This window comes from Coregonus lavaretus (assembly GCF_964263955.1).
Source record: "Coregonus lavaretus genome assembly, chromosome: 33".
NCBI lineage: Eukaryota > Metazoa > Chordata > Actinopteri > Salmoniformes > Salmonidae > Coregonus > Coregonus lavaretus.
Window position 1 is genome coordinate 5,490,156 of NC_140020.1, and position 144,179 is coordinate 5,634,334.

The following is a 144,179-nucleotide window of genomic DNA, read 5'->3' on the forward strand; positions in this document are numbered from 1 at the left end:
GAAACCCTACCTCTTTAAGGAATACCTGGAATAGTATTAAGCCATCCTTCTTCCCCCACCCCCCATAAAAAAAAAGGTGGTTGTCCCACTGGCTGTCATAAGTTGAATGCACCAATTTGTAAGTCGCTCTGGATAAGAGTGTCTGCTAAATGATGTAAATGTAAATCTGTTCTTCGGCTTGCAAGCATCCCCCATTGTTCTCCAAACATAACGATTGTCATTATGGCCAAACAGTTCTATTTTTGTTTCATCAGACCAGAGGACATTTCTCCAAAAAGTACGATTTTTGTCCCCATGTGCAGTTGCAAACCGTAGTCTGGCTTTTTTATGGCGGTTTTGGAGCAGTGGCTTCTTCTTTGCTGAGCGGCCTTTCAGGTTATGTCGATATAGGACTCGTTTTACTGTGGATATAGATATGATTGTACCTGTTTCCTCCAGCATCTTCATGAGGTCCATTGCTGTTGTTCTGGGATTTATTTGCACTTTTCTCACCAAAGTACATTCATCTCTAGGAGACAGAACCGTCTCCTTCCTGAGCGGTATGACGGCTGTGTGGTCCCATGGTGTTTATACTTGCGTACTATTGTTTGTACAGATGAACGTGGTACCTTCAGGTGTTTGGAAATTGCTCCTAATTTCCACAATTATTTTTCTGTGGCTGATTTCTTTTGATTTTCCCATGATGTCAAGCAAAGAGGCACTGAGTTTGAAGGTAGGCCTTGAAATACATCCAAAGGTACACCTCTAATTGACTCAAATTATGTAAATTAGCCTATCAGAAGCTTCTAAGACCATGACATCATTTTTTTGAATTTTCCAAGCTGTTTAAAGGCACAGTCAACTTAGTGTATGTAAACTTCTGACCCACTGGAGTTGTGATACAGTGAATTATAAGTGTAATAATATGTCTGTAAACAATTGTTGGAAAAATTACTTGTGTCATGCACAAAGTAGATGTCCTAACCGACTTGCCAAAACTATAGTTTTTAAAAAGACATTTGTGGAGTGGTTGAAAAATGAGTTTTAATGACTCCAACCTAAGTGTATGTAAACTTCCGACTTCAACTGTAAGTATATATTCTTAAATTCCATTCCTTACTAAATTTGTGTGTATTGGGTATATGTTGTGAAATTGTTAGATATTACTTGTTAGATATTACTGCACTGTCGGAGTTAGAAGCACAAGCATTTCGCTACACCCGCAATAACATCTGTTAAACACGTGTATGTGACAAATAACATTTGATTTGATTTGTGAGTGGTTCTTTGTCTAAGGAAAGGATTATAGATTCAAATCTGGAGGTAAAATAGAAATAGTACATTCTTAAATGTTCTTCTCGTCTTCTTATGACCTTGGCGATATTTTACACGACTCAAATTGCTAATAAAGTACAAGGACATGTTGATCCCCACAAAGTGGGCATTACACATACTTTTCATTTAAACCATAACTCGCTCACAAGGCCACATCACTCTGTGATTGAACATTTTATGTTGGTGTTTTTCTATTTATACATTTCTGTGTTCTATGTTTGTGCTTTTCTAATAACCATTTTCTGTGTTCATTAAAGTGACTGACTGAGCGAATCCTCACTATCAGTATCTGCAATTTGTCAGTACTTCCAGACCCTTGTTTTGAGAATGAAATATGTCTCAGTTTCAAGGTCTCAGCTTAGAGAAGAAGCCTAGTGAGGTATTGGTCTGTCACATGCATGACCCAGTATTGGTCGGTCACATGAATGAAGCAAATGTTAATTAACTTACGGGACTGCCCTGTTAGAGCTCCTGACAGACATTCACTATGGTGCATCAAGTTTATTGGAACCTTTCCAGCGCGCTGATAATAAAATGATTTAAGATTGACTTAGAGTGTATGAATGTACGAATTTCCACGACAATTTGCCGTCACGAACGATGATTGATTGTGCTTACGGAGCTTTCCAGTGGGGGTCTGCGATGAAAACCGGTGGCGCATTTTATGAAGCATGAGGGAAATTCCCATCTGATCAAAAGACGACGAGACCCGCCCAGACCAGACCCTTACTGTGAGCTTCCCAGGAGGAGACAGATCATCCGCAAACAATTGAGGGACGGCAACTGATTTCAGTAAGTCAATTTAAATGAATCCGTATAAAAATATTTAAAAATGATAAAAAAATATAAAAGGCAGATAACGCATAAAAAGGTACCCATAGTCTTATAGAGAGAAGGCTATTCACTAGTTTTATGAAGACTAGAGTGAGGGCGTAGCGGTACCATGGAAAGCCCCACTGATGGCTGTTTGAAGGCATTCACAAGAAATGTCTACGTGGTCTGCAGCCACTACAAATAACACGAGGTGTTTTTGAATACAGGGGGTTATTTGTATGTATAGCAAGATACATATGGTACATAGCAAGTAATGACAAGAATTGTTGAAGATGCACATGGGGTAATAAGGGAGATTACCGAGTGTTTTTGGGAATAGTACTAAGCAAATGTGGATGTGAAAGTTGTGTGATTGAAATTTGGATAACAACATTGAAATATGGATAAAAAGCTGATGGAAAATTGGATAGTAAGATTGAAATGTAGCTATACATTTCTGAGTGAATGAGAGCTGTCAGGGGACAAGCTCTGGTGTGAAAGAGAATTACTGAGTGCGTGAAAGTATGGATACCCCAACCAGTTCTGTGAGCTGAGGTTTTAGATCTTTAACGTTAACTAGGGGTTCTGTCCACCACTGCCCATCGATCTACAGGTACTGAGCACTGACAGGAGAAGCCATTGAAAAGTTTGAGAGGGTAACAGTTGAGATGAGTAAGAGCTGAGCAATGAAGTTCATTGATGACCCCGGACACTGAGATTTCCTCGAGAACATGATATGTGTACCTCTCGGGCAGCTGCGTTGTGATTGTTGCTGCGATGTGGAGGTGAAAACCTAAAGATTTATAATGTTATAAAGGGATTCTGTACGGAGATATGAAAGAAGAGAGTATTATTCCCAAATATGCTGTTAAATAGAACAACTAGAGTAAATATCTAAACCCCTGTATGAATAGAACACTAGCCTAAAGGAAAAGTATCCTGGGTTACTAGAGATGATAAAGTAACAATGGAGAAGAAAAAATATATATATACAACTTGCACACCCACAGGTAGACGTAGGTAAGTTGTGTAAAAAGTATTCTGCGAAATGTTCAGATTGGTCCCTTTATGGATCATTTGATGAAGATAAGGTTCAATCAATCAATCAATTTTATTTTATATAGCCCTTCTTACATCAGCTAATATCTCGAAGTGCTGTACAGAAACCCAGCCTAAAACCCCAAACAGCTAGTAATGCAGGTGTAGAAGCACGGTGGCTAGGAAAAACTCCCTAGAAAGGCCAAAACCTAGGAAGAAACCTAGAGAGGAACCAGGCTATGAGGGGTGGCCAGTCCTCTTCTGGCTGTGCCGGGTGGAGATTATAACAGAACCATGCCAAGATGTTCAAAAATGTTCATAAGTGACAAGCATGGTCAAATAATAATCAGGAATAAATCTCAGTTGGCTTTTCATAGCCGATCATTAAGAGTTGAAAACAGCAGGTCTGGGACAGGTAGGGGTTCCATAACCGCAGGCAGAACAGTTGAAACTGGCATAGCAGCAAGGCCAGGCGGACTGGGGACAGCAAGGAGTCACCACGGCCGGTAGTCCCGACGTATGGTCCTAGGGCTCAGGTCTCTCAGTTGGCTTTTCATAGCCGATCATTAAGAGTTGAAAACAGCAGGTCTGGGACAGGTAGGGGTTTCGTAACCGCAGGCAGAACAGTTGAAACTGGAATAGCAGCAAGGCCAGGCGGACTGGGGACAGCAAGGTGTCATCATGCCCGGTAGTCCTGACGTATGGTCCTAGGGCTCAGGTTCTCAGAGAGAAAGAGAGAACGAGAGAATTAGAGAGAGCATACTTAAATTCACACAGGACACTGGATAAGACAGGAGAAGTACTCCAGGTATAACCAACTAACCCCAGCCCCCCGACACATAAACTACTGCAGCATAAATACTGGAGGCTGAGACAGGAGCGGTCCGGAGACACTGTGGCCCCATCCGAAGAAACCCCCGGACAGGGCCAAACAGGAAGGATATAACCCCACCCACTCTGCCAAAGCACAGCCCCCGCACCACTAGAGGGATATCCTCAACCACCAACTTACAATCCTGAGACAAGGCCGAGTATAGCCCACAGAGGTCTCCACCACAGCACAAACCAAGGGGGGGCGCCAACCCAGACAGGAAGATCACGTCAGTAACTCAACCCACTCAGTGACGCACCCCTCCTAGGGACGGCATGAAAGAGCACCAGCAAGCCAGTGACTCAGCCCCTGTAACAGGGTTAGAGGCAGAGAACCCCAGTGGAGAGAGGGGAACCGGCCTGGCAGAGACAGCAAGGGCTGTTCGTTGCTCCAGAGCCTTTCCGTTCACCTTCACACTCCTGGGCCAGACTACACTCAATCATATGACCTACTGAAGAGATAAGTCTTCAGTAAAGACTTAAAGGTTGAGACCGAGTCTGCGTCTCTCACATGGGTAGGCAGACTGTTCCATAAAAATGGAGATCTATAGGAGAAAGCCCTGCCTCCCGCTGTTTGCTTAGAAATTCTAGGGACAATTAGGAGGCCTGCGTCTTGTGACCGTAGCGTACGTATTGGTATGTACGGCAGGACCAACTCGGAAAGATAGGTAGGAGCAAGCCCATGTAACGCTTTATAGGTTAACAGTAAAACCTTGAAATCAGCCCTTGCCTTAACAGGAAGCCAGTGTAGGGAAGCTAGCACTGGAGTAATATGATCAAATTTCTTGGTTCTAGTCAGGATTCTAGCAGCCGTATTTAGCACTAACTGAAGTTTATTTAGTGCTTTATCCGGGTAGCCAGAAAGTAGAGCATTGCAGTAGTCTAACCTAGAAGTAACAAATGCATGGATTAATTTTTCTGCATCATTTTTGGACAGAACATTTCTGATTTTTGCAATGTTACGTAGATGGAAAAAAGCTGTCCTTGAAACAGTCTTGATATGTTCGTCAAAAGAGAGATCAGGGTCAAGAGTAACGCCGAGGTCCTTCACAGTTTTATTTGAGACGACTTTACAACCATCAAGATGAATTGTCAGATTTAACAGAAGATCTCTTTGTTTCTTGGGACCTAGAACAAGCATCTCTGTTTTGTCCGAGTTTAAAAGTAGAACGTTTTCAGCCATCCACTTCCTTATGTCTGAAACACAGGCTTCTAGCGAGGGCAATTTTGGGGCTTCACCATGTTTCATTGAAATGTACAGCTGTGTGTCATCCGCATAGCAGTGAAAGTTAACATTATGTTTTCGAATAACATCCCCAAGAAAAGCATTGGTTAAAGCATTGTACAGCACTTGACTTACCCCTAACCAATAAAACTATAAACGCTGATGAGACTTCCTCCACCCTGGTAATACACTTAGAAATAAACCCCATAACCTGTTAAATAGAACCAATGATTTTCTGTTAAATAAACTTAAGGCTACAATGCATTTTCGTTGACATCCCAAATGATGACGTTCTAAACCAATTAGTGAGTAGGCAAAATGGAGACTGCATCTGTTTCCCTGTCTATGCTGTCTCAGGTGCCAGACTTATTATGAACGGAGCGCACCATCTACTGGGGACTGAGACAGTGCCAACCCAGTTAACAAATATTGATCCCTCCAAAGCTTTACACATTAATCTTAAAATAATAGACATTTAGTAAATATTGAAGCAGAAAGTGAATATCCAACAGAGATTGGTAATAAAAATATAGAGTAACTTTGTGAAGGTATACTAAAATGAAAACATTGCCTTCCAATATGGATAATTGTGTTTGTATTTTTTTGTTTTTAACCTTGCAATAGGGGGAAAAGCAGAACATTGTTTGAGAGTGTATTAGTAATAGTAGATTGAGAAGGTCTTCCCATTGGGAAGAAGGGAGTCTTAATTGATGGAAACAGATATGGAGACTAGTGAAATTAACAAAGTGAATGGTAATTGGCTTTCAGATAGCATTCTAATAATGCAATGTCTTAGTAATTTGAAGAAGTAAATGTTTCAATATGACGTCACATAACGAACAGAGAGATTGAGCATTGGGACTGACATTAAATTAGAGGCCGCTTACTCTTCAAGGCCTGGTCCACTGCGCTCGTGTTTAAGTCATCTGTTGTTTGGGTTAGAGATAATCTTCCTGTGGAACAATAGATAGCCGCCAGTACACACTGAACTCAAACAGGCTGGAAGAGACACAGTGGGGAGATTTGGGACAGAGGTATGAATAATAGAATAAGACACGTTTTTGATAATTTATTACTCAATTCTATAGTTTGGGTAGGGATTTAAGTAAGAAGGTAATGTCATCTAAAACAATCATATGTTTCCATTACATGGAACTGTGTCCAGTTATTTAAGTAAGTAAAGTCATCTAAAACAATAATATTTTTCCATTACGTGGAACTGTGTCCAGAATTGATGTAGATCCAATAAAATGTTTTTAGTACCGAATGTTGAGCTGATAAGCCAGCACCAACATTTTGAAGGTCCTAGCAGATTTGTTACACAACATGTTTTATATTTTGACTAAGTTTATGTCCCTGGGACAGTTTGTACAGAATTGTATGTCAATGCAACAGGTCAAAATGACAATGATTACAAAAGAGGGGCTTTGAGATTGTTTACTTTAGAAGGTGCCTATTCAGCTTGACGGGACACTGTATCATCTGATGTGTCTGAAGTATAATTATGTATACGACTGATGGAATGTCCGCTACAAAGTTTTAAAAACCATGTTTATCAATGATTCTGTATCTCTCCCTTTGAAAGGCTTCCTAAGGCAAGTGCCGTGGGAGAGCAAAAGGTACCCAGATCCAGCTGTTAAAGGAACTCCCAAATTAAGTAAGACCTGGCCATTTTGTTTGAGTTACCCCACTATTTTTACTACACACACGCCAGCACCCACACACAACCCACCTGTTAATGAATATTTGTTAGTGGTTAATACTCTGTTTGATTTATTGTGTGGAGTCTTTTTATTTTTGTTTTAGTGGGCTTTTCACGGGTTAGAAAGGATGCAAATTAAAGAGTACTGTGACGAGTATTGAGTATACGAAGAGGCAGGACGCAGACGCAGGAATTAGCAAGGTAAAGGTTTACTTAACAATGAGAAAGAGAATAACAAAGAGCGAGTAAACGACACAACGCTAACAATTACACACAACAATGAACGAACAGTCCAGGGCTATATAGTGGTGGTGATGAGATGATAAGGTGCAGGTGCGCTGGAGGTGATTAGGGTGCGTTGGGTTTCCATTCCTGTGTTTGCCGAGGTGGTGTGCTCAGACCGGTGGCTCAGTAGACCGGCTAATCAGAGCGCCGGAGGGGAGCAACGGGAGGAGACGTGACAGGTACAAAAATCAAAATTTCTGAAGTATCTATTGTCAGAGTTTTGGTTGCCCACATGTAAATTCTCTTGATAAGAAATGTATTGAAAAACCCAATGTAAACCTGGTACAACATTTTTGGAATGTTTGAAATGTCTTTAAATAATGAGTCGAGGTACAGGGAAAGAAAAGGGAAAGAAACACTCACTTAATGGGGTTGAATGACCTCTGACCTCTGTTCTGACTTTCTGGTGAGGCCTGATCACCCTCACTAGAAAGACTAGAGACATTGGGTGAGATTTAAATGGGCTATGTAAACACTAACAATTAGGAAGAAGTTTATAATTTATCAATAGTCCTATGTGTGATTCGGAACACGAGAAGGACAGAGAGAGAGCGCTGACCCTGAATGAGGGAAACCTGTCTAGTCTATTTTACTATTCCTTGAATTACCTTATGGGATACAATTAAGTTAAGATGGAGTTATCAAGGGTTGTAATTCTAATTTTATTTGTTATTTTGATTTAACCGGCAGTGTTGTTGTTGTTTTTTTGGGACGCATGAATTACGATGTGAGTCATGTGTCCAAAGGGGGGATTACCAGTCCCCTGGGGCCCTTTGGTAAATATGCAAATTTATTTTGTTCACGTCTGCCTGTAAAAGGAAAAAATATATGTTGGTAATGGTTGACAGTTACTCCAAATGGATTTAAGTTTTCCCCACCTCGAGTGATATATGAAGAAGTGTTTTGAGTGATATATGAAGTGTATTGCTGTTGTTGTTTTGTTTGTTTGTTTTTGTCTTGTGTATTGTTTTATTTTTGTCTTGCTTCAATACAAATCTCACCAGATTGGGTCTGCTGGATGGTCCGGATTTCTCCCTAAGGATTAGCCCTCTAACTCGATGACCCTGTAACTCTGCTGTGAGGTCGCTGAGATGATTTGCACAAATGGTTTCAACAGTGTGTTGTTATTCTCTTTGGCATTTGTTTTAGACATTTGTATTAAGAGTATTGCTAGTAGTAATAATTTGACATACAGTGAATAATTTGTCTGGATTTCCAGAATCAGAAATGCCCTAAACTAAACTGTTGTTCTGGTCTGTCCTCTTTCGACGTAATGGCGAAGGTGACCACAGATGGTATCTAGATGCATGGATAATTTGACCGAGAACAGTGTGAGCCTCACCCCCTCTAATCGGCTGAAGTAATGGCGTTCACTATGGTCCTTCACCACTTCTACTGTGAGACCTGAGTCCGAGCCAGCAACCTGTACACAGCATCCAGTCGAAGCTATCAACTGCCTTTTCTCTCATTACTTTTCTCTGAGGAGTGCGACATGAGTCCACGTGGAGTGAGCATGGAGAGAGATCCCGTCCAAACTTGCTGGTGTACTGGTAGGAATGGACAAGACATAATGGACTGTAAAGGTGAGAGACATTATCAAGTGCCATCCACTTTGAACATGTGCCATTGGGAGGACGAACTGAAACACTATCTGAAGAAGAACATGAAGAAACGCAAGAAGGATGAGTACCTGTAAATGATTTAGGTTTATCCAAAATTGTTTATTTGGGTTATCAGGTTGATTGTGGAGGTCTGCACACTGTGAAATTGATAGTATTTAGACAAAGAATGCATTGAGATACCAATCTGTCATTACCACAAATGGGGACCGTGATGACCGGCGGGGATGTAGCTCAGTTGATAGAGCATGGCGTTTGCAATGCCAGGGCTGTGGGTTCGTTTTCCACGGGGGGCCAGTATAAAAAAATATGTATTCACTAACTGTAAGTCGCTCTGGATAAGAGCGTCTGCTAAATGACTAAAATGTAAAATGTAAAAATGAGAAAAGTTAATGCTAGAAATATAAGATGAATATACTGTATGTCAATGTAAATGTACACTCTGCCAGTATCGGTGTGTGCTAAGTTGAGGGTCTTAAATTAAAGTGATAGAACCAACGTGAAGCACTAAGGACTGTCATTCTAAATTTGAATTTGATAATTTATCAATAGCTAACATTATGCTTTGGAAGGCGAGACTTCTAGAGGAGAGACACTAGATTGTAGCTTGGGATAACCTTGCCCCAATCTCATTCTTATCAAGGTTGGTGTGAAACTGTTATAACATGTGTTCTCTCTCTCTTCCCTGTGAAAGTCAATATGCATGTGCCCTAGACCAAATTCGGGAGATTTCTAGAAACGTAGAGAAAATTGGAAATGCTAAAATAATTGCATAAATTGACTCTGCAAACAGAGAGGCTCTTGACTATCTTTTGGCAGATCAAGGGGGCACCTGTGCAATCATTGGTGAAGGATGTTGTACTTTTGCACCAGATCACTCTTCTAATATGACTGATCTTGCCGAATACATTATCACTGTTGCTAAGAATAATTCCCCACAACCAGAGTTGATGCCTGCAACTTGGTTGGAATCCCTGTTTGGATGTTGGGGATCTCAAATTGCCAAATGGGCTGCAGTGTGTTTTTTTTTCTTAGTTTGTCTAAATGTTGTTATTTAACATGATGTGTATGTGTGTGTATTTTTGATAAATCACTCCCGTTACTAGAAGTATAACCTTTATTATGATAATAGTATTACCATACTAATTAGATTGTATAACCCAGAATGAAGGGTTTGTTTTATTCTGTTGGAACCTCTCCAGCACACTGACAATAAACAATGATTCATTTAAGATTGACTTCGAGTGTCCCTGTGTAAGAATTTCCACGACAACTCTGTTATGAAATACTGCACACTCAAAGACAGCTACTACTAACAACATTGATATATATATATATTTTTTTACATTTTAGTCATTTAGCAGACGCTCTTATCCAGAGCGACTTACAGTTAGTGGGTGCATACATTTTCATACATTTTCATACTGGCCTTGAGTTAGAGACAGGAAAGAGCACTTTGAATTACTGCTACTGTTGTAGTAATGGGGATGGTGATGAGAAGAGACTGTATCCTTCTATTTGATGTCAACTGCCTTTGAGCACTACAGAAGACGATGGCCCTAGTTCTATGGCCTACAGGGCCTCAGTCGAAAGAACATAGGCAAGTCCTTTGTAAGTCATTGGTATTCCCTGTCTTTTGTACGAGGAGTGCACAGCATGTAAACTAGCTTACAACCCATACAGGAGTAGTTAGCTCTCCAAGCAAGTCCACAGAATGAGAAAACTCTTTGATAGTAATGTATCTGAGTTGGAACGAATGGGGGGAGGGCTAATTCGTTCATCTTTTTTCACTCCATAAAAGCCAACAGTGTTCACTCACTACATGAGAAGGGCCAGAGGTATTTATGATTTGGACAAATATGCTCGTTGAGAATAGCATCCTTTGATAACGCCTAAAATGCATTAGGAGATGCAGCATTCTGTTGGGAATGTTCAGACAAAAGTGAATAAATGATTGGATGGATGGATGGATGGGTAGATGGATGGATGTGTAGAAGGATGGATTAATTTATTTGTGAATGTTTATTCTCCTACCAGAGCAAATTATTTCCAAAGTTCCCCACATTTACTACATGAAACATCCCTCATCACTGCACATGTAGCGCATGGGGAAGTGTGAAACTCACTCCTCAGCCTGAAGTGTCCGCACTTGCACCACCGAATTGCTAGCTTTACGGTGGTGCCGACATGTGTGCTAGCAAAAGCAGAGGTCCTGGGTTGGAGCCTCGGTAAGAGACGAATCAGGAGGAAGCAGTATTCGGTAAGCAGGCAGCGTGACGTCCGTTACAGACACATAAGCTACACTGTAATTTTTTTTTGAATTGTTTTCAGTAATAATAATTTAACAACTGGTTCCTTTTTTAAGTTTACTAAACTTTTCAGCCCAAACATAGATCCAACTTGAGAAAAAATTCAGTCAACTTAAAATGATTTGTTTGCTCAAATTGTCTCAGCTAGAAATTATTATTTGAGCATTTTTTATTTATTTTTTATTTCACCTTTATTTAACCAGGTAAACCAGTTGAGAACAAGTTCTCATTTACAACTGCGACCTGACTAAGATAAAGCAAAGCAGTGCGATAAAAACAACAACACAGAGTTACATATGGGGTAAAACAAAACAAAGTCAAAAATACAACAGAAATACATATAATATACAGTGTGCAAATTTAGCAAGTTATGGAGGTAAGGCAATAAAATAGGCTATAGTGCAAAATAATTACAATTAGTATTAACACTGGAATGATAGATGTGCAAGAGATGATGTGCAAATAGAGATACTGGGGTACAAATAAATAACAATATAGGGATGAGGTAGTTGGGCGGGCTAATTTCAGATGGGCTGTGTACAGGTGCAGTGATCGGTAAGGTGCTCTGACAACTGATGCTTAAAGTTAGTGAGGGAGATAAGTGTCTCCAGCTTCAGAGATTTTTGCAATTTGTTCCAGTCATTGGCAGCAGAGAACTGGAAGGAATTGCGGCCAAAGGAGGTGTTGGCTTTGGGGATCTTCATTTTAAAAATGCTGCGCACTAGTTACACACACAGTGCTTTTGACATACAGGGCCCGGGCATTATTTGGCATGTTCTAGCAACGGCCCTAGCAACGGACGCAAATAGCTTCTCAAATTCCATTGTGGCGCGGGGGGACACTTTTCGGCAGGGGGACACTATTTGGCATGAAAGGCAAACACTTGGGGACATAAGCAACCATTTCAATTTAAACAGGTTCTCTGGCACAAAATGTGTATCAGCCAATTAAAATAATTGATTTACTACTAAATTGTAGCTGGTGCCATCAGATAACACGGCACACGTTAGCCCACTGCTAACCTCAACAGGTGGCACTGATTATCTCCTGGCACAACTTCTTCATCAGCCTATCAAAGATCTTAGACTTTATATCCACCAACCAATGGCATTTCTTAAAATAGGTAGGTCAACCCTGGCCATTAGAGGGATATTTTAAACCTACAAATTCAAGGTTTACTTTTGTTCCATTGGTCTGTAACAAAATGTTGTGTGCCAATATTGCATTGATGCATCCTTGACTAGGCTAATAGCTACTACTAACGTTAGACAACATATTCAAGTTTTCACATATATGACAAAGTTTTTTGTTTATCTGTTTCACACACATCCATGTGTTTTTATGGAAAAAAAAAGATACATGGTAAGTTTATCGTACATCAAAAAATACAATAAAATGAGGAGCCTTATGGATTTATCAAATTGCAGTCATGTAGGCTGTCGTTGTCATCATCCTAGCTTCTAGGTGCACAATGCTAAAGCGGTTGAATTGAAATCGATGAATCGAAAAATGCCATGATATGCCATGAACCAAGCGATTGTGAGTTCAAATCACAGGTGAGGACATGTTGAATAATAATTACTGTATAAATGAACATGCACATGTCAATATATGTCAATTATGTAAGTTGAAAACATTTGGTGAAAATGCCAAAATTATAATTTCTAGTTGAGCAAACACATCATTTTAAGTTGACAGAATTTTCTTAAGTTGGAGCAAAGTTTGAGCCAACTAAAACATTTAAGTTCAGGTAACACTTTGACCAAAAAGTTTAGTAACTAAAAAAGGCTGAGGAACCAGTTACTTAATAATAATTAGTTGAAACAACTACAACTTTTTGGAACAGAATGTAATTTAAGATAAACAGGACATTGAAATATTGTTCATTCATGTAAATAAATGAGTCCATAGATCAATGGAGCAGGAATTGAATAGTAAGATTTTATCAAATGTCTCTTTTTATGTTTTCATGTGCCATAGCCCACCTCGACCGGTCCGCATCAATGACCAGTGATGCACTTCTGATAGGCCAATGGATCTTGCCTTTAGAAGCAAGTCTGGATTTAATTGGATGGAGTAGACCAATTGTTCCTTCATGAGGTAGGCTAGATGGGAAAGATAAAAAAAAGAGGCTGCTTGATTCATTGCTGGTGATTTAGACTATAATATAATTGGGGAGGCAGATGAAATGATATATAACGAAAAAGAGAAATATTAGACCTAACCAAGGAAAATATAAATTGCAAGGCTGTAGGCTATCAGTGGTTTCACATCTCATATTTATACTAATTTATACTAAGGGGCAATCTGCAGTTCAAACAATAACAATGTGGTCCCCCGCCACTGTTTCTGGTAAACAGCTGAGCAAGGTTATTTATTATACACTGCTCAAAAAAATAAAGGGAACACTTAAACAACACAATGTAACTCCAAGTCAATCACACTTCTGTGAAATCAAACTGTCCACTTAGGAAGCAACACTGATTGACAATAAATGTCACATGCTGTTGTGCAAATGGAATAGACAACAGGTCGAAATTATAGGCAATTAGCAAGACACCCCCAATAAAGAAGTGGTTCTGCAGGTGGTGACCACAGACCACTTCTCAGTTCCTATGCTTCCTGGCTGATGTTTTGGTCACTTTTGAATGCTGGCGGTGCTTTCACTCTAGTGGTAGCATGAGACGGAGTCTACAACCCACACAAGTGGCTCAGGTAGTGCAGCTCATCCAGGATGGCACATCAATGCCAGCTGTGGCAAGAAGGTTTGCTGTGTCTGTCAGCGTAGTGTCCAGAGCATGGAGGCACTACCAGGAGACAGGCCAGTACATCAGGAGACGTGGAGGAGGCCGTAGGAGGGCAACAACCCAGCATCAGGACCGCTACCTCCGCCTTTGTGCAAGGAGGAGCAGGAGGAGCACTGCCGGAGCCCTGTAAAATGACCTCCAGCAGGCCACAAATGTGCATATGTCTGCTCAAATGGTCAGAAACAGACTCCATGAGGGTGGTATGAGGGCCCGACGTCCACAGGTGGGGTTTGTGCTTACAGCCCAACACCGTGCAGGACGTTTGGCATTTGCCAGAGAACACCAAGATTGGCAAATTCGCCACTGGCGCCCTGTGCTCTTCACAGATGAAAGCAGGTTCACACTGAGCACATGTGACAGACGTGACAGAGTCTGGAGATGCCGTGGAGAACGTTCTGCTGCCTGCAACATCCTCCAGCATGACCGGTTTGGCGGTGGGTCAGTCATGGTGTGGCATTTCTTTGGGGGGCATTTCTTTGGGGGGCCGCACAGCCCTCCATGTGCTCGCCAGAGGTAGCCTGACTGCCATTAGGTACCGAGATGAGATCCTCAGACCCCTTGTGAGACCATATGCTGGTGTGGTTGGCGCTGGGTTCCTCCTAATGCAAGACAATGCTAGACCTCATGTGGCTGGAGTGTGTCAGCAGTTCCTGCAAGAGGAAGGCATTGATGCTATGGACTGGCCCGCCCGTTCCCCAGACCTGAATCCAATTGAGCACATCTGGGACATCATGTCTCGCTCCATCCACCAACGCCACGTTGCACCACAGACTGTCCAGGAGTTGGCGGATGCTTTAGTCCAGGTCTGGGAGGAGATCCCTCAGGAGACCATCCGCCACCTCATCAGGAGCATGCCCAGGCGTTGTAGGGAGGTCATACAGGCACGCGGAGGCCACACACACTACTGAGCCTCATTTTGACTTGTTTTAAGGACATTACATCAAAGTTGGATCAGCCTGTAGTGTGGTTTTCCACTTTAATTTTGAGGGTGACTCCAAATCCAGACCTCCATGGGTTGATCAATTTGATTTCCATTGATAATTTTTGTGTGATTTTGTTGTCAGCACATTCAACTATGTAAAGAAAAAAGTATTTAATAAGATGATTTCATTCATTCAGATCTAGGATGTGTTGTTTAAGTGTTCCCTTTATTTTTTGAGCAGTGTATATAGTCAACTAAAACTGAAACTAAAATAAAAACTAAAATTTGAACAAAATAATTAAGAAAAATATATATACAGTACCAGTCAAAAGTTTGGACACACCTACTCATTCAAGGGTTTTTCTTAATTTTTGTAACTATTTTCTACATTGTAGTATAATAGTGAAGACATCAAAACTATGAAATAACACATATGGAATCATGTAGTAACCACAAAAGTGTTAAACAAATCAAAATATATTTTAGATTTGAGATTCTTCAAAGTAGCCACCCCTTGCCTTGATGACAGCTTTGTACACTCTTGGCATTTTCTCAACCAGCCTCACGAGGTAGTCACCTGGAATGCATTTCAATTAACAGGTGTGCCTTGTTAAATGTTAATTTGTGGAATTTCTTTCCTTCGTAATGCATTTGAGCCAATCAGTTGTGTTGTGACAAGGTATGGGTGGTATATAGAACATAGCTATATTTGGTAAAAGACCAAGTCCACATTATGGCAAGAACAGCTCAAATAAGCAAAGAGAAACAACAGTTTCTTCAAGTGCAGTCGCAAAAACCATCAAGCGCTATGATGAAACTGTTTCTCATGAGGACCGCCACAGGAAAGGAAGACTCAGAGGTACCTCTGCTGCAGAGGATACGTTCATTAGGGTAACAGCCTCAGAAATTGCAGCCCAAATAAATGCTTCACAGAGTTCAAGTAACAGACACATCTCAACATCAACTGTTCAGAGGGGACTATGTGAATCAGGCCTTAATGGTCGATTTGCTGCAAAGAAACCACTACTAAAGGACACCAATAAGAAGAAAAGACTTGCTTGGGCCAAGAAACACAAGCAATGGACATTAGACCAGTGGAAATCTGTCCTTTGATCTGATGAGTCCAAATTTAAGATTTTTGGTTCCAACCTCCGTGTCTTTGTGAGACGCAGAGTAAGTGAACGGATGATCTCTGCATGGGTGGTTCCCACCTTGAAGCATGGAGGAGGAGGTGTGATGGTGTGGGGGCTGCTTTGCTGGTGACACTGTCAGTGATTTATTTCGAATTCAAGGCACACTTAACCAGCATGGCTACCAAGTATTCTGCAGCGATACGCCATCCCATCTGGTTTACGCTTAGTGGAACTATCATTTGTTTTTCAACAACACCTCCAGGCTGTGTAAGGGCTATTTGACCAAGAAGGAGAGTGATGGAGTGCTGCATCAGATGACCTGGCCTCCACAATCACCCGACCTCCACCCAATTGAGATGGTTTGGGATGAGTTGGACAGCACAGTGAAGAAAAAGCAGCCAACAAGTGCTCAGCATATGTGAGAACTCCTTCAAGACTGTTGGGAAAGCATTCCAGGTGAAGCTGGTTGAGAGAATGCCAAGAGTGTGCAAAGCTGTCATCAAGCAAAGGGTGGCTATTTTGATTTGTTTAACACTGTTTTGGTTACTACATGATTCCATGTGTTATTTCATAGTTTTGATGTCTTCACTATTATTCTACAATGTAGAAAATAGTACAAATAAAGAAAAACCCTTGAATGAGTATGTGTGTCCAAACTTAACTGTACTACATATATATATATATATATATATATATACGGGGGTCGGGAGAGGCTAAGGTCGAGTCATGCGTCCTCCAAAACATGACCCGCCAAACCATGCTCCTTAACAATCGCCCGCTTAACCCGGAAGCCAGCTGCATCAATGTGTAAGAGGAAACTAACACATTTCAGTTAATTGCTATAGATACTGCTTTGGGCCATTCAGTGTAATTTTGGAAATGCCGGATCTCTATTGCAAGACGCATCATTCACCCAAGTTTCATAAAAATCGTCCCAGTGATGACCAAAGTACGAACGAAAGGACTGATGTTGTGATCCACAGTCCTCTCCCCGATTTCATCGTGGGGGACAACTAGTAAATCAAGTTTGAAGACTAACTGAAAGTAAACTGAATTTCAAATAAAACATTTAAAACGAATAGAAATAAAAACTAATAGAAAATCACAAAACTATAATCACCTTGCAGCTGAGTGATGGGTCTGGAGAAATGTAACCACTCTCAAATTCATAGACTGGGCTATGGATATCAACATCATAGTTTGAACCATGTTTTGAGGCTATACAGTGTTTGTTTACAACCACATTGTTCACAAACAAAGGAGTAAAAAGCTTATATTTTGGGTTCTGATGGGGTTAGACAGTTGAACTAAAATCATGAGTTATGTATAGGTTATATTGTTCAAGAATCAATGGCTATGTATCATTCATTTTTATTTCAGTCAAAATATGTATGTAGCAATCGCAGATTGCCCTTTAATAGGCCTAACATATATATATTTTTAAAAATAGGCCTACATCACTGCCTTTCCCCATTCACTATATTTTTGACAGGAACGTCTCCACCCGCTCATCCAATCCAATTCGATACCCAAAGCCGATCCATAACAATATATTATCCTAGGTTACGTCACACGGCATCCCGCCCGCGCTGCTGCCTAGCCAACTGCAGTGAACCCTCGCGCGGAGGCTACTTGATACTGCGCTTTGCAGCAGCGGTGTGATGCATAGCCTAGGTGTGATGGCCAGCTGATGAACGGGCATGAAAATAACGCAGCTGAGTTTGTGTCTATGTGTGATGGTTTTTCAACTTTTTCTCTTATCTTGAATTCACTTTTGACGCTTTGTGTCTCGGAATTTCTTCGCGACTGAATTACGGTTTCCAAGAGTGGATACTGGATAAATGTTTTGGAGCATTTGAACGATTTCTAAATTCGGAAGGGAATGCAGGTAGGCTATTGTCAAAAAAGTGAACATTTAACTTCATTTGTAAACTTTTCCACTGTTCTTATATTTCTGCAAAATGTTTAAGGTTCGGTTTTCATACGGATAACCCTGGTCTAAGTCTGTTGTTCAGCATGCCAATACTTTTGCTGGTATTTTTTGTATTCTCTTAGGTCTGGTAAGCCCAATGACACATTCCATTTGAGATGTCCGAAATCCATAATTATAATCAAAGTCGACCCAGCAGCGCACGTGGCAGTGATTATGTGTGGCAGTATGAATATTATGATGATGACGAGCCGGTGTCTTTCGAGGGTCTCAAGGCTCATCGATGTGAGTGACATCTTATTTTACTAAAAGCCTGGCGTCTTAACGAAACGCTAGATAACAGTCAATTGATTGAGTGTGTGTGCGTGCGTGTGTACATTACATTTTGTCTGCCTGCATTTGTTGCTGTGCGTTTGTGTGTGTGTGTGTCTGCGCGTGTGCGCGTGCATGTTTGTTTACACTCCCACCCCTTGGTTAATCTATTCTCTATGTTAATTACTTTCTATAATTGCATCAGGCAGCTGCTACCCTAATTGTATTGCTCCTTTTTTCCAAATCAGTGGGTCACCACTAGGCACAAACTGGTTAAATCAACCTTGTTTCAACATCATTTGTCAACATATTTTGATGTGGAATCTATGTGGAAAATACATTGGATTTGCAAAAAGTCATCAACTGTTGTTTTGAGGGTGAAAATTCAACCACAGGATTATGTCATTATGGTAACCAATTTTCAACAAACCTTGTATAAAATATGTTGAATTTGCACCTTTGAAACAACATCAGATCTTCAATGTAATATCTGCTAGGCAACACCTCCTACTGGAGATTTGAGCAGTCTACAGCTAACGCTTTGGTCTCCCATCCAGGGTTTTAACCAAGCCCAGTTTAGCTTTGATATTTGTCACTGACTATTACCAATGTGCTATCGTGAGAATTTTAATGGAGCAAATTAAATGTTACCATACTTCAATCATATATCATCAATTATGTTATTTAGGCCTAAAGCATTTGGGAAGTCATCAACAGCTATTGTTTAAATTCAGGCCAGGATTTAAAAAAAAGGCAATACGTATAGTCCTAGGGTTTCAAGCTTTGGTTTATTTCAAATGGAATCTACAAGTTAATAATAAATATGTTGGATTCACTTCTCCATCTCAACCAAAAATCTAAGTTAAAGAATAGGACATAAAAAATCTAACTGTATTTAAAGAGAGGGAGAGAGAGAGAGAAAAAAATAGAAACCTGAAAGAGAGAGGGAGAGATGGAAAAAGAGAGATGATGTAACATCTTCCAACGCAGTGTACTTGTTTTATTACTTAATGACTATTTACTGACCGTAACTGGACCATAATCCCTTGTTGATCTGATGTTGCAGACTCCATCGTCATCGGCTTCTGGGCGGGACTAGCCGTGTTTGTCATCTTCATGTTCTTCGTCCTCACCCTGCTGACCAAGACAGGAGCCCCGCACCAAGAGTGAGTTGAAAACATACCCTCTTTCCCCCCCTAAACCATACAATCCGTCTACCCCATCTACAGTTGAAGTCGGAAGTTTACATACACCTTAGCCAAATACATTTAAACACAATTCCTGACATTTAATCCTAGTATGAATTCCCTGTTTTAGGTCAGTTAGGATCACCACTTTATTTTAAGAATGTGAAATGTCAGAAAAATAGTAGAGAGAATGATTTATTTCAGCTTTTAATTCTTTCATCACATTCCCAGTGGGTCAGAAGTTTACATACACTCAATTAGTATTTGGTAGCATTGCCTTTAAATTGTTTAACTTGGGTCAAACGTGTCGGGTAGCCTTCCACAAGCTTCCCACAATAAATTGGGTGAATTTTGGCCCATTCCTCCTGACAGAGCTGGTGTAACTGAGTCAGGTTTGTAGGCCTCCTTGCTCGCACACGCTTTTTCAGTTCTGCCTACACATTTTCTATAGGATTGAGGTCAGGGCTTTGTGATGGCCACTCCAATACCGTTACTTTGTTGTCCTTAAGCCATTTTGCCACAACATTTTACATTTTAGTCATTTAGCAGACGCTCTTATCCAGAGCGACTTACAGGAGCAAGTAGGGTTAAGTGCCTTGCTCAAGGGCACATCGACATATTTTTCACCTAGTAGGCTCGGGGATTAGAACCAGCGACCTTTCGGTTACTGGCACAACGCTCTTACCCACTAAGCTACCTGTCGCCCCAACTTTGGAAGTATGCTTGGGGTCATTGTCCATTTGGAAGACCCATTTGCGACCAAGCTTTAACTTCCTGACTGATGTCTTGATGTCTTGCTTCAATATATCCACATAATTTTCCTTCCTCATGATGCCATCTATTTTGTGAAGTGCACCAGTCCCTCCTTCAGCAAAGCACCCCCACAGCATGATGCTGCCACCCCCGTGCTTCACGGTTGGGATGGTGTTCTTCGGCTTGCAAGCATTCCCCTTTTTCCTCCAAACATAACGATGGTCATTATGGCCAAACAGTTCTATTTTTGTTTCATCAGACCAGAGGACATTTCTCCAAAAAGTACGATCTTTGTCCCCATGTGCAGTTGCAAACCGTAGTCTGGCTTTTTTATGGCGGTTTTGGAGCAGTGGCTTCTTCCTTGCTGAGCGGCCTTTCAGGTTATGTCAATATAGGACTTGTTTTACTGTGGATATAGATACTTTTGTACCTGTTTCCTCCAGCATCTTCACAAGGTCCTTTGCTGTTGTTCTGGGATTGATTTGCACTTTTCACACCAAAGTACGTTCATCTCTAGGAGACAGAACGCGTCTCCTTCCTGAGCGGTATGACGGCTGCGTGGTCCCATGGTGTTTATACTTGCGTACTATTGTTTGTACAGATGAACGTGGTATCTTCCGGCGTTTGGAAATTGCTCCCAAGGATGAACCAGACTTGTGGAGGTCTACAATCTTTTTTCTGAGGTCTTGGCTGATTTCTTTAAATTTTCCCATGATGTCAAGCAAAGAGGCACTGAGTGTGAAGGTAGGCCTTGAAATACATCCACAGGTACACCTCCAATTAACTCAAATTATGTAAATTATCCTATCAGAAGCTTCTAAAGCCATGACATAATTTTCTGGAATTTTCCAAGTTGTTTAATGGCACCGTCAACTTAGTGAATGTAAACCTCTGACCCACTGGAATTGTGATACAGTGAATTATAAGTGAAATAATCTGTCTGTAAACAATTGTTGGAAAAATTACTTGTGTCATGCACAAAGTAGTTGTCCTAACCGACTTGCCAACACGATAGTTTGTTAACAAGAAATTTGTGGAGTGGTTGAAAAACGAGTTTTAATGACTCCAACCCAAGTGTATGTAAACTTCCAACTTCAACTTTACGTTCCCCCTTTTCCCCTGAAACCCTGGAACTCCTCTACCCCTTACCTCTCCCCCCTTTGCTGGGAGCCTTTCCAGCACCATGGACAGCCCCAGAAACTAGCATTGTGGTTTCAAGGCCTTTTTCTCAATTGTCTCAGTCTGTCCCCTCCTCGCCTCCTCTCCGTCATCTGTGTTGCATCCTAAGATGCTGGGTTCTTTTACTGAAGACTCCAAAGCGTACATAATAACCAGAGCAGATTTATTTCATGTTCTCCTTAACACAGTCCAGTGGACCACTCTCTACATTGTCTTCAGGCCAACTCCACAATATGTCATTGAGCTTTTCCCGCCCTTGCATCACGTAATCCAATCACTTCAGAGCAAGAACGGAAACCCCATTGTCATTTTGTTAATTCAAATAACTCAACCCCTGCATACAAATCCCATTGGCAATTTGCGACCATTTAAAATCTAAACTCATTAACACATAATACATTTCTCAATACACCACAATCTGCACTAATATAAAATAATTGAGCAGGTGAAAGCCAGGCTAATGATGAGCTTCCACCATATTGTTTTCACCTGCCAAGTATTTTCTAATCAGTGCAAATGAAGAAGACCAGAGGAAAGAACAGATTTTTAGACAATTGAGAAAGAGCCAAAGACCAATCCCTCCTTGATCAAATCCAACCGTCTTACCTACTGCACTGCAGAACAACTGTGGCTAACAATTTGCTTTATGGTTAATATGCCGTCAGCAGGATTTCAGTTAGTAAATAATAGATAAGAAAGAGCGGTATATGTCAAGGAGAAATAAGGAGCTTTATTTTCATCTCATGTTTATATGAATTTGTCTCTGCATCAATCCATTGTCTCACCTCTCCAGGCTGTTTCATGGCACTTTAGAGGCAGATCGCTTGGCTCTGGAATGGAAAAACACTAACACTAGAGCTTACATTAACATAAAACACTGGTGTGGAGGTAAGTCTAATGGAAAAAGCACAATTTGTGCTGTCTTGCTCACTCCCAGCACAAACAGATCTGGGACCAGGTTAGGAAAGGATCCCTTTTAAATAAAAACATCTAGTAATCACCCAGTCAATATAATGTGTTCTCTCCATAATATGATAAATCATCAGCCTATTAAGATTATTTCTGAATCACACAATGTAAGAAATGATTCAATCAAATGTTGGATTATAAGACACAATAGCTATATTGCTGTCCTTGAAAGTAATATAAATTAATTGACGTGTATTCCTCCTTCTGATTTGTCCCTTCGCACTGGGCAACTGTTGAATCAACGTTGTTTCCACGTCATTGAAACCCCAACAAATCTATGTGATGACGTTGAATTAACGTGTAAAAAATTATTGGATTTGCAAAAAGTCAACAATGTAAGGGCATTTTGTCTTTTTTTTCACCCAACTTTTAACCGAAATTCAATGACATGGTGACATGTTTTTGTTGATTTCACGTTGAATTCACGTTAGTTGACAACTCAACCAAATGTAAATCTAGACTTTGAACTGACGTCGGTGCCCAGTGTGTTCTCTTCATCTTGCTCACATCCTCGCCACTTAACTTCTCTGCCCTTTCATAGACTACTCTCTGCCCTCTCCTTTCCATCCATCCATCCATCCATCCATCCATCCATCCATCCATCCATCCATCCATCCATCCATCCATCCATCCATCCTCATAATCTTTCCTAAAGTCCTATTAAATTGAATTTCTCGCCACTCCCAACCTTCCCCTCTTCTACTAACCCTTCCACTCTTCTACTAACCCTTCCCCTCTTCTACTAACCCTTCCCCTCTTCTACTAACCCTTCCCCTCTTCTACTAACCCTTACCCTCTTCTACTAACCCTTCCCCTCTTCTACTAACCCTTCCCCTCTTCTACTAACCCTTCCCCTCTTCTACTAACCCTTCCCCTCTTCTACTAACCCTTCCCCTCTTCTACTAACCCTTCCACTCTTCAACTAACCCGTCCACTCTTCAACTAACCCTTCCCCTCTTCTACTAACCCTTCCCCTCTTCTACTAACCCTTCCACTCTTCAACTAACCTCTCCTCTTCTCTCTAATCCTCTCCTCTCTTTCTAACCCCATCTTCTCTTCTCTCATAATCTCTCTCCTCTCCTCTCTAACCCCATCTGTGAGAGAGATGGCCATTACTCTAACACTTGAAAGGCTTAAAATCTGACAGAATAAAAACGGTTCAAAATTACTTAATTTATTTAAAGCTGCAGTAGCAGAGCAAGTTAAACATAAAAAACTGGCAAATAAAACTGATATAGCTCACCATAGTTAAAAGTAGTTCTGAATACACAGGAAATTGTGTTTTTAAATCCTTTGAGCCAATAGTTGATTGTGAGCACTAACCTAAAACTTGCTTGATGTTGTTGAGACGGGGAAGGGGATAGGGCATATATTTCATTGGCGTTTTCAAGTGGGCACCTTCCATCTTAAATGTTTCGTTGATGAGCCCACGGCATTTCCAGAAGGTTCAACAGTGAATTCTGGTGTCCCAGAACCAGCCCCCTCTATACCTGCTCAATCTCCTCCCCGCTCACTTTGGGGCCCAGCTGGGTTATTTTCTCTTCAGCCAGAGCCACTGGCTACCCCTTTCAGCAGCCTCTGAAGTTGCATTGATGGTTTGACATAAGGCTTGGCAGTGGATCCCAAGGTCCTTCAGCAACCTGGTAGTAGATGTTGCCACAAATACACAACACCCAACCTCCACTGGGCAAACTCTTGCTTTCCAGCCTCCCTGCTCTGTATCCGCTGCAAGCTCAGCCTCTTCCTCTTCTGTTGTCTCGTCCACCTTATCCTCCCAAGGCACTGTTAACTCCACGAAGTAGAGAGTGCGCAGAGAGTTGGACCACAGTAGACCACAGTACCAGGTCTGGTCTTAGGTTGATAGCAGCTGTTGTATCTCAGATGGAACTGTGAGGCATTGGCCCACATCCGCCAGCATTTTCCAGTCTAGGGCCGCATTCAGCTGTCCAGCATCTGTCCTTGGAAAGAGATTTCTCTGTGTTTGCTCTCCTCTGTGGACAAATGCTTTTTGTTGCGTAGGGTCAGATGCTCTGGGAGGCAAGGCATTGATGGTTGTTCACTTGCTTTTAAATGCTTCAGCTTGGCAGGATGCATGGACCTGTCAATGCTCTTGAGGCCTCTGATGGTCTCCTGCCTTAGCACCTGGGCTTGGTCTGTGTCTTTGAGGTTTGCATCATACCATCTTCAACTGGGCTTGGTCTGTGTCCTTGAGGCTTGCATCATACCATCTATACCTGGGCTTGGTCTGTGTCCTTGCGGCTTGCATCATATCATCTTCACCTGGGCTTGGTCTGTGTCCTTGCGGCTTGCATCATACCATCTATACCTGGGCTTGGTCTGTGTCCTTGAGGCTTGCATCATACCATCTTCTCCTGGGCTTGGTCTGTGTCCTTGAGGCTTGCATCATACCATCTTCTCCTGGGCTTGGTCTGTGTCCTTGCGGCTTGCATCATACCATCTACACCTGGGCTTGGTCTGTGTCCTTGAGGCTTGCATCATACCATCTTCTCCTGGGCTTGGTCTGTGTCCTTGCGGCTTGCATCATACCATACTTCCAAGGGTTTTGATGGGCTGCTCTGTTGGTATTGGCTCATCATCGATGAAGAAACCTTTTGTCAGACAGTTTACCTTTGGTGATGGACATGCTTCTTGACTTGCATGGTTCTATCTTCATTCTGGCCCACTTGATGTTATCTTGAAGTTTTCCCAGCATTCCCAGCAGGCGCCTGGTGCATGCTGCAGTTGTGGTCGTGGTTGTCATGTCATCTATGTATGCCCAGATGTGTGGTAGACGCACTCCGTACTTCAAATCGCTCACTCTACCCACTTCGATGTTTTGATTATCACCTCCATAGCTGTGGTGAAAGCCAGTGGAGAGAGGGTGCAACCTGCCACTCTGCCAATTTCCAGGCACTGACATGTGGTGGTGAATGCTGAAGAGTCTCAGGTCTTGGAAGTATGCCTTGACAAGGGTTGTGATGGACTCTGGAACCTTGACGAAATCAAACGCTGCCCAGAGGAGATTGTGTGGAACTGAGCCAAATGCATTGGCGAGGTCAAGGGATATGGCGTGAATATCTCTCTTCTCTCACATGGCAGACTGATCTCTCTTCTCTCTCATGGCAGACTGATCTCTCTTCTCTCTCATGGCAGACTGATCTCTCTTCTCTCTCATGGCAGACTGAATTTGGTGCCAGATCATGCTTGTGTGCTACAGACATTCAGAGAAGCCTGGAATTCCCGCTTTTTGCACCGATGTATCAACCAGCTTGTTAGAAATAATGCAGGTGTTGTCATTTGATAGACTTCAATTCTATCTGCTAATTTCATAGCTGATCTGTCCCATATCTGATCTATTGTTTCTTTCCATATAGCTTAACATCCTTTTGAGCTATGACGCTAAATAAGTTTTACCCTCTACATTTAGGAGGCAGATAGGGCGGAATTGGCCATCTGAGGACTCGTTTTCTTTCGGGATCAGAACTCCTGCTCAGACGTCATTTGATGTTTTCCTGGAGTACATTGATTCCCTCATTCTCGCTTTGTGAAGCCTTCCTCCACTGCTTCTTAAGCTGCCTCCTCTCCCAGATCAGGCATTCTATTTCCAGCTGCCTCCTGGACTCGCTCTGCGTTATCGGTGCCCTTTTCCCTTCTCTCAAGCACTCCAAATCTTTCTGCTCCATAGTTGCAGATGATGTCCAGCTTTTTGTCAACTGTTCCCCCAAGCCTTTCCAAAGCACTTGTTAAGTCTGTGTTGATGGACACCAACTTTTCCTTCTCTCAAGCTCTAGGCCAGGGGTATATACTTGTTCTTTCTTGCTGGATGGGCTCAATACACTCCCCACTTGATGTTTCTGTGCTTGAGTTAGCCTGCTCAGAGGCAGGGGTACTGATATCCTGCAAACTTTGGTTTGGCTCGAGTCACTGAACATTCGACTGACTTGATAGACTTCTCAAGAAGTACTGATCATTGCGAGGCCCCTGTTCTCCCTCCTTCAAGCACATTCTACAAACACAAACATTCTGGCACCTACTTTAAGATGGCAGGTGACGCAATTACTGAGCTGAAACACCTGTGTCAATTGCCCACTTCCATTAACTGGACCAATAGAAACAGTTGACAATGAACACATGACTGCAATTGGTTGAAAATTATGGGAAAGATTTTGTAACTGGAACATTTGGTAAATGACTGAATGAAGTAAGGACATACACAAACACAACTTGCTCTATAAATACTTAGAATAAATACTTAGAATAAATACACTTTAAAATGAAGGTCTCTATTGAATGCCCCTCCTTCACACCCAACCTCTCTCCTTTCCTTCTAACCTCTCCCTCCCCAACAGAAACCCGGAGCCGTGCAAGAAGCGCCACCAGCTGAGGAACTGTGTCGTGGACATCCGCTGCCCCCAGGGGGACTCCCTGGCCGACGAAGACAAGGCCTTCTCGCGTCCCCTTCTGGACGAATCACGCTCCTTCTTCCACTTCTACATCAGCAAGGAGGAGCAGGGGAGAGGGGGCCATGGAGCGGACGGAGGGGGTGGAGGTGGGCTACAGAGGGTCCACGGGAGGCTGGGAGGACGCAGCTCCTTCGGATTGGAGGAGATGGGCGAGGCGGGGGAGGCGGGGAAAGCCGGCGAGCAGGGAGACGGCGGTATCGACCTCCAGGGACTTCCGGAGGAGGGAAAGTCAGAGAGGGAACACCACTTCCTGTCGCACCACTTCGATATTCCTAACTTTGTGAACTCAGAGCACAGCTCAATGATGGGAGAGGACAGCCAATCATGTGGTCAGGACGGCCATCACGTCATCAGCTGAGGCCCCGCCCCCTCCACATACAGTGGGGGAAAAAAGTATTTAGTCAGCCACCAATTGTGCAAGTTCTCCCACTTAAAAAGATGAGAGAGGCCTGTAATTTTCATCATAGGTACACGTCAACTATGACAGACACAATGAGGAAAAAAAATCCAGAAAATCACATTGTAGGATTTTTAATGAATTTATTTGCAAATTATGGTGGAAAATAAGTATTTGGTCAATAACAAAAGTTTCTCAATACTTTGTTATATACCCTTTGTTGGCAATGACACAGGTCAAACGTTTTCTGTAAGTCTTCACAAGGTTTTCACACACTGTTGCTGGTATTTTGGCCCATTCCTCCATGCAGATCTCCTCTAGAGCAGTGACGTTTTGGGGCTGTCGCTGGGCAACACGGACTTTAAACTCCCTCCAAAGATTTTCTATGGGGTTGAGATCTGGAGACTGGCTAGGCCACTCCAGGACCTTGAAATGCTTCTTACGAAGCCACTCCTTCGTTGCCCGGGCGGTGTGTTTGGGATCATTGTCATGCTGAAAGACCCAGCCACGTTTCATCTTCAATGCCCTTGCTGATGGAAGGAGGTTTTCACTCAAAATCTCACGATACATGGCCCCATTCATTCTTTCCTTTACACGGATCAGTCGTCCTGGTCCCTTTGCAGAAAAACAGCCCCAAAGCATGATGTTTCCACCCCCATGCTTCACAGTAGGTATGGTGTTCTTTGGATGCAACTCAGCATTCTTTGTCCTCCAAACACGACGAGTTTAGTTTTTACCAAAAAGTTCTATTTTGGTTTCATCTGACCATATGACATTCTCCCAATCCTCTTCTGGATCATCCAAATGCACTCTAGCAAACTTCAGACGGGCCTGGACATGTACTGGCTTAAGCAGGGGGACACGTCTGGCACTGCAGGATTTGAGTCCCTGGCGGCGTAGTGTGCCAGCTCTCTGCAGGTCACTAGGTCCCCCCGTGTGGTTCTGGGATTTTTGCTCACCGTTCTTGTGATCATTTTGACACCACGGGGTGAGATCTGCGTGGAGCCCCAGATCGAGGGAGATTATCAGTGGTCTTGTATGTCTTCCATTTCCTAATAATTGCTCCCACAGTTGATTTCTTCAAACCAAGCTGCTTACCTATTGCAGATTCAGTCTTCCCAGCCTGGTGCAGGTCTACCATTTTGTTTCTGGTGTCCTTTGACAGCTCTTTGGTCTTGGCCATAGTGGAGTTTGGAGTGTGACTGTTTGAGGTTGTGGACAGGTGTCTTTTATACTGATAACAAGTTCAAACAGGTGCCATTAATACAGGTAATGAGTGGAGGACAGAGGAGCCTCTTAAAGAAGAAGTTACAGGTCTGTGAGAGCCAGAAATTTTGCTTGTTTGTAGGTGACCAAATACTTATTTTCCACCATAATTTGCAAATAAATTCATTAAAAATCCTACAATGTGATTTTCTGGATTTTTTTTGCTCAATTTGTCTGTCATAGTTGACGTGTACCTATGATGAAAATTACAGGCCTCTCTCATCTTTTTAAGTGGGAGAACTTGCACAATTGGTGGCTGACTAAATACCTTTTTCCCCCACTGTAAGTCTTTGTTGAGAGCTTATTGTACTGAGATGGATAAGGATTGGGAGGAGGGGTTGCCTTGGTTACTGTTAGCCGCTAGGGAGGTTTCACAGGAGAGCACAGGTTTTAGCCCAAATGACCTTGTGTTTGGACATAGGGTGCGTGGGCTTTTATCAGTTCTCCAGGATGACTGGAAGTCTCCCGAGCCTCCTCAGTCCCTGTTATCATATGTGTGTGATTTTCCGCGACGCTTGTATGCCGCTGGTGAAATCGCTAAAGAGAAGCTATCATCTTCACAGGACAGGATGAAGAGCATATATGATCGCCGAGCTGAGCCTTGTCACTTTAGTCCAGGTGATCAGGTTCTGGCTCTGCTGCCAATTGTTGGTTCTCCTTTTCAAGCCAAGTTTCAAGGTCCATATACAGTGGTGCGCCAGTACACTGAGCAAAATTATCTAGTTGCCACTCCAGAACGGAGGAAAGCACACCAACTGTGCCATGTTCCTCTGAGACTGAACAGGGGGAGTCTACAGAGGACGGTAAGGCTGTTCTTTTGGCTGATACTGTTTATTCCCTGGGTTCTGGTCATGCTAGGTCTGTGCAGGAGCAGGAAGATGTTTCTGGTCCCGACAATTGCATACTGCAGGGTAGATTGAAAAATTCAGAGACACTGGAGATTTTAGATAGCCTTCTTACTCATCTACCTGTTGATGGGCGGAAAGAGATGATTGGTTTGATTCAGAGATTTCCAGGTTTGTTTTCTGATACACCTACACGTACAAACTTAATAGAACATGATATTGATATTGGAGATGCTGACCCCATTCGTCAACGGTTCTATAGTTTCTTCAGAGAAACTGCGTTGTCTTCTTTCTCCAGTTGGGCTTCTCCCTGTATCTTGGTCAGTAAATCGGATGGAACAAACAGATTTTGTACGGACTACCGTAAGGTAAACAATGTTACTAATCCGGATTAATTTCCTCTTCCTCGGATGGAGGACTGCATTGATCAAGTCGGCGCAGCTAAGTTTGTGAGCATATTTGACCTGTTAAAGGGCTATTGGCAGGTGCCACTGACGAGTAGGGCACGTGAAATCTCTGCCTTTATTACACCTTTTGGTCTGTACTCGTATTCGGTTATGAGTTTCAGCCTGCGTAATGCACCTGCCACTTTTCAGCGACTTATGAACAGGGTTGTCTCTGGTCTGGCCGGGTGCGCTGTTTGTCTGGATGATGTAGTGATATATGCCGATACTTGGGAGGAACATCTGTCCCGTATTCAAGCCTTGTTCGAACGTCTGGCTGCGGGTCGCCTCACGATAAATTTGGCTAAATGTGAGTTTGCTCAGGCGACTGTGACATACCTTGGAAAGGTGGTTGGGCAGGGTGAAGTGCGTCCTGTTCGGGCTAAAGTGGTAGATATTGATGCTTTTCCACTACCAACTACTAAAAAGGAACTGATGCGTTTCTTGGGAATGATTGGGTATTATCGTGGTTTTTGTAGGAACTTCTCTACTGTGGTCGCTCCCTTGACAGATTTGCTGAAAGCTAAGGCTGTTTACGTATGGTCTTCTCGTTGTCAACAGGCTTTCGAAGATGCAAAGAGGTTGCTTACCTCAACTCCGGTACTGGCTGCTCCTCGTGTGGATTTGTTATTTACCTTGCAGGTGGATGCTAGTCATGTGGGGGCAGGTGCAGTTTTGCTGCAAGCAGATGTGACTGGGGTTGAGAGGCCTGTTAGTTTATTTTCCAAAAAGTTTAACCATTATCAGTTGAACTATTCGGTCATTGAAAAAGAAGCGTTAGCACTTATATGGGCGCTGCAACACATTGAAGTGTATGTCGGGTCGGGAGTAGTACCTATTGTGGTCTACACCGACCATAAACCTCTCACCTTTTTGAGGTCCATGATGTGTCCTAATCAGAGGATAATGAGATGGTGTTTATTTTTACAATCCTTCCATCTAGATGTGCGGCACATCCGGGGGACGGAAAACGTGATTGCTGATGCGCTCTCTCGGGCGCCCTGTTCCTGAATATTGATGTGACTGACCATTGTTTGGGTTTGTCATGTTCTATCTTTCCTGTCTGTTCCCTCCTAGACTTCTCTTATTTTTTCCTCTTAAACGTTGATTCCTGTGTAAAGGTTGCTGAGGTCTGGGGAGGAGGATGATGGCTGGGCAAGTGGAGGTGTGAACATGTACAATTTGTCAGTTTGGGACGCAGAGGCTAGTACGTTGTTCCGGGGTCCTTGTTGGTCCCCGGTTTTATGGGGGGGGGGGGGGGTGACGACGACGACCCTCCCACTCTGTCTGCCGTATTCTCTCTCTTTGCTCTTGTTTCCTTATTAGGATGCCGGTGGGCGGAGTTGGGAGGGTCGTCAGCTACATGGGAAACACCTGGGCCCGGTTGTGTCCCAGGATAAATGGACCTCTTCCACATTCATTGAGGAGACTCTCTCCATGCAGACGCCTTATTGATTGTTGTTGTGGTATTTTTGTGGCTTGATGGTTGTTTGCTTTGGCACCTTTCAACACTTTGCATTATAACATTTTATGCTTGCAAAACACTCACTTACACTACTGATTACTGATTACACACACCATTGTTAATTGTACTTACTTTACTTTAGTTAAATAAACATATATGTTGATATTCCTTGTCTCCACGTTGTCTCCCTTTTGTTACGAACTTTGAGCCGGTTTGTAACAACTGCCAATGTTTGTCTACGGGATTGCATGGCTGTGTGCTCGATTTTATACACCTGTCAGCAACAGGTGTGGCTGAAATAGCCGAATCCACTAATTTGAAGGGTGTCCACATACTTTTGTATATATAGTGTCATGGAAACAAAAATGGTTCCACCTGGAACCAAAAACGGTTTTATCTGGAAGCAAAAAGGGTTCTCTTTTGGGGACAGCAGAATAACCATTTTGGAACTTTTTTTTCTAAGAGTGGAGCGTTGTCCCTTGACGAATTTAATGTTCTCAAAAAAAGGATACATCTCTCTAACAGTCTCACACTGTCTCTGGCACTCTCAATAACACTCTCAATAACTCTCTCTCTCTCTTTCTCTAAGTCCTGTTAGCATACGGTTAGGTGTTGTAGAGTAACTAACATTGTTGAGACACTTAGCAAATTGCATATGCCACTGTAGCCCCATGACATATTAGGTACTGAACAATTAATTGTAAATTATGCTTTTATATTGCTTTCAGTGCCTTCGGAAAGTATTGAGACCCCTTGACTTTTTCCACATTTTGTTACGTTACAGCCTCGTTCTAAAATGGATTAAATAAATACAAATCCTCAGCAACCTACACAGAATACCCCATAATGACAAAGTGAAAACAGGTTGTTGCACTTTTATTAGAAATTGTTGCACTTTTATTAAAAATAAATAACAGAAATGCATTCAGACCCTTTGCTATGAGACTCGAAATTGAGCCCAGGTGCATCCTGTTTCCATTGACCATCCTTGAGATGTTTCTACAACTTGATTGGAGTCCACCTGTGGTAAATTCAATTGATTGGACATGATTTGGAAAGGCACACACCTGTCTATATACAGTGGGGGAAAAAAGTATTTAGTCAGCCACCAATTGTGCAAGTTCTCCCACTTAAAAAGATGAGAGAGGCCTGTAATCTCACCCCGTGGGGTCAAAATGATCACAAGAACGGTGAGCAAAAATCCCAGAACCACACGGGGGGACCTAGTGACCTGCAGAGAGCTGGGACCAAAGAGCCTACCATCAGTAACACACTACGCCGCCAGGGACTCAAATCCTGCAGTGCCAGACGTGTCCCCCTGCTTAAGCCAGTACATGTCCAGGCCCGTCTGAAGTTTGCTAGAGTGCATTTGGATGATCCAGAAGAGGATTGGGAGAATGTCATATGGTCAGATGAAACCAAAATAGAACTTTTTGGTAGAAACTAAACTTGTCGTGTTTGGAGGACAAAGAATGCTGAGTTGCATCCAAAGAACACCATACCTACTGTGAAGCATGGGGGTGGAAACATCATGCTTTGGGGCTGTTTTTCTGCAAAGGGACCAGGACGACTGATCCGTGTAAAGGAAAGAATGAATGGGGCCATGTATCGTGAGATTTTGAGTGAAAACCTCCTTCCATCAGCAAGGGCATTGAAGATGAAACGTGGCTGGGTCTTTCAGCATGACAATGATCCCAAACACACCGCGGGCAACGAAGGAGTGGCTTCGTAAGAAGCATTTCAAGGTCCTGGAGTGGCCTAGCCAGTCTCCAGATCTCAACCCCATAGAAAATCTTTGGAGGGAGTTGAAAGTCCATGTTGCCGAGCGACAGCCCCAAAACATCACTGCTCTAGAGGAGATCTGCATGGAGGAATGGGCCAAAATACCAGCAACAGTGTGTGAAAACCTTGTGAAGACTTACAGAAAACGTTTGACCTGTGTCATTGCCAACAAAGGGTATATAACAAAGTATTGAGAAACTTTTGTTATTGACCAAATACTTATTTTCCACCATCATTTGCAAATAAATTCATTAAAAATCCTACAATGTGATTTTCTGGATTTGTTTTCCTCATTTTGTCTGTCATAGTTGACATGTACCTATGATGAAAATTACAGGCCTCTCTCATCTTTTTAAGTGGGAGAACTTGCACAATTGGTGGCTGACTAAATACTTTTTTTCCCCACTGTAAGGTCCCACAGAAAAACCAAGCCATGAGGTCCAAGGAATTGTCCGTAGAGCTCCAAGACAGGATTGTATCGAGGCACAGATCTGGGGAAGGGTACCAATACATTTCTGCAGCATTGAAGGTCCCCAAGAACACAGTGGCCTCCATTATTCTTAAATGGAAGAAGTTTGGAACCACCAAGACTCTTCCTAGAGCTGGCCGCCCGGCCAAACTGAACAATCGGGGGAGAAGAGCCTTGGTCAGGGAGGTGACCAAGAACCTGATGGTCACTCTGACAGAGCTCTAGAGTTCCTCTGTGGAGATGGGAGAACCTTCCAGAAGGACAACCATCTCTGCAGCACTCCACCAATCAGGCCTTTATGGTAGAGTGGCCAGATGGAAGCCACTCCTTAGTAAAAGGCACATGACAGCCCGCTTGGAGTTTGCCAAAAGGCACCTATAGACTCTCAGACCATGAGAAACAAGATTCTCTGGCCTGATGAAACCAAGATTGAACTCTTTGGCCTGAATGCCAAGAGTCACGTCTGGAGGAAACCTGTCACCATCACTACGGTGAAGCATGGTGGTGGCAGCATCATGCTGTGGGAATGTTTTTCAGCGGCAGGGACTGGGAGACTAGTCAGGATCAAGGCAAAGATGAATGGAGCAAAGTACAGAGAGAACCTTGATGAAAACCTGCTCCAGAGTGCTCAGGACCTCAGACTGGGGCGAAGGTTCACCTTCCAACAGGACAACGACCCTAAGCACACAGCCAAGACAACGCAGGAGAGGCTTCGGGACAAGTCTCTGAATGTCCTTGAGTGGTCCAGCCAGAGCCCGGACTTGAACCCGATCGAACATCTCTGGAGAGACCTGAAAATAGCTGTGCAGCAACGTTCCCCATCCAACCTGACAGAGCTTGAGAGGATCTGCAGAGAATAATGGGAGAAACTCCTCAAATACAGGTGTGCCAAGCTTGTAGCATCATACCCAAGAAGACTCAATGCTGTAATCGCTGCCAAAGGTGCTTCAACAAAGTACTGGGTAAAGGGTCTGAATACTTATGTAAATGTTATATTTCCATTTTTTGGGGGGGGGGATAAATTAGCAAGAATTTCTAAAAAACTGTTTTTGCTTTGTCATCATAGGGTATTGTGTGTAGATTGATGAGGAAAAAAAGCAATGAATACATTTTAGAATAAGGCTGTAACGTAACAAAATATGGAAAAAGTCAAGGGGTCTGAATACTTTCCGAAGGCACTGTACATGTATAGTAATAAAATAAAATACATGCAATTTAGCAGACGCTTTTATCCAAAGCAACTTACAGTCATGTGTGCATACATTTTACGTATGGGTGGCCTTGGGAATCGAACCCACAATCCTGGTGTTGCAAGCGCCAGGGTCTACCAGGGTCCGTATTCAGAAAGCTTCTCAGATCTAGGATCAGTTCACACCTGTTCATATAATCTTATTCATTGTGATCTAAAAGGCAAAACTGATCCTATAAGCTCTCCTAGTCTGAGATGCTTTATGAATACAGGCTCTGGATTCTACAATTTTGTTACCCACTCTTTGAGCTTTTTAAATTCAAATGCGATAACGTAAACAAGCTAAGAGACGGTTTACATATGCAACTTGATTTGAAAAGTTTCATAGCAGGGACACAGTTGGTGTTGCATGATTTGTGGAAACTGAATACAGAGTATACTCTCTGTTGAATAAATGCAGAAGTTCAGAACTAATCACTGTGTTTATTGTTCGAGAAGTAATGTTTCTATGGCAACCCGGGACTGAGTGGGAGGGGTGGAGTCAGGCGTTCTTACATCTCCTCTGAACAAAGTTTTCCATCAGCCTTCGTGGCACCCTATTCTTCCATAGTCACAATGGGTCTGGTCAAAAGTAGTGCACTATAAAGGGAATAGGGTGCCATTTGGGACTCAGACTTCATCCTCTCCCAAAGTAATGAGTTCTGTTTAGGTCAGCAAAGCAGAATCCAGTCTGGAAACACAATCAATGAATGGATGGAAGAGGGTGGGTGGTTACCGGTGACTGGTCTACTGACTGGTCTACTGACTGGTCTACTACATCACATTTTGTGCACACACACACACACACACACACACACACACACACACACACACACACACACACATTTTAAGACTTTGAGTGTATCTTTGTCCTTTGAGTGAATCATTGTCCTTGTGGCTAAAATACAGTATTCATAATCGGCCTTAAAAATAATTTCAGTACTCTGACAATGAGTTCCACATTAGAAATGTGAATGCCTGCTTTTTGTTATTATGACCATTTATTTTCCACCCCACATGTTGACCATGAGATTCCCTGAGCTTCCATGAGTGAAGTTTCCCCTAGGTACAGCTCTAGGATCAGCTTCTCCATCCCCCAATCCTAACCTTAACCAAGAGTGGTGAACATGATAAACTGACTCAAGATCAGTGTCTAGAGGTAACTTCACCCTACGAACTCCTGCTTCGATTGAGAAGTGTGGTCCTATTTTTTTGTGGGTAGATCAGCTTTAATATATCAGATAGATTGTCACTTCCATCAATGAAATTGTCTGCATCACTTCCAATCCCCCATATGTTTTTTTTCTCGCAAATATATAAATACAGTGGGGGAAAAAAAGTATTTAGTCAGCCGCCAATTGTGCAAGTTCTCCCACTTAAAAAGATGAGAGAGGCCTGTAATTTTCATCATAGGTACATGTCAACTATGACAGACAAAATGAGGGAAAAAAATCCAGAAAATCACATTGTAGGATTTTTAATGAATTTATTTGCAAATTATGGTGGAAAATAAGTATTTGGTCAATAACAAAAGTTTCTCAATACTTTGTTATATACCCTTTGTTGGCAATGACACAGGTCAAATGTTTTCTGTAAGTCTTCACAAGGTTTTCACACACTGTTGCTGGTATTTTGGCCCATTCCTCCATGCAGATCTCCTCTAGAGCAGTGATGTTTTGGGGCTGTCGCTCGGCAACACGGACTTTAAACTCCCTCCAAAGATGTTCTATGGGGTTGAGATCTGGAGACTGGCTAGGCCACTCCAGGACCTTGAAATGCTTCTTACGAAGCCACTCCTTCGTTGCCCGGGCGGTGTGTTTGGGATCATTGTCATGCTGAAAGACCCAGCCACGTTTCATCTTCAATGCCCTTGCTGATGGAAGGAGGTTTTCACTCAAAATCTCACAATACATGGCCCCATTCATTCTTTCCTTTACACGGATCAGTCGTCCTGGTCCCTTTGCAGAAAAACAGCCCCAAAGCATGATGTTTCCACCCCCATGCTTCACAGTAGGTATGGTGTTCTTTGGATGCAACTCAGCATTCTTTGTCCTCCAAACACGACGAGTTGAGTTTTTACCAAAAAGTTATATTTTGGTTTCATCTGACCATATGACATTCTCCCAATCCTCTTCTGGATCATCCAAATGCACTCTAGCAAACTTCAGACGGGCCTGGACATGTACTGGCTTAAGCAGGGGGACACGTCTGGCACTGCAGGATTTGAGTCCCTGGCGGCGTAGTGTGTTACTGATGGTAGGCTTTGTTACTTTGGTCCCAGCTCTCTGCAGGTCATTCACTAGGTCCCCCCGTGTGGTTCTGGGATTTTTGCTCACCGTTCTTGTGATCATTTTGACCCCACTGGGTGAGATCTTGCGTGGAGCCCCAGACCGAGGGAGATTATCAGTGGTCTTGTATGTCTTCCATTTCCTAATAATTGCTCCCATAGTTGATTTATTCAAACCAAGCTGCTTACCTATTGCAGATTCAGTCTTCCCAGCCTGGTGCAGGTCTACAATTTTGTTTCTGGTGTCCTTTGACAGCTCTTTGGTCTTGGCCATAGTGGAGTTTGGAGTGTGACTGTTTGAGGTTGTGGACAGGTGTCTTTTATACTGATAACAAGTTCAAACAGGTGCCATTAATACAGGTAACGAGTGGAGGACAGAGGAGCCTCTTAAAGAAGAAGTTACAGGTCTGTGAGAGCCAGAAATGTTGCTTGTTTGTAGGTGACCAAATACTTATTTTCCACCATAATTTGTAAATAAATTCATAAAAAATCCTACAATGTGATTTTCTGGATTTTTTTTCCTCAATTTGTCTGACATAGTTAACGTGTACCTATGATGAAAATTACAGGCCTCTCTCATCTTTTTAAGTGGGAGAACTTGCACAATTGGTGGCTGACTAAATACTTTTTTTCCCCACTGTATATATAAACTCCTGTATGGTCATTGAAGGTGTAATGACTGTTGTTGACCAGTGGGTGGGGCAGTGGTGTGGCACTGATGATGGTTCACAAAGTAAGTAAGTAGCAGGCGACGAGTGGCTAATCTGCCTTTGCCATCGATACTATTGGCCAATTTACAATCGCTTGATAATAAAGTGGACGAACTACAAGCACGAATATCCTACCAACGGGACATTAAAAACTGTAATATCTTATGTTTCACAGACTCGTGGCTGAACGAAGACATGAATAACATACAGCTGGCGGGTTATACACTGTATCGGCAGGATAGAACAGCAGCCTCTGGTAAGACAAGGGGTGGCGGTCTATGTATATTTGTAAACAACAGCTGGTGCACGATATCTAAGGAAGTCTCAAGGTTTTGCTCGCCTGAGTTAGAGTATCTCATTATAAGCTGTAAACCACACTATCTACCAAGAGAGTTTTCATCTATATTCTTCGTAGCTGTCTATTTACCACCACAAACCGATGCTGGCACTAAGACCGCACTCAATGAACTGTATAAGGCCATAAGCAAACAGGAAAACGCTCATCCAGAGGCGGCGCTCCTAGTGGCCGGGGACTTTAATGCAGGGAAACTTAAATCTGTTTTACCTCATTTCTACCAGCATGTTAAATGTGCAACCAGAGGGGAAAAAAATTTTACTCCACACACAGAGATGCGTACAAAGCTCTCCCTCGCCCTTCATTTGGCAAATCTGACCATAATTCTATCCTCCTGATTCCTGCTTACAAGCAAAAACTAAAGCAGGAAGCACCAGTGACCATGTCAATAAAGAAGTGGTCAGATGAAGCAGATGCTAAGCTACAGGACTGTTTTGCTAACACAGACTGGAATATGTTCCGGAATTCTTCCGATGACATTGAGGAGTACAGCACATCAGTCACTGGCTTCATCAATAAGTGCATCGAAGATGTTGTCCCCACAGTGACTGTACGTACATACCCCAACCAAGAACCATGGATTACAGGCAACATCCGCACTGAGCTGAAGGGTAGAGCTGCTGCTTTCAAGGAGCGGGACTCTAACCCGGACGCTTATAAGAAATCCCGCTATGCCCTGTGACGAACCATCAAACATGCAAAATGTCAATACAGGACTAAGATCGAATCATACTACACCAGCTCTGACGCTTGTCGGATGTGGCAGGGCTTGCAAACTATTACAGACTACAAAGGGAAGCACAGCCGCGAGCTTCCCAGTGACACAAGCCTACCAGATGAGCATAATTACTTCTATGCTCACTTCGAGGCAAGTAACACTGAAACATGCATGAGAGCATCAGCTGTTCTGGACGACTGTGTGATCACGCTCTCCGTAGCCGATGTGAGTAAAACCTTTAAACATGTCAACATTCACAAGGATTCACCGACAGATTACCAGGACGTGTACTCCGAGCATGCGCTGACCAACTGGCAAGTGTCTTCACTGATATTTTCAACCTCTCCCTGTCTGAGTCTGTAATACCAACATGTTTCAAGCAGACCACCATAGTCCCTGTGCCCAAGAACACTAAGGTAACCTGCCTAAATGATTACTGACCCGTAGCACTGACGTCTATAGCCATGAAGTGCTTTGAAAGGCAGGTCATGGATCACATCAAATCAATTTTCCCAGAAACCCTAGACCCACTCCAATTTGCATACCGCCCCAACAGATCCACAAATGATGCAATCTCTATTGCACACTGCCCTTTCACACCTGGACAAAAGGAACACCTATGTGAGAATGCTATTCATTGACTACAGCTCAGCATTCAACACCATAGTGCCCTCAAAGCTCATCACTAAGCTAAGCACCCTGGGACTAAACACCTCCCTCTGCAACTGGATCCTGGACTTCCTGACGGGCCGCCCCCAGGTGGTAAGGGTAGGTAACAACACATCCGTCATGCTGATCCTCAACACGGGGGCCCCTCAGGGGTGCGTGCTTAGTCCCCTCCTGTACTCCCTGTTCACTCATGACTGCATGGCCAGGCACGACTCCAACACCATCATTCAGTTTCCTGATGACACAACAGTGGTAGGCCTGATCACTGACAACAATGAGACAGCCTATAGGGAGGAGGTCAGAGACCTGGCCGTGTGGTGCCAGGACAACAACCTCTCCCTCAACGTGATCAAGACAAAGGAGATGATTGTGGACTACAGGAAATAGAAGAGGACCGAGCACGCCCCCATTCTCATTAATGGGGCTGTAGTGGAGCAGGTTGAGAGCTTCAAGTTCCTTGGTGTCCACGTCACCAACAAACTAACATGGTCCAATCACACCAAGACAGTCGTGAAGAGGGCACAACAAATCCTATTCCCCCTAAGGAGACTGAAAAGATTTGGCATGGGTCCTCAGATCCTCAAAAGGTTCTACAGCTGCGCCATCGAGAGCATCCTGACTGGTTGCATCACTGCCTGGTATGGCAACTGCTCGGACTCTGACCGCAAGGCACTACAGAGGGTAGTGCGTATGGTTCAGTACATCACTGGGGCCAAGCTTCCTGCCAGGCGGTGTCAGAGGAAGGCCCTAAAAATTGTCAAAGACTCCAGCCACGCTAGTCATAGACTGTTCTCTCTGCTACCACACGGCAAGCGGTACCGGAGCGCCAAGTCTAGGTCCAAGAGGCTTTTAAACAGCTTCGACCCCCAAGCCATTAGACTACTGAACATCTAATCAAATGGCTACCCAGACTATTTGCATTGCCCCCCCCCCCCCCACACACACACACACACACACTTGTACGCTGCTGCTACTCTCTGTTTATTATCTATGCATAGTCATTTTAATAACTCTACCTACATGTACATATTACCTCAATTACCTCAACTAACCGGTGCCCCCGCACATTGACTCGGTACTGGTACCCCCTGTATATAGCCTCGCTATTGTTATTTTTACTGCTGCTCTTTAATTATTTGTTACTTTTATTTTGTATAATTGTATATTTTATTTAGATTTTTTTTGGTATTCTTTCTTAAAACTGCATTGTTGGTTAAGGGCTTGTAAGTAAGCATTTCACTGTAAGGTCTACACCTGTTGTATTCGGCGCATGTGACAAATAACATTTTATTTTATTTGAATACATCATTGGGAATAACCAATCGCGATGAGGCATCGCCAGCTGTGCTCGCTTCAGACAACCACGGTGAATGTGACTGTACATCAAATCTTTCAAGGCATTTTTCATACTTCTGTCCTAAGTGGGATAACATGTTTATTAATGTTTATAGTAACATAACTTGCCCATGCTTCCTCCAATCACAGTGTATGATATACCATTTTGGAGCTCTGAATCTGAACTTTTGTAATCCGATTTTGCAACATAAGCCACAGTTGGGACTGGCCATCACAAATAGTTTTGTTGGATTGACTTAAAAAGTTGAGATGAGACAGATTAATTGTTTAGTTGAGCAAGAGTAATGGAAGCCAGGGAAAGGGTTGGAATTTTGTTGTTGTTGACATAGTGGTTTCTGTGAAAATTACAGGAGGGGGGGGGGGGGTTACCCCAAGTCACCCTTTGAGGCCTAGGCCTTATGTGAAATCATTGTCAAAAGTGCAAGAGACACTGTTATTTATGGGTTGATCATATAGAAATATCAAACCATTATTTCAACAACTCGAAAGCATTTGCCTGTCTATGGTGCAGGAACCACTGACTGACTACCCACTTCTATCATCAAGACAGCTGCTGGTAACTCCTAACTGGTTAGGACAGCTCATGAGATCTCCTAAATATCTGTCGACTAGGTGGGACTCATGACTAAAGAGGCTTTATGCATAGAGTTTATTGTTACCCATCAGAGTAGGAGTAAAATGTCTGTATTCTCAGCACTTACAACCAATTTTCTACTCTGAGAGGCTTTGAATGGCGCCGGAGAAGATGGCTGCCGTTTTACAGCCCTCTAACCAATTGTACTATTATGTGTGTTTTTTCGCGTTATTTGTAATTTATTTTGTACATAATGTTTCTGCCATCGTCTCTTATAACCAAAAAGAGCTTCTGGATATCAGGACAGCGATTACTCACCTCGTATTGGACGAATAATTTTTCTTCAACGAGGCGGCCGCGAAGGATATCCTACAGACACCCGACAAGGCCCAAATCCCCGTCATTCGCATGAGGAAGAGACGGAGATATCGTGGACGTAGGTTGGGGTGCCTTGTAAGGATCCGACGGCGAGCGAGTAAACTGCCGCTCCCATCAATCCTATTAGCCAATCTTCAATCATTGGAAAATAAATTGGATGACCTAAGATTACGGTTATCCTACCAACGGGACATTAAAAACTGTAATATCTTATGTTTCACCAAGTCATGGCTGAACGACGACATAGATAACATACAGCTAGCGGGCTATACGCTACATCGGCAGGATAGAATGGCTGACTCCGGTAAGAAAAGGGGTGGCGGTCTGTGTATATTTGTAAACAACAGCTGGTGCACAAAATCAAATACTAAGGAAGTCTCGAGGTTTTGCTCGCCTGAGGTAGAGTATCTTATGATAAGATGTAGACCACACTATTTACCAAGAGAGTTTTCATCTATATTTTTCATAGCTGTCTATTTACCACCACAAACCAATGCTGGCATTAAGATTGCACTGAATGAGCTGTTTAAGGCCATAAGTCAACAGGAAAACGCTCATCCAAAGGCAGCGCTCCTAGTGGCAGGGGACTTTAATGCAGGGAAACTTAAATCCGTTCTACCTAATTTCTACCAGCATGTTAAATGTGCAACCAGAGGAAAAAAAACTCTAGACCACCTTTACTCCACACACAGAGACGCATACAAAGCTCTCCCTCACCCTCCATTTGGAAAATCTGACCATAACTCTATCCTCCTGATTCCTGCTTATAAGCAAAAACTAAAGCAGGAAGCACCAGTGACTCGGTTAATAAAAAAGTGGTCAGATGACGCAGATGCTAAGCTACAGGACTGTTTTGCTAGCACAGACTGGAACATGTTCCGGGATTCTTCAGATAGCATTGAGGAGTACAGCACATCAGTCACTGGCTTCATCAATAAGTGCATCGATGATGTCGTCCCCACAGTGACCGTACGTACATACCCCAACCAGAAGCCATGGATTACAGGAAACATCCGCACTGAGCTAAAGGGTAGAGCTGCCGCTTTCAAGGAGCGGGACTCTAACCTGGACGCTTATAAGAAATCCCGCTATGCCCTCCGACGAACCATCAAACAGGCAAAGAGTCAATACAGGACTAAGATTGAATCGTACTACACCGGCTCTGACGCTCGTCGGATGTGGCAGGGCTTGAAAACTATTACAGACTACAAAGGGAAGCACAGCCGCGAGCTTCCCAGTGACACAAGGCTACCAGATGAGCTAAACCACTTCTATGCTTGCTTCGAGGCAAGCAACACTGAAGCATGCATGAGAGCACCAGCTGTTGACTATGTGATCACACTCTCCGTAGCCGATGTGAGTAAGACTTTTAAGCAGGTCAACATTCACAAGGCTGCAGGGCCAGATGGATTACCAGGACGTGTACTCCGGGCATGTGCTGACCAACTGGCAAGTGTCTTCACTGACATTTTCAACATGTCTCTGACTGAGTCTGTAATACCAACATGTTTCAAGCAGACCACCATAGTCCCTGTGCCCAAGGACACTAAGATAACCTGCCTAAATGACTACCGACCCGTAGCACTGACGTCTGTAGCCATGAAGTGCTTTGAAAGGCTGGTCATGGCTCACATCAACACCATTATCCCAGAAACCCTAGACCCACTCCAATTTGCATACCGCCCCAACAGATCCACAGATGATGCAATCTCTATTGCACTCCACACTGCCCTTTCCCACCTGGACAAGAGGAACACCTACGTGAGAATGCTATTCATTGACTACAGCTCAGCATTCAACACCATAGTGCCCTCAAAGCTCATCACTAAGCTAAGGATCCTGGGACTAAACACCTCCCTCTGCAACTGGATCCTGGACTTCCTGACGGGCCGCCCCCAGGTGGTAAGGGTAGGTAACAACACATCTGCCACACTGATACTCAACACGGGGGCCCCTCAGGGGTGCGTGCTCAGTCCCCTCCTGTACTCCCTGTTCACCCATGACTGCATGGCCAGGCACGACTCCAACACCATCATTAAGTTTGCCGACGACACAACAGTGGTAGGCCTGATCACTGACAACGATGAGACAGCCTATAGGGAGGAGGTCAGAGACCTGGCCGTGTGGTGCCAGGATAACAACCTCTCCCTCAACGTGACCAAGACAAAGGAGATGATTGTGGACTACAGGGAAAAAAAGAGGACTGAGCACGCCCCCATTCTCATCGACGGGGCTGTAGTGGAACAGGTTGAGAGCTTCAAGTTCCTTGGTGTCCACATCACCAACGAACTATCATGGTCCAAACACACCAAGACAGTCGTGAAGAGGGCACGACAAAGCCTATTTCCCCTCAGGAGACTGAAAATATTTGGCATGGGTCCTCAGATCCTCAACAAATTCTACAGCTGCACCATCGAGAGCATCCTGACTGGTTGCATCACCGCCTGGTATGGCAACTGCTTGGCCTCCGACCGCAAAGGCACTACAGAGGGTAGTGCGTACGGCCCAGTACATCACTGGGGCCAAGCTTCCTGCCATCCAGGACCTCTATACCAGGCGGTGTCAGAGGAAGGCCCTCAAAATTGTTAAAGACTCCAGCCACCCTAGTCATAGACTGTTCTCTCTGCTACCGCACGGCAAGCGGTACCGGAGTGCCAAGTCTAGGTCCAAAAGACTTCTCAACAGCTTCTACCCCCAAGCCATAAGACTCCTGAATAGCTAATCATGGCTACCCAGACTATTTGCACTGCCCCCCCACCCCATCTTTTTACGCTGCTGCTACTCTGTTAATTATTTATGCATAGTCACTTTAACTCTACCCACATGTACATATTACTTCAACTACCTCAACTAGCCGGTGCCCCCGCACATTGACTCTGCACCGGTACCCCCCTGTATATATATTGCCTCCCTACTGTTATTTTATTTTACTTATGCTCTTTTTTTCTCAACACTTTTTTGTTGTTGTTTTATTTTACTTTTTTATTAAAAATAAATGCACTGTTGGTTAAGGGCTGTAAGTAAGCATTTCACTGTAATGTCTGCACCTGTTGTATTCGGCGCATGTGGCCAATAAAATTCGATTTGATTTGATTTGATTTGTGGATACGGCCCCTGAGGCCCATTTTGTGTCCTCCACCCTAACTCGAATTCAGGGATGGTAGCCTGATCCTAGATCTGTGCATACTTCTACACAGAGTTCTTGTTTGTCAATATGTTGATTGAGTTAGCACCTTGGTATGTCTACAGCAGCGGCTCAGTGAGAGAGAATGAGACAAAGGGTGTGACGATATAAAACGTGGGCTGAGGGTTTAGGGCCGAGGGCTGTCTACTTTGGGTGCGTTCGTAAATTCACTCTGGCTATCTACTCCGATTTCAGAGCACTCTCGTCTGCGTGTGCCAGTGCGCAGAATTACTGATGAATTTACGAACGCACAACACCCATTGAATATGACCGGTGTCAGTAAACATCAGCAAAAAAAAACATAAGCAGCACAGTTACAGTCACTTACGCTCTAGATAACATGAAAAGAGCCTAACCAGCTCTGCTAGGGCGAGTAAAATGGTCAGAATGAGGTGTCCTCTCATTTGTGTCTGGATGTAGCTAGCAAGCTAGCCAACTTTAGCCAGTTTAGCTTGGGTGCTTGACTGCTGTTGTGAGGTCAGAAAGCTCAGATCAACCCTACTCCTCGGTCAGAGTGTCCAGGTCAGAGTGTCCAGTGTACGCTCTGGATACGCAGAGAACGAAACGCTCTGAATTTAAGAACAGGCAATCTGACAGTGCTCTGAATTTACGAATAACCCAGAGCACACTCTGACACACTGGAGGCAATTTACGAACGCACCCAAAGAGACAAGATTATGGCTATGAGATCACAAGGAATGCCAGTGGTGGTTTGGTCATTGTATTGTCAATCAAACTACAGGAACAGTGTGACTTCTAGTGTATAGAAAACGTGTTCAACAGCATACGCCAATGCTAGGTATGTTATAAGGAAATGAGAGACACCTGTAACATTAATTAAAGATGAACTAAGATGTGTCTGAAAAACATTGAGGAAGACGGCCTATTTAACCACATAGCTGACATTGTTGACATAGCTTTATAATTTGTCAACATTTTGGGCATGCAATGTCATTGCCCATCTGTGTCTTGTGTCTGTTGCTATCCTCACAAAAGGTGACGTTACTTGAACAGGGACATCTGGTATGTGACACACCCGCACAGTGACTTGAATTGTCCAGCCAATGCTGCCTTGAAGTGTACAGTTGAAGTCGGAAGTTTACACACACTTAGGTTTGAGTCATTAAAACTCGTTTTTCAACCACTCCACAAATTTCTTGTTAACAAACTATAGTTTTGGCAAGTCGGTTAGGACATCTACTTTGTGCATGACACAACTAATTTTTCCAACAATTGTTTACAGACAGATTATTTCACTTATAATTCACCGTATCACAATTCCAGTGGGTCAGAAGTTTACATACACTAAGTTGACTGTGCCTTTAAACAGCTTGGAAAATTCCAGAAAATTATGTCATGGCTTTAGAAGCTTCTGATAGGCTAATTGACATCATTTGAGTCAATTGGAGGTGTACCTGTGGATGTATTTCAAGGCCTACCTTCAAACTAAGTGCCTCTTTGCTTGACATCATGGGAAAATCAAAATAAATCATCCAAGACCTCAGAAAAAAAATTGTAGACCTCCACAAGTCTGGTTCATCCTTGGGAGCAATTTCCAAACGCCTGAAGGTACCACGTTCATCTGTACAAACAATAGTACGCAAGTATAAACACCATGGGACCACGCAGCCGTCATACCGCTCAGGAAGGAGACGCGTTCTGTCTCCTAGAGATGAACGTACTTTGGTGTGAAAAGTGCAAATCAATCCCAGAACAACAGCAAAGGACCTTGTGAAGATGCTGGAGGAAACAGGTACAAAAGTATCTATATCCACAGTAAAAGGAGTCCTATATCGACATAACCTGAAAGGCCGCTCAGCAAGGAAGAAGCCACTGCTCCAAAACCGCCATAAAAAAGCCAGACTACGGTTTGCAACTGCACATGGGGACAAAGATCGTACTTTTTGGAGATATGTCCTCTGGTCTGATGAAACAAAAATAGAACTGTTTGGCCATAATGACCATCGTTATGTTTGGAGGAAAAAGGGGAACGCTTGCAAGCCGAAGAACACCATCCCAACCGTGATGCATGGGGGTTGCAGCATCATGCTGTGGGGGTGCTTTGCTGCAGGAGGGACTGGTGCACTTCACAAAATAGATGGCATCATGAGGAAGGAAAATTATGTGGATGTTTTGAAGCATCATCTCAAGACATCAGTCAATAAGTTAAAGCTTGGTCGCAAATGGGTCTTCCAAATGGAGAATGACCCCAAGCATACTTCCAAAGTTGTGGCAGCATGGCTTAAGGACAAGAAAGTCAAGGTATTGGAGTGGTCATCACAAAGCCCTGACCTCAATCCTATAGAAAATGTTTGGGCAGAACTGAAAAAGCGTGTGCGAGCAAGGAGGCCTACAAACCTGACTCAGTTACACCAGCTCTGTCAGGAGGAATGGGCCAAAATTCACCCAACTTATTGTGGGAAGCTTGTGGAATTCTACCCGAAACATTTGACCCAAGTTAAACAATTTAAAGGCAATGCTACCAAATACTAAATGAGTTTATGTAAACTTCTGTCCCACTGGGAATGTGATGAAAGAAATAAAAGCTGTAAGAAATAATTCTCTCTACTATTATTCTGACATTTCACATTCTTAAAATAAAGTGGTGATCCTTACTGACCTAAGACAGGGAATTTTTACTAGGATTAAATGTCAGGATATGTGAAAAACTGAGTTTAAATGTATTTGGCTAAGGTGTATGTAAACTTCCGACTTCAACTGTATATAAGGCCTGTGTCTGGTTCAACGTGTGTGGATCTAGTTCCTGTTCAAAGCTTTAGATAGGAAATGCGCTTCTTATAAAGAATACTTGTGTACATCTGTTCAGGTGTATCTGCCATACAAATAACTTATAAACCTAGTAGTTTGTCCACTCAACAGCCTAAGATGTACAGTAATCTGCATTTTCCTCGAGGCAAGAGCTCTTATGGGGAGTCCTGGCGAGATTAAGGCGAAGGAAAAAACGGCCACTTCTTCCCTACATTCTATTGGCCAATCACTTGATAATAAGATGGATAACCTCCGATCGGGATTTGCTACCAACGGGACTCTTGTGACTGCAATATTCTCTGCTTTTCTGAAACATGGCTTTCGGACAAGATACCCCATTGCTATCCAACTCGGTGGATTCTGCATTCACCGAGGCGACAGGACAGTGGAGTCAGGGAAAGTGAGAGGGTGAAGGGTGTGCCTTTTCATTAACAACAAATGGTGTGCTGACTCGAGTGCAGTGGAAGTCTTGAACCATTGTTCACCCGTCTTGGGATACCTGATGCTTAAATGCCGACCCTTCTACCTCCCAAGGGAGTTTTCAGCTGTTATCGTGACTGTTGTATACATTCCACCTCAGGACAAGAAAAATAACAAGCTGGCACTTAACAAACTGTACGAGGCTATAAACGAGCAGGAAAACTTGCACCCGGAGGCTTCTTTCCTTGTTGCCGGTGCTTTTAATTCCGCGTCATTAAGACACGTGATGCCCAACTTCCATCAACACGTCTCCTTTGCCAGTAGGAGTGATAAAGACCACTGTTACTCTACCCACAAGCAAGCATACAAGGCCCTCCCTCGTCCCCCATTCAGCAAATCTGATTATTACTCCGTACTCCTGCTTCCTGTTTTCAAGCAGAACCTCAAACAGGAAGTACCCGTGACTTGTTCCGTTGAGAAATGGTCATCAGAAGCAGAGATTATGCTACAGGACTGATTTGCTAGCGCTGATTGGAATATGTTCAGAGACTTCGCCGTTAATATCGATGAGCTAACCACCTTGGTCACCGGCTTCATTAGGAAATGCATCGGTGACGTTGTCCCCACAGTGAAGGGTCGCTGCTTCCCCAATCAAAAGCCCTGGATTAACTATGAGGTTGGCGCTAAACTAAAGGACAGGGCTACCGCACACATTCTATCGCAGACAACCCTGAGGCTACAGCTGAGGACAGGAACAGGAAGTCCCACTATGACCTCTGCAGAGTCATCAAACGAGCAAAAGGACAATATAGGAATAAGGTGGAATCATATTACACAGCCTCTGACGCACGCCACATGTGGCAGGAGTTACAGTCCAGTACGGATTACAAAGGAAGACCCAGCCATGATCTGCCCAATGATGCCTCTCTACCAGACGAACTCAATGCGTTTTATGCACTTTTTGACAACAACAACACTGTGCTGTGCACGAGGGCCCCGATCAACCCAGAGGACTGGGTGATCTCGCTCTCCAAGGCCGACGTGAGTAAGGTCTTTAATCAGGTCAACACTCGCAAGGCCGCGGGGCCGCATGGTTTCCAGGGCATATTCTCAGAGCATGCGCAGAACAGCTGACAAGCATGTTCACGGTCATTTTCAACCTCTTCTTGTCCCAGTCTGTAATCCCCACATGTCTTATTAAGCTGACCACCATCATTCCTGTTTCTGTAATCATGAAGTGCTTTGAAAGACTGGTTTTGTACACATCAACTCCATCATCCCAGGCACAGCCCCATCCACATCGACGGGACTGCAGTGGAGCGGGTCGAGAGCTTCAAGTTCCTCAGTGTCCAAATCACTAAGGACTTAAAATGGTCCACACAGGCGCGCACAGTCGTAAAGAAGTCGCGTCAGCGCCTCTTCTCCCTCAGGAGGTTGAAAAGGTTTGGCATGGGCCCTCAGATCCTCAAAAAGGTATACAGCTGCACTATTGAGAGCATCTTGACTGGCTGCATCATTGGTTAGTATGGCAACTGCATCGCCCGCGATCGCATGGCGCTACAGAAGGTGGCACGGACAGCCCAGCACATCACTGGGGCCGAGCTCCATGCCATCCAGGACCTATATATAAGGCGGTGTGAAAGGAAGGCCCGGAAAATCGTTAAAGACTCCAGCCACCCAAACCATAGACTGTTCTCTCTGCTTCCGCACGGCTAGTGGTACCGGTGCATGAAGTCTGACACCAACAGGCTCCTGAACACCTTCTATCCCCAAGCCATAAGACTACTAAATAGCAAACAAAATGGCTACGTGAATCTGAGTTGACTCTTGTATTTTATTTTTTGACTGTCTCTATGCACACTCACAGAACTCTACACACACACACACACACACACACACACACACATACACACATACACACATAACATGCACACACATTTATACTGACTCTACACACACACACAATCATCATATACACTGCTACTACACTGTTTATCATATATCACCTTACCTCTATACCAGTGGAGGCTGCTGAGGGGAGGACGGCTCATAGTAATAGCTGGAATGGAGTCAATGGAATGGTATCAACCACATGGAAAACACATGTTTGATACCATTCCATTGACTCCATTCCAGCCATTATTATGAGCCGTCCTGCCCTATACATATCTACCTCTATCACTCCAGTATCCCTGCACAATGTAAATATGGTATTGGAACTGACCCTGTACACTGAATGTACAAAATGTTAAGGACACCTTCCTAATATATATATATATATATATATATATATATACAGTGGGGAGAACAAGTATTTGATACACTGCCGATTTTGCAGGTTTTCCTACTTACAAAGCATGTAGAGGTCTGTAATTTTTTATCACAGGTACACTCCAACTGTGAGAGACAGAATCTAAAACAAAAATCCAGAAAATCACATTGTATGATTTTTAAGTAATTAATTTGCATTTTATTGCATGACATAAGTATTTGATCACCTACCAACCAGTAAGAATTCCGGCTCTCACAGACCTGTAGGTTTTTCTTTAAGAAGCCCACCTGTTCTCCACTCATTACCTGTATTAACTGCACCTGTTTGAACTCGTTACCTGTATAAAAGACACCTGTCCACACACTCAATCAAACAGACTCCAACCTCTCCACAATGGCCAAGACCAGAGAGCTGTGTAAGGACATCAGGGATAAGATTGTAGACCTGCACAAGGCTGGGATGGGCTACAGGACAATAGGCAAGCAGCTTGGTGAGAAGGCAACAACTTTTGGCGCAATTATTAGAAAATGGAAGAAGTTCAAGATGACGGTCAATCACCTTCGGTCTGGGGCTCCATTCCATGCAAGATCTCACCTCGTGGGGCATCAATGATCATGAGGAAGGTGAGGGATCAGCCCAGAACTACACGGCAGGACCTGGTCAATGACCTGAAGAGAGCTGGGAACACAGTCTCAAAGAAAACCATTAGTAACACACTACGCCGTCATGGATTAAAATCCTGCAGCGCACGCAAGGTCCCCCTGCTCAAGCCAGCGCATGTCCAGGCCCGTCTGAAGTTTGCCAATGACCATCTGAATGATCCAGAGGAGGAATGGGAGAAGGTCATTTGGTCTGATGAGACAAAAATAGAGCTTTTTGGTCTAAACTCCACTCGCCGTGTTTGGAGGAAGAAGAAGGATGAGTACAACCCCAAGAACACCATCCCAACCGTGAAGCATGGAGGTGGAAACATCATTCTTTGGGGATGCTTTTCTGCAAAGGGGACAGGACGACTGCACCGTATTGAGGGGAGGATGGATTGGGCCATGTATCGCGAGATCTTGGCCAACAACCTCCTTCCCTCAGTAAGAGCATTGAAGATGGGTCGTGGCTGGGTCTTCCAGCATGACAACGACCCGAAACACACAGCCAGGGCAACTAAGGAGTGGCTCCGTAAGAAGCATCTCAAGGTCCTGGAGTGGCCTAGCCAGTCTCCAGACCTGAACCCAATAGAAAATCTTTGGAGGGAGCTGAAAGTCCGTATTGCCCAGCGACAGCCCCGAAACCTGAAGGATCTGGAGAAGGTCTGTATGGAGGAGTGGGCCAAAATCCCTACTGTAGTGTGTGCAAACCTCGTCAAGACCTACAGGAAACGTATGATCTCTGTAATTGCAAACAAAGGTTTCTGTACCAAATATTAAGTTCTGCTTTTCTGATGTATCAAATACTTATGTCATGCAATAAAATGCAAATTAATTACTTAAAAATCATACAATGTGATTTTCTGGATTTCTGTTTTAGATTCCGTCTCTCACAGTTGAAGTGTACCTATGATAAAAATTACAGACCTCTACATGCTTTGTAAGTAGGAAAACCTGCTAAATCGGCAGTGTATCAAATACTTGTTCTCCCCACTGTATATATAGATATATATATATATATATATTTGCATTGTCAGTTCTTTGTGTCCCAAATTACACCATATTCCCTTCATAGTGCACTACTTTTGACCAGAGTTGTACATGCCCTGGTCAAAAGTAGTGCACTATATATGGAATAAGGGGCCATTTTGGATGCAAACTCTCTTGTTATTTCGTCTAATCCTCACATTCTAGGTCACACAGTGTAGTCAGTAAATATCACAAATAGTATCCTACAGCATCTATCCATCTCTAGTATAAATATTTACCTTAATCCTGTAAATAACCACTCACTGGGCACAGACGTCAATTCAACGTCTATTCCATGTTGGTTGGAAACAACGTTGATTCAACCAGTGTGTGCTCAGTGGGCAGTTTTTCTGGTGAGTGTCTACAGGTATTTTATAATGAACTATTGCATTTACATTTACATTTAAGTCATTTAGCAGACGCTCTTATCCAGAGCGACTTACAGTTAGTGAGTGCATACATTTTTCATACATGAATTGCTTATGTAATGGGTCTATGTTCGGTTCCCACAAGCGTTGGTATAAGAAAGTTGATTCAAAACAGAGTTTAAATGTTTAATGGGTTTGGAGAGGCAGGTTTCAACTGCAATAGATGAATAATTTATCAGTTTAGGGGGGAGGGAGGTATCAACAGTGTGTGTGTGTGCGTACGTGCGTGCGTGTGTGTGCATGTGCGTGCGTGTTTGTGAGTGTGTGTGTGTGCGCGCGCGTGCGTGGGAGTGTGTTTGTGTGTGTGTGTGGGTGCGTGAGTGTGTGTGTCTCGTGTTTGTGTCTCTGAGAGTGCTTTTCTTTTGTGTTGGACTAAAAGTGTTGCACAACATACTGCCATACCTGCTGTCACCAGTCTTTCTCCCTTGGGTGTGTTACCTGGGCTGGGCAGATTCCACATGTAGCCTCAGTCCTCCTCTCAGAAAGCCACTCAAACGACATGGATAATGCAGTGGTTTTGGTTTAATTCAAATGTTGCCTCTCAACTCTTGACAAGGACATTTGGACTCATATAATTATTTGTTTTCGGTATTAGTTTGTAGGAAAAATTCCTGGTGCTGCAGAAATAGGTTCCCCTCACCGTGGCGAGTGAGAGTGTTATTTTAGCGGGCTCCTTGCTCAAAGTCGCCCCGACAAGTTCCATTTGACCGATTCCTGGGAGATTTGGAACGGATATAATAACAGAGGCATTATCATGGTAAGTACTCTGTCTCTCTCTAACAAGCTTCTTTGACTATAATTAATGTATGGCAGGCGGCTTGGCTGAACTTAGGGATTTGTCTAACAGATGAACTGGGCGTGTTAAATGAGGTGAAAAAGAAAGGAATGCCACACTGACATTTTAATCGGCTGTTTCAAGATCAGTTTATCTGTTGCGCGCCAAGGCTTTTACAAAGGGCACTCACTGTATTTTATGTGAATACTTGATAAACAGCCTAGGGAATGTGTCTGTGTGACTTGGGTTATATTTCTGGGTGATATATAAATGGTCTGTTCTATAAACGTTTAGTTAGGCCTATGCCTGAATTCTATTCTATTTTATTCTATCATATTATTCTATTCTTAATACAGGTAGGCAATACCCAGCCTATGATTAGTCTATTTCAATGATAAAAACACTCATATTGCCAACTAGGATAATGACAATGACATCCACAACAATCCTATCGTACTTTAGGCCTAATATCTCAAATGTAAGTGCATAAGTAATTTCATTAAGTGGAAATAAATAGGCTATATGTAAATATTTGTTAATTTGCCTGGTGGCTATGGTCATTCTATTAAGAAATAGACAAACAAACGCAGACAGTTATTTGAAGGGTTAACTACAGTCCTCAACTGCTTCTGGAAAGACTGACTTGAGCAGCCCGCCAACAGTGGCACACTTTTTGAAACCAGACTATTCAAGAAAGAAGCAGGCAAGCCTACAAGTTCCAGAGGGAAACTTTTGCCTGATATTTTACCACTAGGCTGCGTATGCGCGCTGTTCCCCACATAAATAATTATCAAACGGAAACTCAGCCTGCGCACATATATGCTATTCCACTTTCAAACCGTCTTCTGCTTGTTCTGTTGTCAGACATGGAAAATACTTTTACAAAGAAAACGAGAGAAAGACTATTAGCATACTGACTATATTGTGAGACTGTCTTATTCTGTACTTGACAGCTGTTCATTTGGGGTTTCAAATATTGGAGTGGGCGAAAAGTTTTCCTCTAATTTAAGGTAAGAGGTTCTTTAGACTTCTCTGTCACTGGGGTATGGAAGCAGTTGAACAAGTTGGAGGTCTTATTTCTATAATGTACTTATATTTAGATTTAAAAATATATACATTTTCATATATAGGGTAACGTGAACTATGAAGAGGAATAAGTGGCTACAGTTTACACTTTTTTGGTTATTTAATGACATTTTGTTTTTAGAAAAGGGCAGTTTTCCCAAGTACAAGGGTAGTGTGTTAAAATCTATTTTATACATTTATTTTGATATTTTGGAATAATTAAAACCTTAAGTCTAGGTATCTTATTTTAATACAATTAATAAAATATTGAAACAAAATGGCATTGCACATCTCACTATTAATATCTTCACTATGATGAGGTATTGACGTAAGGCCTCTCTCTTCTTTTTAGCTCCAAATCATTCTAAAGTATTAAAAAAATGACTGTGTAACTCAATGAAGTTACTTATAGATTTGGACATGATTTGGACATGATTTGTCAAATGCTAATTTAGGTACCATAGACTTGCATTGGATTGAGAATGGCGCCAGAGGGGATGGCTGCCGTTTTACGGGCTCCTAACCAACTGTGCTATTTTGTTAGTTTTTTTCGCATTGTTTGTAACTTATTTCGTAACTTATTTTGTACATAATCTTGCTGCTACCGTCACTTATGAACGAAAAGAGCTTCTGGACATCAGAACAGCGATTACTCACCTCGAACTGGATGAAGATGATTTCTTTAATGAGTACGACGCGAAGGATATACTGCTTTCTCAAGACCATGCCCAAATACCTGTCATTTGCCTGTAGAAAAGACAGAGAAAAGGGGGGCGGAGGTCGGAGTGCCTTCTGAGAATTCGGAGGCGAGTGAGTAAACCTCCACTACCATCCGATCTATTGGCCAATGTGCAATCATTGGAAAATAAAATTGATGATCTACGATTAAGACTATCCAACTAATGGGACATTAAAAACTGTAATACATACAGAGTCGTGGCTGAACGACGACGTGGATAACATAGAGCTGGCTGGGTTTTCAGTGCATCGGCAGGACAGAGAAGCTACGTGGGGGGGGGGGGGGGGGGGGCACTCAACAAGCTGTATAAGGCCATAAGCAAACAAGAAAATGCTCATCCAGAAGCTGCGCTCCTAGTGGCCGGGGACTTTAATGCAGGGAAACTTATATCCGTTTTACCTAATTTCTACCAGCATGTCACATGTGCAACCAGAGGAAAAAAAAACTCTAGACCACCTTTACTACACACACAGAGACGCATACAAAGCTCTCCCTCACCCTCCATTTGGCAAATCTGACCATAATTCTATCCTCCTGATTCCTGCTTACAAGCAAAAACTAAAGCAGGAAGTACCAGTGACTCGCTCAATACAAAAATGGTCAGATGACGCGGATGCTACGCTACAGGACTGTTTTGTTAGCACAGACTGGAAAATGTTCCGGGATTCATCCAATGGCATTGAGGAGTATACCACCTCAGTCACTGGCTTCATCAATAAGTGCATCGACGACGTCGTCAGTGACCGTACGTACATATCCCAACCAGAAATCATGGATTACAGGCAACATCCGCATTGAGCTAAAGGCTAGAGCTGCCGCTTTCAAGGAGCGGGACACTAATCCGGACGCTTATGAGAAATCCCACTATGCCCTCAGACGAACCATCAAACAGGCAATGTGTCAATACAGGATTAAGATTTAATCCTACTACACCGGCTCTGATGCTCGTCGGATGTGGCAGGGCTTGAAAATTATTACAGACTACAAAGGGAAACCCAGCCGCGAGCTGCCCAGTGACGCAAGCCTACCAGACGAGCTAAATGCTTTTTATGCTCATTTCGAGGCAAGCAACACTGAAGCATGCATGAGAGCACCAGCTGTTCCGGACGACTGTGTGATCACGCTTTCGGTAGCCGATGTGAGCAAGAACTTTAAACAGGTCAACATTCACAAAGCCGCGGACCAACTGGCAGGTGTCTTCACTGACATTTTCAACATCTCCCTGACCGAGTCTGTAATACCTACATGTTTCAAGCAGACCACCATAGTCCCTGTGCCCAAGGAAGCAAAGGTAGCCTGCCTAAATGATTACCGCACCATAGCACTCACGTCGGTAGCAATGAAGTGCTAAGAAAGGCTGGTCATGGCTCACATCAACACCATCATCCCAGAAACCCTAGACCCACTCCAATTCACATACCACCCCAACAGATCCACAGATGATGCAATCTCAATCGCACTCCACACTGCCTTTTCCCACCTGGACAAAAGGAACACCTATGTGAGAATGCTGTTCATTGACTACAGCTCAGCGTTCAACACCATAGTCCCCACAAAGCTCATCACTAAGCTAAGGACCCTGGGACTAAACACCTCCCTCTGCAACTGGATCTTGGACTTCCTGACGGGCTGCCCGCAGGTGGTAAGGGTAGGCAACAACACATCTGCCACGCTGATCCTCAACACGGGGGCCCCTCAGGGGTGCGTGCTTAGTCCCCTCCTGTACTCCCTGTTCACCCACGACTGCGTGGCCAAACACGACTCCAACACCATAATTAAGTTTCCTGATGATACAACAGTGGTAGGCCTGATCACCGACAGCAGTGAGACAGCCTATAGGGAGGAGGTCAGAGACCTGGCAGTGTGGTGCCAGGACAACAACCTCTCCCTCAATGTGAGTATGACAAAGGAGCTGATTGTGGACTACAGGAAAAGGTGGGCCGAACAGGCCCCCATTAACATCGACTGGGCTGTAGTGGAGCGGGTCGAGAGTTTCAAGTTCCTTGGTGTCCACTTCACCAACAAACTATCATGGTCCAAACACATCAATACAGTCGTGAAGAGGGCACGACAACACCTTTTCCCCCAGATTTGGCATGGGTCCCCAGATCCTCAAAAAGTTATACAGCTGCACCATCGAGAGCATCCTGACAGGTTGCATCACCGCCTGGTATGGCAACTGCTCGGCATCTGACCGTAAGGCGCAACAGAGGGTAGTGTGTACGGCCCAGTACATCACTATTCTAGGCGGTGTCAAAAAATTGTCAAAAAAGCTCGCCCAAAAAATTGTCAAAGATTCCAGTCACCTAAGTCATAGTCTGTTCTCTCTGCTACCGCACGGCAAGCGGTACCGGAGCGCCAAGCATAGGACCAAAAGGCTCTTGAACAGCTTCTACCCCCAAGTCATAAGACTGCTGCACAATTAATCAAATGGCCACCCGGACTATTTACGTTGACACTCCCCTCTCCCTTTGTTTTTACACTGCTGCTACTCGCTGTTTATTATCTATGCATAGTCACTTTACCCCTACCCACATGTACAAATTACCTCGACTAACCTGTACCCCTGCAAATTCACTCAGTACTGGTACCCCTTGTATATAGCCTCGTTATTGTTATTTTATTTTACTTTCGTTTATTTAGTAAAACTCTTTCTTGAACTACATTGTTGGTTAAGGGCTTGTAAGTAAGCATTTCACGGCAAGGTTGCATTCGGCGCATGTGACAAATACAATTTGATTTGATTTGATTGCCGGGGGGCCAGTTGCCTCATTGGAGGGGGGACCAGTTGCCCCCAACACACTCACCTTCAATTTTATTGCTTTATTCAAAACTGATTGCAATTTGTCTTTCTAAAAAAGTGGATTATTTATATTAAGGCTTCCCTACTGGTTACTACAAGCGTTACTCCGTTGATCTACTTCCGTGCATACACGTAGGTGGAGTGGGATTTTTGGATTAGCGGACACCTTTTGGTAACATGATATCCTCGCCAGTCCCACGGCCATTCACAGGGGGGCGATAGCAAAGTTTTTTATTTTTGTCTTTTCATTTTGTGAAAACAAGGAAGAGTCGTCTTCCCTTGCTAGTAGCAGCTATCTTTAGCCTGGCTAAAAACTTTGCTAGTTAGCTAGCCTTTTTAGCTTCCCACATTTCCACGATAAATAATTAGATTTATAATTTAGCGAATATTCTTATACTTGCCAATGTAATTATCCCAGTTTGAAATGCTGCTTGTGTATTCATTCCCATATCAGCAAAAACGTCATCATGTTTTGGTCACAGAGTAAAAAAGAACATGGCTAGCTAGTTGGCTACAGCAGGTTCTACCATTTCACAATAGTCTGTAATCACTAGTTATTACTTTTAAACAAAACACCTTTTTGGGTGGATTCTTGTTGTTTGGTTTACTGTTTGAACAGTGGCTGAGATTATATTTACTTATCAATGCAAAATAGGCTACTTTGATGAATAGCCTATATATGGCCCATAGATCAGATCAAGGAACCAAGTGACACTGCCCCCAGGGCTGCAGAAGGAATGATACAGAGTGTCAAAATGTTCAGTCAGTAAAAAAGTATGTTGAATGCCAGAGCGTATTACAAGGAGCTGCCCCTTTTGTGAATACCAATTTAATTGCAACACTCCGAATCTTGCGTCGGCGTAGAGCTTGCAGTAAGCTTAATGGTATGTACATAAAACGTTTATAGATGTAATACGATTAGACTATATACAGTACCAGTCAAAAGTTTGGACACCTACTCATTCAAGGGTTTTTCTTTATTTTGACCTGACCTTCATGTCTTAAAGTAATGATGGACTGTCGTTTCTCTTTGCTTATTTGAGCTGCATAATATGGACTTGGTCTTTTACCAAATAGGGCCATATTCTGCCAAGAGTGTATAAAGCTGTCATCAAGGCAAAGGGTGGCTACTTTGAAGAATCTCAAATATAACATATATTTTGATTTGTTTAACACTTTTCTGGTTACTACATGATTCCATATGTGTTATTTCATAGTTTTGATGTCTTCACTATTATTCTACAATGTAGAAAATAGTAAAAATCAAGAAAAACCCAGGAATGAGTAGGTGTGTCCAAACTTTTGACTGGTACTGTATATATAACTTTTTCTAAATGACGAAATATTAGATCAACTTACCTCAGAATCGTTTTGTTAGTGACTTAAATTTTTTTGATGAAACAAATAAAAATTGTAGTTGAAAAGAGTAGTGGCAGCAATGGAAAGTGTTGGGAAAAATATTGGTGACATAAAGTGGTTTCTGTGAGAATGACCCCACGTTACACTATTACTATTTATTTTACTTTTTGGAAATGCTCTTAAATATGAATTATTTGCATAGGTGCATGTTCATTTGCAACAGAACTAAATATGATGTATTATTAGGATGATTATATATTACATTTCTGTTTTATGGTCTATAGGTTTAAATGTTTTAAAGCCTAAAACATGTTCACAAGCGGCATAAAGACTCTGAATGATATGGTACTTGGCTCTTGGGTGAGTTGAGCTCCTATAACAAAGGTATTATTAGTACTACTATTGCATGCTTTCATTATGTTGAGAGCTGCACAAAACCTGACATTGACAAAGCAAATAACCCTTGGACTCTCTCTGACCCTTCCTTCCTTTCGCCTATCTGCAATATTGACTGTGCCATACGTACGTAACTTACACTGTATGCTGTAACACTTACTTAAAGCCCGTAGGTACCTACACTGTAAGCAGAAACACTTACTTAAAGCCTGTAGGTATAATGCATTATGATGATGTTCTAATCCATTTTAAGACTATAGGCACAAATTAGCCTCTTCCTGTCTTTTTATCCTATTATAATCATCCTGACTAAATAACAGCCTATTTGAGTCAGTTGAAAATCTCCTACATACAGTAGAGAGGGACAAAACATAGCCTCATAACAAGGCATTGTAAAGGCTCATACATGCTTACAACAAGTTATAATGCATTATACCTGCAGATTTTAAGTAAAGTGTTACCACTTATGCTTATGCATGTGCAGCGTATGCATGTGTATTGGCACTGGCAGTCGGGGAGTATGTACTGGTACTGAAAAGACCTGTCTAATGTTCTCTGTCTGCCTCTACTACTACAGTCTCAGAACCCAGAGGAGCCCAGTACTGGTGTCTTGGGCCGGATCGGGAGCTGGTTCTCCCCCTGGAAAGAAAGAGGGAGCCCCAGGAGTCCCATTGACGATGCCTCTCAGTCCCCGACGGATGACCAGAGCCCCAGGCCAGAAGGAGAGGGGGCCCAGGAGGAGCCTGTGAGGGGAGAAGAAGGGCAGCAGAAAGAGGGACAGAATTCCCAGCCTGCCCAGCGGCATCTCTCCAGGGATTTTGAGGAGGCGAACGCAGCGGACGCCAGAGCGTCTACCCACAGAGACAGCCCCCTCTCTGCAGCCAGCAGCCACAGCGAGTGGGGAGGAGGAGGAGAAGGAGGAGGTCCTAGGGAGGAGGAAAAGTGGTGGATTGCCTCGCAGGGAGAGGAGAGGGAGGAGGAGGGGGGAAGGCGCAGTGGAGCGAGGGGGAATCCTGCCCCGGAGAGGAATGCCAGCCATCTGACACGTGTGCTTTCATCTGCCCTTGAAGAGGGGGTGGCCTGGGAGGACTCTGACCGACAGGAACACACCCAGGCTCACACACACACACATGCCCTGCCCCGAGCCGAAGTCCAGGCAGGCAAGAGGCTGCATGTGTACCTGGAGGAGACGAGTCTCAGCCTGAGCCAGAACGGAACGGACACCCACACAAAGCAGGAAGTGCTCCACGCCATCACCACCACCAGGGTGAAGAAAAGCATCCAGGTGGTTTCTAGAGCAAAATCATCCAAGAGTGTTGATTTGTCATCAGAGAACACCAATACAAAGGAGAGGACCGAGGAGCGCAAAAGGACTTGTCTCAAAGCTATAGGGGTCAAAGGTCATAGCAGTTACAGTGCCCTGGTGGGAGTGTCACTGAAGTCGCACACAGAGACACAGACAAGCTCACAAACCATCCCTGAGCTCTCTGGTGAGGAGGAGTCAGACAGAGACACAGACACAATGGGCCGTAAGAACTCAGGCAGGAGGCGGTCCAGGAAGAGCTCCTCCGGAGACGGAGGAGGAGCCAGTTCTCAGGAGAATACGCCCACCAAACCCAAGCCTGGAGCCGAGAACTCTCCTACATCATCAGAATATAACACACCTAAACCTGGAAACTCCACCCCCTCCTCTTCTAAAGACAAACATGCCTCAGTGATTTTACCTGAGGCAGGTAAACAGGAGTCAACCACCTTTAGTGGCATTCCAACAAAAACACGCAGAGGGAAGGAGAGAGAGGAAGCCCAGGAGGACCTAGATGCACCAGTACATGCCACCCTGGTGGCCGTGGTGGACGGGGAAGGGGACATGGATGTAGACGTGCTTGACGACACTAGCCCATGCCGGGTGGAGAGGCGCACGGAGAGCGCCGAGTCCAAACGCCGGAGCATGAAGGTGTCACACAGCGAGGTGAAGTTTTTTGCGAAGAAAGTGATGGTGAACTCAGAGCAGCCACTGAGTCCGGAGGGAGATGGAGGACTCGTAGCCATGAGCGTTAAGAAAGGAGGAATGGCTACAGGAAAGGTCACGGAGGGTAATGATACAGCTAAGGGAAAGGGCAAGGTGGAACCAAAGGTGACAAAGAGGTGAGTGGTGTTTACCTGACTACTAGATTGCTGTATTGTTGGATAACCTACTTCCTGACTATGCAGTTTAGGATTCAGATATGTTATTTAAATACTTAAAAATATATCTGTTTATAGTGAAAATGTGAAATAATGTTATTGTACCTGTAGTGCATAAAAATATTTCCTACATTTGTTGACATTTCAACCCCTATCTCCACTTAGCTGATAAAGTATTTTCAAAACACAACAAATATAATGTATTTACAGCTAGATAAATTGAATATCATGTTTTTTTTTCAAACTGAGACAGAAAACATGCTTCTTTGTTTTCATTGGTCACAGACCACCTGATCTAAAGAAAGTGGACGAGGAATCCAAGACTCCTCAGCCTATTGGGCGGATCACAGATAGGATTAGCCTTTTCGAGGGGAGAGCGATGGGGGTTGCCAGTCCCAGTAAGACTTACCCCAGGAGCGCAGATGTTTCTCCCACCAGGAAAGTCACAGAGCAGCTAAAAAGAGATGTAAACAGAGAGCTCGGGTTACCAGATCAGCGGGCGAAATCGGTGGAACGTGGCAATGCCAGGTCCAACTCGGCCCCCCCTGTTCAGGAGAAATTAAAAACGGTACGGGAGCGGGCGTGGAACTTTGCAGAGGCTCAGAAGATAGATGATAAAGCAATGGTTCCCCAAAAGTCCTCTAGTATTGCAGGAATGCCCCAAAATTCTACAGCTTCCCCCGCTTCTGCTGTGTCAAAGACAACAAAACAGGACATTCAGGGAAAACTGGCCAGCGGGGAGAAGACTCCTACTCGGACCACCCTGAAGGCAGAGATAACATTGAAACCAGCGGAGCCAGATACCACCACAGTAGCCGTCATACCAGTTCCTAAAGAAGATCAGACAGACTCCAAAACAAAGGACAAAGAGGCTACTGAAACAGTGGAGCTACCAAAGAGACCTACCAATATTGACCTAAATACTTCAGCTAAAGGGGGGAGTGGCTCAGACTCAAGCCAACTGACCCCTCATGTGGACTCAACCAATGAGGTCAGCCCACAACCCAAAGCCAACAGCAGACAAAACTCCAAGTCCAAGAGACGGAAAAGCAAAGGAGCGGAGTCAGCCAATCACCTGAACCTGAGCTGTGACATCAAACAGGAAGTGACAAACACTGAGCAGGTAGTGGTCATCAGCAAACAGGAAGAGGCAGGTACCACAAAGAAAATGGCCGCTGAGCAGGACGTTAAGACAGTTACATCGCCACAATCTGTAGACGTAACATCAGATGTTAAAAAAGAGTCAGTTAGAGAAACCAGCCAGCAAGCAGTCAGTAAAAAGCCAGCATCCTCAGACAAGCAGATAGAGTCATTGTCAGATGAAAAGCAAAATTCTAACAAACCGTTAAAGGAAAAGACGCAATCACCCACACCTCCAAACGTCAACAAAGACAATAAAATGGCTACCTCTGATCCTATCAGTGTAAGAAAGGAGCCCAATGATAAAACTGTAGACATTCTACCCTCACAGAGTTCTAAGGGAGAGAAGGCAGAGGAGGCAATCTCTGGGGAGACCTCTACGGTTAAGACAAATCAAAATGTTTCCAAGGACAACAGCAAAACATCCCTGCCTTCACATTTGCCTGAGAAAAAACAGACTCTTGTTCAAGACCCCTCTCCTGTGGAGCACGGCTCACCTGTCCCACACAATAAAGTAGACAACAGACCAAAGCAGCCTGAAAAGAAAGTGGTGGAAATGGTAAAGCAGCCTAATAAAAATACAGATAAAAAGCCAGAGAAGAATGTGCCTTCAGGCAGTAGACAAGACACCCCGGAGACAGCCGCTAGCAAGGCTAAGAGCAAAGAGAACCCCAAGCTCATTACAGAGCCAGACACATCCAAATCAGTGTTGAAACAAACAGATCCAACTGTCCCACCCTATGTAGCTCCTATTAAACCTCCAGCCTCACTGACTCCTACACAGTCTTCTCAGTCAGATAAAACTGCCGGTGGTGTTGTCACTCAGATTGATGAGACAGCGAAGGGAAAAGACAGTGATAAATGTGAAACCGACCCTCCTAAGGAAGGGTCGTCTACACATGTGCCTGAGCAGAAAACAAAATCTTACCATCAGGAACCTATATTAGAAAAGCAGCAAACCAAGGCCTCAAAGCAGACACAGTCTGTAATGTCATCTGAGGCAAAGACAGATAAACCTAGCCACGACACACCGACACACGGAGTGAGCCCTACCCCAGAACCCACACCCTCAATGCCTAGCACTACAGTGCCAGTAGCAGAGAAGGACACAGAAAGCAAGGCCTCAAAACCTACAGCGGTAGATACTACTCAGAATCCTTTGGAGACCAAAGCCCCAGGACAGACAAAGTGTCAGGTGGAGAAAGAACCTCTGGCCCCAGTGAAGGGGCATCTCCCTGGGTCAAAGCCGAAGAGCAGTGAGGGGCCAGGGCTAGATGTTGGGAAAGTAGCAGAGAAGGACACCACAGTAAAAACAGAAAGCAAGGCCTCAAAACCTACAGTAGTAGATACTACTCAAAATCCTTCAGAGACCAAAGCCCCAGGACAGAAAAAGGGTCAGGGGGAGAAAGAAACTCTGGCCCCAGTGATGGAACCAGGGCTGGATGTTGGAAAGGAGAACTCCACTGTAAAGACTATAGCCTCAGAGGTGAAAAAGTCAGAGGATGTGAAGCAGGGGAACGCTCTGACAAGCCAATCACAGAGTCAGAACAGAGAAAAGACAGTGATGTTGCCCAATCAAAAGCTAGCAGAGGGAAAAGGGGATGCACTTGAACAAAAGTCATCTACTAGTAGTAGTACTACTACTGTGTTAGAAAGGACAGCTGATGACATTCAAGGAATTGTGGTAACAAATCCTCCAACGGTTGTGAATGGTAAGATCCGCCCGGTAACACAACCTGAGACGACCAATGAGAAATCAACCTTTCTCCCCAGTCCAGGCAAAGCTCTGAAGATACCCTCTTCTACTGAAACCACCAAACAGAGCCCAGTCTCTCCCCAACATCCATCCCTGAATAAGCTCCCCTTACTGGGGGGCGGTGGCAGTGGCATACCCCTCCAACGCGACACCCCCTCCAGCTGGCTAGACGTGGACCATCGCTTCCCCAAGCCGAAGCTCCTCCGCCCCCTTGAACCCAAGCTCAGCTTGTCGGTCAGCGAGAGCAACCTCTTGGACACATCCGGAGAACTGGACGACGACGACTTCATCGAGAACATAAAACGCCTTGGCGTGCCTTTCTCGTTGCCACCGCGGAAGAACCACCACCATCATCCCAAGCCACCGTTCGCAATGCCCGCCATCAGGGAGGACCGCTTCGAGAAGACATTTGACCCTGAGGAGTTCCAGTTCGGCCTGAGGAGGAAGAGGGAGTTTTCTATGGAGACGACCCCAAGTCTTCTGGCTAAGCTCCAGAGTAACGAGGTCAAAAGGGAGCTGAAGCCGGCCAGGGCCAGCATCACAGACCGGGACAGGGGCAGCATCCTACTCAAGAGCCTCGACAGCCGTTCCAGCCTCCTCTTGGAGAGGGAGAAGACCACCATGGAGGAGGGCGTGAAGAAGAAGAAGGAAGAGGGCGAGGGGGGGGAGAAGAAAGAGGAGGAGGCGAAGGTGGTGAAACCTCGTATGTCGCGCTTGGAGGGGAGCTGTATCTTCAGTAGCCTGATCAGCTCCTCCACCCGGGGAAAGAGGCCCGGAGTTCAACCCCAGACGTACTCCACTCTGGGTGGGGAGGTGTCGCCCACCGAGGCCCCTCACCTCCAGCCCAGCCCTTCACCAGTCACTAAGCCACCCCAGCCTACCCCCACTTTCTCTGGGGAGCTCAGCCAGGCATTGGCCCAACAGCCCAGCCCTCCACCACCAGTTCCCCAGCCTTCCCCCACTTCCTCTGGGGATGCTACCATCCAGAGTCCTAACCTGGGGAACAGGCCCACTGCCCAGGCTGCTGTGGTCAGTGACTCAGCTTCTCCGTTCCCCTCCTTTCCTCCTCTCCCCTCCTTTAACGACATCAAGCTGCCGGAGTATTTAGAGAAGTACCTTCCTCTGCGAGAGCCTGCTGTGAAACTAGAGATGAGCACAGGGCAGGAACCGCTCAACTCAGAGGTCAGTTTTCTACAACTCTCAATTCTATTGAGTAGCGCGTGCATCCCACACCGTATGTTGAATCTAGCGCTTTTGAACATCTCAATGCGCTGTGTTTCCCAAACCTCTCTTTGAGAATCCCAAGCCATGTCACATATTTGGTCTATTCCAGTACCAACACACCTGATACTCTAATCCAATGTTTAACAATTAGTTGACCTTTCAGATGTGCGGGTACTGGCATAGACCAAATAAGTGGAATGGCTGGGGGTACCCGAGGAGATGTTTTGGGAAACACTGCCATTGAGATGTTCGAAAGCTATAGAGTGAGTGATCAATCTTGATTGAATGGTGTGAAATGCAAGCAGAGTACTGTAGTTGATGTACAGTACAACAGTACAAGTTAATCTCACACTAACAAGAAGAAAAGTTATTGGACAAAATAATGATAATGTATGCATTTCCCATTGATGAGAAGAACAATTCATAGAATGCAGATGCTCTGTTCCTTGTTTAAACATGTTATCCTATTTCAGTAATAGTTTTTGTATTTCCGTAGGTTTGTAAGGGGAGGGAAGCCTGTCTAACTGCCTCGCACATTGATCCTTATCTGATGGGTATTTATTTAATGGTTGTTGTTTGGTTATAACAGGTTATTGGAGGGACGAAGCCACATGGAGGAGGTGGAGGAGGAGACTTGAATATCAGGCCTGGAATCCTAGTGGTGGATGGAAGACCTCTGAGTCTTCCTCTGGTTCCTCCATCCTCAGTCCTCGAGATCAAGGCCCCTCTGGCTGGCCCGCTAGGGCCTCGTACTGACCATGTAAGTGTGTGTGGGAGAAGGGGATGGGGGGGGGGGGTCTGTGTTTCTGTATGTGCGTATGTATGTTATATTTATAAAACAGTTTAATTGACTTAAACATGTCTCATAATAGTCAATAAAACAAACCAAAGTCAAACCATGCGTCAGAAAGGCCTGACCCACAAACAAGTACACAGTACAGTCTTAGGAAAAAAAAGTTGCAATCTTGAATCTTAAAAGGTTATTCGGCTGTCCCCATAGGAGAACCCTTTGAATAATCCTTTTTGGTTCCAGGTAGAACCCTTTTGGGTTCCAGGTAGAACCCTTTTGGGTTCCATGTAGAACCCTTTGTACAGTGGGTTCTACATGGAACCCAAAAGGTTCTACCTGGAACCAAAAACGGTTCTACCTGGAACCAAAAAGGGTTCTACTATGGGGACAGCTGAAGAACCCTTTTGGAACCCTTTTTTCTAAGTGTGGACAGTACACAGTACACAGCACTAACTAAGACACTGATAAGCAGCTCTGGAATATGGATTTTATGACACTGAAGATAACCATCTAGAATGTCATGATAATTGCAGTGTTCATGTGGTTTTGGTGTTGCAGAGAGAGGCTGTGAACGGATTCCATAGGCGCCCAGGAAAGGTAGGCACAGCTTCAAACAGATATTTCCAAAAAACAAAGATAGAATTGAAAGAATTGGCATTGAAACTGGATGGAAAGAGACACTATTGGATGTGTCCCAAATGGCACCCTATTCCCCATGTAGTGCACTACTTTTGACCAGGGCCCATAGGACTATACAGAATAGGTTGCCATTTGGGACCCTGCCATTGTGTTATTGAAGACATCTGTTTCATATGGTTTTGCATCAAGGGAAAATGGGGTTGTGAGAGAAAGGAGCTATACAGATTTACAGCTGGATGTGTTTAAGAACAAGCTATTCTGTACTGCCAAGAGCCATTTCAACTCTGTGGTAAAGCATTGTATTGTGGAATCTCAGGGGGTGGGGTTGGAAGGCAGGCAGTTAACCATGTACCTTATTTTCTTTATGCTGGATGTTTCAGTAACTGCATATCTGCATGCAAGAGTAATAAGGTAGAATCCCAAATGGCACCCTATTCCCTATATAGTGCACTGCTTTTGACCAGAGCCCTATGGTGCAGTATAAAGGGAATAGGGTGTAATTTGGGATTTAGTGAGGTCATATAATACAGTGCTATGAAAAAGTATTTGCCCCCTTTCTAATTTTCTCTACTTTTGCATATTTGTGATACTGAATGTTATCAGATCTTCAACCAAAACCTAATATTAGATAAAGGGAACATAAGTGAACAAATAACACAACAATTACATTTTTATTTCATTTATTTCACACCCAATTCCCTTGTGTGAATTGCCCCCTTACCTTTAGCTGCAATGACTCCAACCAAATGCTTCCTGTAGTTGTTGATCAGTCTCTCACGTCCATGCAGAACTGCTTTAACTCAGTGACATGTGGGTTTTCAAGCATGAACTGCTCGTTTCAAGTCCTGCCACAACATCTCAATTGGGATTAGGTCTGGACTTTGACTAGGCCATTCCAAAACTTCCAATTTGTTGCTTTTTAGCAATTTTCATGTAGACTTGATTGTGTGTTTTCGATCATTGTCTTGCTGCATGACCCAGCTGCGCTTCAGCTTCAGCTCACAGACGGATGGTTTGACATTCTCCTGTAGAATTCTCTGATACAGAGCAGAATTCATGGTACCTTCTATTAAGGCAAGTCGTCCAGGTCCTGAGGCAGCAAAGCATCCCCAAACCATCACACCACCACCACCATGCTTGACCTTTGGTATGATGTTCTTACTGTGGAATGTAGAGTTTGGTTTTCGCCAGGCATTACTGGAACCATGTCGTCCAAAAAGTTATACTTTTGAATCATCTGTCCATAGAACGTTCTTCCAAGAGTCTTGATGATCATCCAGGTGCTATTTGGCAAACTTGAGTCAACTTTTTGGACGAGATGGGTCCCATTATGCCTGGCGAAAACCAAACACTGCATTCCACAGTAAGAACATCATACCAAAGGTCAAGCATGGTGGTGGTGGTGTGATGGTTTGGGGATGCTTTGCTGCCTGACCTAATCCCAATTGAGATGTTGTGGCAGGACTTGAAACTAGCAGTTCATGCTTGAAAACCCACACATCACTGAGTTAAAGCAGTTCTGCAAGGAAGAGTTGGCCAAAATTCCTCCACAGCGACGTGAGAGACTGATCAAGAACTACAGGAAGCATTTGGTTGGAGTCATTGCAGCTAAAGGTGGCACAACCAGTTATTGAGTGTAAGGGGGCAATTACTTTTTCACACAGGGGAATTGGGTGTTGCATAACTTTGTTTATGAAATAAATGAAATAAAAATGTAATTGTTGTGTTATTTGTTCACTTATGTTCCCTTTATCTAATATTAGGTTTTGGTTGAAGATCTGATAACATTCAGTATCACAAATATGCAAAAGTAGAGAAAATTAGAAAGGGGGCAAATATTTTTCATAGCACTGTACTTGAAGAAGAGAATTAGAAGTGAATGGAATGAAACATCCAAATAAACTCTCATGGTAGCTCCACCAACTTAGTCACATGATGAGTCACCCGATGAGTCATACAATGTGATGGAATATTGACATCAGATTCCGAGAGGGAGAGTTAATATACTTCCTTTTCTTGATGTGTTGATTAAATTACAGTTCGTTTTGGTAGTCGGATAATGGATGTTTGCTTCTTCAAAAATATATACATAATTGTTCAAACCAACACGTTTCAAAACGAGGCAGCAATATCATTTATTTTTCTCTTGATGTTTTGAAATGACACGTGGTGTTTCCATGGTGTTGTTTGAGCATTTCCTTTTCTCTTGATGCTTTCTTCAGTATCACTTTAGTATATTAAGCTTACGGTCTCTGCCTTCGTCAGAGCTACTCATTACTTCTTCTTCTCTTGATGTTTTGAAATGACAAAATGGCTTCCCTGTTCCTATGATTTAGATGGTGTTGTTTGAGCATGACCAGTTTAGTGGCCAGGCTTATGAAGTCTTCAGAGACGTGGTGGATGCCACCCAGCTCCAACTGTCTCCTATGATTTCTGTGAAGGTGGTGAGAGGATGGTGAGTCACGCAGCCAAACTGGCCCTTATTTCCTACAGAGAAAATGTTTTGTTTTCAAAGTTCGAGCAAAGTCTGGAATAGGAATAAACAGTTTACCAAAGAAACACATAGCTTTGTATGCTCTGTCTATCGTCTGTAGAAAGAATATTTAGATAACATGTAGCGTAGTACTTTCTTGGCAGAGAATATCTGGCATGCCTAGCTGAGTCATTCGATGGGTTCAAATACCATCCCATCCTATGACTCATGTCAGGAAATACCAATGCATGAACATGATAACAATTATATTGGCTGTTTATCAGTCAAATTACTTCATTTTTATGAATCAACCACCCACAGTTATTGAACTACATGCTAGTGGGACAAACAATAAACGAATCTAAAGTCAAATAGCCTGGGCACCAGTCTTTCCACTTCTTTTTATGCAAAACACAGAGTACAAAGAGTGGAATGTTAGCCAAACAGGTTCAGGGTTTCAGGCTACAGAAAAACAGCTTCGGGGTTTCAGGCTACAGAAAAACAGGTTCATGGTCATTGATAGTCAATAAAATAAATATGGTTTAATTCAAGTTGCAACAGGAAGACATCATCCAGCAAGAGTGAGTGTGTGTAGGGTCAGTGCAAGATCAAATAAAATAAAATGTTATTTGTCACATGCTTACTTACAAGCCCTTAACCAACAATACAGTTCAAGAAATAGAGTTAAGAAAATATTTACTAAATAAACTAAAGTAAAAAAAAAAGAAAAAAAAGTCACACAATAAAATAACAATAACGAGGCTATATACAGGGGGTACCGGTACCGAATCAATGTACGGGGGTACAGGTTAGTCAAGGTAATTTGTACATGTAGGTAGGGGTAAAGTGACTATGCATAGATAAAAAACAGGAAGTAGCAGCAGTGTAAAAACAAAGTAAATAGCCCGGGTGGCCATTTGATTAATTGTTCAGCAGTCTTATGGCTTGGGGGTAGAAGCTGTTAAGGAGCCTTTTGGACCTAGACTTGGCACTCCGGTACCGCTTGTCAGTGCAGATAGTTCGGGTACCATTAATTGACTATTTATCAGTCTGGCTATTTATGTTCTGATACCGTTTGCTGGACGTTAGCAGAGTGAACAGTCTATGGCTTGGGTGGCTGAGTCTTTGGCAATTTTTCGGGCCTTCCTCTGACACCGCCTGATATAGAGTTCCTGGATGGCAGGGAGCTCGGCCCAGTGATGTACTGGGCTGTCCGCACCACCCTTTGTAGCGCTTTGCGGTCAAGGGCGGTGCAGTTGCCATACCAAGCGGTGATGCAGCCAGTCAAGATGCTCTCGATGGTGCAGCTCTATACGTTTTTGAGGATCTGAGGGCCCATGCCAAATATTTTCAGCCTCCTGAGGGGGAAGAGGCACTGCCGTGTCCTCTTCACGACTGTGCGCGTGTATGTGGACCATGTTAAGTCCTTAGTGATGTGGAAGCCAAGGAACTTAAAGCTCTCGACCTGCTTCACAACAGCCCTGTCGATGTGGATGGGGGCGTGCTCTCCCCTCTTTCTCCTATAGTCCACGATCTGCTCCTTGGTCTTACTGATGTTGAGGGAGAAGTTGTTGTGTTGGCATCACACTTCTACGTCTTTGACCTCCTCCCTGTAGGCTGACTCATCGCAGTCGGTGATCAGGCCTATAACCGTCGTGTCGTCAGCAAACCTGATGGTGTTGGAGACATGTGCGGCCACGCAGTCTTTGGGTGAACAGGGAGTACAGGAGGGAACTATGGTGTTGAATGCTGAGCTGTAGTCTATGAACAGCATTCTCACAGTTATTTCCCCTCTTGTCCAGTTGGGAGAGAGCAATGTGTAAAGTGCAATATAGATTGCGTCATCTCTGGATCTGTTGGGGCGGTATGCGAATTGGAGTGGGTCTAGGATGTCTGGGATGATGGTGTTGAAGTGTATCATGACCAGCCTTTCAAACCACTTCATAATTACAGATGTGAGTGCAACAGGGCGATAGTCATGTGGGCAGGTTACCTTGGAGCTCTTGGGAACAGGGACAATGGTCAGACACCTGCCAGCTGGTCATGCTTTGAGAACACGCCCTGGTATTCCGTCTGGCCTTGTGATTATTAACCTGTTTAAACGTTTTGCTCACATGGCCACGCAGAGTGAGATCACACAGTCATCCGGAAAAGTAGGGGCTTTCACGCAAGGCACAGTATTATATTCCTCGAAGCGAGCGTAAAAGGCATTTAGCACGTTTGGGACTTCTGCGTCACTGGGCAGCTCATGGCTGGGTTTCCCTTTGTAATCCGTTATCGTCTGCAAGCCCTGCCACATACGACAAGCGTCATAGCCGGTGTAATAGGATTCCACCGTCCTCCTATATTGTCCTTTTGCACATTTGATGTCTCGCCGGAGGTTGTAGCGGGCTTTCTTGTATGCGTCCATGTCCATGTTCCATTCATTGTAAGCAGTAGCTCTAGCATTTAGCCCAGCACGGATATTGCCTGTAATCCATTGTTTTTGGTTAGGATTAGTGCTTAATTTGAGCCGGATCCTGCCGGAACTGGATCCGGCACCTCTCAGTATTGGACTGTTTCACTCCGGAACCCATTTGCCAGGATCCAGCTAATAATTGCACTGTTTGCAATGTAAAAATTATAATAAAAGCAATCAGAGTTTGGCTAATTCAAGTTGAATCCTCTGTAATTCTCCTGGCTGCCCCCTAAAAAACGTAATGTGAAAACGTGCCTGATAATTGATTCATTGTAGCCTATATAGACAAACGCGTGGCCATTGCTGTGGTGAGTAAAAGAAATGCGCCTGTATCTCGCACAGAACTAGAATGAGATTCACTTTATGATGATTTATGATCTTTCTCCCTCTCTCTGCTCTGATAGACATGATCATCCATCTCTTATCTCTCCAGTGTTGCACTTCATCATTTATTTCCATATAGAATCATAGCTGCGCGAAGGATTCTGGAGGTGCCGCAGCACCCCTGATAAATGTAAATACATTTGCCAAAGTTATAGAATTACTGCTAGTAGGCCTATAATTTAGCCACAGATTATCAATAGTTTATTTTAAAAAATTGCCTAGCTGTGGATTGTGTGTAGCCCAATCACGAGGCATGCCTACAGTCAGGAACACGCGGCAAATCTGTCCGTGAACAGCATGCAGCCAAAACAGGCCTTTCACAATAGTTCAAATACAATCGTGGGAAAATACAGGTTGGAAAGCAAATGGATCCTGCTGAAAATAGAAGACTAATCTGTCTGTAGGCTACCAAGTTATCAGCTTCCAAATAGGCCTATTGAGCGAACAGCATTGTTTTACCAAGTAAAATAAGAGAGAGATAAGCTTTTGGTACGAGCGTATCGGCCATCGCGGGGGAGTGAGCTGAGGATCATTGGGTGAGTCAGTGAAACTGGAAAGCTTTTTTAGGACTATAATTTCCTCCTTCCTTCCCTCCATCCATTTACAAACACCTAGACCTAAGCTATTGATGGATTGAAGTCAAGATCGTTTTTATTGATCTCAGATTCTCAGTTTGTCAGTGTCAAAGTAGCCTGTCATTTCGATCATTTGTGAGGTATTAAAAAATATTATGCTAAAGTCTCCAGTCATCTAAAATGATGTAGAATTGCATGAAATGCATTGATAAGGGTCACATTTTTTCCGAACCAAGAGGCTACATATTTGTTTCCTTGTGTGCAACTTCTGCAAGCGCCTCTACTCTACTCATCTATGCCAGTATGCAAAAGCATGATAATGCATGCCATGCTTTACTATAAAGGATATTTTTTTTCATGCGTTCAGGTACCTCAGAGCAACCCGGGTCACCTCCCTCTCGGGCTCACTTTTTGTTCCGGCACCTCCAAATTTACTAATCAAGCACTGGTTAGGATACATTCTTATAGTCACTGTAGGGACGACATTGTCTATGCACTTATTGATGAAGCCCGTGGCTGTTGTGGTAAACTCCTCAATGTTATCGGACGAGGGAGGGCCTTGTATGCATTTCTGTGGGTAGAATAAAAGAGCCACTATCAGGAACAACTGTTCTGTCAACAATGGCTACTAGCCGTACGGATTACAAGTAAGTATCACATCAGCACTTAAACAGGTCAAAGGTCATTTTAAGAGGTACAACGATCATCAGCAATTACATTTAATAACAGACGCAATTATAGACTAACAGTTGATCACTTCATTACCAAACATGGATGTTAGACATGGAATACCTGGTTAACTCCGGTTTCCCCTCTCCAGCGGAATGCCTCCGTCAGCATCTCCCCCGCTCACACAAATATGTTTAATACAGATCATCCAGAGTCAATACAACAGCAATCAAATACATGGAAAATAACAAATCAATTAAGAGACAGAGATAATTTATTAATCATATTGTTCCAATTAGTCTATTTCTATGAAAAATATTTTATGTGTTTTTTTTACCGGCTCCAATTTGTCTTTGCAGCTGGGTGCTTTATGAGAGGCCTGGATTCGAGGGGCGTTCCATTGCCCTAGAGGAGGGGCCTATTGAGCTGACCAATGTCTGGGCAGATGCAGGGCCACCAGGTTCACACCCCCATGTCGACCCACCAATGGTCATCGGCTCCATCCGACATGCTGTATGGGTGAGTGTCCACTCTGTTATAAATGTTGCTACATAGAGAGACATACTGTAACATATCACGAGCCTAATAGTAAGCCACAATAAAGGCTAATAATACGTAAGGGATCATCAACGAGGGGAAGGGCTGCCATGTTCGCTGGTTTCCCGAAAATTGGGCTACTATGAAAACGATGTCGCGGGTGAAAATGTATTGGTCTCGGGTGGCGGGTTTTTGGGCGACTTCTAATTGCACCGCGGCCGCCATGGTATTTATCTAAAAAAATATACAGTATATTTCACTGCATTGAGCAGGATGTTACTAAGGGCCGGAAGGGTGTGTGTGCATTGAGAGCACTGGTTGAGAGACTGCTGCATCAGAGGCAGCTGAGTCACGGAGACAACTTTTTACCAGTTGTAGGTAGGCTATTTAGATTGGTCATTATGGAGACACCCTTTTTCCATAAAACATATTAACGCGCTAGAACTGACATAACTGCGACAAGCATTGGAAAACAACTTTAGGCGCACTAGAGCTCTTTAGATAAATTCACTCAGAGGTGTTTTAAAGTAAATTTCATTCTAATGTCGACTTTTCTTATGGATAAGCAAAGGGTTTGTTCATGCTCAGTTCTAGGGTCTGGAGCGTTGCGCGAGTGGACATTTTAAATGGAAGGTATGGAACTCCCTGGCATGCTTCTGTTATGGGAAAAAGTCCACAGTGAAAATGACGTTACATGTGGAGAATGATAGGGTATATTTGCGTCTGTTGGCCATCAAGTAGGCTATTAATGTCTATGCCATTGTAGGCTACTGTAGCCTACCATTTGATACAATAAATATGTTGAAATTACGATATCACTGGTGTCATTGCAAGTCAATTTGTGCCACTTGTGTAGCCTACCTGGAGCTGGCAAACGGATTTAATAAATAGCCTATAACTCAGTTTGTTGTTGTAGCCTTGTGTTATTATGCAATGATTAATGGCCATGTTTAGTTAATTACATTGGAAGTCATCAATTGTGATCATGGTCACAGCTCTATCGCAAATGTATCATTCTCCAGATTTAATGTCAGTTTCATTGTGGACTTTTCCCTGAAATTAGATGTTGACCTATCAGGGGCTATATATAGGCTACCTACATCTAGCTCAGCAAACCATGGCAAAGTTGATTTGCAATTATTAACCCATAGCAGTTAATCATAGCAGTCAAAACAAGTTTAATCGACATCCATTGAAGGAAAATGATCTGGAGAGTTTGATAAGGGAGATTTATCTTTTCTCTTGCGACATATTCTTAAACTGGCAATAATTATTATTTTGATGGAAAACCAAACTTTTCCCTTCATTACTATGGGACAGCTGGAAATCAAATTTCAATATTGAAACAATGTTGCAAATGTCAGAGAGACAGACAGCAAGGTTTATACAAATCTCCGCTGTTGAAAACCAAATGCCAGTCTAAAAGGAATGGGAGATAATGTCTATATGCTTTTTATAGTGGGGATCAAGTTTATAAATTGCCTGGCTGGGCTGATGAGACAGTGGATTGCGCAGTGAGATGGAAGAGTAAATAGGCACCGGCTGGAATGTGGTTTTAACCAATCAGCATCCAGGAATAGACTGACCCATTGTATAAAGATAAATAATGTACGCTCTAGAATGCCCTTTAAAGGTAATCAGAAACGAGTATTCAACAATGCCGTGGTATAAATGCTTATAACAAGTTATAAAGCATTATATCTGTCAGCTTTAAATAAAGTGTTACCACAATGCAATCAATCATAATTCTCCCTCCACAGTATAGTGACTGGTCCTGGGTCTGTTTTTCCCTCTGTAGGACTACAGCATGCCCCATATTGACTTGTTCACTGAGCCAGAGGGCCACGGCAGGCTAGCACCGTACCATGACGACACAGTAGAGATCGGCTCCTTCGGTATCCCAGAGAACACAGCTTCCATCAAAGTCCACTCTGGGGTGTAAGTGTATCTACGGTTGTTCTATTTACATGGTGCCTCTTCAGTCCACTCTTGGGCAGGGTATTCCAAACTCGTTCCTGCCCCCCCCCCCCCCCCCCCCCCCCCCCCCCCCCCCCCCGGGGTGCACGTTTTGTTTTTTGCCCTAGCACTACACAAATAACCAACTCATCATCAAGGCTTGGTGGTGGGGGGGGGGGGGGGGGGGGGGGGCAGGACCAACTTTTGGAACCCCTGTTCTTGGGTGTAGGTGCATCTATGTTCTTCCTAAAATGCTACATCTAAATGTCTATGGTGCCTTTTTGATCCACTGTGGGTTGTCAGTGTCTGTGGTCCTCCTGAACGGTACCTCTAGATGTCTATGGTACCTCTTTAGTTTGTTTAGTGTGCTGCTTGGCTCTTGTTGTAAACCTCCTCAGCAACAAGGCATTCTCCTCATGGTACTTCTAATGAGATTGCTATCTGGGTAGGCAGCGCGAGATCTGCATTACATTCTGCAGTGCAATACAACTCTTGCTATTGTAGAGAATGAAATTACTGTTTCAGAGGTGGGGATAATGACCTTTCAGAGTGTTGAGCGACCAGGCAATCCCAATTCTCTATGTTGATTATTACATGGCTTCTGGCTGCTACTGAACCAAACCTGGGTCTTGTTCATTAAGCACCGAAGGGAAGAAAACAGATTGAACCAAGGAGGGACTACCTGGACGTGTCCAAATAGAAATGCTGATTTTTGTTTTCCGTTCCACAGTGTGCCCTAATGAACCCGACTTTGAGTTCAAATATAATTTGTCTAAGCCTGCCAGATCAGATAAGCTTTTTTTTGTGTGTATTTCAAAGAATTTGCATTGAAGGAGAGTCAGGAAATGATTAAATCCGTGTTTCCCAAACCTGGTCCTGGGGACCTAAAGTCAAGATAAAATATTTATGTTTTTTCCCCAGCACTAACACACATGATTCTAATCAAAGGCATAATGGTAAGTTGATTAGTTGAATCATGTGTGTTTGTGCTTAGGCAAAAACCAAAATGTGCACCCCTTTCTGTCCCCAGGACCATGATTGGGCAACACTGGATTAAATAATGATGGGCATGTTGATGTTGTTGTTTTTGGATGAGGCGTTGTTCTTAATGTGGTTTGCATGTGGTATGCTGTCATGGTGTTGTTGTTGCAGATTCACATGCTCAAAGTGATTGCCCCTCAGGGATAAATAATGTTTTAATGGAATTCAATTGCAGGCTGAGGAGAGAGAGACATAGAGAGAGTGAGACAGAGAGAGCACTGACAGATAATGATTACTGTCGGAGGTAGAGCGAGAGAGAGAGAGAGGTGGGGTGGGGTGGGAGACTAGTAAAGGTGGGGGACATACAGAGCTAGAGAAAGAGGAGGGAGAGGTGAGGGAAGAAACTCGTAAAAGTGGAGAGAGAAAGACAGAGATAGAGAGAGAAAAAAGGAAAGAAAGTGAGAATCAAAGATTTTAAAGGTTTGTTTTCGCACGTGAGAGGCACGTTTCAGAACATTGTGTGCCCTGGCTCTTAGCGGAAGTACACCACAATAGACCATTTCCCTCTTCGTCGTCAAATTGCTACTAAAGACTTGGTTTACTTTGACACGTGGGATCAAAAAGTCCCCTTTTCTGTGCCCGACAATCCCGGAAATTCTTACTGGAGGCAGTTAAAATTAGAGTTGATTACTTGTGGCTGTCAAAGAAGTGATCATCTAGCCTGGTTACACCAGACCAATAATACAGTACATCATGGCACCAGACTGAATGATGAGTGCAGTGTTCAGTGTAGTTGAACCAGGCTAGAAAATCAACTCAACACCAATGTTATACCCTGAATACTTTGGACTGTGTTTCCTTAGCAACTCTCCCTGCGGTTCTTTTTCTGACTCATACATGGAATGTCTGAGTACTGTACAGTCTTTCTTTCCTTAGCCTCACTCAGGGTAAACTAGCATTGTACAGTACTGGGGTAAAATAAGCTGTCACAGCATTGGATAGAGAATAGAGTTTGACTGTAAATCTATCACTGATGGTTTATGTGTGATACACAGGCATAATATGAACCAGGATTGGCATCAATAACGTAACATTTCAGTTTAATCAATGAATGGAAATTGAATTCATGATTTCAAAATTGGCCATTATTTGAATCTAATCTCAGTTCACCTGCGGACCGATTCAAAGTTAAGACAACTTGGACATTCATGTAAATCATTTATTGATGTAAGCGCGCTGATCTCAAGTCTGGATTAGCCCGCTGCTGAATTTACTAAATTGGAATGGGAGGTACCCTGGTTAGAAGAACAGATGACTGATCCATTGGTGTGTACATAATGTTTAGGGATTCCTGTTCCTCCCCAACACAGGTGGTTGGTGTTCAGTGACCCAGGGTTCCAGGGCCTCCTGGCGGTGTTGGAGAAGGGGGAGTACCCCTGTCCCGAGGCCTGGGGGTTCCACACACCCTTCATCGGATCCCTCAGACCCCTCAAAATGGTGGGTGCTGCAGCATCTCACAATAACTGTATACAGATGTAGGATCTTAATTTGATCACTCTTTTGTTGCCGAGAATGTTCCTACACAGCAGGAAATGCAAACTTGTAGTGCATTCAAGGTTTCAAAAGGCTTCTAAAGATTGTAATTTGATTTGCCCTAACGAAAAATGTATTAACCCCTACAGAATATGTCCATGAATTATAATCCACATAATTCACATTACCTTTTACTGCAGGATTATTTTCAAACTGGCTCAAATTAAGATCCGACACTTGTACTGCACATGAAATACATGGATTAAACTACAAGTCCATAAAACACATGGATGAAACTACATGTCCATAAAATACATGGAAGCAGGAAGGACAATGAACAACAAACAAGGCTTATCTTTATGTTTTACCTTTTTGTTCTGTTTTCAATGTTTAATTACCTTTTGAAAATACAGGTGCCAATGTTTAGCAAATCTGTCCCAAGAGAGAAGAACAGTACATGCAAAGGATGAACCAAACTATAAAAGTGTATCTTTATTTTTGGAATCATCTTCTCGTTTAACCACATTTGTGCTTTTATTGAATTGTGGAAATTTGTATAGTGCTACAGTATATATCTCTATGAATGTGTATTTTATGGACATGTAGTTTAATCCATGTATTTTATGGACATGTGATAAGATTAATGTGCAAATAGTCGTGACTGACTAGTGAGTGAAGCTGTTTGCCAACACAAGCATGCTAAATTTGGTAGTGACTAGTGAGCAATTGTCAATTGTTCTAATGATATTTTGCCTTGTCTTTCTATGTCCTATACCACTCTACATGAAGGTTATTAAGTTCACTGTCGTACCAAATTACTCAAATTACTCAGACGTAGAGACAGAATGCACTCATTCAATCTGAATGAGGCATGTCCAGTCTCTGACCATCTCTTCTTCTCTCTCTCTCTCTCTCTATCTCTCTATATCAGTCTCCTGAGTGGCGCAGTGGTCTAAGGCACTGCATCGCAGTGCTAGCTGTGCCACTAGAGATCCTGGTTCAAATCTAGGCTCTGTCGTAGCCGGCCACGACCGGGAGACCCATGGGGCGGCGCACAATTGGCCCAGGGTAGGGGAGGGAATGGCCGGCAGGGATGTAGCTCAGTTGATAGAGCATGGCGTTTGCAACGCCAGTTGTTGTGGGTTCGATTCCCACGGGGGGCCAGTATGAAAAAATATATATATATACAAAAATAATGTATGCACTCACTAACTCTAAGTCGCTCTGGATAAGAGCATCTGCTAAATGACTAAAATGTAAATGTATCTGTCTCCAGCAGCGTCGCAGTTCATTATGCTATGTGCGTAACTGGCCGAATTTGCATACTGCTGACTCCCACTTCGACGCTGTGTGCTTTTTTAATTAGTGGAAGATAGTGCTGTTGTGATTGATTCTCTCTCTGTTTGTTGCAGGGTGCCTTCAAGGTGGAGAATCCTAATGAAGTCAAGGTACGCCATTACTTTGCCATTACTTTCTGCTTCACTGTCGCCCTCAAGTTGTCCTGGGTTCAAATAGTATTTGTTTCTTTCAAATACTTTAGCTGCGCTTGATTGAGTTTGCCTGGCACAATGGAGCCAATAGAATAGTCCCAAAAGGGCAAACCCTTCTGGCACCCCAGACAGGCTTAATCAAATGTTTAAAGCATTTAAAAGAAAACAAATGCTATCTAAACCTGTCTGGTTTATAAATTCACGTACTATTTTAGCATGTTGTCGGCTAACGTATCGTAAGTCTGACTATGGAAACACACTGAAAAACAACAACCAATCACAAATCATTACTGTCGGGTCTTGGGGTCAATCAGGGGTCAAACACCCTCTGAACTGCTCCCTCCTACCTTTGACCTTGGTCTCCTCAGGCTGTGGTGTATGAGCGGCCTGGCTTTGAGGGGTCCTGTCTGGAGATGGATGGGGACGTGTTCTGTTTTGGAGCTGGAGCAGAAGGAGATGGAGAGGCATCAAACCTGGATTCAAACAGACTGAAGTCAGTGGGCTCTGTGAAGATCCTCAGAGGACTGTAAGTTCATATAGCTCTCAACACGTTCATATGTATTTATGTGGGAGAGAATACTTTATCACTGGGTATTAAGAAACACAATACACAATCAAGGTGTCGTGTTGTGATAGGCAGCGTTACAAAATGTTACTGTCAGTGATCCGCAATCCTGCTCCTGGAGAGCCACAGTACTGGAGACTATTGTCCCAGGTTTGAACCATCACACCTGAATCAACTTATCATCTGATCTTCAACACCTTGATAATGTGAATCAGTTGTCTCACTGCTGAGCTGGAACAAAAACCTGCAGTACTGCAGCTCTCCAGAAGCATGAGTTTAGGATCACTGTGTTATAGTAACATGCAACATACATATTAAGTAATAGACTGTACAGTGTGTACAATGTAGCCAATGTCTAATTCCCTTTTATTTGCTGTCCCAGCTGGGTGGGGTATGACCAACTAGGGTTCGAAGGTCACCAGCATGTCCTGGAGGAAGGAGAGTACCTGGACTGGAGGGACTGGGGAGGAATGACTGATCAGCTACTGTCTATACGACCTGTACTGGCTGTAGGTATCATGCTATGACCTAGAACTGAATGGTGTACCATTTGGTATGAAATGATGAATTACAGTATGGATCAACCCCTGCTATAAATGAGAATCAACCCTCCTCTTGGAGAGGTCTGTGCTCTACACTCTTTCCAAAAGGGTTCTTCGGCTGTCCCCGTAGGAGAACCCATTTTGGTTCTAGGTAGAACCCTTTTGGGTTCCATGTAGAACCCTCTGTGGAAAGGGTTCTTCATGGAACCCAAAAGGGTTCTACCAGGAACCAAAAGGGTTATACCTGGAACCAAAAAGGGTTCTTCAAAGGGTTCTCCTATGGGCACAGCCAAAGACAATTTTAGGTTCTAGATGGCACCTTTTTCTTCTAAGAGTGTATTGTAGCCCTATACAAACACACCTGATTCAGGTAATCAATAGAATCAGGTGTGCTAGATTAGGGTTGGAACAAAAGCATGCAGGGTAGCTCTCGCCAATGAGGAGGGTTGGGCACCTCTGATGTTTGATGTTGTTTGGTATGGTAACCGATGGTGTAATTTTATTTTATTTATTTTTATTTCACCTTTATTTAACCAGGTAAGCCAGTTGAGAACAGGTAAAGGTAAGTCATGATAGGATATTGTTTCTTATGGTATGCCATGACCATACAATTAGTTATACAGTACTAAAACAGACATTCCCATTCAAGTCAATGTTCTGTGATTGATGGACCAGCGGTCATATTGAGTGTACTCATGATTGTACCACTCAAATTGCTGTGGGCTGAGGGGTTTTGTACATTCTAGTAGTTCTACTTCTATGGGCACGACCAAGGATATTCTTTGTTTCCTTTCCCCATGACAGGATTTCATGTCACCACACCTCAAGATGTTCAGTGAGAGAGAATTTGGCGAGCTGGGCACGAACATCGACATCTTAGAACCTATCATCAATATAGAGGACACCGGCTACGGGCTGAAAACGCAGTCGGTCGACGTTATGGGCGGATTGTAAGTCTGAGATCTCTCTTTCTCTGTTTCCACCTCTGATGTGCACTGTTAAAGCTACAATCTGCCATTTCAACAGCCTGACCCTGCCACTTTGTTTGGTAGGCTTAGGGATGGGGCTGGGGGAATGTAACCACTTTCAAATTCATACAGACCTATGGAACCATGGATAATTAATTGAAATGAACATTGAACAACAGGAAATGTTACATATTGTGGCTTTAAATCTCTCTTGCCCAGTCTTGTGTGTCTTATAGGAAAATGACCAGTTAGTTGATTATAGAAAGTCAGGGCTGTGCTCTGCTATTCTGTGTGAATGTAATGAGACATTTACATACTGTTACCTACTCATTTACTGTCCTGATTTCCAGTGATCTGTAGTAGCTGAGGTCAAGTGTCTTCTAAGTTTCATTACTATCACAGTGTCCTGTGGCCTGGCTGACTACATAGTTCAAAATTAAAACTACAAAGCTGGAAATGTAGTGTTCTAATAAACAGAAGCAAAGTTACAATGCAACTTCTAAAAGCATATTTGAACCTGTATAGTTAAAGGTAGACTCAGCGAGATGACGTTGCAAAGAACAGCACCACGGATATTGAGATGAGCGTGATGCAAGACTTTGCTCTCACACAGTCACACAGAGGATCTGCACCAGCGGAGGCTGGTGGGAGGAGCTATAGGAGGACAGGCTCATTGTAATGGCTGGAATGGAATTAATGGAACGGTATAAAACACATCAAACATATGGAAACCACGTTTGACTCCGTTCCATTAATTTCAGTCCAGCCATTACAATGAGCCTGTCCTCCAATAGCTTCTCCCACCAGCCTCCACTGATATGCACATGTGCACGCGTGTGCTTCACGCTGCTACAACGTGGTAGCTACAGGGCCAAAACAGCGGAGAAGTTGTTGCAGAAATGAACCCACTATGTGTAGACGTGCATTCAACGTCATCTCGCTGAGTCTACCTTTAGAGGAGCACGAAGTAAACAGCAATATTGGGCCGATTTCCGCAACAACTAAGAGCGTTGAAGCGCGCATTTAAAATGCTCTGCTGTTTAAGTCCCGCAATTTGTAGCTATTGAAGTGTGCACATGCGCAGATACCCTGCGCTCCTCTGTGAGTGCGTCTTCTGGCATCGCACTCATCTGCAAGATCTATTGTGCTGCCCGTGGCAACGTCATATCACTGAGTCTCAGATATTTAAGTTATAAGTGAGCCTTGACCTTGACACATACTATCCTACAGCATGTGCAGCCCTCTAGACTTAATCGCTGTTACTAATGTGTGTGTTAGCTAATTGTTTCTCACTTTGTGGCTGAAATATCTGCCTGTTACCTGCAGAGCTAGGTCTAAGGCGTGTTCATTCATGTACAGTATGTTATCTTAAGTTCCTTCTCTCCAGATAAGGGTCGTGTTCATTAGGGCACACCATACCAAAACATTTAAAAACGGAATACAAAAACAAGCATTTCAAGATCAAGTTGTTCCTACATGTTTCACTTCGTTTTTTTGGAACCTAATGAACATGACCCAGGTGTGTAGTTGTAGGGCTGACTGTAGGCTGGCTGCCTCTCCCCGGTTGGCACGTTCAGACGGGACTAAAATTCCTCTGAGACGTTCAGTTCAGTCCACGCCTCATTTCCTGTGTCTCTCTGTCAGTTGGGAACAGGGTGGGGTACACTATGTGCAGCAGAACACTTTCACTTGCTTTTGGAGGCACATCTCTGGTTCTGTTACTGTGTTGTGAACCCTTATTATAGTGTACTACGCTGCCTCTCCCCTGTCGTGCCTCTCCCCTGTCGTGCTTCTCCCCTGTCGTGCCGCTCCCCTGTCGTGCCTCTCCCCTATCGTGCCTCTCCCTTGTCGTGTTTCTCCCTTGTCGTGCTTCTCCCCTGTCGTGCTTCTCCCCTGTTGTGTTTCTCCCCTGTTGTGCTTCTCCCCAGTTGTGCTTCTCCCTTGTCGTGCTGCTTCCTTGTCGTGCCTCTCCCCTGTCGTGCTGCTCACTCATGCAAAGCTCTGACTAAACTCTGTTATTCAACCTGTTAACTCAACCCAGCACTCTCTCAATCTCTCCCTTATCTCGCTCTCTCCCTTTCCCTCTCTTTCTCCCTATCTCTCTCTCCTATCACTCTCTCTCTCTCCTCTATCACTCTCTCTCTCCCCCCTACCTCTCTCTCTCTCCCCTACCTCTCTCCCCCTATCGCTCTCTCTCTCTCACTCTCTCTCTCCCCTACCTCTCTCTCTATCTCGCTCTCTCTGTCTCTCTCTCCCCTCTCTCTCTCTCTCGTCAGCTTCTGATGTGGTCTTTTCTATGCTATATAATACACACACACACACAGGCACAGGCACAGCCATCAGATACACTCTAATCAAATACAATATTAATTCATAGTGTGAGTAGGAGCGTAAGAGCTAATTAACCACTATCTATTATTATCTACATGTTTGATCTGAAATGTCAATGTTAACATTTAATATTAACCTTGGTTTTAATTACTTTGATTATATCTATTCAGTTTGTCAGGATGTCAGTGTGATGCGGTAGGACGAAGTCAGGCACAGGACACAGAGCTAATCGAAAACGTACTTTACTCGTAGGTAACGTAAATAACATAACCTCCACGCAGGGAGGAACAAACCCGCTCACCAGACGACAACCAAACATGAACAAACACGCACAACAAACAGTGGGAGCCAGAGGGTTAAATAGGGAAGTAATCGAACTGGGAACCAGGTGTGAACAATAAAGACAAGACAAGTAGAACACAGAAACATAGATCGGTAGCAGCTAGTACTCCGGTGACAGTTTTGGGCCATCTCTGCCCAGGGGATAAAACCCGACCACTCCCCCGGCCGGTCCTGGCAATAGGACCGCAGAAACCTACCCACATCCTGGTTAACTCTCTCCACCTGCCCATTACTCTCGGGGTGAAAACCTAAGGTCAGGCTGATCGAGACCCCCAGACGTTCCATGAACGCCCTCCAGACCCTTGAGGTGAACTGGGGACCCAGATCCGATACAATATCCTCAGGCACCCCGTAGTGCCGGAAGACGTGTGTAAATAGGGCCTCAGCAGTTTGTAGGGCCGTAGGGAGACGTGGAATTGGAATGAGACGGCAGGACTTAGAAAACCGATCCACAACGACCAGAATCGTGGTGTTCCCTTGTATGGGGGGAAGGTCCATAACAAAATCCACCGAAAGATGGGACCACGGCCGTTGTGGAACGGGTAGGGGTTGTAACTTCCCTCTGGGCAGGTGTCTAGGTGCCTTACACTGGGCGCACACCGAGCAGGAGGAAACCCTCACGTCCTTAGCTAAAGTGGGCCACCAGTACTTCCCACTAAGACAGTGCACTGTCCGACCGATGCCAGGATGACCAGAGGAGGGTGACGTGTGAGCCCAATAGATCAATCGATCGCAAACCTCGAGCGGCACGTACACACAACCCTCTGGACACTGGGGGGGAGTGGGCTCGGTACGTAACGCCCGCTCGATGTCCGCGTCAACCTCCCACACCACCGGTGCCACCAGACACGACGCCGGAAGTATGGGAGTGGGCTCAATGGACCTCTCCTCTGTGTCATACAGTCGGGATGCCTTAGCGTTCTGGGAACCTGGTCTGTAAGTAAGAGTAAACACAAAACTAGTAAAGAGCATGGCCCACCGTGCCTGGCGAGGGTTCAATCTCCTCGCCGCCCGGATGTACTCCAGATTGCGATGGTCAGTCAAAATGAGAAAAGGGTGTTTAGCCCCCTCAAGCCAATGCCTCCACACTTTCAGGGCCTTAACCACACCACTAACAGCTCCCGGTCCCCCACATCATAGTAGCGCTCCGCCGGACTGAGCTTCTTAGAAAAGAAAGCACAGGGGCGGAGCTTTGGTGGCGTACCCGAGTGCTGAGACAGTACAGCTCCTATCCCAGCCTCGGACGCATCCACCTCAACCTGGAATGCTAAGGAGGGATCCGGATGAGCCAGCACTGGAGCCTAGGTAAACAGGTCCTCCAGATGACCAAAAGCCCTGTCCGCCTCAGCTGACCACTGCAGTCGCAACGGTCCCCCCTTCAGCAAGGAGGTAATGGGAGCCGCTACCTGACCAAAGCCCCGGATAAACCTCTGGTAGTAATTGGCAAAACCCCAAAATCGCTGCACCTCCTTCACCGTGGATGGAGTCGGCCAATTACGCACGGCCGAAATGCGGTCAATCTCCATCTCCACCCCTGACGCGGACAGGCGGTGCCCTAGGAAGGAGATGGACTCTTGGAAGAACAGACATTTCTCCACCTTCACATACAGGTCATGCTCCAACAGTCGACCAAGCACTTGACGAACCAGGGACACATGCTCGGCCCGTGTAGCGGAGTATATGAGAATGTGATCAATATACACCACTACACCCTGTCCGTGCAGGTCCCTGAAAATCTCATCAACAAAGGATTGGAAGACTGATGGAGCATTCATCAACCCGTATGGCATGACGAGGTACTCATAGTGCCCAGAGGTGGTACTGAATGCTGTCTTCCACTCATCCCCCTCCCGGATACGCACCAGGTTATACACGCTCCTGAGATCCAATTTTGTGAAGAAGCGCGCCCCGTGCAATGACTCCGTCATACTAGCAATGAGCGTTAATGGATAACTATACTTGATAGTGATCTGATTTAGACCACGGTAGTCAATGCACGGGCGTAAACCTCCATCCTTATTCTTCACAAAAAAGAAACTTGAGGAGACAGGTGAAGTGGATGGCCGAATGTATCCCTGCCACAGAGATTCGGAGACATATGTCTCCATAGCCGCCGTCTCTTCCTGTGACAGGGGATACACGTGACTCCGGGGAAGTGCAGCGCCTACCTGGAGATTTATCGCACAATCCCCCTGTAGATGGGGTGGTAATTGAGTCGAGAGACAGATCGGCATATTCGGGGGGAATGTGCATGGTGGAGACCTGGTTTGGACTTTCCACCGTAGTTGCCCCTATGGAAACACCTACACACCTCCCCGAGCACTGACTTGACCATCCCTTGAGAGCCCTCTGTTGCCATGAAATAGTGGGGTCATGAGAAGTTAACCAGGGAAGCTCCAACACCACTGGAAACGCAGGAGAATCAATCAGATAGAGACACATTTTCTCCTCATGACCCCCCTGCGTTTTCATCCAGAGTGGAGGTGTGACCTCCCTAATCAGGCCTGACCCTAAAGGGCGACTATCTAAGGCATGTACAGGGAAGGGCACATCAACAGGAACAAAAGGAATCCCTAAACTACAGGAAAACTGACGATCAATAAAGTTCCCAGCTGCGCCTGAATCTACGAGCGCCTTATGCTGGGAATGAGGGGAAAACTCTGGAAATACAATATCAATACACATATCCGCAACAGGGAGCTCTGGGTGAGTCGGGTGCCTACTCACCTGAGACGGTCCACCAGTGCTCTGCCTACCGCCTCGACTCCGTAAAGACCCTCCCCAGCACCGACCAGCAGTGTGTCCTCCGCGGCCACAGTTGGTGCAGGAGATGGCCCTCCTTCCGGTCTCCCTAAGTGCAGCACCTCCGAGCTCCATAGGAGTAGGGTCAGAGGTGCTGGGGGATGGAATGGACGCCGAAGCCTGCCCGAGCAAGGAGGAGGAGCAGCCTCGGCTGAATCCGTGACACAGTTGTTATAGATTTTGTCTTCGGTGTCATCCATCAGAAGAGCACAAAAAATACCGTAAAATTCATTATAATGTGCAGCTCAGTTTAATTTGCCTTTCTCTAATGATATGCGTTTAGGGTTGCCAAATTACAGTAACTTTCCCTAAATTCCCCCGGAGGATTACACATTTCCTGCTTATTCCATCCTGATTCTGAGAAACCTCCAGCCGGGATTTCTGGAAAACCTGGGAATTCTGGAAAGTTACCAGAATTTTTTTAACCTTAACCTGAGTTTAGTCAACTGTGTGATTCGTGGATGCATGTGATGCAACCACGAGTTACAGTCTTTGGCACTTCTGTTTGAAATGTTATTTGCTCACTGCCAACTGTTCACGCAAAATGTTGGCCCTCGTACTGAAACATCGAGGCACTACCTGAACTTGAGCAATAAGAAACACTAATGAATACGGCCTTTGTGTGTCCCTCCTAGGTGGGTGGCATTCGAGGAGGCAGGGTTCTCTGGAAAGGCGTATGTGTTGGAGAAAGGCCTCTACGGAAGCCCAGAGGACTGGGGGGCCCTCAGCTCCAAGATCACATCCGTCATGCCCGTCATTCTGGTAAGATCAACAAAATATTAAATTACTAATATTATAAAGATAAAGTATTCATATAATACAAAGTATTAATATTGCAAGGATAAATTATTAACATTATAAAATATTAAATAATTGAAATATGATTGAAATATTCTGTAATCAGTTACATCCATTTGGAAGGGGGGCAAGGTGATAGTGCACTATGTAGGGAATAGGGTGTCAATTGGGACGCATCCAATGATAATTACAAAGTAATCTATGACCAATAGACTGATCCAAGAATTGTGAAATCATTTCCTCAGTTCTCTCAGTAATGCCCTCGTTTGTGGTCTCTTCTAGGATAATCTGGGAAAATCCTCCAAGTTTAAGGTATGTCAACCAAAAGCAACAGGTCCAACCTACATGTCTTTGTCATAGCTTTTGGAAACCACTCAATGAAAGCCACATATTTGACAGAATCTGACAGTGTATCGGTTGTGTGTCTCAGATGCAGTTATTCTCGGAGCCGGAGTTCCAGGGTTCTGTCCACGTTCTAGAGGACAGTGTTTCTGCCCTGCCACACGGCTTCTCCCTGGGTTCCTGCAGGGTGCTGGCTGGCAGGTGAGTGCAGCACTTATGTTATTCCTCCAACGTTCTTCGCTGATCTGTAGATGCAGATTGTAACATGTACAGTATCTTTCTCGTACCATTAGCTACATACTTTGCCACATGAAGTTACTGGTGGCCACAGTCATATCTACAGTTATAGATGATGCTTGTATTTTTATACATTTGCAGTTGGAACATTATGATGATGGAGAAAAATAATCTCATTTTTTTCTATGTGTGTGTCTGTGTGTGTGTCTGTGTGTGTGTGTGTGTGTGTGTGTGTGTCTGTGTGTGTGTGTGTCTGTGTGTGTGTCTGTGTGTGTGTGTCTGTGTGTGTGTCTGTGTGTGTGTCTGTGTGTGTGTGTCTGTGTGTGTTCCAGCTGGCTGGCGTTCGAGGGCCAGGGCTTCACTGAGAGGATGTATGTGTTGGAGGAGGAGGACTACCCTGATCTGAGGGCGATGGGGTGTGTGGAGCCCAACTCCTCTGTCCTGTCCCTGCAGACCACTGGCTTTGTGAGTACTCTGTCTGTGTTGTAAATGGCACCCTATTCCCTACATAGTGCACTCCTTTTGACCAGGGCCATAGGGTATATAGTAGTGCACTATACAGGGAATAGGGTACTATTTGAGATGCAAAATATGTCAACTGGCGGCCCATCCCTGACTCAGTCGGGGTCCCAAACATTCCCACACTGTTCCTGCAACTCACATCTCTCTGCTGGAGGTGAATGCATTGGAAGATGAAAAGTTAACGTTTTCTGATGTTGCGAGTTAGAATAGTAGACTACACAAAGTGCAATTTTGAAATGTGGTTGTGCACCAGCAGTTTTACGCTTGTTATGTCAGTCACTGATAGTCAGTCAATTAGCCCATGTCCGCTAACATTGAATGCTAAATTAGTTTAGAGGCCAGCTATCTAAACTTGTTATCGTGGTCGAATTACTGTCCGCGGGGGCCCCATTGATTTTGTTAGTCAGTCTCACTCAGATATCATATTAAAAACTGTAAACATTTCTGTCCACCCTATGGCAAAATGTGTAGAATTGCAAGAAATTAACTTTAAAACAATTTCTCTCTGCTGTCAAGAGGGGGGCCACTAAGAGTTGCCCATCCCTGGTCTATGTCAACCTTAAATGGCACAAAGAAAAATATATTTTTCCAGTTTTTCATCCAATACATTGGATCCACATAATCACGTGACTTCATCCAATAAAATAATGGTTTGGTGTGAAGGGTTACAATAGGAATAGTGGCAATCTATATACACTACATGACCAAAAGTATGTGGTCACCTGCTCGCCGAACATATCATTCCAAAATCATGGGCACTAATATGGAGTTGGTCCCCTCTTTGCTGCTATAACAGCCTCCACTCTTCTGGGAAGGCTTTCCACTAGATGTTGGAACATTGCTGCTGGGACTTGCTTCCATTCAGCCACAAGAGCATTAGTGAGGTCGGGCACTGATGTTGGGCGATTAGGCCTGGCTCGCAGTCGGCAATCCAATTCATCCCAAAGGTGTTCGATGGGGTTGAGGTCAGGGCTCTATGCAGGCCAGTCAAGTTCTTCCACACCGATCTCGACACATTTCTGTATGGACCTCACTTTGTGCATGGGGGCAATGAAACAGGGAAGGACCTTCCCCAAACTGTTGCCACAAAGTTGGAAGCACAGAATCGTCTAGAATGTCATTGTATGCTGTAGCGTTAAGATTTCCCTTCACTGGAACTAAGGGGCCTAGCCCAAACCATGAAAAACAGCCCCAGACCATTATTCCTCCTCCACCAGACTTTACAGTTGGCACTATGCATTGGGGCAAGTAGCGTTCTCCTGGCATCCGCCAAACCCAGATTCGTCCGTCGGACTGCCAGATGGTGAAGCATGATTCATCACTCCAGAGAACGCGTTTCCACTGCTCCAGAGTCCAATGGCGGCGAGCTTTACACCACTCCAGCCGACTCTTGGCATTGCGCATGGTGATCCTAGGCTTGTGTGTGGCTGCTCGGCCATGGAAACCCATTTCATGAAGTTTCCAACGCACAGTTCTTGTGCTGATATTACTTCCAGAGGCAGTTTGGAACTCGGTAGTGAGCGTTGCAACCGAGGACAGACGATTTGTACGCGCTACGCGCTTCAGCACTCGGCGGTCTCGTTCTGCGAGCTTGTGTGGCCTACCACTTCGCGGCTGAGCCGTTGTTGCTCCTAGACGTTTCCGCTTCACAATAACAGCACTTACAGTCGACCTGGGCAGCTTCTAGCAGGGCAGAAATTTGACGAACTGACTTTTTGGAAAGGTGGCATCCTATGACAGTGCCACGTTGAAAGTCACTGAGCTCTTCAGTAAGGTAATTCTACTGCCAGTGTTTGTCTATGGAGATTGCATGGCCGTGTGCTCGATTTTATATACATGTCAGCAACGGGTGTGGCTGAAATAGCTGAATCCACTCATTTGAAGGGGTGTCCACATACTTTTATCCACTAATTTGAAGGGGTGTCCACATACTTTTATCCACTCATTTGAAGGGGTGTCCACATACTTTTATCCACTCATTTGAAGGGGTGTCCACATACATTTGTATATGTGGTGTATCTGCTGCTTGGCTCAGGACATGTTTAAGTAGCTTGAAGGTTAAAGGTCAAAAACAAAATTTAAATGTATGAAAATGTTTAGTCATTCAAACAATAAAACGTTTGAGTGGGTGTTCTCATACCATTGTCAGGGGTATAAATAACCTCCAACTCTCTCCATCTCTCTCTCTCCATCCCCCTCCCTCCCTCTCCCTCCCTCCCTCTCCATCCCCCTCCCATTCTCTCTCTCTCTCTCTCTTTCTCTCTCTTCCTCCTCATAGGAGTTCTCGCTGCCCTCTGTCACCCTGTTTGAGAGGACAGGTCTACGGGGGAAGAGGGTGGTTCTGACCGCCGGCTCGGTCAACCTCCAGCTTGCCAAAGGCTGCAGCCTGGTCCAGTCTGTCCTGGTGGAGGGAGGCATGTGAGTACATACAGCACAGCCTGTCTGTCCTTATGTCTCTGTCTGTCGTCTGCCTACCTGTCTGTCTGTCTGAGGTCATACATTTGTATGCATGAGCCTCCTAGTCTCGCGCACCAGACACACCTCCCCAAGTTGTGCACAATGGCCTGTGGCCAAGGTTATGGGGCCCTTCCTAACCACAGACAGAGCTCCGTGTTCTTTGTGTGGGTGTGTCGCTGGTGAGTGCATTTGTCTAAGAGAATCATACTCAGGGTTCCCCAGGAAGCTAGCTCTTACGTTTATTTCCTTACAGTACATACTATATAAAGGAACACACCAAGCTGGAAAGATCATTTTTCTTTGGAGCTGTTAGAAATGGCACTGACGTGTGACACAGCCATGTGTACTCCTTTATCCACTGACAGACATGTGTAGTCTTTCTTTAGCTCAACGCCAAGAGACCACGTGTCGACGCTTAATACAAGTAGTTCACACACTGTGAGCAAATTAATCACTGTATTTAACAATGCCAAAAGGATTCTCGTGAGTCATCGTACTACTTCACTGCCGCTTTCCATGAAAATCCCCAGACCAGTTCATCAACCTTTTGTAAACACAGAGCACAGCACACTTCACACAAGTCTTCTGGGTGGGTAGTAGTAGATTACAGTTGGAGCTATTATTACACAGTTCACAGTTATGGAAATGGTGCACAGTCAGCAGGGAGTAGGAGTTAGTCTAGTGTAGAACGCACGGTCAGCAGGAAGTAGGAGTTTAGTCTAGTGTAGAACGCACGGTCTGCAGGAAGTAGGAGTTTAGTCTAGTGTAGAACACACGGTCAGCAGGAAGTAGGAGTTTAGTCAAGTGTAGAACACACGGTCAGCAGGAAGTAGGAGTTTAGTCTAGTGTAGAACACACGATCAGCAGGAAGTAAAAGTTGAGTCTAGTGTAGAATATACGGTCAACAGGAAGTAGGAGTTTAGTCTGGTGTAGAATGCACAGTCAGCAGGAAGTAGGAGTTTAGTCTAGTGTAGAATGCACAGTCAGCAGGAAGTAGGAGTTTAGTCTAGTGTAGAACACACGGTCAGCAGGAAGTAGGAGTTTAGTCTAGTGTAGAACACACGGTCAGCAGGAAGTAGGAGTTTAGTCTAGTGTAGAACATACGGTGAGCAGGAAGTAGGAGTTTAGTCTAGTGTAGAACACACGGTCAGCAGGAAGTAGGAGTTTAGTCTAGTGTAGAACACACGGTCAGCAGGAAGTAGGAGTTTAGTCTAGTGTAGAACACACTGTCATCAGAAAGTAGGAGTTTAGTCTAGTGTAGAACACACGGTCAGCAGGAAGTAGGAGTTTAGTCTAGTGTAGAATGCGCAGTCAGGCAATGGGGGACTGTGTATTTTTTTACGACCTTTTTGCCCATAGCACAAGGTAATACTGAACGCATTATTAAGAAACGCTATCTTACCTCTGAAGTTACTGCAGATTTTATTGAGTGTATGAACAATACTCTGTCACCTATTCTGCCTTCCTCTTGTGATGATTTAGTTGATAACTTTAATAGCAAATTAAGGGCAACCGTTGATGCCATAGCTCCAGTAAAGCTGAAAAGGCCACATCCAAACGGAGAAAGCCCCTTGGATGAGTGAGGAAACAAATCAATTAAATAGAAATAGAGTTTGCAAAGCTGTCATCAAGGCAACGGGTGGCTATTTGATTTTCTGGTTACTACATGATTCCATATGTGTTATTTCATTGTTTTGATGTCTTCACTATTATTCTACAATGTAGAGCATAGTAAAAATTAAGAAAAACCCTGGAATGAGTAGGTGTGTCCAAACTTTTGACTGGTGCTGTATGTAAATGTGATATTTACATTATTATTTTTAATACATTTGCAAACATTTCTACAAACCTGTTTTTGCTCTGTCATTATGGGGTACTATGTGTAGATTGATGAGGAAAACATATAGTTTAATACATTTCAGAATAAGGCTGAAATGTAACAACATTTGGAAAAAGTCAAGGGGTCTGAATACTTTCCGAATGCACTGTATAACAAGGCGATTAGAAATGCCAGACGGCAAATTTTTCGAACTTGATCACTAATAATCTGAATAATTCGAGAGTGCTCGAATGGCCTGATAAATCCTACCCCCGCAAACCTATGTGAACTTTCCTCCACATCTAAATGTGATGAGTTTGCAGCATGTTTCAGAGATAAGATAACCAACATTAGGCTGGAAATCAGTCAAGCAAGACCTGATGAGAAGTTTGATGATATGTGCCCTAGCCTACCACGCAAAGGCACTATGGATGTATTTTCCCTGGTTGACACAGACATGCTCAGGAAAGTGATATCACAACTTAAGCCTTCTACCTGCCTTCTCGATCCTATCCCCACCACCTTCTTCAAAAGTGTTTTTAATTGCATATCTGAAGAAGTGCAAGCTATTGTTAATCACTCCCTGTTCACAGGCACTTTCCCCACTGCACTAAAAACTGCTATGGTGAAACCCCTTCTGAAGAAAAGTCATCTAGATTCTTCAGTTCTTAGCAATTTTCGGCCAATCTCTAACCTTCCATTCTTAAGCAAAATTCTGGAGAAATTGGTTTTCAAACAGCTAAATTATTTTTTAAGTGCCAACTGTATTTTAGAAAAATTCCAATCTTTATTCCGTGCCCACCACAGCACAGAGACAGCCTTAGTTAAAGTGGTAAATGATCTTAGAGCCAACACAGATGCCAAACAGCTTTCTGTCCTTGTACTCTTGGATTTATGTACTGCATTCGACACTGTTGACCATGATGACCTTCTGGACAAACTGGAGAGGTGGGTTGACCTCTCCGGTCCAGTTCTAAATTGGTTTAGGAGCTATTTAACCGGTCAAGAGTTTTTTGTCACCCTTGGTGAACATAACTCAGAGAAAATGTGGCATTCCACATGGTTTGATTTTGGGTCCGGTACTGTTTAGTTTATATACGTTACCCCTTGGCAGCATTATCAGAAAGCACAGCATTGATTTTCACTGCTACGCAGACGATACACAACTTAAAATTTCTGTGTCACCAGAGGATTATAGCTCCACGGATAAATTATTAGACTCTATTAGTGATTTAAATACTTGGATGGCTCACAACTACCTCCAGATAAATCAAGACAAGACCGAGGTACTTATTTTTGGAGCCAAAGCACAGAGAGAGAATCTGGCCGCACATTTTAATTCACAGGCAATAAAGATAAAACAGCAGGTAAAAAACCTAGGTGTTATTTTTGATTCTGAACTTAATTTCGAATCACACATTAGGAATGTGACCAAAATAGTTTTTTACCACCTGAGGAACATTGCCAAGGTGCGGCCGTTTCTCTCTCAGGCTGATGCAGAGAGACTCATCCAAGTTTTTATTACAAGCAGGCTTGACTACTGTAATGCTCTCCTGCTGGTCTACCCAAGAAAGTAATTGGTCAACTGCAAAACATACAGAATGATGCCACACGGGTACTGACCAAGACCAGACGGAGAGCACACATTACACCGGTTTTAAGGTCTCTGCACTGGCTGCCTGTGAGTTTTATAATTAATTTTAAGATTATTCTATTGGTATTTAAATCAACCTACGATTTTGCACCCCAATACATGTTAGACATGCTTTTAAGTTATGTACCCATTAGGTCCCTCAGGTCCACTGGCACTGGCCTTTGAACTAAGCCTAGGACCAAGAGGCATGGAGCTGTAGCCGTTAGTTATTATAGTTATTATCCGAAACTGTGGACATATTAAAAGAGATCTTAAAACACACCTTTTTAGCTTTGCTTTTCCTTAGGGTGCTTTTTAATCGTTCAGTTTGTATTGTTATTCTTTTGTTTTTTTATCATCTTATGTTTGTTGTGTAGTAAATATTTATTTTCATACTTATTTTTTTAAGCACATTATGTTGCATTCCATGTCTGAAATGTGCTGTATAAATAAAGCTTGATTTGATTTGAAGAGGGAAGGGAAGGGACTTGGAATCGTGGGATATTATTAGGTAGTGAGGAGCCAGGTGGAAAGTTCCCAATGGTGTGTGACATTCAGACTGGAGATGTGGACTCACCTCTGGAACACACAGAAACACAACGGGACCCAGCAGGGTCAGACCTATAACTCATGAGTGGGACCTTCTTGCACGGAGAGAAATGGGATGAGGCCTAAGGAATGGAGCAGATAAAGCGATGACATCAGCACAGACCCAACAGCATAGACAGCATGTTACTGTGTGGATGTGTTCTAGTTTCTATGGGGGTTGAGTGGGTGAAAAGGCAAAGCAATCACTCCTTACTAATTGATATGTGAGTGAGACACTTAGTTTGGTAACTGTGTTTTGACCTTGTCTTTGATTGACACTTGTCTTTGATTGACACTGAGTGAAAAGTTCAAGGAATAATTTATGTCTGATATGTATGTGAGACACTAAGCTTTGCAAGTGTGTATTGATACTTTTTGATTGACACTTGGTTACTTCTTTGATTGACAGGTGGGTGCTGTATGAGGGGATCAACTACCGCGGAGCTCAGATTCTGCTGAAGCCCGGCGAGGTGCCCGACTGGCGCAGATTCAGTAGCTGGCAGCGAATCGGATCCCTGCGCCCACTGATCCAGGTAAGAAGCCATCTCAAATGTGATTACATGATTATATGGGCGCACAGAGATTAAGGCCGGGATTCAATAAAAGTTGTGTTATAGAACTACACACTATAACATATTTTTGAAGGTAATTTACACTTGAGCCAACATCGGCAGCGTTTACCGTTATTGTGATCTCTGCAAAAGTCAGTGAAAATGCCTTTTAAAGGTGTACTGTTGGCTTCTATAGTGCAATACTGTGTAACGGGCCGATCAAGGGGGCTTTACATAATATTCTATGTGAGCACAAGCGCTGCATGGCAGACAGGAATGCATTGAGAGCATGTTGAACTGAGAACTACCTGTGTGTGTGTAAACACTAATCAAGTGTGTGTGTGTGTGTGTGTGTGTTACATGAGCAGCGACAGGTGCACTTCCGGTTGAGGAGCCAGGAGGAGGGCCTTCTAATGTCTGTCACCGGGGAGATGGATGATATCAAGCTGATGCGTATCCAGGCAACAGAGGAGATGGGCGGAGTCCAACAGATCTGGTTCTATCGGGACGGACATCTCCACTGCAAGGTAGCATCGTCATGGCAACAGGGTGTTTAGAGTAAAGTCCTGCCCATGCCCGTGACGTTCAGGCCCTACCCTACCCAGGCCCGATGGGTTCTGCCAAATTGAAGGCCCGAAAACAGAAATAACTTCCTACATTAGTAAATCCATTAGCTGCTCCTCTCTGTCTGTCACTCAATCGCTCCCTGCGTGCAGGCAGCTTGCTCTGCATGCACACTGCTCATGGTGGCTCTGAGTCTGTGTATCCATAGCAACGGCTCTGCCAGAAATATTAGAGAAAGGAGGAGATAGGAATCCTATTGGGCAATGAATGGAGGAACGAATAGCGCCCCACCCAGCAGACTGTCGACCAATCGCGTTGACGTTGTCATGTTGCGTCACGTGGTTGCTAAGCTAATCATCACAAAATCAAGGTGTGAGTCGAGAAACATGCCTATTTTCCTCAAAAGTACGTAATGTCACGATTCCAAAGCTATACAGATAGCAAGATAATTATCTCACATCTCTGAAAAGACTTGTAATGTTGTACTTCTTATTGACGAAATTCATGATAATGCTGGGTTTTTGACCTAGCGCCCAACTGACTCCCATTCACGCCTTGAAAGAGAGCTATCCTTGTCCCAGAATTCACTGTATGGCCCATTGACGTAGCATGGGCAACGTACACAATGGGCATTAATACTATTCCAATGGAGTTTCCCATCTCCTTAAAAGTATCTCTGGCTCTGCTCAACGAACAGAGACATGAGAGAGCAGTTAGCTGTTAGCTACTTTTGGTCACTCTAAACTCTGACAAAACTCAAGGAACATTCTAAATTTTTTGAAATAATCTCTCCTGTTTTATATTTGACGAGGTTGAAGCACTTCTGACTCCTTATGATCTTAGTCAGATATGACTGTACTGTGCAACAGAGCATGAGCAAATGGCTTCAAAATGTTAGTGATCAATTTAGTGATACCCAAGCCCTTATTATGTTATTGATGAGAAAACAGGCCCTACCCGGCCCTAACCAGATGTATAATGTCGGGGCCCGTCGGGCTCGGGTCGGGTAGCAGAGCTCCAGTTTAGAAGAGGAGGTGGACAGGCCAGGAAAACTGTGACTTATCAAGCACTAGAGCAGGGGTATTTAAATCTGATCCTGGTGTACTGCTGGTTCTTGGGTAATACATTCCTTGGGGATTTGTTAAGTATTCTATCTATCTAGTAGTCTATGTTTTGGTCGTGGGCTGCACCTACAGCTCTTAGAGTTTATTCTTCCAGAGAAGCACTCGGAACGTGGCCTTGTAACTTTACATAAATTGAATGCCATCCATTTAATTGTTAATGGATTATCGACAAGGATCCAGCACCCAACTACTTTTGGGAGTAGACATTTTGACTAAGCATGTTGATTATTATTTCATGAACTTTAAATTCAGACCCATGACTTCAAGTAGTTAGTTTATAACAGCCTTTGGACTCCAGCTCGGTACTCCCTGCCACGGTCCCACAGCATCATGCGCTATCCTTCACTTATATGGTTTATTACAACGCTCAACTAGTTTTTATGCTTGATGCAGGCCCATTCTTTATTTTAAGTGTGTGATTGAATGTTGGTACAAATGACTTCCTCTTTATAGGATAATAAAGTTTTTAAATCTAAGGTTTTCTACTCTGTGTTTCCAGGTGCTGGAGGATTGCTGTGTGGCTCCGTGCAGCAGTGTGGCCATGGCAGGCAGTCGTATGGGCCTCTCACCTGAGCCCGGCAAACAACCCTCCTGCTGGAGCATCACGCCTGATGGCCTTATCCGCTACACCGCCAGCCCAGACCTGGTCCTGGAGGTCAAAGGTGAGGCAGAAACAACAACAGACATGGGTTACCAGGGTCATATTCACTAGGCTACACTAATGAATACGGGTCCCAACTCCCCAGCCACTCCTGTAGATCTGAGAGGATTTGATAGGTAGAAGCAATATGATGACATTCCCACCCAGCCAATCAGAAGGCAAGAGAAACCTATTGCAATAATGCTTCTACCTCTTAGAGCTACAGGAACTAGTCTGTGTCAGTGTAATTTATTGTTCACTGGTTTCACTTCATTCAGTTCTGGGGTTTTACATAGGCGATTAGGTAACTTCACTAGAAACATTGTGAATTAGCGACACCTTGTGGATGGACTAAGACGTGACAACAGGCTGCAGCTGGATTCAGTATCAAATAGGCTTGTGTCAAGTTTAGAGACAGACAGGCTAAATCCCAAAACACTCCCTTCCCCTCTCCCCTCCATTTGCGCATTCCCTCAAGCCTCCGCCATATGCACAAGTGACCCAAGGAAGGGCCTTACAAAAATGTGCCCCTCCTTTGAGGTAATCACTAATCAGTAAGTCATTAGATAAGTTAAGGCAACGTTTCCACTTTTGCTTTCACTGACCCAACCTTGGCAGATCAGTGATTGCCCCAAGGAAGCTAGGACACATTGTATTTAAACAGGGCCCAACTCAAATAATTTTGTCTGTCCTTGCAGGTGGTCAACACTATGACAGAAACCAGGTGATTCTCAACACGTTTGATCCAAACAAACCTAACCAAAGATGGACAGTGGAGATTCTCTGAGGTCTTGTTTTGAGAGGGAAGAACTGGGTGTAGTTTCTGAGGTGCAGTATGATGAAGGGCCTCACAGCTCTGTGGCGCAGCTGCAGCGTGGGCCTCATACAGGCGTCAAGGACAAGATGCCTCAGGAACAGAACATTTGCTGCTGGAAGAGAAGCTCATATACAGTATACTCTTTCCTCTGAGGTCGACATGGAAAATATATGAAGCTTCCTGGATAATCTATAATATCGCATTACTTCTTCACGAACAAACAGGGACAAAACAATAGCATTCATTAGTAAGTCGCTCTGGATAAGAGCGTCTGCTATATGACTTAAAATGTAAATTACTTCATTAAGGGAAAGTGGATTCGCAAGCCTAAACTTGAAATACTTTACCTACCCATTAATGTTGTATCTGATAACATACGAGTTTGACATTGTAACATTTTGGATGAATATATGTATTTTTCAGACGTTTTATTCAAGTCTGCCATTAATATCCTTATGTAAATAAATGTGATGTGATTATATTTTGTTATCTAGAATATTTGGAATAACATCTAGAATATTTGGAATAAAGTGCCTAACAAAACATGTCATAAAAGTATGACTCAATTGCGCAGATCAAAATGTATATATTTTACTTTTCAGTAATGAATTCTCAACACACAACTACAGAAATATACCATAAGATAAATAAATGTTGCCTTTCTCAAACAAGCAGTTTATCTGCAAAAACGCAAACAATGCATACCAAACACCGTTTTGCAGTAGCGGTCAAGAAAGCGTTCAGAGTTCTACAGGATGGACATGTTCAACCTATATCCAGGGTCGTGTTCATTAGGCAAATGTAAGAAAACTGACTGAAACAGGGTGGGACTAACTGGACCAAAAGAAAACAATGATTTAAGTTGTCCGTTGCAAAGCGTTTTAAAACATTTTCAGTTGCGTGCCTTAATGACCCAATGCTTAAAGTTGACATCACAGCAGTTTAGCGCTTTGGCACTGCTTCCCTGACTTCCTCCCTGACTTGCTCTGGTATGTCACTAGTCTCCACCTCCCCCTCCTCTTCAGTCACTCTGGTCCCCTCCTCCTCTTGGGCCACGGTGACCACAGTCTTTCCCCTGGCATGACCCCCCTCTAGTTTCTGGAAGGCCTGGGGCACCTGGGAGAACGGGAACGTGGCCTCCACCACTGGAAGGATCTAGGAAATGATAACACCGAGTGAGTGTCTGTATACACATGGACAGTAAAAACATAATCCACCAATGAATAACCACCTCAAAGAAATACCCTAGGACTAAGTGTGTCACTAGAACCAATGAAATGACTTGCTTGTTTTTGCAGCGAGCTGTGTGTATGGACCTCAACCAACCAAACTAATCCATACTGCAGGAGAACCGTTAACAGGTTAATCTATGACTACATCTGGGAATCCAACAAACGCTCTCATTCATTATCTACCATTCCCCCAACCACCCATGCCCAAATAATCTCCAAATGAATGCACAAGAGTCAACAAAAAAACGAGGGAGGAGCTGGTGTTAAAAATGTGATGAGGCTAGACAATCCTGTGGCCCCTCCCACCACCCAACATGTTATTCTTGTCAGCGTCTCTTGTAATTAACAATGAATGGACCGGCTACTGGCCTCACAGTGAGAGACCAGCCATCTGGCTGAGTCTGATAAATATGGAGATATATATTTTTTATATTTTGATAGAGAACTAAGTAGTGAGTCACACATTTTAAAAAGGAGGTCACAAATGTAATCTGTGGTGTCACAAATGTTGTTACATTCCCAAAAGCATATTTGACCACTGTTGTGTTCGCAAAGTAAGAAATATATTTGTAAAATGTGCTGTTTTAATCAGAAAAAAACCTGTATTTTTGTTAATTTCATTTGCTTTTGGATCATGACACGTTTGTGAAACTATATAGGCATATTTACAGTCTGATTGTTATTTAAAAGTTGCATTCTATATTTGCACAACATCTTTTTTTTGTGACTCACTACTAATATATTTTAAACATTTTGATAGAAATCGATCTCCATACTGACAGGGCGGTGTGTGTGGGGTATGTCTGTGTGCATGTGTTGGAATGGATTCCTGCCACCAGCACGGCACGCCCGTTCCCCAAAATGCCATGCTGTCCCTATAATCCCTGGGACAAAGGGGTATGGATTACACCCGTGACAGGGGGGGGGGGGGGGGTCGTGCGCTTTAGCGAATGGCTGCTCAGCACTGTTGGAAATCCATTCACTGTTCAAATCTGACTCATAGCCAACCACGCACCGACACAGGGGAATGCCCACACACAGAGACACAGACAGAGGGAGACTCTGAATATACCACTATGCTTGGAATCTGTGGCTTGTATAGACCCATCTACCTGGCTAATTTCCATCTGAAGAAATGTAGGATGTTATAGACTAGAGAATGCAGTAGCAGTACCTTTCCGGCATCCACCAGCTGGCTGACCTCATCCAGCGCAGGGCCGTCTGGAGCATAGAACCCCCAGCGGTAGAACACTCCCTTACACATGTTCTGAGAGGGAGAGATTGGAAGGTCAAGATACTGTCTGAGATCAATTCAATTCAATACATCTTTACTGTCCCCAAAGGCCATAAACAGATAGAAAACTGACACAGGACCAAATATGAACAGCAAGCACAAACGCTGGTGGAATGACATTGATAATGACTGTTTGGCAGCACCATGTACTGCACGGGACACATCCTATACAACACTGCATAGCCACATAATAATGCTAAGTTAACACATGATGGCATTATACTATGTGTCCCCAGGAATAAGTGAATGTGCTAGCCTGGTCCCAGGTCTGTGCTATCGTGTCAACTCCTTGACATTGTCATGACAAGGATATGACATGATGATAGCACAAACAAATCTGGGAACAGGCTATGAAAGTGCCACTTGTGTTCTAGACTAGTAAGGCTGCGTTGGGCCACTAGAGGTCCCCGTCGGGCTGTGCTCTCTCAGGTAACGTGTCCAGCTCCAGCCCTAGTCTGTCTGTCTGTCTGTCTGTCTGTCCAGTGTGACTCATGCTTCAGCCTCGCAGTATGGCCAGCCGGCTGCTCACCCAGACAATAAGGCCCTGAGCCAGAGGCTTGGTGGGAAACATACACACACGCATTTAGCGATTTGACTGCCTAAAAACTGCAGTTTCAGCAGACCTCCCGTGTGCATGTCTCACACACAGACAGACAGACAGACAGTCTAGTGTAACTCACTGCCAGAGTCATTGTCCTTGCCTACCAGGCTTGTGCTGTTCAGGAGGACCACATAGCAAAGTCCCCTAAGCAGTAATCTGTCATGGGCAGACTACTTAGACATAAATGGTATCATAGATAAGTCTTTATACTATGGCACTGATAGCCAATAAACAGCAATAGTTCCAGTGCTTGAGTTTATTTGGACCAATCACGATTTCACAGGTGTTCGTATCTTTAGAATTTCGGAAGGGGACATTCGGCCCATAGACCTGCCCGTAACTTGCAAAGAAAGAGGGTGGAGCTCCTCATTCTAACATCTCTTCATCTCTTCTCTTATGGACCCTGAACTTAATCGAGCAGCTGACCAATTATGCAAAACTTTAGTTCTGGGTTAACCAAGAATACCTAAGCATCAGCTCCACCCTGTTCCAAACCATCCATCCATTTAGTTCAACTCCACCCTGTTCCAAACCATCCATCCATTTAGTTCAACTCCACCACACCCAGGCTATTAGACATTAACTCCACAAACAGCCCAGCTGCATGTAAGACACACACATACACACTCACAGAGAGCGAGACAAACACACACAAACAGGCAGATTCCTCCTCTCACCGAATCTAATCTCTTCCTCACAAACCCGTTTAGAATAGTGACACCCTGCAGGGTTATTTCCACTGATTAAGCACAAGCCATATTGAAGTTAGGGCTGGGTGATATGGCCTAAAACCTTTTCAAACTTATGGGCGATTCAAAAACACATTACAGAAGGAGCGAACGAGATGAGACCAAAAAGACAACATGAGAACAAGCGGACATAAACGCTCATAAAAACGAAAAATACAAAAAAAAACGAGTTTCTGCAATACTGCCATTTGGAATATCGCGCAAAAACATCCATGTGAATTAATCTACTTAATTCTATATCTCACCCAGCCCTAATTGAAGTCATGTGATGCTATCTATCTCCATAAAGCCAAGTCAGGACAGAACCTGCCACTAATCCTACTCTGAGACAATATAAAATACAGGCCCTGGTTGGTTGAAGCAGTCACATGGTGCTAACTGCCCCACCCTGGCCAAACTAGGGGGTTTCACTTATCTATTTCTCACACCATTCTAATGCATTGGTACAGATCTTTTCTACATGGTCTTTTCCAGCATGGTTCTAGCAACTATGTTTGATGTGTAACCAGGCCAGCGCAGCTCAGTGGTCCGAAAAGGGGTATTAAGGCTTAATGCCCCTGTAACCCCACCCAGACAGAGGGGCGTGGTCGGTTGGTTTAGCCAAGTTACAATAAAGGCTTTTTCAACTTTGACATGAGAGTAATATTTGAGGACGTTTTTCCATGTGTAGCGTAGCGGAGGTGAGTCGGACTCACGCCCTCGTGATGAGGTAGCCCTGCCAGCGACTTTGTCTTGGTCTAATGGTTAAGACGTTGTTTCCTGAGCGTAAGACCGGAGTTCAGACCTCACCCGTGACATGTATGCATTGTTCACACTGCCAGCATCAACTTGTTTTGCTAGCTTACCGTGATGGCCTTCTGGTGCAGGTTGAGTCCTGAGTGGACGGCTCCCTCCAGCAGGCCCATGGAGTCGATGTTAAGCAGGAAGGGGGTGACCAGGGTCACGTATTTGGCCCCTGTCCAGGACTTCAGCATGCCCAGGGCCCACTGCTCCGAGTCCCCACCCACATTGTCCAGGATCACGTCGAACCTGAGGGGGGAACACAGGGAGACAGAACACTGGTTATAAATGAAAAAGTCTACTACACACTATCATGCCAACTTGACACAGTGTGATGGCTTGGGTACTTCCTTTTCAATTTGTTCATTCCAGCTAAGATGGAGGATGTGTAACCATGTCAGCGCAGTAGAGTTCTGCTCGATTCACTAGTGTAAACAGGGTAAGAGAGAGGGCAGAGGAGAGAGAGCGAGCGAGACAGAAAGAGAGAGCGAGACAGACAGAGAGAAAGAGATCAACTGAGACGTCTAGCCAAGCCTAAGGGATTGAAGTGTTTCCTAGTGATCTCTGTACGTCTTACTGAGGACCACTGAGACAAGGTTAACAAGGTTTATCCTGATCAGCTCCCCCAATGGAGGGCATTTAGCCTCCCACACTCTCGTCCTTGAGCCACATTGCCATGGAAACCAGGAAGTGAATCAGCGAGCAGGTGTGCCAAATCAACCCTGCCCAGCTGGGTGGGTGGGTAAAGTTGTTTATAACGTTGGCCAGGGAGGGAGTCGGTGGGGGAAATGGTATTCGAGTGTGAACGTGACTGTATATCATTAGATTGGACCTTGGTAGCTAGCTACTCTCATGACGTCTCAGAAATATGTTAACAAATCAGATCTAGAGGAGAATCTCAATGGATAAAATAGGGTTTATTTAAAAACATGATCTCTTTGAGGCACTTATTCTTTTCAAGTGTTGTGGCCCTGTCTCAGTCGACACATCATGTGGTTGTTTCCATAATCTGAGGATCTGGGTGTTGTTCATTAGGCAGAATCAGAGAGGGACTACCTGTTCTTGTCCAGTAAGAAACACACATTTGTAGCTTTCTGTTGCAAAAAGTGTTTTAAACATTCCCTAATACACACACACTTTTACATTATTCCAACTAATAAAACCCACTTTTCCAGCAGTCCCAGCTCCGCGGCCACATCTCCTGCCGTGTAGTCCACCACTTCATCCGCCCCCAGACCCCTCACCAGCCCCTCGGCATTGTGGGAGCAGGTCACTGTCACGTGGGCGCCCCAGGCCTTCAACAGCTACGGAGGAAACAGACACTTAGTGAGAGAGACACCTCTCTGTGTGGGTGGGAGGGTGGGTGTGTGTCTACTCTTTATGATTGCACAAGGTCAATTGACCACTGGTGCTGGTGTGAGGTGAGTGTTTAGTGTTGGTGCTATGAGCTGCTGGTCATATCTAAAAGGTCCTTACCTGGATGGAGAATGTTCCAACACCACCTGAGGCTCCGGTGATAAGAACTCTGAGGGGAGAGAGAGAGAGAGGGCGGGGGAGAGCGAGAGGGCGAGATAGAGAGAGAGAGAGTGAGAGAGTGTGACCAGACATGAGGTCAGGATTCATAGAGAGAAGATGATCCATTCATTTTCAGTGTAGCACATATAACAGACGTAGTATCGCTGGCTGGTTAGCCGAGCGCCAGAGCGAGCATCATGCAGCAGTGACGTCATTTACGTTTTTACATTTTTAGTCATTTAGTAAACGCTCTTATCCAGAGCGACTTACAGTTAGTGAATACATATTTTTTTATACTGGCCCCCCGTGGGAATCGAACCCACAACCCTGGCATCGCAAACGCCATGCTCTATCAACTGAGCTACATCCCTGCCGGCCATTCCCTCCCCTACCCTGGACGACGCTGGGCCAATTGTGCGCCACCCATGAGTCTCCCGGTCGCGGCCGGCTGCGACAGAGCCTGGATTCGAACCAGGATCTCTAGTGGCACAGTTAGCACTGCGATGCAGTGCCTTAGACCACTGCGCCACTCAGGAGTACTCATCCTGCGTGACACTTAAAGTAACGTCACTCTTGCTCAAACCAAGACCATGGTTTTTGGTATAGTGATTGTTTAGAATGCTGCTTCGGAAGTGCAAAGTGTTGTTGTGCAGAAGGTCTCGGGTTTGGGGCCAAAGTGGAACAGGGTGGGGCCCTACTGTCACAGCGCAGGGCAGGAGCGATGTCTGGGAGAGGGAGTATTTGGTCATGTATGGATGTGTGTGTACTTGCCGTTTGTTAGCACAGTTGTTTCTGCACAGGCCGCCCGCGTTGACCAGGGCAGACAGGGCCGTGGCAGCCACGTAGGGGATGGACACCGCCTCCATGTGACTCAGCGACCTTGGTTTGTGGGAGACCTGAGGTATAAATACACCTTTTTTTATTCATACAAGGACATACATGCACACACACACACAAACTCTCACACACATCTGTCCGTCCTTAACCGTTACTCTCCCTCCCTTTAGTTTCAGGCAACGATGGAAAAGTGGAATGACTGGAGTTGCTGCGAGGACAGGACAACATGCTGAGATGTGCCAAACAAATGATGCAGCCCACAACTCACAGCCACAGCAAGTACACAGAGACCCGTTTGTCTGGCTAGCCTAATTGCTGCTTTCACTGGCTCATGGAACCAGTTGTACTGTGAGTCTTAATTAATTATGCACACTTTGTTGCAATATGATTACATAATAATAGACTTGCACCTCATCCAACGTCGTTTTACATGTTTTTTTTTCAGTTCAAGCAAGGGTTCGTAGAAAGCGATGCCCCCTGGTACTTCCATTTGTTTGGAAACAGAGCCATTAAAATAAGCTAATGTTCTCCTCTATAACAGAGCCATTAAAATAAGCTAATGTTCTCCTCTATAACAGAGCCATTAAAATCTGAAAGCCGCCAATGTTATTTTCTATTCAACGGATGACTGAACACCAAGACGGTGGTCTGTCTTACAAAGACTAAGATATATTTCAATGAAACAACAATGAGTGCAGTCTGCATTTACAGACTAAGATATACAGTGAGGGAAACAAGTATTTGATTCCCTGCTGATTTTGTACATTTGGCCACTGACAATTAAATGATCAGTCTATAATTTTAATGGTAGGTTTATTTGAACAAGCTGAGATTGCTCCTAATCTCAGCTTGTTACCTGTATAAAAGACACCTGTCCACAGACACAATCAATCAATCAGATTCCAAACTCTCCACCATGGCCAAGACCAAAGAGCTCTCCAAGGATGTCAGGGACAAGATTGTAGACCTACACAAGGCTGTAATGGGCTGCAAGACCATCGCCAAGCAGCTTGGTGAGAAGGTGACAACAGTTGGTGCGATTATTCGCAAATGGAAGAAACACAAAAGAACTGTCGATCTCCCTCGGCCTGTGGCTCCATGCAAGATCTCACCTCGTGGAGTTGCAATGATCATGAGAACGGTAAGGAATCAGCCCAGAACTACACGGGAGGATCTTGTCAATTTTTTATTTTATTTTTTATTTCACCTTTATTTAACCAGGTAAGCCAGTTGAGAACAGGTTCTCATTTACAACTGCGACCTGGCCAAGATAAAGCAAAGTAGTGCAATAAAAACTGCGTCAATGATCTCAAGGCAGCTGGGACCATAGTCACCAAGAAAACAATTGGTAACACACTATGCCGTGAAGGACTGCAGCGCCCGCAAGGTCCCCCTGCTCAAGAAAGCACATATACAGGCCCGTCTGAAGTTTGCCAATGAACTCTGAATGATTCAGAGGAGAACTGGGTGAAAGTATTGTGGTCAGATGAGACCAAAATCGAGCTCTTTGGCATCAACTCAACTCGCCGTATTTGGAGGAGGAGGAATGCTGCCTATGACCCCAAGAACACCATCCCCACCGTCAAACATGGAGGTGGAAACATTATGCTTTGGGGGTGTTTTTCTGCTAAGGGGACAGGACAACTTCACCGCATCAAAGGGACGATGGACGGCGCCATGTACTGTCAAATCTTGGGTGAGAACCTCCTTCCCTCAGCCAGGGCATTGAAAATGGGTCATGGATGGGTATTCCAGCATGACAATGACCCAAAACACGGCCAAGGCAACAAAGGAGTGGCTCAAGAAGAAGCACATTAAGGTCCTGGAGTGGCCTAGCCAGTCTCCAGACCTTAATCCCATAGAAAATCTGTGGAGGGAGCTGAAGGTTCGAGTTGCCAAACGTCAGGCTGGAAACCTTAATGACTTGGAGAAGATCTGCAAAGAGGAGTGGGACAAAATCCCTCCTGAGATGTATGCAAACCTGGTGGCCAACTACAAGAAACGTGTGACCTCTGTGATTGCCAACAAGGGTTTTGCCACCAAGTACTAAGTCATGTTTTGCAGAGGGGTCAAATACTTATTTCCCTCATTAAAATGAAAATCAATTTATAACATTTTTGACATGCGTTTTTCTGGAATGTTTTGTTGTTATTCTGATTCTCACTGTTCAAATAAACCTACCATTAAAATTATAGACTGATCATGTCTTTGTCAGTGGGCAAACGTACAAAATCAGCAGGGGATCAAATACTTTTTTCCCCTCACTGTATTTCAATGAAACAACAATGAGTGCAGTCTGCATTTACAGACTAAGATATATTTCAATGAAACATCCATGAGCTCGGTCTGCATTTACAGACTAAGATATATTTCAATGAAACAATGAAGTTAGTGTACATGTATAATGGGATAACACAATGAATGAAAACCTGTTTGGGATATAATGATTAACAACAACAATAACAATAAATGCCATTTAGCAGACGCTTTTATCCAAAGCGACTTAAAGTGACGTGTGCATACATTTTACGTACGGTTGGTCCCGGGAATCGAACCCACTATCCTGCCGTTGGAAGTGCCATGCTCTACAAGCTGAGAACCACCCTGTGTCATTGCATTAATAAAATGTACATGTAGCATACACAGTAATAGTAGAATTACCTCATACTCCGTCAGATTCACCATCTCTGCTAGGCTGCCCTGCTTCCATGGAGGGATGGCCGCCCACACCTGTGAAGAAAAAAATAATAAAAAATACATGATCTATTTCAAACATTTTATTTTATATTTTCCACACATCACTATTATTCACAATAACAACGTAACGCATATAAAAAACACAAAACAATGCCAAATTAAACTGCAATAAGCAGACAGGCAACCACCAGACAGCTGGAAAGTTTGGACTAGACGAGTTTCTGCACACCGGCAGGCCCGTGGAGGCACCGCCGAGGGGGCCGGCCAAACCACAACCACTAAGGTTGGAAAAATACATTCTAAGGATATCGCTGAGTAATCCTAGTTGATAAACAAGGTATCAGATAATGAGTGTGATGAGCATGAAAAAAAAACACCCGTTTGATTCCTGCCAACAATGCAAATAATTTACCAGTAGGTAGAAAGTATGACCAGGTCTGTTTTCATTCGATCAGCAAAACGGCTGTGATTTTGAATGTCACAGGAAGGCACTGTGCATGCCATACCAACTCAGCATGGTTGTGTTCAGTAAGCACCAAATGGAGGAACACGACTAAAACGTGGAGACAACTTGGACTTTTCAATTTCCGTTTACCGTTGCAAAACGTTTTGCTACGATGGGCCCTAATGACTGTTACTACACCACATCAGAGCTGCTCAACTACATACCTCATCTCCTGGTTTGAAATGGGTCACTCCCGACCCACAATCCACCACCACGCCAGAGACATCCCGACCAAGTATGATGGGAAACTCGCTGCCGTTCTGACCCAAAGACACCGGGTCCCGTCTCAGCTTCAGAAGATTTGACCCATACCCACCTGAGAAATAGAAACAGACAGAGCGAGAGACAGACAGAGTAATGGATAACGGATTAGTAAAAATTGTGATATACAGTACCAGTCAAACGTTTGGACACACCTACTCATTCAAGGGTTTTTCTTTATTTTAACTATTTTCTACATTGTAGAATAATAGTGAAGACATCAAAACTAAGAAATAACACATGTGGGAACTCCTTCAAGACTGTTGGAAAAGCATTCCAGGTGAAGCTGGTTGAGAGAATGCCAAGAGTGTTCAAAGCTGTCATTTACATTTACATTTTAGTCATTTAGCAGACGCTCTTATCCAGAGCGACTTACAGTTAGTGAGTGCATACATGTTTTGTTTTTTTCCCGTTTTTTTTCATAAAGGCAAAGGGTGGCTATTTGAAGAATGTCAAATAGAAAATATATTTTGATTTGTTTAACACGTTTTTGGTTACTACATGATTCCATGTGTTATTTCATAGTTTTGATGTCTTCACTATTATTCTACAATGTAAAAAATAGTAAAAATAAAGAAAAACCCTTGATTGAGTAGGTGTGTCCAAACTTCTGACTGGTAGTGTAGATGCAAAATTATTCCCATGACAGCTAATGCATTACAATTGACTGAAGTCACATAATCTTGGTTTATAAGGAAATATGACCATGAGGTTAGAGCAAATTGACATTGCAGGTTTATAGATGCTTACCCCTCATGGATATGTCGAGGGGGTTGAGGCTTGCAGCATGGACCTGGATTAAAACCTCACTTGCAGAGTTGACACTGGGAGCTGTGGCTTCTTCAGTGAACCTCAGTACCCCATTGTTGCCATACTCGTCAATCACCCAAGCTGGCATGCTGGACCGCAATCTCGAAGAGGAGCTGAGATTTCTTCTGAGGCAGCATATGATGTTCCCACTAGCCATCTTTGTAGTCAAAGCGAGTGCTCTTGCATAGGGCAAAAATAGCTGCCTGCAGCACGCCGTGACTTTGACAGAGCCCATTTCGAGTGTTATTATCCACCTCCTGATATGTCTATCAAGTCAACTGTGTAGAAAAGTATAAATGACTGCATGCGCTGTCTAATGTAAGGGCTACATGTCACTAGTACAAGAACTATGAATGTCAGCGTTGAGGTGACATGTAGCTATTCTTTCAACATACACGCACATAGAAATACCTTATAGGTTCAATGAATTACCATGAAGCTACGAGAGTGTTACCCGACAATATGCACGGAAGAAAATCCCTAAAGATCTTTAACTTGATAACTAAAATCAATAAGTTACATGACGTGCCCCTGACACATAACTTACAAAACATTCGCTTCCTACTCTGTGCTCTCAGTTACCTCTGACCTCTCCTTCTTCGTGTGGTTTTCCGGCAGACTAGATGCTTTGTTGTGTATTGCTGCCTTTCACAGGTCGGAGTGTGAATTGCACATTTCTGTCACAAAAAAAGGGAAACGGGGAATGGTGAAAAATAAATTGCACCATCATCTAACCATACATATACGCCACTATTCCCAACAAACACTCTTCCCATTCTCTGACCTCTCCATCAACAGCCAATGAGGAGCTTCTGTCTGAATTATTGGACCAATGGGGTTGTGCAAAACAAAGAACTCACAAACATGTGAAGAAGCAAGATGGCAGCGCCCTACTGAGAAAGGTTGTTTTGAAACCAATTCAAAGCTAGCTACTTTTCTAATTATATTATAAATTAGTTAAAACTGAGGATAAACGCATTTCATGAAACAACGAACGAGAGAGTTTCTCCTCTTTGTCCACAACAATTGCGTGCTTTTTTTGTGTGACCTAAAACAAAAGTGGGGGCTACATGCACAATACACAAATTCATATACTTTAATAGTTAGCTCGGATCACAGAGCAAAAAAGTAACAACACATTTAGTATGTAAAGAGAGAGAAAAAGGAAGAAGAAAAATAAGTGAGGCTCCTCTGCCGCTGTTCAGTCTTCACCCCCAACCTCCGACTCCCTTCCCCCACTCCCACCCATCCAACATTACATTTACATTTACATCATTCAGCAGACTCTCTTATCCAGAGCGACTTCCAAATTGGTGCATTCAATTTATGATAGCCAGTGGGACAACCACCTTTTTTTTCCATTTTTTTTTAAATGCGGGGTGGGGGAAGAAGGATTACTTTATACTATTCCAGGTATTCCTTAAAGAGGTAGGGTTTCAAGTGTCTCTGGAAGGTGGTCAGTGACTCCGCTGTCTTGGCGTCGTGGGGGAGCTTGTTCCACCATTGGGGTGCCAGAGCAGCGAATAGCTTTGACTGGGCTGAGCGGGAACTGTGCTTCCGTAGAGGTAGGGGAGCTAGCAGGCCAGAGGTGGATGAACGTAGTGCCCTCTTTTGGGTGTAGGGTCTGATCCTGAAGGTAAGGAGGTGCCGTTCCCCTCACAGCTTGTGGTCCTCTGTAGCTCAATTGGTAGAGCATGGCGCTCGTTACGCCAGGGTAGTGGGTTCGATCCCCGGGACCACCCATACGTAAAAATGTATGTGCACATGACTGTAAGTTGTTTTGGATAAAAGCGTCTGCTAAATGGCATATTATTATTATTAGTTCCGTAGGCAAGCGCCATGGTCTTGTAGTAGATGCAAGCCTCAACTGGAAGCCAGTGGAGTGTGCGGAGGAGCGGGGTGACATGAGAGAACTTGGGAAGGTTGAACACCAGACGGGCTGCAGCGTTCTGGATAAGTTGTAGGGGTTTAATGGCACAGGCAGGGAGCCCAGCCAACAGCGAGTTGCAGTAATCCAGACGGGAGATGACAAGTGCCTGGATTAGGACCTGTGCCGCTTTCTGTGTAAGGTAGGGTCGTACTCTGCGAATGTTGTAGAGCATGAACCTGCAGGATCGGGTCACCACTATGATGTTAGCGGAGAACGACAGGGTGTTGTCCAGGGTCACGCCAAGGTTCTTTGCACTCTGGGAGGAGGACACAATGGAGTTGTCAACCGTGATGACGAGATCATGGAGCGGGCAGTACTTCCCCGGGAGGAAGAGCAGCTCCATCTTGCCGAGGTTCAGCTTGAGGTGGTGATCCGACATCCACACTGATATGTCTGCCAGACATGCAGAGATGCGATTCGCAATATGGTTATGTTATGTGAATTATTTATCAAACTATTCTGTGTCTCTGTGTGGCTCCCAAAAGGTTGTAAGTCTTTTGGGATTTAAGTAACGGACAGAGTCCCGATCTGCATAGTCAGAGATCTTTATTCATTGAGAATTCTGCCATCACAATTTCAGAGTCCATCTTTTATACTCATACGTCATACAAAAAAATCCCTCCCCTCTGTAGGCGGGCTGTCGTTTTCCACTCTAAAACTGCTCTCCTGACCATCAGTTCACACACACACACATATACTCACATGCATACACACATACATACACACACACACACACATGCAGACACACACACATACATACACACTTTCTTATCATAGCCTACTCCCTGCATTCCTCAGTTATTGCCGTTCTCACAATATTCTGCACCATGTTTTCATAACAGTTGCTCTCCTCCCTAAATTCCTCAGTTATCTTGGTTTCTCAGTTGCCTGTAGCCTTTCTCCTTGTCCTTTGTTGTCTGGCCTAACTCTTACTCACATTGCTAAATAGTAGTCTTTACTGGTCCTACACTCACACATTTCTAACACATTATACACAGTTTCAGGGTGTAATAACTAGTCATTAATAATTAATCTATCATGTTATCAACATGTCTCCCTCCAACCACCACTGAACTAGGCTAATAGAGCTCGCCAGCTTGTAGTCCTAAAACCCGGAAATTAGTTACCTCTAGTTCCAGGCTCTGTCGCAGCCGGCCGTGACCGGGAGACTCATGGGCGGCGCACAATTGGCCCATCATCGTCCAGGGTAGGGGAGGGAATGGCTGGCAGGGATGTAGCTCAGTTGATAGAGCATGGCGTTTGCAACGCCAGGGTTGTGGGTTCGATTCCCACGGGGGGGCCAGTGTGAAAAATACATAAAATATGTATTCACTAACTGTAAGTCGCTCTGGATAAGAGCGTCTGCTAAATGACTAAAATGTAGTTCGTTCAGCCATCCCTATGGGGAAAACTAATGGGCGAGGAATAGGGTTTTTGCGATAAACGCAGAAAACAAGGTCAGAGGTTAACACAGGTTTAGGAGATCTTATACGTTTTGTTCTATGAGATAATCTCAGTCAGTTAACATGAACTTTATGATTTATGAAGCCTTTATGTACTTAATGTGCTTTTTTTTATTACATAAATGCTTCAAAATTCACAAAAAGTGACGTTAGCTGATTAAGATTATCTCATAGAACAAAACGTATAAGATCTCCTGAGCTTTTTACCCAAAAACACTCCAAAAACACCATTCATTTGCCTATAGGCTTTGTCCAACTAACCAATGGCAGAGTTAGTGCCTAAAAAAAGACGCCATTACTATTTCTCTCTATTGTGCCAAATCTTTGTGTCAGCCAGGAATAACCTGCTTGATAAGATGGTGTGAGGGAGAGATCAGTGACTTTGGCTTGCTGTGTTGATTTGTTTGTAGTGTTTGTTTCTCTTAGCATCTATTTGCATAAACAGTCACATGAGCCTTTGGAGCTTTATACCAGTGTTGGGGTCAATTCTAAATTGAGTTCAGAAATTGCTCTTTAATTCCAATTCAATTCTTGAATTTTAATTTTAATTGGCCACACCCCACAGGAAGCAGAATTTGAATTGAATTTGAATTAAAGAAAGTAGAATTTAATCCAATGAAACTCAAATGGCTACACATCATCATAATAATGTTTATTTGGATATCCTGTAAGGTTACCACTACCATGTAGTATGAGGTTGAAACATTTCATTTTTAAAACCCATTTTCTTAAAAAACATTATTAACAATGTTTTAAATATACAAAAAAATACATTTCCAAGAATGCATTAAATTAATTGTTAAAAATTTAATTACATTCTGAAATTCTGAATTGACCCCAAACCTGCTTTATACAGTATGTGTTTAGTGAAAGAACAACAGGGGTGTATTTACTCTAGGAGACAAACAGAAGGGAAGCAAACAGGGCTGAAAACGGGAGGAACTAACTGAATTTGTCCAATAAGAAACCCTTGTTTCAGTTGCAAAACAGTTTTCTACGGTGTGCACTAATGAATATACCCCTGCTGTTGGTTCCCTTGGTTATCCCTCCGGCCACACCATAGATTCTAATGTAGGCTAATTTACTTGATAGTGTGCACAGACATGGTGAAATGCAATTCCAGGATCTTAGGACCAAATGATTATTAAAGGTGCCTGGGGTCACCTGAGGTCAGAGAGTACAGTACAACAGAGATTGGCTCACATTCATTTGGAATAGTTTGTGTCATGCACATTAGGTTCTCAGATGATAGTTTGGGTTTTTGGATGATAATGACATGGTGATCATTTGAATTATCTTTGCCTATCCTGGTTGATCTTAATTGCATTATCTCTGCCTTGATTCTACTACAGTTATGCTACATGTGCAGCCTATTTCATTACTGCTTCCCTGTTTGTAATGAAAAGACACTAGTCATAAATATACAGTAGCCCAACTTGTATCACTTTATTACTTTTTTTACTTCAGTTTATTTAGTAAATATTTTCTTAACTCTATTTTCTTAAAACTGCATTGTTGGTTAAGGGCTTGTAAGTAAGCATTTCACGGTAAGGTTATATACGGTGCATGTGACAAATTAAATTTGATTCGATTTGATTAATGAGCTCACCAGCAGTAGTCTACAGAGCCCCTGGCATTGGTTCAACTTCAAACAGTAGAAGATGAACCCATAGAGTTTTACAGAAATACTCTGCCTCAAATGAGTGCTAGTCGAGATTGGAGCGAAAGAGTGTACCCAGAGCCCCTGAAGCGGAATAACCATGGTTCTCTTCCAAATGGCAACATATTCCCTATATAGTACACTACTTTTGACCAGATCCCTATTGGCCATGGTAAAAAATAGTGCACTACATAGGGAAAAGGGTGCCGTTTGGGACATAGCCCATGACTCAGCATGCCAACAAACTGAGCTGGTATTAAAATCACACAGAGCTCTTGGGGGATAGGAAAGAGGACGCACATATTGGATGCTTTGTTTCAGACCACCTCATTACAGCAAAGGCTGCCTAATGAAGTGTGAGTGAGTCCCAATTATAGTTCCTTTCTCCCGAAGTGTGCACTTGTTCACATCCCTTCACTAATTTGAAAGAAAATGACTGGTATAATAAATATGGTGGAAATTCCCCTAGCCAGCACCTCGCCTAAACAGGTGTGCGTTTCCAATGCGTTTAGATTTGTGGGAGGTAGAAAACAAGTGCACACTCTGGGAGAAAGGAGATATTATTGGGACTCACACCTTGTTATAATGAGATCAATCAACTAGATTCGGTCAGTAGTGAAAGGTCGGGGGGCCGGAACATCATTACAAATAACTTGTAGACTGCAAATTGACTGCAAGAAGCCCAAACAGATATAATATTTCACTAAAACATAATAATTTCAAACCTTGCATACATTTGTAAATTATCACGTGTCTCTCTATTATGCGTGGAAGTACTTGGGAACAGATTTCCCAAATTAAAATCACTTGGAGCTGATTCCCTGGTGTTTTTACAGTTTTTTTATGTCCAACAATTAATTATTACATTTTTAAACTTGGGGGGCCAAATAAAAGCACCAGCGGGCCGCCAGTTGGGGAACCCTGTATTATTGGGACACACACTGAGGAACCGGGCTGCAGTTCTGTGTTGTTCTGAGTGTCCTTACTATTTAATGCTGTATAAAAAGGTTTAAAGACGGCTGGAGCATTCCCTCAGAGACTTATGAGGACACAAATGGATCAGAAACTCACTAGCATCCCTTTTAAAATGTGTTTGTGTGTGAGGCTGTGGAGGGGCGTGGAGTCTTATAACAGCCTGGTATAGCTTCTTATCTGGGTCTCCATAGCTACCCTGGGACTGATAGCCCACATCACATGGTCGCGTCTAAATAGAAACAGTTTTAATAGATCACATTTAGTGTGTTAAAAAAACTATAGAAAAATAGGGGGTAGATCAGCTTTAATATTGCAGATAGACTGTGGCTAACATCAATGTAATTGTCTGCATTATTTCCAATGCCCCATATGTGTTTTTTGTAAATATGCAGTACCAGTCAAAAGAATAGCCATGTCACAGGTGGGCAAATGGTGGTCATGGGAGGAGAAATTTGCGAGGAAAGGGCCATGGGTGAAGGTAGATGCTCAGGCAGGAGAGGAGAAACGGCGCCAACCGTGCTGACGACGGAGACCCGAGAGGCAACCCCAAGAAAAAATTTTGGGGGGGCAAATGGGGTGGATGACGAGGCAGCAGGAGGCCGTGGAAGGGCGAATCTGCAGGTTAGGAGAGGAGGCCACCATGTTACGGGGGCTATTGGTTCAGAGGGAGCAGTTGTTATTCGGTCAGAGGGAGGCGCTACAGGAGGCTATAAGGGAGAAGGAATGTGTAGAGGCACGGCGAGAGGAGCTGGTTAAGCAGCAGAAGGAGTGGGGGTTAATAAAGGAACCCAGACCCGCTCCTCACACCAAGCAAGTGGTGCGCGTCCCCAGCCCGGTCCGGCCTGTTCCTGTCCCTCGCACCAAGCCAGTGGTGCCCGTCGCCAGCCTGGCCGGGCCTGTTCCTGTCCCTCGCACCAAGCCAGTGGTGCGCGTCGCCAGCCCGGCCCGGCCTGTTCCTGTCCCTCGCACCAAGCCAGTGGTGCGCGTCGCCAGCCCGGCCCGGCCTGTTCCTGCCCCTCGCACCAAGCCAGTGGGGCGCGTTGCCAGCCCGGTCCGGCCTGTTCCTGCCCCACGCACCAAGCCAGTGGTGCGCGTCGCCAGCCCGGCCCGGCCTGTTCCTGCCCCTCGCACCAAGCTAGTGGTGCGCGTCGCCAGCCCGGCCCGGCCTGTTCCTGCCCCTCGCACCAAGCCAGTGGTGCGCGTCGCCAGCCCGGCCCGGCCCGGCCTGTTCCTGCCCCTCGCACCAAGCCAGTGGTGCGCGTCGCCAGCACGGCCCGGCCTGTTCCTGCCCCTCGCACCAAGCCAGTGGTGCGAGTCGCCAGCCCGGCCCGGCCTGTTCCTGCCCCTCGCACCAAGCCAGTGGTGCGCGTCGCCAGCCCGGCCCGGCTTGTTCCTGCCCCTCGCACCAAGACAGTGGTGCGCGTCGCCAGCCCGGTCTGGCCTGTTCCTGTCCCTCGCACCAAGCCAGTGGTGCGCGTCGCCAGCCCGGCCCGGCCTGTTCCTGCTCCTCGCACCAAGCCAGTGGTGCGCGTCGCCAGCCCGGCCCGGCCTGTTCCTGCTCCCCGCACCAGGCCAGTGGTGCGCGTCGCCAGTCTGGTACGGCCCGTTCCTGCTCCCCGCACCAAGCCAGTGGTGCGCGTCACCAGCCCGGCCCGGCCTGTTCCTGGTCCTCGCACCAAGCCAGTGGTGCGCATCACCAGCCCGGCCCGGCCTGTTCCTGCTCCCCGCACCAGGCCAGTGGTGCGCGTCGCCAGTCCGGTACGGCCCGTTCCTGCTCCCCACACCAAGCCAGTGGTGCGCGTCGCCAGCCTGGCCCGGCCTGTTCCTGCCCCTCGCACCAAGCCAGTGGTGTGCGTTGCCAGCCCGGTCCGGCCTGTTCCTGCCCCACGCACCAAGCCAGAGGTGCGCGTCGCCAGCCCGGCCCGGCCTGTTCCTGCCCCTCGCACCAAGCCAGTGGTGCGCGTCGCCAGCCCGGCACGGCCTGTTCCTGCCCCTCGCACCAAGCCAGTGGTGCGCGTTGCCACCCCAGCCCGGCCTGTTCCTGTCCCTCGCACCAAGCCAGTGGTGCGCGTCGCCAGCCCGGCCCGGCCTGTTCCTGCCCCTCGCACCAAGCCAGTGGTGCGCGTCGCCAGCCCGGCCCGGCTTGTTCCTGCCCCTCGCACCAAGCCAGTGGTGCGCGTCGCCAGTCCGGTCCGGCCTGTTCCTGTCCCTCGCACCAAGCCAGTGGTGCGCGTCGCCAGCCCGGCCCGGCCTGTTCCTGCTCCTCGCACCAAGCCAGTGGTGCGCGTCGCCAGCCCGGCCCGGCCTGTTCCTGCTCCCCGCACCAGGCCAGTGGTGCACGTCGCCAGTCTGGTACGGCCCGTTCCTGCTCCCTGTACCAAGCCAGTGGTGCGCGTCACCAGCCCGGCCCGGCCTGTTCCTGCTCCTCGCACCAAGCCAGTGGTGCGCATCGCCAGCCCGGCCCGGCCTGTTCCTGCTCCCCGCACCAGGCCAGTGGTGCGCGTCGCCAGTCCGGTACGGCCCGTTCCTGCTCCCCGCACCAAGCCAGTGGTGCGCGTTGCCAGCCCGGCCCGGCCTGTTCCTGCTCCTCGCACCAAGCCAGTGGTGCGCGTCACCAGCCCGGCCCGGCCTGTTCCTGCCCCTCGCACCAAGCCAGTGGTGCGCGTCGCCAGCCTGGCCCGGATTGTTCCTGACCCTCGCACCAAGCCAGTGGTGCGCGTCGCCAGCCTGGCCCGGCCTGTTCCTGTCCCTCGCACCAAGCCAGTGGTGCGCGTTGCCAGCCCGGTCCGGCCTGTTCCTGCCCCACGCACCAAGCCAGAGGTGCGCGTCGCCAGCCCGGCCCGGCCTGTTCCTGCCCCTCGCACCAAGCCAGTGGTGCGCGTCGCCAGCCCGGCACGGCCTGTTCCTGCCCCTCGCACCAAGCCAGTGGTGCGCGTTGCCACCCCAGCCCGGCCTGTTCCTGTCCCTCGCACCAAGCCAGTGGTGCGCGTCGCCAGCCCGGCCCGGATTGTTCCTGACCCTCGCACCAAGCCAGTGGTGGGCGTCGCCGGCCCGGCCTGTTCCTGCTCCCCGCACCAGGCCAGTGGTGCGCGTCGCCAGTCCGGTACGGCCCGTTCCTGCTCCCCTCACCAAGCCAGTGGTGCGCGTCGCCAGCCCGGTCCGGCCTGTTCCTGCTCCTCGCACCAAGCCAGTTGTGCGTGTGTCCAGTCCGGCACGGCCCTTGCCTGTTCCACCGGTGCCTGCTCCACTCCGGAGTCAGAGCAGTCCGCTCCACCGGCGCCCAGTTCAGCTCCGGTCAGCTGCTCCACTCCGGAGCCAGAGCAATCCGCTTCACCGGGGTCCAGTCCAGCTCCGGTCAGCGGCTCCACTCCAGAGCCAGAGCAGTCCGCTCCACCGGTGCCTGATCCAGCTCCGGTCAGCTGCTCCACTCCGGAGCCAGAGCAGTCCGCTCCACCGGGGTCAAGTCCAGATCCGGTCAGCGGCTCCACTCCGGAGCCAGAGCAGTCCGCTCCACCGGTGCCCAGTCCAGCTCCGGTCAGCGGCTCCAGTCCGGAGCCTGAGCAGTCCGCTCCACCGGAGCCTGGTCCAGCTCCGGGGTCTCCCACACCAGGGTCCAGACAGGGCTTGGAGTATAGTGGGAGGAAGGAGAGGGGAAGCAACGCGCCGAGGTCTAGACCAGACCAGGGGCGCAACAGGGAGGCGAAGAGTGAGAGGTCGTCACGCCCTGAGCCGGATCCGCCCACCCGGCCCCTACCCTGTTAAGTAAAGGTTGTGCGGTCGGAGTCCGCACCTTTGGGGGGGGGGGGGGGGGGGGGGTGGTGGTACTGTCATGCCCTGACTCTGGGGACTCTTATTTGTTGAGTCAGGGTGTGATTTTCTATGTTGTGAAGTTCTATGTTTTCGATCTAGTAGGTCTAGATCTATGTTGGCCGGTGTGGTTCCCAATCAGAGGCAGCTGTCGCTCGTTGTCTCTGATTGGGGACCATACTTAGGCAGCCTATTGGCACTAGTGGGTTGTGGGATCTTGTTCTGTATAAGGTTTGTTGTGTTACCTTAGGACTTCATGTGTCGTTTCGTTTATTGTTTTGTCGTGTGTTTATTCGGTTCAAATAAACATGTTTGCATATCACGCTGCGCCTTGGTCTGACCCGTTTATCAACGAACGTGACACTACATGACAAATCATTATGTTTCATCACTCATTCTTAATACCCATTTCTATCTAATGCCTGATAGATTTTTCTTTGAGGGGTCCCTGTATTCCAAAGGCTATCTGTTTAAACACCCCCTGATTTCACGTACTCCCTTGAATTCTCCCAAATTATATAACCCAATTGTTTTACTGTAACATTCCTATATTTTTGCTCATAATCTATTTGACATTACTCTGGTGTTTCCCTTTTCCTTGTTCCTATTCTAACAATTGCTTACACTTCTCTCCTCATCCTGGTTGATCATAACATTGTTTATAGTTAGAATTTCCTAAATATTACAAAAGTTGTGATTGAATCCTAGCACACAGTCCTAGTAACTGTGAAGATGTTGAACTACTGTTAACTATTTAAAACGGAGATGTGGTGCATATTAGACTATTTTCTTTTATTTAATTTTAATGTAATATATTGTACTCATCTATACCTATCATTGTTTAACGGCTCCTTCAATTCCCTTTCTTCTGTATTTGGTATGGCTCTAACATGTACAGGGTTTAATGCACTTTCCCAAGGAATAACTACTCCAATAACACTTCCCCCTGGAAATCTAACACTAAATACTACATCAAATTGTTTATCTAAATCTTGGACTGTTCTCCTTATGTCTATGATTCACCTGTCTCTTTCTTTCATTATCTTAAGGTCACACTACCCCATGTGACTTCCCCATACTCTTTGTGCTGGTTCCTCACACACCAATAATATTTTAACCCTTGTATTTTAATAGTGATCCCTTCCTGCATTTTAGTTATGGTTCCTGCCTGTGCATGAATATACATTCTAATCCTGTCTATATCCCTTCTATGTCTTGTTCTTCTGCTCTCTGCTATTATCATAGACTGTTCTCTCTGCTACCGCACGGCAAGCGGTACCGGAGTGCCAAGTCTAGGTCCAAAAGACTTCTCAACAGCTTCTACCCCCAAGCCATAAGACTCCTGAACAGCTAATCATGGCTACCCGGACTATTTGCACTGCCCCCCCACCCCATCCTTTTTACGCTGCTGCTACTCTGTTAAGTATTTATGCATAGTCACTTTAACTCTACCCACATGTACATATTACCTCAACTACCTCAACTAGCCGGTGCCCCCGCACATTGACTCTGCAACGGTACCCCCCTGTATATATAGCCTCCCTACTGTCACTTGATTTTACTGTATATATAGCCTCCCTACTGTCACTTGATTTTACTGTATATATAGCCTCCCTACTGTCACTTTATTTTACTTCTGCTCTTTTTTTCTCAACACTTTTTTTGTTGTTGTTTTATTCTTACTTTTTTTGTTTAAAATAAATGCACTGTTGGTTAAGGGCTGTAAGTAAGCATTTCACTGTAATGTCTGCACCTGTTGTATTCGGCGCATGTGACCAATAACATTTGATTTGATTTGATTTGATTTGATCAGTACCCCATTCCCCTTATTCTTAGGGAACTAGTCAAGTACAGAGAAATCAATGATGAGGATATCTGGTGCGTCTTGGAGGTCTGGAATCTCTCGGTGGTCTGGAATCTCTCGGTGGTCTCTTAGTCATCAGTTCCCTCACTCTGGTACAATGGTTTAGATGATACCCGATCGCGCTCCCCTCTATCCGTACCGCTGTTGGTGTAACCTGGACGACGATGTATGGTCACTTTAGCTGTTAACCTTCTTCCGTCACTAGGGTCTCCGGATCAGCCAGAGTCCCTCTCAATCTATCGACATCGGTCTGTGAAGAGTGTCCTTCTATCAGCCTACCCATACGGAACCTCGGAGTTACTGCTGCAAAGACACAAGCACAGACAAACACAACAGACAACCATGCTACCCAATGGTGGGCCGTCTTCCTCTCCTGGGGATGGAACACTCCTATAGTGGGAAACATGGATCTAAGTATCGGTCTCACCCACTTTTACCATCATTGAGGTAGCCAACAACACCTGGTACGGGCCCCTCCACATAGGGTCTTTCCAGCTCTTTCTTCTGTAGTCTTTTGCCATCACATAGTCTCCAGGGCGCAGAAAATACTCAGATTCTCCTACTCAGTTGGGCAGAGTTATTTTCACCCATGAAAAGAAAATCTTAAGAACATTGTTAGGTTAGGTGAGACACAGTATGCTACTTATGTCCTCTCATCCGTCAAGAGAAGACTTGAGATTATGAAGCACACCTGCTTCCAGCTTGTTGTCATCCACTTATTTCATAGACAGACCTCCTCTACACCATGCCTCCTATTACAAAAACAAAAAAGATTTAACCTAACCCATAACACAGTAGTACTACTGCTCATATCCTTAATACCTTGCATATTTCCATAAACCATTATAAAACATTAAAACCTCTGTAAGCCCAACTTCCCCCCTTGAACACATGCATCACATCGTGATTCATGTGTTCAAAAAACTAAACAACAACAATATTGCCTATCAAACCAAAAATAATAACTAAACTTAAAATGACAAACCTTGAGCATATCTTTACTTAACTGTATCCCATAACACTATTCAAGGAATACCTCTCCTTCAGGACTAACTCTCTCACTTCATCCTTGTCCTGTTTGGACTAATACATAGGATTTTTTCAAAATTATAAACTTCTTCACAATTACCCTTATTATATCTAACCCCCTAATTCAGCATGCCTCTAGAATTTACAGTGCGGGTGATCAGGTCACACTATAAAGCCAGGACAGATTTCAGAGGTTATTGAAGTCATTCAATGAATTGTTTCATCCAATAGTATACTACTCATTAACAACCATCAAGACATTTCATAAATGTTGTATCCCGAGTGTACAGTAAGTCCTTAGTACAGCTCTTTTCAAAATAAATCACACATATTTACTTATCCCTCAGTAAATATTAACCCAAATTATATGTGTATGCCCCTTTAAGATATTTCACTTCCATCCCATCAAAAAACCCAAAATAGAAATAAAAATCCTATACAGCTAACATTTCATACTAAGTGATTTGTTTGTAGTTATTCGAACACCATATAGTAAAACAATAAACAAACAAAAAATGGCCAGGCCTTATTTATAGTCTCAGAAAATATTTAAAAGAAAAGAGAATCACTCCCCCCTTTTTCCTGAAAGAAAAAGTACACATTTAGTTAGTTTCCATTTTGATACCTCATAATCAGTTCTGACACTAATATATGTACACATAACTTTTTCCTGCTTCTTATTCTACTGGAACTGTCATATGTATTAACTGCGTTTGTCATGAAAATTCTATTGTCTGTGCATCTTTGCCTGACATGGGGTTGGTGAGAGGCATAATTTGGACTTACACATGAGTAAATTGCTCCAGTATCTATCATCATTGGGGTGCCTCTATTCTTCACCTGAACCTTTAGCATAGGTTCTTCATCAGCCTGCATAGTTACTGCCATTAGCTGACCCTCCCCTTTAGGATTCTCTGGGCACCCCTAGTATCCATTATTTTTCTGTTTTTTTTATTGTCCTTCTGTGTCTTAGATTTGCTTTTTCCAGATAATAATAATATGCCATTTAGCAGACGCTTTTATCCAAAGCGACTTACAGTCATGCGTGCATAAATGTTTGTGTATGGGTGGTCCCGGGGATCGAACCCACTACCCTGGCGTTACAAGCGCCGTGCTCTACCAGCTGAGCTACAGAGGACCACAGATGAGCGTATAGTGCCTTTTTCTGATAATGTTATAATTGTAGCCTATTGCATTACTTTAGTTTAAAATATAAGTTTGTTTATTCAACAAATCTAGAGCCCACTATAAATTGGTGCTATTCCCTCAGCATAATAGCCAAAGCTCCTTGCATCCCCTGGTTCACGTAACGAAAATAAATTATCGTTCTAGAATTCACCAACTATTCGCATACATCACTGGTGTCACGCAAACTATAGAATAAAGTAATAACAATTAGAATTTGTCAAATAAATGTTTTCCATCCAACTATTCAAACTTGCTTCAAATATCTCTTTCAGCTCGATACAGTCAAGCAAGTACGACTCTCTTTTACCCGAGAACTAGATCATGGCATTAGTAAAGTCTATTCACAACCCAACAATAACTAATAGTATATTTATATTTATATTATTAAAAGACCTTACTTTCATTCCAGTCTACCTAAACAATTCAAATTATGGCCATAACTCTATCGCAATTGCCAGTCCACTATTCAAATGTATGTAACTGTCCTTTCTGATTAGACTATAGTCACTCCTCCTTCTTTCCCGTTGAATAAGTGAGTCCTTCAGTCTGAAAAGACGCAGGCTGCTAAATCGTCCAGTCTTATCCTGACTGTTCCGTCAATCTAAACAACCCACAACCATAGTTAAACTATACTTAGAAAACCTAGACTCTGATCAGCGATGCAGAATCTATGCTTTATTGAAATGACAAGTTAATCCTCCTTTATTCCAATTATAATGGTCAGTAGTTTTAGTATCTGGCACATACCACACTTTATCAGAAAATAGCTTTGAAGGACACAGATCTCACACGCTCAACGTAAACAACTTAGCAGTCAACGAGTCAACCCCACATTCATTGATTTGGAAACAGATCTAACGACCTAACCAAATTAATTATATTTTCCCCCTAATATACAGTGGGGAAAATAAGTATTTAGTCAGCCACCAATTGTGCAAGTTCTCCCACTTAAAAAGATGAGAGAGGCCTGTAATTTTCATCATAGGTACACGTCAACTATGACAGACAAATTGAGAAAAGAAAATCCAGAAAATCACATTGTAGGATTTTTAATGAATTTATTTGCAAATTATGGTGGAAAATAACTATTTGGTCACCTACAAACAAGCAAGATTTCTGGCTCTCACAGACCTGTAACTTCTTCTTTAAGAGGCTCCTCTGTCCTCCACTCGTTACCTGTATTAATGGCACCTGTTTGAACTTGTTATCAGTATAAAAGACACCTGTCCACAAGCTCAAACAGTCACACTCCAAACTCCACTATGGCCAAGACCAAAGAGCTGTCAAAGGACACCAGAAACAAAATTGTGAACCTGCACCAGGCTGGGAAGACTGAATCTGCAATAGGTAAGCAGCTTGGTTTGAAGAAATCAACTGTGGGAGCAATTATTAGGAAATGGAAGACATACAAGACCACTGATAATCTCCCTCGATCTGGGGCTCCACGCAAGATCTCACCCCGTGGGGTCAAAATGATCACAAGGACGGTGAGCAAAAATCCCAGAACCACACGGGGGGACCTAGTGAATGACCTGCAGAGAGCTGGGACCAAAGTAACAAAGCCTACCATCAGTAACACACTACGCCGCCAGGGACTCAAATCTTGCAGTGCCAGACGTGTCCCCCTGCTTAAGCCAGTACATGTCCAGGCCCGTCTGAAGTTTGCTAGAGTGCATTTGGATGATCCAGAAGAGGATTGGGAGAATGTCATATGGTCAGATGAAACCAAAATAGAACTTTTTGGTAAAAACTCAACTCGTCGTGTTTGGAGGACAAAGAATGCTGAGTTGCATCCAAAGAACACCATACCTACTGTGAAGCATGGGGGTGGAAACATCATGCTTTGGGGCTGTTTTTCTGCAAAGGGACCAGGACGACTGATCCGTGTAAAGGAAAGAATGAATGGGGCCATGTATCGTGAGATTTTGAGTGAAAACCTCCGTCCATCAGCAAGGGCATAGAAGATGAAACGTGGCTGGGTCTTTCAGCATGACAATGATCCCAACCACATCGCCCGGGCAACGAAGGAGTGGCTTCGTAAGAAGCATTTCAAGGTCCTGGAGTGGCCTAGCCAGTCTCCAGATCTCAACCCCATAGAAAATCTTTGGAGGGAGTTGAAAGTCCGTGTTGCCCAGCGACAGCCCCAAAACATCACTGCTCTAGAGGAGATCTGCATGGAGGAATGGGCCAAAATACCAGCAACAGTGTGTGAAAACCTTGTGAAGACTTACAGAAAACGTTTGACCTGTGTCATTGCCAACAAAGGGTATATAACAAAGTATTGAGAAACTTTTGTTATTGACCAAATACTTATTTTCCACCATAATTTGCAAATAAATTCATTAAAAATCCTACAATGTGATTTTCTGGAGAAAAAAAATCTCATTTTGTCTGTCATAGTTGACGTGTACCTATGATGAAAATTACAGGCCTCTCTCATCTTTTTAAGTGGGAGAACTTGCACAATTGGTGGCTGACTAAATACTTTTTTCCCCACTGTACAAGCAAACCACTCATCCACATGAGATGATCAGACCTACTCTATCTAACACGTTCTCTATATTTTGAAGCCTTAGTGACTGTTTAACCCGTTCACCTACTCAGGATGACCGGTGTTAACTTCCAATTTATGTCACCTACTCCGGATGACCTATCTCAAATTTGGACTCAGATCAAAGGACAGATTTCCACTGGTCTAATGTCCATTGCTCATGTTTCTTGGCCCAAGCAAGTCTCTTCTTCTTATTGGTGTCCTTTAGTAGTGGTTTCTTTGCAGCAATTTGACCATGAAGGCCTGATTCACACAGTTTCCTCTGAACAGTTGATATTGAGATGTGTCTGTTGAACTGTGAAGCATTTATTTGGGCTGCAATTTCTGAGGCTAGTAACTCTAATGAACATATCCTCTGCAGCAGAGGTAACTCTGGGTCTTCCATTCCTGTGGTGGTCCTCATCAGAGCCAGTTTCATCATAGTGCTTGATGGTTTTTGCGACTGCACTTGAATAAACTTGAAAAGTTCTTTAAATTTTCCGGATTGACTGACCTTCATGTTTTAAAGTAATGATGGACTGTCGTTTGTCTTTGCTTATTTGAGCTGTTCTTGCCATAATGTGGACTTGGTCTTTTACCAAATAGGGCTGTCTTCTGTATTCAACCCCTACCTTGTCACAACACATTGGCTCAAATGCATTAAGATTTTTTTTTCTTCTCACAAATTAACTTTTAACAAGGCACACCTGTTAATTGAAGTGCATTACAGGTGACCACTTCATGAAGCTGGTTGAGAGAATACCAAGAGTGTGCAAAGCTGTCATCAAGGCAAAGGGTGGCTACTTTGAAGAATCTAAACTATAAAATAAATTTGGATTTGTTTAACACTACATGATTCCATATGTGTTATTTCATAGTTTGATGTCTTCACTATAATTCTACAATGTAGAAAATAGAAAAAATACAGAAAAGCCCTTCGAATAAGTAGTTGTGTCCAAGCTTTTGACTGGTACTGTATATATAATATAGATATATATTTTTAAATATATTTTCCTTTATTATTTTCCTCTAACCCTACCATCCATCCCCTAATTGGAGAAAACTAATGGACAACAACACTTAGGCTTCTACTTCCAGCTTATACATACTATACACATTTTAAAGACACATATTTTACAATAGTTATCTTTTGTTTGTTTTTAGTCCCATCCTTCAGCAACCCTCAACCCTTCCCATCTATTTCTGAAGACCATCCAGTTTGATTTCTGACCGGCCGGCCGCGGATTGATTTATAATCCCTCCTCAAGGGTAGCCTACCTCTCTCCGGCTCGCTATACATCTATCTATCTATCTATCTATCTATCTATCTATCTATCTATCTATCTATCTATCTATCTATCTATCTATCTATCTATCTATCTATCTATCTATCTATCTATCTATCTATCTATCTATCTATCTATCTATCTATCTATCTATCTATCTATCTATCTATCTATCTATCTATCTATCTATCTATCTATCTATCTATCTATCTATCTATCTATCTATCTATCTATCTATCTATCTATCTATCTATCTGTCTGTCTGTCTCTCTTCCTCTCCCCCCCTCTCTCTCTCCCCCCCCCCCCCTCTCTCTCTCTCTCTTCCTCTCGCTCTCATTCTCTCTCTCCCCATCTATCATCTTCCTTCTCTCTTGTTCCTTTTCTCCCTGCCTTTTGCTCTCCTCCCGCCTTACCGTCGCGTCCCTCTCAGAATTCAAACCAATGACTAAACAGATGATCCTACTTCTAATAGACCACAGATATATTGAATGTGTGGTGAGTATGGACATTGATAGATACAGTGACTAGCACCCCTGTTTACATCGACAGGGCTGTTGTGGAGCAGGTCGAGAGCTTTAAGTTCCTTGGCTTCCACATCACTAAGGACTTAACATGGTCCAAACACACCGCCTCAGTCATGAAGAGGACACGGCAGCACCTCTTCTCCCTCAGGAGGGTAAAAAGATTTGGCATGTGCTACCGGATCCTCAAAAAGTTATCCAGCTGCACCATCGAGAGCATCTGGACTGGCTGCATCACTGCTTGGTAGGGCAAATGCACCACCCTTGACCGCAAAGCGCTACAGAGGGTGGTGTGGACAGCCCAGTACATCACTGGGACCGAGCTCCGTGCCATCCAGGACCTCTATATCAGGCGGTGTGAGAGGAAGGGTTGGAACAATTGACAAAGACTCCAGCCACCCAAGCCATAGACTGTTCACTCTTCTACCGTCTGGCAAACGGTACCGGAGCATCGGCTCTCGGACCAACAGGCTCCAAGACAGCTTCTACCCCCAAGCCACGAGACTGCTTAATAGCCAGACTGCTTAATAGCCAGACTGCTAAATAGTCAATTAATGGTACCCAAACTATATTGCACTGACCCTACGCACACTCACTAGACTATATACACACCAAATACACACTCACTCACTCACACTACATTGAGACTGCCACATTTTTTGCTGCTACTCTGTTCTTTATTTTACTCTTATCATTATCTATCCAGATACCTAGTGACTTTACCCTGCCTTTATGTACATATCTACCTCAAATACCTCGTACCTCTGCACATTCATCTGGAACTGGTACCCCTTGTATAAAGCTCCATTCTTGTGTATTTTATTTTATTCCTTGTGTTACTATTTCATTTTTATTATTATTTTTAAACTCTGCATTGTAGGGAAGGACTCGTAAGCAAGCATTTCACAGTAAAGTCTAGACCAGTTGTATTCGGCGCATGTGACAAATAACATTTGGTTTGATTTGATTTGATATTGAATGGATGCCCTGCTGTGGATGCGCTAATAAAGACTGAGAGGCACACAGGTTCCACGACAACCCATATGAATGGGGCTGGGCTGGAGGAGGATATTTTTAGAGCGGTCGAGTGGTTTGTTCTCCCTGGAAACCAGCCTGCTGCTGCTTCAGTGATTGGGTACTTGACGTCAGCCAAGCCAAGCCGTGGAGCAAGGCACAGACACCTAACTAACTAACTCCTGGAAGGCTTATCACTATGGATGGGCTGGAGTCCAAAGGTTTTTTTCCAGGCAGAGATGTTGTATGTTGTAAATGCCCCCTCTGTTTCAGAGTAACCTGGGTAGTGTTCATCAGACACCAAACGGAAGAAAACGGACTGAAACACAGAGGGGTTAGCTAGGCTTGTCCAATGAGAAATGCTTGTTTTCTTCTTTTTTGGGGACGCCGCAATGAACACAACCCAGGATGATATTGTTCATCACAGCACGATCAACTCAGCATTATTCTAGTGTGTTGGGATGATTCACTCTTATGAGACTAGTTTTTTTCTCATGTCTGGTTGGTCAGTTGGAAAACACTTTGGTTGCATCCCAATAATCTCTTCTTCCTCCTGAAGTGTGTACTCGTTCAGTACTCCCCACAAGGTTAAAAGCATTGGATCGGTGTAGGCACAGGCTAGAAAGACAGCGTTTTCATATACCAGTCAAGTGAACAAGTGCATACTTTGGGAGAATGGATAGGATATTGGGATGCAACCATCACTTCCTCTACCCCTCTGCCTCAAGCTCAGCAGTTGACAGACCATATTCAGTACAGTTTATCATTTAGATGCTCTTGGCTCTCACAGAGGATAGAAAACCACACCAATTACACATCTGTATGAGAACTTACATTTCAACAAGGTTACTCATAAATTGATTTGAGATCTCACTTGCTGCAGTCTCAGTTGAATAAATCAAATACATTTAGAGTAAGCTATATGACATTTAATATCACACAGACCCAAGGTAAAATTCACTTTGCCCGAGGAAAGAGAGCGAGAGAGAGAGAGAGAGAGAGAGAGAGAGAGAGAGAGAGAGAGAGACAGACAGACAGACAGACAGACAGACAGACAGACAGACAGACAGACAGACAGACAGACAGACAGACAGACAGACAGACAGACAGACAGACAGACAGACAGACAGACAGACAGACAGACAGACAGACAGACAGAGAGAGAGTGAGAGAGAAATAGGTGAATCAACATGGGTGTCCCTCTCTAATAAAAATGTGTTAAAATGTGTCACTACATTCCCCTGATACCACCATCCCACTCCCAAACACACACAAAACATCAGCCCTTTCGCATCATTGGTCACTGTGCCTCAGAAAGGAGGCTCTAGCATATAGGAAACACAATGCAGTCCATCATTCATCAGAGGACAGATAGCATCTTATCTGCAGGCTTCCTCCACAGTGCAAGGACAGCGTCAGAAATATAATACACGCTCCGGCCTCTGTTTATCTTGCGGATTAGCTGGCTTTTTATGCTGGCGGGGGAGTTATTGCCCTCTGTGTTAAAAAAGTAGCCTACGGAAGAAAAGCCCTTGGGTCGGCACATTGATTTCAGAACAGACAGTACTAGCCGACACACACCACCAAACCTGGGTTTAAGTAGTGTTCGTTGTCGATCAAATACTTTAGCTGCTTCGATTAAGCTTGCCTGGCTGGCCGTGCAATGGAACCAATCGAGCAGTTCCAAAAGTTCAAATCGGCTAAATGGAACCAATAGAGTAGTACCCAAAGTGGCAAGCCCCACTACAGACAGATTTGATTAAACACTCAAAGTATTTGAAAGACAACAAATAATACTTGAACCCAGGTCTGGTACACTTACATCACCCTGAGTTTGAGGTTCTATGAGAGTTGGAGATTGTGTTTTGGTTGTGTTTTGGTTGTGTTTTGGTTGTGTTTTGGTGATGGAGCTCAGTGCTCGTTACTGCTCTGCCCTTAGCTGACGACTCAAACTGAATTCTTCCCCTGCTCTATGTTCGCAACATACTTCCGTCTGAGACTGACATCATTGAAGTCGTTTGTGGTGATGTCAAAATGAGTGGTGTTGTACAAAACAAAGTCATAAGCGACAGGATCATCTCTAACCAATCAGAGTATCAAAGCCAATGACGAATTTTCAAAACGCCGCTTTACCCACGTGTGTCCTGGCTCTGGCCCAACCCTTCCGTTTCTTAGACCAATCAGAACGGTTTTAATGTGTTTGCATTTTAGAAATCGTTGGGTAGGTCCTCAGATCCAGACACATTGAGGATAAGAAACGAATGTCCATGGGCGTGGCGTAGCGTTTGGCCTGAGTAAGGAGTTTGGGTAGCCAGGCAAGCTCTGTCCTGCTAGCTACATTATGTATGTCTGCCCTGCTAGCTACATTATGTCTGTCTGTCCTGCTAGCTACAGTATGTCTGACTGCCCTGCTAGCTACAGTATGTCTGTCTGCCCTGCTAGCTACATTATGTTTGTCTGTCCTACTAGCTACATTATGTCTGTCTGTCCTGCTAACTACAGTATGTCTGTCTGTCCTGCTAGCTACAGTATGTCTGTCTGTCCTGCTAGCTACAATATATATGTCTGCCAGTTCATCAGGGTATGAGGAATGGAGGAGGGAAGTGTTTGTGGCAGTAGCTCAGCACGTTGGACAGAGTGTGAGATCTGAATCACTGTCTAGTCCAGACTACGTCACCTGAGTGAGGCCCCTGGACCCACATCACATCTTACTCACTCCACATTCACAATGGAGTAATGCTAGCAAGAGGAAAACGCAAACTTTCTAGATAGGGAAAAAAGTAAAAGATGAGTCGACTGTTCACACAAATACTAACTCACAAAAAGTTTGATGTTTCTGCTTCTACACACGCACACACACGCACGCACGCACGCACGCACGCACGCACGCACACACACACACACACACACACACACACACACACACACACACACACACACACACACACACACACACACACACACACATATACACACACACACACACACACACACACACACACACACACACACTCTCCAGAGGCAATTGACTTTTATATTCAAGTCCAACACACATCATAACATCTGCCACCGGCAATGGCATCTGCCACTTAATTGGGCACACATTCGAAAATGCACCAAGTTCATTATACAAATGTCAGTGCCGTGCTGCCAGGGCATGGAGGGAGGGTGGAATGGAGGATTGGGAGAGTGGAGCTGCTGGACTGCTAATGGAGGAGTGGGAGAGTGGAGCTGCTGGAATGCTAATGGAGGAGTGGGAGAGTGGAGCTGCTGGAATGCTAATGGAGGAGTGGGAGAGTGGAGCTGCTGGAATGCTAATGGAGGAGTGGGAGAGTGGAGCTGCTGGACTGCTAATGAGATTTTATCCAGCCGAAAGGCTTCTCAGTCAGACCTCACATCCAGTGTGTGTGTGTGTGTGTGTGTGTGTGTGTGTGTGTGTGTGTGTGTGTGTGTGTGTGTGTGTGTGTGTGTGTGTGTGTGTGTGTGTGTGTGTGTGTGTGTGTATAATTCTAGCTGCCTGGAGAGAACCCACTCACTCACTCACCTCACCTAAACCACCAGTTGCATATATCTAATTTATGAGTAATGGACATATCCACCATCACATGTAGACAGTGGGGTTGCAGACAGTCAGGAGAAAACAGGGAAGTGAAACGGAGCGATACTACCTGAACTTGTCCTATAAGAACACAGTTCCATGTTGCACTATCACACATACTAATGAGGAAGGTACAAGGGCATGAAATATGTCTTACAGTGAGGGAAAAAAAGTATTTGATCCCCTGCTGATTTTGTACGTTTGCCCACTGACAAAGAAATTATCAGTCTATAATTTTAATGGTAGGTTTATTTGAACAGTGAGAGACAGAATAACACAAAAAAAATCCAGAAAAACGCATGTCAAAAATGTTATAAATTGATTTGCATTTTAATGCGGGAAATAAGTATTTGACCCCCTCTCAATCAGAAAGATTTCTGGCTCCCACGTGTCTTTTATACAGGTAACGAGCTGAGATTAGGAGCACAATCTTAAAGGGAGTGCTCCTAATCTCAGTTTGTTACCTGTATAAAAGACACCTGTCCACAGAAGCAATCAATCAATCAGATTCCAAACACTCCACCATGGCCAAGACCAAAGAGCTCTCCAAGGATGTCAGGGACAAGATTGTAGACCTACACAAGGCTGGAATGGGCTACAAGACCATCGCCAAGCAGCTTGGTGAGAAGGTGACAACAGTTGGTGTGATTATTCACAAATGGAAGAAACACAAAAGAACTGTCAATCTCCCTCTGCCTGGGGCTCCATGCAAGATCTCACCTCGTGGAGTTGCAATGATCATGAGAACAGTGAGTAATCAGCCCAGAACTACACGGGAGGATCTTGTCAATGATCTCAAGGCAGCTTGGACCATAGTCACCAAGAAAACAATTGGTAACACACTACGCCGTGAAGGACTGAAATCCTGCAGCGCCCGCAAGGTCCCCCTGCTCAAGAAAGCACATATACAGGCCCGTCTGAAGTTTGCCAATGAACATCTGAATGATTCAGAGGAGAACTGGGTGAAAGTGTTGTGGTCAGATGAGACCAAAATTGAGCTCTTTGGCATCAACTCAACTCGCCGTGTTTGAAGGAGGAGGAATGCTGCCTATGACCCCAAGAACACCATCCCCACCATCAAACATGGAGGTGGAAACATTATGCTTTGGGGGTGTTTTTCTGCTAAGGGGACAGGACAACTTCACCGCATCAAAGGGACGATGGACGGGGCTATGTACCGTCAAATCTTGGGTGAGAACCTCCTTCCCTCAGCCAGGGCATTGAAAATGGGTCGTGGATGGGTATTCCAGCATGACAATGACCCAAAACACACGGCTAAGGCAACAAAGGAGTGGCTCAAGAAGAAGCACATTAAGGTCCTGGAGTGGCCTAGCCAGTCTCCAGACCTTAATCCCATAGAAAATCTGTGGAGGGAGCTGAAGGTTCGAGTTGCCAAACGTCAGCCTCGGAAACTTAATGACTTGGAGAAGATCAGCAAAGAGGAGTGGGACAAAATCCCTTCTGAGATGTGTGCAAACCTGGTGGCCAACTACAAGAAACGTCTGACCTCTGTGATTGCCAACAAGGGTTTTGCCACCAAGTACTAAGTCATGTTTTGCAGAGGGGTCAAATACTTATTTCCCTCATTAAAATGCAAATCAATTTATAACATTTTTGACATGCGTTTTTCTGGATTTTGTTGTTGTTATTCTGTCTCTCACTGTTCAAATAAACCTAACATTAAAATTATAGACTGATCATTTCTTTCTCAGTGGGCAAACGTACAAAATCAGCAGGGGATTAAATACTTTTTTCCCTCACTGTATATGCTGTGAAAACACGAATGTGTTCTCATTCCAGTAGCCTATGCACTCACTACTTGGTAATATTTTGAGAAAACCATCACAAAAATACAAAACAAGTCTTGTGAATGCGAGAAAGAGCTTGGGCTGGTATCTAATTTCCTTATCATCAGGATATTCATTCCTTTGAACATGTTGATCATGTTCTGCTTTGTGTAGGATACATTTAATTTCGATGGCATCAACTTCATCGGCAATAACAAAGGCGAATGCCATGTCTGCCATAGTCGTATTTCCTAGAAACAGCAGAAGTTGTCCGACTTCCTGTCGGTGCATATGTACCTCCCCCGACATTACTTGTCGACTTCCGTCTACAGTCAGCCACTTTCGGCTTACCACTCAAACGCACCCAATGTGTGTCTGAAACCAATGCCTCCTGGGTATGTGACTTGGGCAAACATTAGCCCTACTGTATGCCATGACACAATAAGAGCACAATGCTATGCCAGGTGCTATGCCAGGTGCTATGCCAGGTGCTATGCCAGGTGCTATGCCATGTGCTATGCCAGGTGCTATGCCATGTGCTATGCCAGGTGCTATGCCAGGTGCTATGCCAGGTGCTATGCCAGGTGCTATGCCAGGTGCTATGCCAGGTGCTATACCAGTCAGGTGTTGGAGGGTCTGTTAGTGTTGAGTGAGATATCTTTATTCCTGAAGGAAGAAACCAGTATCTCAATGGTTTCTCAGACTGTCGTCATTGCAGCTACTGTAAAGAAGTGTTTACGGTGAATACTTGAATTCGTTTTTGGTACAGCGGCAGCTGGTGACTTAAAACATCATCATTTTTGGAGAGAGAAAACGTTGTCGTCAATGGAGTAACAGATGCATCGTTTTAATTACATGGACGACATTTTGATATTTTAGTGTTTCATTGTTTGAAAAGCCTCCTCTGCTTTGGTATCCAATAATTACATCAGGAAAAATACATTTGTACTCCAATGCTTGCTTGGGGAGTTTCATGTGTATGAGGAGTGAGGTGTGGTTCTACGTTGGAGAAGAGATAGTGTCTCCTCTAGCCACAGGACCCTGCAGAATGTCACATGGACCAGCCAATGATGCACAACATCCTGTGTCATGGACGTCTGAAATGAGAGCAGAGACAGGAAGAGGACAGGAGATCAGAAAAAGAAATGATATGAAGAGGCTCATTTTATGACTCATTCCGATTCTACAAGCTTTTTCACATCCCCAAAATACCTTTTATTCTGAGAACTGTAACTAAGGACAAATGTTGTTTTGACGACGTTATGGCGATGGACAGCATTGCTGATGCAACTGGGGCATTTCTGACAGAGTAGTAGGCTCTTGTTTGTGGAATGGGAGTTTGCCTTATCTGATCAGTATTTTAATATTCATTTGCTTTACCAATGCCTAGAGCAGACTGATGTAGGGTAAGAGGGTCACTTCCTTTTCCTCAACCCGACCCACAATCGCATGGGGTTGATGATACACAAACACACACCACCACTCTTACAAAAACACTGACTTAATCCTTGCTCAGCAATGCATTCTGGACCTTATCACTGAAAGATTTACGCCACGCTTAGCGTCAGTCGTTCCCTCAACGTTCGCTCAATGTTCCACCAACGTTCAAGGAAGGCACAAAAAGGTAATCCTCACAATGGAAAGTTTGAAAAACTATAAAGCTCCTTGGAGATCTTTGCAAATCTTGGAGTCTGACATCTTGGAAATGTGTAAATCCATGCAAATCCAAAGTTCCCTGAGTCGGCTGTTGTGTACGCAGAGGAAAACACAGGGAAAACCTTAAGACCATCTTGTTGCTTCAGTATTGTTTTGAGCTGTGACATTTTGTTTTTTTACCTTTATTTGAATAGCTTTGTTTTTCCTACAAACAAACCAAATTAAACCTGGGGCCTGGTCTACCATTTAACATGTACATTTTAGTCATTTAGCAGAAGCTCTTATCCAGAGCGACTTACAGTCAGTGCATTCATCTTAAGGTAGCTAGTTGAGACAACCACATATCACAGTCATAGTAATTACATTTTCCCTCAATAAAGCACCACTGTTCCACATCGGGTGATCAAATGATTCATATCGGACTATCAGATGATTAGATTATGTTCAATCTCATTGAAATGTTGAAATCATGCCAGTACTTTTACAGTCGCAATGTGATGTAAAAAAACAACAACAATTATTAAAGAAACAATGTCAAATATTCTAAACATATTTTGACTAATTTTCTTTGGGAAAGATAAATTACCAAAAATATAATTCTGAAAAGTTGTCTATAATAAGACCAGAATAACCCCTGTCCACACTCATAACCTCATTCAACAATGGATTCTGGCCGTTTTTCACAATGTTCAGTACATCCTAGAATGAACCCTTATCAGGGTTAAAGATGGTTTTGACTAAAACATGACTAAATAATATTGTAGTGAGGATGATATCAATTGATGGCATTTCCAATTTTGCTTCCACTGTATCAATAATCAACACCAATACGTTTTTTGTTGTTGTAACCCAATGCTCAGCCCCTTATTGCTACATCACTGCCAGTGATGCTGACCTCTATAATCACACACAGAATGGTGCATCGGTTACAGAGCAAACACAGTGATTGTTCCTTCTTCCTCTCCTCCCTCCTCTACCCCCCAGCCCACCTGCGACCGACCCCTAGGCTCTAGTACTGTTATAAAGTTAAGTTTTTTTAAGCAAATGAACCCAAGAAGATAAGGGTCTAAAGTGCTGATAAGTCATTGTTTTTTTTGTGTGTTTTTTTTTTTTTGGGGGGGGGGGTTCTTCCAGTCTTTTCTAATGCTCTTATCTCCCCTGAATGGTACTTTTGCCACATTTCAACTGAAGATTTACCCCACTGTTTTACTCAAAAGGCTCAGACTTTTCTGTTTCTATCTACGTGGGCCGGCACCAATGTCTCACTGGGGCATGGCTCTAGTTGACCTGCTCTGACTTTTTAGCTTGAATTTACATAACAACGGCTGACTGTGGACACCTTCTCACAAAGCAAGTATTGAATGATGCAGAGGTTGTTGATTCTGCTCGTCTTAAGTCTTAAACATCACACTCCTGATACAAACACAATAACACTACACTCTTAGAAAAAAGGGTTCCAAAAAGGTTCTTTGGCTGTCCCCATAGGACAAAGGTGTCAAACACATTCCAAGGAGGGCAGAGTGTCTGCGGGTTTTCACTCCTCCCTTGTACTTGAGTGATGTTCCGGGTAGCCTCTGAGAATAATATAGACGTATACACTGATTCAGTGAGTGGGTTTATAAGGAAGTGTACAGGAGATGTCGTACCCACTGTGACTATTAAAACCTACCCTAACCAGAAACCGTGGATAGTTGGCAGCATTCGCGAAAAATTTAAAGCACGAACCACCGCATTTAACCATGGCAAAGTGGAGTCGCAACTCAACGGCTCAGACACGAGACATATGTGGCAGGGTTTACAGACAATCACGGACTACAATTGGAAAACCAGCCACGTTGCGGACACCGACGTCTTGCTGCCAGACAAGCTAAACAAGTCCTTTGCCCGCTTTGAGGATAACACAGTGCCACCGACGAGGCCAGCTACCAAGGACTGTGGACTCTCCTTCTCCGTGGCCGACATGATCTTAAAACGTGTTAACCCTCGCAAGGCTGCCGGCCCAGACGGCATTCCTAGCCGCGTCCACAGAGCATGCGCAGACCAGCTGGCTGGTGTATTTACGGGCATATTAAATCTCTCCCTATCCCAGTCTGCTGTCCCTACATGCTTCAAGATGGCCACCATTGATCCTGTACCCAAGAATGCAAAGGTAACTGAACTAAATGACTATCGCCCCGTAGCACTCACTTCTGTCATCATGAAGTGCTTTGAGAGACTAGTCAAGGATCATATCACCTCCACCTTACCTGTCACCCTAGACCCACTTAAATTTGCTTACCGGCCCAATAGGTCCACAGACGATGCAATCGCCATCACACTGCACACTGCCCTATCCCATCTGGACAAGAGGAATACCTACATAATGCTGTTCATTGACTATAGTTCAGCATTCAACACCATAGTACCCTCAAAGCTCATCATTAAGCTTGAGGCTCTGGGTCTCAACCCCGCCCTGTGCAATTGGGTCCTGGACTTCCTGACGGGCCGCCCCCAGGCGGTGAAGGTAGGAAACAACATCTCCACTTTGCTGATCCTCAACACTGGGGCCCCACAAGGGTGTGTGCTCCGCCCCCTCCTGTACTCCCTGTTCACCCATGACTGCGTAGCCATGCACGCCTCCAACTCAATCATCACATTTGTAGACGACACAACAGTAGTAGGCTTGATTACCAAGAACGATGAGACAGCCTACAGGGAGGAGGTGAGCGCTGTCAGGAAAATAACCTCTCACTCAACGTCAACAAAACAAAGGAGATGATTGTGGACTTCAGGAAACAGCAGAGGGAGTACCCCCCTATCCACATCGACGGGACAGCAGTGGAGAATGTGGAAAGCTTTAAGTTCCTCGGCGTACATATCACTGACAAACTGAAATGGTCCACTCACACAGACAGTGTGGTGAAAAAGGCGCAACAGCATCTCTTCAACCTCAAGAGGCTGAAGAAATTTGGCCTCTCACCTAAAACCCTCACAAACTTTTACAGATGCACAATTGAGAGCATCCTGTCGGGCTGTTTCACCGCCTGGTATGGCAACTGCACCGCCCACAACCGCAGGGCTCTCCTGAGGGTGGTGCGATCTGCATAATGCATCACCGGGGGCAAATTACCTGCCCTCCAGGACACCTACATCACCCGATGTCACAGGAAGGCCAAAAGATCATCAAATACAACTACCACCCGAGCCACTGCCTGTTCACCCAGTTATCATCCAGAAGGCGAGGTACAGGTGCATCAAAGCTGGGACCGAGAGACTGAAAAACAGCCTCTATCTTAGGTCTCCTGAGTGGCGCAGTGGTCTAAGGCACTGCATCGCAGTGCTAGCTGTGCCACTAGAGATCCTGGTTTGAATCCAGGCTCTGTCGTAGCCGGCTGCGACCGGGAGACCCATGGGGCGGCGCACAATTGGTAGGGGAGGGAATGGCCGGCAGGGATGTAGCTCAGTTGGTATAACATGGTGTTTGCAACGCCAGGGTTGTGGGTTTGATTCCCACGGGGGGCCAGTGAGAAAAATTAAAAAAATAATGTATGCTAACTGTAAGTCGCTCTGGATAAGAGCGTCTGCTAAATGACTTAAATGTAAATCTCAAGGCCATCAGGCTGTTAAACAGCCATCACTAGCACAGAGAGGATGCTGCCTACATACAGGCTTGAAAATCACTGGCCACTTTAATAAATGGAACACTAGTCACTTTATTAATGCCACTTTAATAATGTTTACATACAGTGGCTTGCCTACCACTTTGAAGATGCAAAATATTTTTTATTGTGAAACAAACAAGAAATAAGACAAAAAAACAGAAAACTTGAGCGCGCATAACTATTCACCCCCCCCCCCCCCCCCCCCCCAAAGTCAATACTTTGTAGAGCCAACTTTTGCAGCAATTACAGCTGCAAGTCTCTTGGGGTATGTCTCTATCAGCTTCTATAGCCACTGGGATGTTTGCCGATTCTTCAAGGCAAAACTGCTCCAGCTCCTTCAAGTTGGATGGGTTCCACTGGTGTACAGCAATCTTTAAGTCATACCACAGATTCTCAATTGGATTGAGGTCTGGGCTTTGACTAGGCCATTCCAAGACATTTAAATGTTTCCCCTTAAGCGACTTGAGTGTTGCTTTAGCAGTATGCTTAGGGTCATTGTCCTGCTGGAAGGTGAACCTCCGTCCCAGTCTCAAATCTTTGGAATACTGAAACAGGTTTCCCTCAAGAATATCCCTGTATTTAGCACCATCCATCATTCCTTCAATTCTGACCAGTTTCCAAGTCCCTGCCGATGAAAAACATCCCCAGAGCATAATGCTGCTACCACCATGCTGGATGGTGTTCTTGGGGTGATGAGAGGTGTTGGGTTTGCACCAGACATAGCGTTTTCTTTGATGGCCAAAAAGATCAATTTTTGTCTCTTCTGACCAGAGTACCTTCTTCCATATGTTTGGGGAGTCTGCCACATTCCTTTTGGCAAACACCAAACGTGTTTGCTTATTTTTTTCTTTAAGCAATGGCTTTTTTCTGGCCACTCTTCCGTAAAGCCCAGCTCTGTGGAGTGTACGGCTTAAAGTGGTCCTATGGACAGATACTCCAATCTCCGCTGTGGAGCTTTGCAGCTCCTTCAGGGTTATCTTTGGTCTCTTTGTTGCCTCTCTGATCAATGCCCTCCTTGCCTGGTCCATGAGTTTTAGTGGGCGGCACTCTCTTGCAGATTTGTTGTGGTGCCATATTCTTTCAATTTTTTAATAATGGATTTAATTGTGCTCCGTGGGATGTTCAAAGTTTCGGATATTTTTTTATAACCCAACCCTGATCTGTACTTCTCCACAACTTTGTCCCTGACCTGTTTGGAGAGCTCCATGGTCTTCATGGTGCAGCTTGCTTGGTGGTGCCCCTTGCTTAGTGGTGTTGCAGACTCTGGGGCCTTTCAGAACATGTTTATATATACTGAGATCATGTTACAGGTCATGTGACACTTAGATTGCACACAGGTGGACTTTATTTAACTAATTATGTGACTTCTGAAGGTAATTGGTTGCACCAGATCTTATTTAGGGGCTTCATAGCAAAGGGGGTGAATACATATGCACGCACCACTTTTCAGAATTTTTTTGAATTTTTTTCATTTCACTTCACCAATTTGGACTATTTTGTGTATGTCCATTACATGAAATCCAAATAAAAATCAATTTAAATTGCAGGTTGTAATGCAACAAAATAGGAAAAACGCCAAGGGGGATGAATACTTTTGCAAGGCACTGTATCTTGCATTACCCATCTCATATGTATATACTGTATTATATACTATCTTAATAATGTTTACATATCTTGCATTACCCATATATGTACAGTTGAAGTCAAAAGTTTACATACACTTAGGTTGGAGTCATTAAAACTAGTTTTTCAAACACTCCACAAATTTCTTGTTAACAAACTATAGTTTTGGCAAGTCTGTTAGGACATCTACTTTGTGCATGACACAAGTAATTTTTCCAACAATTGTTTACAGACAGATTATTTCACTTATAATTCACCGTATCACAATTCCAGTGGGTCAGAAGTTTACATACAATAAGTTAACTGTGCCTTTAAACAGCTTGGAAAATTCCAGAAAATGTTGTCATGGCTTTAGAAGCTTCTGATAGGCGAATTGACATACTTTGAATCAATTGGAGGTGTACCTGTGGATGTATTTCAAGGCCTACCTTCAAACTCAGTGCCTCTTTGCTTGACATCATGGGAAAATCAAAAGAAATCAGCCAAGACCTCAGAAAAAAATGGTAGACCTCCAAAAAGTCTGGTTCATCCTTGGGAGAAATTTCCAAATGCCTGAAGGTACCACGTTCATCTGTACAAACAATAGTACGCAAGTATAAACACCATGGGACCACGCAGCCGTCATATCGCTCAGGAAGGAGACGCGTTCTGTCTCCTAGAGAACGTACTTTGGTATGAAAAGTGCAAATCAATCCCAGAACAACAGCAAAGGACCTTGTGAAGATGCTGGAGGAAACAGGTACAAACATATCTATATCCACAGTAAAACGAGTCCTATATCGACATAACCTGAAAGGCCGCTCAGCAAGGAAGAAGCCACTGCTCCAAAACCGCCATTAAAGCTTGGTCGCAAGTTAAAGCTTGGTCGCAAATTGGTCTTCCAAATGGACAATGACCCAAAGCATACTTCCAAAGTTGTGGCAAAATGGCTTAAGGACAACAAAGTCAAGGTATTGGAGTGGCCATCACAAAGCCCTGACCTCAATCGTATAGAACATTTGTGGGCAGAATTGAAAAAGCATGTGCAAGCAAGGAGGCCTACAAACCTGACTCAGGTACACCAGCTCTGTCAGAAAGAATGTGCGGCAAAGAAGGACCTAGGAGAATTGCAGTTGGTCCAGAACAGAGCAGCATGCAGTGGTGTGTATTCATAGATGCCAAGGGAAGCCGTCTATTCGCAAGTGGCTGAATCTCACCTGAGAAATCATCAGAGCGAGGGAAACAGCGCCCCTCTGTCTCAGTA

At 44.3% G+C, this 144,179-nt stretch overlaps 3 protein-coding genes across 3 annotated transcripts; 2 read left to right on the forward strand and 1 right to left on the reverse strand.

The window, feature by feature from the left end:
• Positions 1 to 18,125: 18,125 nt before the first annotated feature.
• LOC311108092 (melanocortin-2 receptor accessory protein 2A-like) lies at positions 18,126 to 27,188 on the forward strand (the record flags this gene model as incomplete). The annotated part of the gene is made up of 3 exons (XM_084150733.1): positions 18,126 to 18,252; positions 19,346 to 19,445; positions 26,717 to 27,188. The coding sequence occupies 3 exons, from the start codon at positions 18,126 to 18,128 to the stop codon at positions 27,186 to 27,188; spliced, it is 699 nt and encodes a 232-aa protein (XP_084006859.1).
• Positions 27,189 to 52,942: 25,754 nt separating this feature from the next.
• LOC311108615 (uncharacterized protein) lies at positions 52,943 to 100,564 on the forward strand. Its single transcript, XM_084151281.1, has 22 exons — positions 52,943 to 53,272; positions 60,230 to 61,797; positions 62,122 to 65,914; positions 66,546 to 66,716; positions 67,305 to 67,343; positions 69,722 to 69,840; positions 74,304 to 74,463; positions 76,280 to 76,419; positions 78,789 to 78,915; positions 80,364 to 80,399; positions 80,810 to 80,967; positions 81,389 to 81,515; positions 82,353 to 82,498; positions 88,627 to 88,753; positions 89,072 to 89,101; positions 89,220 to 89,332; positions 89,701 to 89,833; positions 92,169 to 92,308; positions 96,797 to 96,920; positions 97,307 to 97,465; positions 99,126 to 99,288; positions 99,965 to 100,564. Exons 1-22 carry the CDS (start codon positions 53,270 to 53,272, stop codon positions 100,051 to 100,053), a joined length of 7,665 nt encoding a protein of 2,554 aa, XP_084007407.1. The 5' UTR covers positions 52,943 to 53,269; the 3' UTR covers positions 100,054 to 100,564.
• An 85-nt stretch (positions 100,565 to 100,649) lies between these two features.
• Positions 100,650 to 111,969, reverse strand: LOC311108616 (reticulon-4-interacting protein 1 homolog, mitochondrial-like). The gene is made up of 9 exons (XM_084151282.1): positions 111,305 to 111,969; positions 110,458 to 110,609; positions 109,753 to 109,821; positions 107,026 to 107,150; positions 106,216 to 106,264; positions 105,907 to 106,043; positions 104,805 to 104,988; positions 102,490 to 102,582; positions 100,650 to 101,238 (listed from the first exon to the last, which is right to left on the reverse strand). Exons 1-9 carry the CDS (start codon positions 111,597 to 111,599, stop codon positions 101,026 to 101,028), a joined length of 1,317 nt encoding a protein of 438 aa, XP_084007408.1. The 5' UTR covers positions 111,600 to 111,969; the 3' UTR covers positions 100,650 to 101,025.
• Positions 111,970 to 144,179: the final 32,210 nt, after the last annotated feature.

What these genes read in the sequence shown, in the direction of transcription:
- LOC311108615 (XM_084151281.1), top strand. An exon ending in GTGAAGGTGGTGAGAGGATG is followed by an intron (nt 69,841 to 74,303) that starts GTGAGTCACGCA and finishes TTGTCTTTGCAG; the next exon opens with CTGGGTGCTTTATGAGAGGC. An exon ending in CCCTCAGACCCCTCAAAATG is followed by an intron (nt 78,916 to 80,363) that starts GTGGGTGCTGCA and finishes TGTTTGTTGCAG; the next exon opens with GGTGCCTTCAAGGTGGAGAA.
- LOC311108616 (XM_084151282.1), bottom strand. Translation starts at nt 111,599, where the DNA reads ATGGGCTCTGTCAAAGTCACGGCGTGCTGCAGGCAGCTATTTTTGCCC. An exon ending in TTGGAACATTCTCCATCCAG is followed by an intron (nt 106,044 to 106,215) that starts GTAAGGACCTTT and finishes TTTCCTCCGTAG; the next exon opens with CTGTTGAAGGCCTGGGGCGC. An exon ending in GAGCTGGGACTGCTGGAAAA is followed by an intron (nt 104,989 to 105,906) that starts GTGGGTTTTATT and finishes TTCCCCCCTCAG; the next exon opens with GTTCGACGTGATCCTGGACA.